Below are 140148 nucleotides of genomic sequence, written 5' to 3' on the forward strand. Positions count from 1 at the left end.
GTCAAGTCTGTTTTGCCCGTGATGGTAAATGCCGAGTGATCTCCCTGTCCTTATCTCGACCCCACAAGCCTGTTGTTATATTTTCCTCTCCCCTGTCCAGCTGAGGAGGGAGAGAGTGATAGAGCAGCTTTGGTGGGCTCCTGGCATCCAGCCGGGGTCAAACCACCACAGCCCGATGCCCCCTGCCCCGAACGGCACCGCCAACACCGTCGACGCCTCTGAGCGTGGGGGGTGGGCGGGAGGGGCTGTGGCCACGCTGCCGGCCAATCCACCATTCCCCCCGGGCTGCCCCGGCCAGTCCCAAGTGCCCTGTGCTGCCCCACCGGCGTTGTCAGGCCTGTGCCGAGGTGCAGGACAGAATGGCCATGTTCTTGGGCAGTGGAAGTGCTGCTGGACCACGGGCAGCTGCGCCAGCTGATGCTCCAGAGGAGAGAGAAGGAGCTTGCCAACACCCCCAGCCCTGGCAGGAGGTGGAGGACTAGAGTGAAGATGTCAACTCTTCAATAAATCATTCCACTCTTGAGCTGCCTCTCTGCTTCCGCACCCTGGATGTCCTTCCACCTCCCTTCCCGTCTAGAAGAGGAACCCAACACCTTGTGCAGGCTTCAAAAGGTCTCCGGGCGCTCTTTCGAGCTGGCTTCGCCCGCTGCTGACAGCAGCCATGGCTGGGAAGAGCTGTTCTGCGGCGGGATGCTGTCCTCGTTGCACAAGCCAACGTGCTTCCCGCAGACAGACATCACACTGCTGCTGGGGAGGAGATGGGGACCACTGTCCCGATCCTGCGCTATTCCTGCTCCAGGGGGCCCAGGGAGGGTATGGGGGGATGCAGCAGGGATGAACACACTTGCTGGGTGATCCCTGCTAAGCTGGGGGAACCAGGCAGCTCTCTGCTGCCTAAAGCCAAGCCGAGCTCAGTGCTGGTCCTGGGTTGGTGGGACCAGGAGGCTGCTAGCCAGAGCCCAGTGTGAAACGGCTGTTTGGGGCTGGGAGCTGGGCCAGGCTGGGAAACGGCAAGGCAGAGAGGGACTGGAGGGCACATGAGGGTGATGTGCAGCAGGGCCGGGAGGCTGGGGGCAGCAGGGTCTGGGGGCTCCCGCTGGGCACAGGCACACCACACAAGCCCACACAAAGCTTATACCAGCGTCTGAATTTCCTCTTGCCAAAAGGCAGTTTGATGTGGATGCCATTCAGGTGTTCCCCAGGGGGAGAGGCAAAGGGACACCCCCCAGTGCGACCTAGAGGGAGATGATCTCGGGTGCCAGCCCTGGCGCCAAGCGCGGGTTAGTCCTTCTCTTTGCTGTGTGCAATTACGTGGACAAGGTTTTTGCAGTCCAGGTTGCCAGACCTGTCTGGAGGGAAAACGCTGTCCGCTGTGGAGGCAGCTGCCACGTGTGCTTATTTATTTGTTTCTGTTCTCACCTCCTCCTTGCTGCTCGCTGCTCGTGAGCCTGGCAGATTTTCAGGAGCCGGGCTGCTCTTACCGAACATTGCGCCAAAAGCGATAGGAAAGGGTTCGGAGGAATCTATGGCTGGAATCCCCTTTGATCCCTGGATTCCCTTCTGGTTTGTCCCCACAGCTCAGGCACCAGCATCCCTCGGGACCAGGCATAAGGTGGAGGACGAGGTCTCCAGCCGTGCTGCTCGGCGAGTGCTGCCTTTGCCGCAGCCGCCTTTGGCTGCCGTGTGACGGCAGGTGGGGTCCCGCGCTGGCTTGGGGGACACAACGGCCCTTCCTCTCGCTGCAAGAAGAAAGAGAAAGCAGAAATGTGTCCTTTGGACCCCGAAATGGTCTGCCCTGGTTGGAAAGCACTACTAGCACACATCTCTGTTCCCATGGGATGCTGTAAAGGCAGCTGGATGCTCCCCAACTTGCTCACCTCCTTTCCAGGGCAAGAGGGATCCTTGGTCACTACATCCCTGTCACCTCCATCGCTCCCTGCCTGTTAAAGCTATCCTGGTGAAAAGGATAATGGATTTTGCCTGTTCCCACCAGAGCTTTGGGGTCTCGGTGCTCACCATGGCTTTGCACAGGTGCCAATGTTGCTGTGAGAGGTGTCTCGGAGGCAGTCCCTCGCTTCCCCTGGGCTGAAACAACAAATACATCCTTCTCTGGGTTAAAAATAACCCCATGCCCACTTCTGGCTGTAATAGAGAAGTTAGCCTCCCCCAGGCCTGTTGTCTCTGACTTTCTCTGTCCCTCTCTCTCTAGTCTGGATCAGCAGCTTGTTGTTGTCACCAGCTGATGTGACATGTGATCCAGAGAGGGTTTCAAGGTTAATGGAGTGCCAGGCGGCCCTGCAGCTCCCACACTGGAGATGCTGACCCGTGGCGGGGACTGCAGAGGAGCAACTCCACCTGCGTTTGGCACTTGGGCTGGGGCTGGGCTTTTGCCCTCTGCTGGGACGTGCAGGGAGGACTTGGCCAGGAGGGAACCCCTGGCTACAATCCCCCAAGCCTTGGTTGTTTTGCCTCGATCCTGCCAGGCATCTTTGGAAGCCTTCACATCCCATCGCAGTGTTGGTGTGGCAAAGCTGGGAGCTGCTTGGCTGCTGGAGGTGGAGGAGCCCTGGCCACAGGCTGCATTTCTGCAGCAGGAGCCACGGAAACCACAGGCAGGCAGGCAGGCAGCAATCCTGCAAAACCTCTGCCGGGGTCTGCTGCCTTCCTGCAGCCTTCCAGGACCAGGCCTTTTGGGCTGTTTTGTTTTGTCTTTGGTATTTTTAGCCTGTTAATTTTACACACACCCCCCCCCCCCCACCTTGCCCTCGTGGAATGGGTGTGCTGGGGTGGGAATGGCACGGGGGGCCCAATGGTGCCTGTCAGCCACTGCTGCACCCCCCGAAGCTCTGCCATGCCTGGCATGGCCCTGACCCCATGGCTGGGGTGCAGGGGGCTGCTGACCTCGCTGCCTGCACCGCTGCCCGGCATCGTCCCCTCCGCATGCTGAGGAGGCTGGTGGGCAAGTGGGGAGGGCTGGGACAGGGCTGGGAACAAAAGAGAGCGTGGAACCAGATCCCTGGAGCTCTGAGCTCTGCCTAAATGCTGCCTTCATTCCCCTAGAGGACACAAATATCGTGTTTAATTGCTGGCACTTGCTGCTCGGTCGCACCTCAACGCCCGGCTGCTGCAGCCAAGCCAGTGAGGGTGGCATTATGGGGACGATTTAAGCAGGCAGCAGGGAAAAATGTAGGGAAAAGTGCCCGGAGAGGAGAAAACTCCTGATCCAGGAATGACCACCTCGTCTGGATGAAACTGCATCTGAGGGAAGGCATTTCAGGCTGGGTTTTGGGGTCTGTCTGAGCAAAAGGGCAGGTAACAGAGCCGAGGAGCAGAGCTAGGGTGAGGATCAGCCCCGGGCATGCAGGCACAGCCAGGGATGAGGGGGATCAATCTCGGAGCGGACGCTCCCTCCTCCTGCCCAGTTCAGCTGGATTCATCGGCCAGCCGAGCCCAATTACCTTAATTTGTGGCATTAAGGGAAAATCCATAAGCATCAGGGAAGTGATGTGTAGCGGTTTAACAGGACTGGTTGGCCGTGGAGCCGCCAGCACTGCCTGGGCACTGCCTGTCCCTGGCTCCGTACCCGTGCCGGGGCAAGGCTGACGGTGCAGGAGGCAGCCCTGGAGCTGTGGAGATTTCTCAGAATATTTTTTTGGGGGTGGGGGAAGCACCATTTCTGCCTGCCCAGCCTGGAAGAGGTCAGACCTGGGTCTCTCCCCAGTGTTGCCCATGGGGTGGTTGGGGGTGAGATGGTGTCTGGGGGCTTTGAGGGGCCGGCGGTGCTGAGCGCAGCGCAGAAATCCTGGCCGGGGCTGGGGTGCAGATGGCTGCCTGTGTTTCTGCCGTAATTTGTAAGACGGTGCATCTGCTCCGCTGCTCACTTCTCGCTGTCAGACGTAATCCTCTGTGCTGCATGGGCCGCATCCTGCACCCCTCGGTGGCGATCCTGGTCCAGCCTGGGGATGGAGGCGGTTCCAGGCACACCTTTGCTTTTCCCCTGCTGTGGATATTGGGGGACTCACTGGCATCCATGAAAACCTGAGTGCTTTAAGTATATACGTATGTACATGTGTGCCTATAGAGCTCTGTAGCGAACAAAAGAGCTGTTGGGAAGGGGCTGCAGCCTGTGAATGGATGTCAGGGAATAACACACGTATCTGTGCCACGGCAAAATCAAGCATCGTCCCTCCTTATCTGCAAAAGAGCCCGTGTTTTACATGAAAAAGCCTTTCTAATTAATAGGACAGCCCCTCTTGAGCTCGATAAAAAATGGAGTCAAAAGGATTTGATTAACCCCCGCTCTTTTCAAGGCGCGTGCTCTGCCTGAGCGAGACGCGTGCCTGTGCCCGAGCCAAGTCCTGCCCGTGGCCGATAACAGGCTCCCTTCGGCCCAGCGAGCCCGGCAGCACCGTGCCCATGGGGAGCCCCGAGCCTGGACATCGACGGAGCTGATTTGGGGGTGTCTGGGCCCCAGGGCTGGCTGAGGGTGGCCACGTCGGCGTGCTGGGATGGTCCAGAGCCAGCCCGCGCAGCCGCTCGCTCCACGCCGTTGAGGTTTCCTTACGAATATCTTTTGCTCCAACCGATATTTTTTTCTGAGATCAGATACATTTGACTAAACTAATACATATGTATACACGCCCGTACATTCCCATTCAAACCAATGTAAATTACCTTTGACCAATACATTTTCCCGGGAAATCAATGCATTTTAACACTGGATAATATTTATGAAATTGAATTTTTTATTAAAGCTAATGCAATTCTATTTTATGCATTTTTATTAAACTAATGCATTTTAAATTAAACTGTTGTATATTAACTACAATGGCTGTTGGTACTTACAGTAAAATAATATATGTTTGCTGAAATCAATATGTATTCCAAACCTAGGAATTTCCAGTTAACAAGGCTATATCAAATATAACAAATGCATGTAGCTACTTAATTTGATGCTTATGTACACTGGCTGGTATAGTTGTTTATTGGTAATGATTATTTTTAAAGGGAGAAAGTTTATTAAAGGTAGAAAGATGGATTCCTGTGCAGCTCGGAGCTGCAGTTTGAAGCTGCCCATGGTGGCCACTCCAACCCCGATGCTCATACCGAGGGGGGCCGTGGGGGTAGCCCACGTGTCCCGGTGCTGGCTGGTGGCTGAAGCCCATCTCCTCTGCCACAGATGGCCTCTGGGCCCTCGGCCACATCCCTGCACTTCAGTTCCATTGGGTGGGGGTTTGGAGGGCATCCTTCCCTTTCCTTGGGCTCATCCTTGCTCATCCCGCTCCCCCCCACAGCCCCTTTCTGCTGGCAGTGTCTTCAGGAGCTTTTGGAGGGTTTTATCCATCTCCCCTTGGTGTTCAGAAGGTTTTGATGTTTAACATCTTATTCCAGATAGACCTAATTTAGCAGCTTTTCCTGCTTCAGCTCCATTTTCACTCGGAAGGCTCTATCAGCGCAGTGATGGCCGGGAGGATTTGCCCAGCTCAGGGGTCTGGGGAAGAGCTGCCACCTACAGAACACAGCCAGGGGCCGGCTGGCCTGAGGACGGGGCAGGTGACAGGGACAAGGACGGCTGCTATCCCCATCCCTGACCTGCTGGCCCGTCCTGGGAATGTGCCCTGCGCTGTGCACAGGATGTGGCCCCAGGAGGAGGAGGAGGCCGTCCTGGCCTCCCGAGCTGCGGCATTGACGGGGGAAAGCCATAAATAGCAGCATTATGTGCTATGTGCACGCCGAATAGCGCCATAGCTGAGATAATTTGGGCGAAGCAATAAAAGAGGAAAATTAATTAAAGAGCACGTGCTAATTGTAGGGGGAACGCGCTTGGAAATAAGTAGCTGCGGCAGAAACGCGGAGGGGCCCGGGCACCCACCCTGGGGCACCTGGGGCGCACCGAGGGCTGAGGCCGGGCACAGCTCAGTGCATATCCTGCGGGAGCCACGGTGGGCACGGAGGGGAGGTGGAGGGGTGCTGTGCCCCCCTCTGCGGTGTCCCAGCCTGCACTCCTGTGCCCACCGTGTACCCCCTCCCCCCTTATGTCCCTTAGTGTCCCCTTCGGGGTGCCGTGCTTGTGGGCCCCCCCCTCCCCGCGGTGGGACGCGCTGCAGTTACTGATGCGGCCGCCAAGTGGCGCCGTCGTAGCGGGCGCGGTGCGGGCGCCGCCTGGTCCCCGGCGGGGCGGGGGGAGCGGGGCGGCGGGGAGGGGGGGGACGGACCCTGCCGGGGTTCCCCGGACCCCAGGACCCCCAGCTGGCAGGGGCTGCGCTGCCTTCCCCCGACCGGGATGGGGACGGAGCTCTGGGAGCGGCCGCCTGGGTCTCCCCGAGGGTTTTTCTGCTCCGTGCCCAGGGCTGAAGCTGGGCCCCAGCTCCCGGCCGGCCCCAGGGCCTGGCTCGGCCTCGCTCGCTCTGACGGCACCGCTGGCCCCCGGTGCGGCTTCTGCCGGGCCCCTGCCCGTCCGCGGGGCAAGGCGGCCGAGCCAGCTCGCCATCACTGCTGGCGCGTGGCTCTTGATGGCAACATCACCCCTTGCCACACCACCATTGCCCCTCGCCATGCCAACATCACCCCTCGCCATTGCCAACATCACCCCTCACCACACCAACACCACCCCTCACCACACCAACATCACCCCTCACCACACCAACACCACCCCTCACCACACCAACATCACCCCTCACCACACCAACATCACCCCTCACCACACCACCATTGCCCCATTGCCTCACCACCACAGCACCACTGCCCCTCACCACACCAACATCGCCCCATCACCCCTCACCACACCAACATCACCACAACACAATTGCCCCATTGCCCCGTTGCCCCTCCGCCACAGCATCACTGCCCCTCACCACACCATCACCCCTCACCACACCAACATCGCCCCACTGCCCCTCGCCACACCACCATTGCCCCTCACCACACCACCATCACCCCTCACCACACCAACATCACCCCATTGCCCCTCGCCACGCCAACATCGCCTTTCGGCCGCCTCATGGGGCCGAATCACCACACAAAGGACTTATCATGTGGATCACAAGCGGCAGGAAGGCGAGAATAAATTAACGCCTGAAATGGGAGTGCGCTGAAATCTAACTAGGGTTTGTTTTTTTTTTAAGTACACAGAAAAGCCCCTTCCATATTTTAATTAAAAGCCTTTCAGAAGAGGAGGCAAGGGGCTGCCATTTACAACGGGCTTTTGTCAGGCGCACAAAGCAAACCGTTCTGGAGACAAACTGATTTATTAACCTGCGCCTCGCAGCTCTCCCCGGGGCGGATGAGCCCTGGGGGGTGGGGAGGGGGCGACGGGATGGGGCTCCCCCTGCTCTCCCTGGGGTGCCCAGGGGACACAGGGGCACAGGGCACGGAGCATGTGGCCCCGCAGCTCTCCATCCCTCTGCGCGGCATGGGGCGCAGCCCCTCTCCTCTTCCTTACGGCTCCCATCGATTTATTAATGATTTGGCTAAACAGAAACATTCCTCCAAAGCCCACAATTTAATTTGCTCGCCAAAGATGCCAGGTTAGTTTTATTTCTGATTTATGAGCAGGCTCTTCTGTTCCCTGGGCAGCAGAGCGGGGCGGTGATTTATGGGCATGAGATCAGCTTTGTGGGCACACGGAGAAGGTCCCCTTGCTGGGACCCATCTCTGATGGTGCCCGACAGCAGATACCTGGAGCATCTTGGCCATGAACTGAGCCATCGCCGTTGCTGGCACGGAGAGGACACCTTGGCATCAAGCAGCAGGAACCAGCACTCACCCCAGCAAAGACCATTGATCCCACCTGGGTTTATTGATCCGTCTATAACCAAACCTCCCCCTGTGCACGGCCCTGAGAGAGGGATGGAAATGAATTCCCCTGGAGAGCACCCCCCTTGCATAGCCTGTGCCCTCACCCCTGGCTAATTGCAGCCTTGTTAAGCCCAAGGTGAAGCACCTGCCTGGCACCACCAGCAGCCCCAATCTCATCGCAAACCTCAGTGTCTCTCAGGGGTTTGGGCTCTCTGATTTTTGGGGTTGTGGGGTTAAGGGAGGATCTATTTATAGCGCTTTGGTTCCCAGAGCCAAGTTGGGTCCTTGACTTGGATGTGTCTAAGCAGGGGTAGTGCAGAGGCACCTGATGTCTCGGAGCATCCATGGGCTCGCTGTTGATGACAAAGGGGTTGAGATTTCAGCTTGGCATTGCAATTGCACCTGGGGTTCACCAGTTCCAGGCAGATGCTTTTGTTGCAGCACCATGAGGAGGATCTGCCGTGGGAGCTCCCTTCTCCAGCTCTGGAGGTGGGGAAGAGGCTGGAGCAGGGCTTGCAGGAACATCCAGGCTGTCTCTAACACAAACTGCCTTGGCTCTTGCAAATCCTTTCTTTGAACTTTGATTTTTCTGTTCACTTGTTCTTCTGCCTGAGGCGTTTTGCAATTGCGGGATTGCGAGCAGCTCTGAGTTTCTCTGAGTGGAAGAGAGGAGAAGGACGAGATCATTTCCTAGCTGCTTGTGCTACAGCGTGGTGCCAAGGTCATTTGGGTGTCTGCCTTATCCTTTTGGACAGTTTTTCTGGCTCAGGTGAGCTTCAGACAGCAAGAAGGGAAGGAGCAGACCTGTCCCCATGACAGCCAGAAGCACCTGCAGAGCAGAGCGCATTTTGAAGGATGCTCCTCTTCTTCAGTGTCTTCTGAACTCAAATTGTGCTTTTTAGTGGACTCCCAAGGCTCCTGCGAAATGCAGGGAACAGCAGCAGGATGATTCCTGAGCTGCCAGGTGGGGCCAAGCCCCAGGATGGCCAAGGGGCCGCTTCTTCCCCAGCTACCTGCAGAGAGAGGATCTCTCCAGTGCTGCGAGATCTGCTGCAGCGAGAGGAGCAGAGAGCTTTGGGGCTGGGACAGGGAAGGACCATGAGTGACAGCCGCAGGAGCACTTGTCCTGGGTTTGCTAGTGTCCATGCCCACGGGTAGCAGAGGCTGCCGGGCTGGCTGACCATCTCCCCCCAGCCCCTCTGAGCACGGGGATCCCCGCAGTGCCAAATGGTGACAGGTAAGATGGGGGGGACCGGTGTGTTGGTGAACGAGGGGGCTGCTGCGTGCTGCCCTCATCCTTTCTGCATTTTCAGGGGCAACACAGAGCCCATGGCTTGCCAGCTTGGGGCCACACTCCGAGTCTGCATCCCCCTCCGTGGGGTGATGAGGGGGCCCAAGTCACCCCACGCTGGGTCTCGGGGAGGGGAGCTGGGGTGTGGGTTTGTGTCACAGCCTGGCAGGAGCCCCGGGCTCTTCCACGCGCAGAGCTGTGCACGTGTCCGCATGGCAGCTTGGGGGGTTACCTGCCCCTTAGCAGGAATATTAAAATGCTGCACTTGCTTGGTCTGCAAATACCTGCCTGCAAAGTGTGCCCGAAGGGGCAGCTCAGCCCTTCTCTGCCCGAAAGTGAGTCATGGACAGCAGCGCTGGGGTCCCTCCAGCACAAACGCGGCATGGCTCTGCTGGGGGGTCACCGCTTTCCATTGGGGAGTGGAAACTAATGCTCAAAGCCCTTGGGATGTTGGAGTGGTTGGTACGATGGGATATGGGGCAACTCTGGGCAGAAAACGTAAAGCTCTTTATTTTTTTTGTTAGGAAAGCAGAAGGGGTGTTTCTGGACAGGGTTTTGTTACTGCCCCAGTGCTACTGGCTGTGCCCCATTCTTCTGTTTTAAGTTCGAATTCTGCAGAGCCCAACCGCATGAAATGATTTTAAAATACAGTGGTAAACCAGTCTGAACGTTGGGACTTTTCTGGCCGTGGTGTGCTGTGAGCATGTTTGCTGTGGCAATTCCCACCAGGGTCAAAGGTGCTGGATGTGTCAGGTTAGAGGAAAAAAACCCACAAAAACCAACAACAAAACAAACAAACAAAACCCACCAAAAAAAAAAACCCCAAACAACAAGAACAAAAAACCTTGAAAAAGTTTACCTGGCAGCTTCCGAATGGCGGTTTTCCACCTTCCCGACGCGGCTGGATGTTCTTAAAAATAAAAAAATAAAATAAAAAAAATCAATTACCCCAAGGCTGTGCGCCCCTTCCCCGGTGAGGAACGTCCCACGGCCCCGAGGGGGGTGATGACCCGGGGCGGGGGGGGGGGAGCGTGGGGGCCGCCCCCTTCCCTCCCCGCGGAGCGCGGGCGGGGCGAGGCGGCGGCGGGGCCGCCCCCGGCGGTGGAGGCGGGCGAGCGATCGCTCTCCAACGCTCCCCTCCGCGCCGCTACGCGCCCCCTCCGCGCCGCCGGTCTCCCCCAAGATGGCCGCCGACGTGGGATCGATGTTTCGATACCGGACGCGGTTTGATGTCCGCCGGCTCCAGGTTGGTGGCGGCGGCGGAGGGGAGGAAGGCGCGGGGGGGGGGGGGGGATCCGGGCGGCCGCCCCCATCCCTCCCTCCCCCCCCCCCCCCCCCCCTCCGCTCCCTCCCTCCCTCCGCCCGCCCTTCCCCATCGATAGGTATCAGAAATTGATCCCCGCCGCCGCCGCTCTTTGTTCGGCGCCGCCCGGGAGCGTGGAGCAGCGCTAGCGGCAATGGAGCCGCGCCGCCCCGGCCCCCGCCCCGCCGCCCCCGAGGTGACAGCGGGGCCGGGGGGCGGCCGCCGCTCCGCCCCGGCGGGAGGGGAGGGGAGGGAGGAAGAGGAGGGAGGGAGAGAGAAGAGAGAGAGAGAGAGGGAAGGAAGGAGGGAGGGAAGTTACGCGGGATGAAGTTGCGGGGAGCGCGGCCCCCCGCACCGCTCCGCCAAGTTTCTTGCGGTCCCCGCCCGCGGAGCGGAGCCGCAGGTGCCCGCGGGCTGCGAAGTGTCCCCGGTGTGTCCCCTCCCCGGTAGTGGCGGGGAGGGGGGGGAGGGGGGGCGGCTCTGTCGTTGCATCCCCTGCTCGTGTTTAGAGCCGTGGAGGGCAGAGACTCTTTATCGAGGTGATGATGATGATGATGATGATGATGGATGCGCGGTAGCCCGGGGGATGGCGGAGCGGGGCTGCCCGGAGCCCCGCCGCGCTCCCATTGTTGTTGAGGGCCGGGGGTTTGCGGTGCCGGTGCTGGGGCTCGGTGAGCCCTGAATGTCAGGGCAGGCGATCGGCATCAGCCGGTCCTGCGGGCCGGCTCGGGTAGGGGCCGGGTACCGGCGTTTGGGACTGGCGATGGATGCGGCGGGAGAGAGATCCTTTGTGGCTCTGGGCAGGTCACGGCTGCCGGATCCCGCCGTAGTGCCCTCGGTCTGTGAAATTCACGGTAAGTCCTTTGTTAACGTGTCCGAGGGAAGGTTCGTCAGGGGATGCTGACAGTTTGTGACCTTACGTAGGCACCGGTGTAGCGGGGAGGCGGATAATTAACACAATAGCTCTCCCAACATAATGGGATGAAACCCAACCTGGATCTCCTACAAAAGCTGAAACGCTCATTTACATGGATATTAAATGGGTTTATCCCTGTAGGATATTACGGAGTTTAAAATGCAGCGTGCTTCATCGGGGAGTAAACAAATTGAAATGCGATTTATGGGGCTTCGGTGCTGTATCAACAGTTCCAGCATTTAATACATTTTGGCTTTTAAGCAGATTACGTGCTACATCTGTGATACGCGACCCTAAAAGTAATGCAGGTACGGCGGCCGGTCGGCTTGCCATGACTGCTCAGTTATGGCATTGTGGTTGGAAAGGGATTACGGGTCTAAGCGCTTCGGATACAAAAGCATTCCTCGCTGCATCACGCTAATGACTTTTCCTGGGTGCGCACAGACCTTTATTTAAAGACAAATATTGGCAGCTACTTTTCCGTGGGTTTGTTGCGGCGGGGTGGGGGGGAACGCTTTGGCAGAGGGAGAGGTGGGCTGGGAGGGAGGTGGGCAGCTCTCCTTCCCCGCCGTTCTGCTTGACTGGGTGGCCGTGGCTGGGGTGCGGAGCTGGAGAGGGAGCAGTGGGGATTGACTTCTGTCCAGCCAGCGGTTCTGCCGTCTCGCTGGGATCACGGTGGGAAAGGTGACCTTGTGCCAGCTTGGTCTGATGCCCTCTATTTAAAACAGAAGGAAAAAAAAAAAAGTAAACAAAAAAAAAAAGGAGGGGAAACAATTCATTTATTATTCTTCCAAGAGCTTTTTCCTTTTTTTTTTTTTTCCTCCTTCCTTTTTAATGCATGTGGCTGAGCAGCTCGGCTGGCCTGGGGCTGGCCAGGAATGGCAGAGTTTGAGCAACCCTGATGAATGGTGGGCATATGTAAAACATGCAGATAACGTGCTCCTCGGCAGCACTTTGATCGAAACGGCGTTGAGCCTTTTTACAGCAAACAGTCTCGGAAATGAGAAGAGATAAAATTCTATCAAAGATAATACCAGACATATTTCACTGGGTTATGAGATTGTTTTATTGTGTACATTACTAATGCAGTATTTTTTTACAGCTTTCTTGTGTATAATAGTCATAGCGGGATTCGTACCTTTATGGGTTTTTTGTGTTTTAATTTGCTCTTGGTTTATTACGTTGCAGTTAGCACTGTGTGGGTTACATGCTCTGTGTGCCGGATGCTGTTTTAATCTAACCCATTCTGTGTTGAAACAGCAAAAAAACGGGAAGAGTTGTGAGCTGCTGATTTGGGATAATAAATACAACCGCGAGTGAAGGGAGAGAGACCGATTATAGCCATCTTTTATAAATGTCTTCACATCTCATTATGCAGATGAGCTCTGGTTATACGGCTCCAGTGTTTGGTTCGTCAAAATGCTCCTCGTTTTATTTCCCGTAATGCAAATGCTCTCCGCGTGCCGGAGCGGAGTTGGGCAGAAACTTCGGCGGCGGCTCTGCCGGATGGCGGTGTGCCGGCAGCCTCGGCGCGCGGCGCGGTTGATGGAATGTTTTCGCTGTTCAAAGTTTAGGGGAGGGGAGGAAAAAAAAAACAACTGTGGATGTGATTAAAATATTATAACCTTATGATATTCTGAAGTGCATAAATTTTACATATCAGCTACAGAGGGAGTTTAGACATCCATTAAATGATATGACAGCTTGACTTATCTAAATGTGCTATCATTTAACAATGTGTCAAAATTCTTCTTTATATAGACGACAGCAGTAAATAAGCTATCAGTCCTCTTGGCTGAAGCTTAATTTCTGGAGCTTGGACTAATGAACTTAACTGCACTCTTGTGGAGCAGCCCGTGGGCAGGATAACCTCAGGGGGAGGCCAAGGTGGTTTTGGGGCTGTGAATGGGGGGAACTTCATCTCTGCAAATTCTTCAGGTCCCATATGTTTTTTAGGGCTCTTATGGAGAGACTAGTGGGACCTTCCAGTTTCCTCCAGCACCCAACACTAACTGTTCCCACCCCTGCTTTGTGGAGGTGGGGTGGTGCCTGTGCCCAAGGGGAAAGGGTGGGGGGAAGCCTGAGGGGGCTCTGAGTGTCCCCAACTCAGGGGAATTTCATCTTTCCAAGCTGAAATCTCAGGGTTTGTGCAAGTGCAGCCCATGCCCGGGGCTGGCTGAGGAGCACTGTGGGGTTGTGACTGGTTTGTTCTTTCCAGTGACTCCAGCTACTCCCTGTGTGTCAGGGCATGGGGGAGCCTGGGCTGCAGAATTGTCCCTTTTAAACAATTCGTATGAATTTGGGAGCAGTGGCACTAACGAAGCCTGGTTCTCTGCAGATGTCTCTTTCATGATTGGGTTATCTGGTGTCTGATAGTTGTGCGCTCTTCTGGAGCGGTTCCCAATGACCAGGGTGTTGGTGATGGTGCTCTTCATGTGGATTCTTTGCTGTCTCCTATTGTGACTGTGCTCTGTGGCCCGTCCTTGGGCAGGGACACTGGTGACGTTTCTTTCTTTCACCCAGGAGCCCTGTTTTCTTAGAGATTTAGGGCTATGGCAGCTGGGAATGCTTGTCATGTGCCACCAAGGAGGTTCAGATGAACTGACCGAAGCGTAGCTGATGCTCCAGCATGGCACATTAAAACCTCATCTACTGGGGAACTCGTGTGTCTCTGGATGTCACCGTCATTGACCACTTTGTGGTGTCCCCTTCCTCCACTGCAGCTCCCTCCTTGGGACAGGCTGAGGTGCAGCATCCATCCCGCATCCCACTGTTTCCCCCCTAGTCTTTCATTAGAAGCAAATACTTGATATTTCTAATATTTCCAGTTTATATGTGAAGGGGAGAATGAGATGGGCCACGTTCCTGGTCCCACCCGCTGTTGGGTCTGTGTTGTGTGTCGGCAGAAAGTCGGACCGTGAAGTTCCTGAAGTGAAATGTGGTGGTTTTTTTTTTTTCCTGTGGCTGAATAATTGAGATGCTGCCAGACAAGGAGAGAGCTGCAGAAAATGAGAGTTTATCTTTAGCTCTGCAGCTCTCACTTTAGAAACTGGTGACCCCAATTCCAGCCCGAAGAGTGACTTCTTCCCTAATTAATAAATCCATTAATTAATTGTGTGCGTGCTGCAGCCCATTAGAGATGTACGCGCTGGCCTCCTGATCCAGTTTAGTGGATTGTCTCCGTGGCCTTGGAGGGGGAGGCAAAAAAAAAAAAAAAGGGATTGTGACCAAGAGGCAAATAGGGGACAGGGATGGAAATATAATTTGATTTTGTGGGACTGAAGGGAAGGGTATCAGTCCTGCAGCCTCCTGGTGTGTTATCCAGCTTGGAGATTGGCATGGGGACAGCAAGCCAAGCGCTGGGGGTTGCTGTGCCCACCGAAACGGGGGAGAGCACGGCGGGGGCTTCTGAGGTGGAGGCAGCTGCCTGTTGCCCCCAGCTCCGGTGGTGGAGGAGCCTCTTGCATCGACGCCCTGCGTGGCTTGGTGGCGAGAGGGGAGCCATTTCGTTGGGGTCCCTGGGCTGCGTCGTCACCTCCCGCTGCCTTGCGGCCATGAGTTTGGCAGGGCTCGGCAGGGCTTTTGTGCTGCAGGTGGAGCTGAATGTTAAAACGGTTGGTGATCCGAATTATTATTTATGACCAGATTAAGCAAACAGTACACTCCCAGCCTGCGAGTCCTTTAGGAGGTACTTGCTTAACTAGATAACCTCAGCGGAGCATGCAGAACTCGCTATTCATCTCCCTCCATATGTTGGCACAGGAGCTGCTCCCTTCAGTTAATTTTTCTTGCTGTCTGCAGAGACTTCAAATAAAAATGCAGGCATAATTGTTGTGCGCGCTGGTCCCATAGCTACTGTTTTCTCTGCTGAATGGAAAGTTAACTGTTGGCAAAAGAAGCACCATCTTTAAATGCAGAAAGCTTTGCTTGCCTGTGGATTTGGGGGCTGGAGTGGCCCATCTGCTCCCTCATTTTCACATCCTATTTTTGCTGGTTGGAGAAAAGCCGTGTATTTGGGTTCTCAGGTCGGCTGCGTGTCCCGTGGGATGGTGGCGATGCTGCTCCCCTCCTCTCTTGGGTGCCGGCGTAATCACGGTGCTGTATGTCCCCACCTGAGGGAATTCCCATGTCTTGAATTTCAGGGAATTATCCCGGGAGCTGCTGACACAACACAGCAAATTGAAAATGTGGGGCCGTTGTTTGCAGGGAGGGAGGGTGATGGTGACCTGCAGCGTCCTGCTCCTCAACAGCCTGCCTTGACATGAAATTAATTTAGGGTTCAAAACCAATGGTGTGTGCTCCAGACCCCGAGACAGAAACCACACTGCAGCTTGCTCACTGTGTTAATGGTGCAGCAGATTCCCTCTCGGATGGGAAAAGGCACGTTAGAAGCATCTGTTCCCCCCAAAAAGCCTGGGTGAAGTTGCTCAGAACGTTTTGTACCATCCTGCTCCTATTACTGAAAGATGTAATTCCCCAACTTGGGAGATAATAAGCAGGTATTGACTTCTGCTGGGGTCATTATCAAGATTTATTCAGTCAATATGGCTTCTTGGGTCAATAAATCTTGAGGTTGATAAAGGAGGAATATACACTTGCAGACTTTATTAAAAAGTTTTCCCCTTTCGTAACACTTTCTTGTGCGTGTTGCATTAGGAGCTATGACGGAGTTTTCTTTTAATTACTTTTTTTTTTTTTTTCCTGGTGAATGCTTTCCTGCAGCTTTTGGTGTGTCTTGGCAAGACAGCAAATCCTGGGAAGCAGGATTCGGCCCTGTGCTGGGTCTGGCTTGTTGGAGATCGCTGCCTTGCTAAGATCCCTCTCTCCTGGCTTGACTTTGGTGATGGAGCGGGGGGTTTGAGGGGAGCAGGGTCTGGGGGTGCCTCACCCCGTCATCTCTGGGCTCTGTGGGTGGGGCTGAGCCTGGGGCATTGGGTCTTTTTTGTGGGAGAGTTAAAACTCAGGATTCCTGCTTCCAGCCCACAGTAAAATAATGGGATTGTATCCCCTTCTCTGTTGCAGGCTGAGAAATCTGTGCGATTTGGGATGGGGTGAAACAGCTCTGATGCTGGGTCGGGCTCTGTCAGCTTGCTGCCTTGGGCAATGGCTTTGTGCCTCAGTTTCCCTGCTTCTGAGGGTGGCATATTCTTGCAAACCAGGATTTTTGGGGTGAATCACCCCAGAAGGGACCTGACAGCATCCTGCGTGCCTGCGTGCTTGTCCATTGTCTCCCGTGGCAAAGGGCCCTCGGTAGGGTTGCATGTGCTGTTTCGGTTGCCCATGCGGAGGATCTCGGGGGGCATCTCTGGGGAGAGGTCCAGGCTGTATCAGTGCGATGAAGAACCAGCTCTCGAAGCCAGCAAGCCACCAGCCTTGGGGGGTCATCAGCAAAAGAAGGCTTAGATAGCCTGGAAAGCTGAAGTGCTCGTTATTTAGTGCAGTGCTTGTTAATGAGCAGGGGCCCAGGAGCGTCTGCCCCTTCCCAGCTTGGCCCCAGCCAGCACTGGCAGATCCTGGGCTTGGGTTTGGGGTGGAGGGGGAGCCCTGGATGAGGGGCGCAATAAGCGCTCACCCCGGACTTGCAGGCAGGAACCCTGTCGGAAGGGCAGAGTGCAACGATGGGCTCCTTCAGCTTCATCTGTGTATTTAACACGATATATTTTGGCCCTGTCTGCTGAAGAGCTGCTTTGCAGCAATCGCACAATCGGTGGTTTTGCTTTTAAGTTGAGCTTCCTGATTTCACGCAGCTGAACACGCCAACACCTCCTTCCAAAATGGTTTCAGTGGTTTTTCGGGTTTTTTTTCTGTTTTTTTTTTTTTTTTTTTTGTTTGGTTGGGTTTTTTTTTAATTGTTTAATACGGCCTTGCTGTGTAATTATTTTTTTGACTACTTTGGTGTAGCACTTAATGATTTCCCCAAAGCTGCAACAGGACCCCAGAGTATTGATTTAGCTGCAGTTTAAGCGACTCGCCGCTAACGCGTGGCCGTTTTAATATTAATTGCTCGGCGTGTGCGTGCTAGCTAGTTCTTCTGCAACGCGGATTTCTAAAAAAGTAAATAACCAATTTGAACCCCGTGTAAATATTCCTCTGGTGGGAGCTGTGCCGTGCGTCAGCCTCGCTGAGCACGCTGCCGTTGCCTTTGGTAACGCTCCCGCAGTTTTACACTGAAGTCAGGACCTCGGGCATCCTTTGTTTTCTTCCGTCGGGATAACATAATAAAGTATTACCTGGTGCTGGCAGCGGGTCTTGTAATGTGCGGTGTAAGCACAGCCGCTCATTGGCGCCGGAGCTGGTGTGTTATTGCTTAGCCTGGCTGCAGAGGACATTTATTCTTTATTAATCACGCCGACAGGGAGAGCTGCCTTCGTCTGCGGCTCTCGAAGCGGTTTGCAAACATTGCTTCATCCTTGGGAGCTGGGTAATTATTACCCCTCTCATCCCCCTGGCCAAGGGGGGAGCAGTGGGGTCCGGCGGCGCAGCTGGGGAGCGGAGGGCTCTGCCCCGTAGGGACACAGTTTAGGGGAGCCCCCAAAGCCCCCCATGATGCCCACATGCAGTGCAGCAGTGCGCAGCGGCTGGGATGGGGTGATGGGGAGGATGGTGCCCTCCAGGAGGAAGGCTCTTGGGGACTGCAGCTCCCCGTACCGCCCAGGACAGCAGCTCGCCAGCCTCCCTGGTGGGGCAGAGCATTGTGGTGGGTCCCCCGAAGTCCCCTGAGCAACGCCCTCGCTCCCCAAATTCAGTGCTCGAGTTACCAAGAAGGCTTCTCCGCGAGGTCTCTGCCCCCTCGAGCGTCCCCTGATGCCACATTTGTTGTACCGGATCGGGATGCCCCGGCTGTGCCGCTCCGATTCCCTTCCTCTGGCACCGGTGATGGGCTGCGCTCCGCTGATCCCACCTCCGAACTGCCCCCAGCCCCGGCAGGCCTGAAGGCTGGTGGGGGCCAGCAGGTGCCTGGGGCTGGTGGGACCCACCCAGGCCACGACTCCGGCACATGTCCCGGCATCCAGGACAGCGGTGGCCATCCAGGGCCAGCAGCTTTGCCCGCTCCCTTCTCCGCTCGGCGCACGCCGGAGAGGTAGCGTCTCCTGCCACTGCACTTTTCTTTCAAATAAAAGCAGCTAATTAACATTATTCTTTAATTATTGCCTTTATCAACAAGGGGTCTGGTTTATACCAGCAGGATAGTCGCTTTCCCTTCCACTACCCAAGCGAATGCTTCAATTCCTGTTGCTTTTGAAATGAATTTGATGTCATCTGCCCATTGTCACTTAATGGGGACACTTGGGTAATGATTGCGCGCTCCAGCCCTGTTAGCAGCACTGCGAGCGTGTAATTTAGCCCCTTAGGCAACGGTACTTTTGAAATCTCTGGATAGTTTTGAACTCTCAGTTCTTAATTAAATATGCAATTTTTCACGGTAACCAGGTTAATTCTTTTGTGTTGTGTTGTAATACTGTTAGGAATTTTCATAGTTCTTATTAAACATTATTCAGGCATTGTGAATTCCATAATTAAAAAAAATGAAAAGAACAAAGCTTGATTCACTTCTTTCTTTTCCCTGGTTAATTTATCAAATGAATTTTGCAAATTTTTCTTTTTCTCCCCAGACGGCGTGCCAAGTGTTTTAAAGGGGAAGGATTTAATTGCTCTGTAGGGATTGGTTGGTTATGAAGGATTTGGCTGTTTGATTAGTAAACCCTATTGGGAATGGTTTAATGCTCCATGATCTTAAAAATTGTCTGATTGTTAGGCTCTCCAAGGATGTTTTCTCTTTTCCTTATGTACGGCAACAGCTTTGCACAAGTGTGATTATTAGATAGTGAGGAGGGAGCGGAGGGGTAGATGGTCGGTGCTGGGTGAGCCTGCCGGCCCGAGCAGCACCGAGGGAGCCGCTGCGGTCCCCGGAGCGGTGGTGATGATGGTGATGGCAAGACCAACTAGCAGATTGCAGGAACGGACCGCTGGCTGTGCCAGCCTTCGGCTGCTCCTGGGCTGGGTCCTGCGCTCAGTTTCTTTTCCAAGACTCCTTCTCCGATATCTACCTTGTAATATAATGAGTTATACAGAATATCTGATTTACCAAGAGGCCAAACCCTGCTGCGTTCTCCGTGTTTGAACCGTTCTGGTATCCCACCGGGCAGCATCCCCGTAAGGATGCTGAAGTGCGTGGGGAGGTCTCGCTGCGGGGCTTTTGTGCAGCCCTGGAGCTGGGTGGGCAGAACCGTGCATGAGGAGGGGTGCGGGGCTGCAGCCTGCTGGGGGTTTAATCCAGGTCCCTCATAGCAGGGGAGCTTGTAGAGCTCCGGTCCGGGAGTTACGTGGGTGATCAACTCCCTCTGCAGAGCCTGGGCATGTCCAGCCAGAAGCCTTTCACCAGGGAGGCTTCAAAAAAAGGGAAAAACACCACAAAAATGCTCTGCTGGTGTTTTTTTTTTTGCTGGTGGGGATGGCACTCGCTGCCCCGTTGCTGCTGCTTTTTTATTTCTCCCACCCCTGCGTAAGAGGGGGCTGGGCTCTGCCCTCACACCCCCAGCCCCAATACCTTCAACTGGGATTTGGATCCAAAATCAATGGAGGTGACGTCTGCGCGCTGACGTCAGGCCTGCGGGGATGGGCTGTGACTCCAGCCGCTTCGGTGTGCCGAGGAGAGCACGGCTCTCCAAAATCCTGGCTGGGGAGGAGCCCGGGCTTTGCTTCCAGGGCAGCTGGGCAGCATCTCTGCAGGCGCTGCTGCTGCTGCCAGTGGCTCTCTGGGTTGTTTTTAAAGTGCTTTAGGACTTAATATAGGGGGAAAAAAAAAAGTCAGTGTCTGGTATTTGGAGCCATACTGTGCCGGTTGGGGTCCCCTGAGTCCCCCTGAGGTTGTGGGGTGAGGGATGGTGCTGGGCTCACTATTAAATAACTGAAAAGCCCCAGCATGTTGCTGGCACCCAGTGGGTTTTTCGGGAGGGCAGGAGGGGTTTCGCCTCGCACCCGACGCGTGGAGCATTCCCGGGAGGTGTGGCTCGCTGGGAGATGGCAGCCCAGTCAGGATCGATTGTGGCCAGGCTGAGGGGACTCCCCAGGGGTTATTTGGGCTTTAAGGAGAGGTCAGAGAGTCATTAAACTTATAAATATTTCACAGTTTTAGAGAAGAGCCGTTGTTATCTTTGAGCTTCATTTATGTGGTGCCAATTTTTCCCCATTCTGGTTCAAGCCTTTACGTTGAGTGGATCAACCAGGCTGATGCTGCCTGTGGCAGGGACAGCACCCGGGCAGCTTGGGGTAGAAAATAGTGTTCAACAGCGTTGGGCAGGGGATCTTTGCCCCAAAAAGCATCAAAACCTGCACTTAAAACTGCCACTTCCTCACCCTCGCTGAAACTTGCAGAAAGGTGTTGATTTGAGGTTTGGGAAGCCAAGTGATGCTGCTGTGGCTCAGCCAGCAGCCATCCCGGTTCGCTCTGGGTGCTGGCAGGAGTGCGGGGTCGGAGCCTGCGGTGAAGCTGGGGCTCATCTGCATCCCGGGTACTTTTGGGTGAAGGATTTTTTTGGGGGGAGGTACGAGTCAGCAGCACGCAAGTGCCCAGGCTCGGCGCTGCGGCCCCAGCAGAGCCAAGCCTGGTCCGTGCCAGCTGGGTGTCCCCTGGGCACGGTGTGACTGCGGAGGAATGTCACCAGCTCATAAAGCAAGATCCAAGAGGCAATACCCAGCGGTGGCATCAACCCATTGCGATGTCTCCATCTTCGTGTTGAGCAGCGTGGGCGAGGAATGCAAGCGGGGCTTCAAAATAATGATTAACATGTTAAAAAAAGATCCCAGTTGCTCCCCCAATTTCCCTGTTCCTCCATAGCTGAACCAGCAATGCTGGGCTACGGTTAAAGCAGGGATGCAAACCGTTTGCTCTATGGATTTTGCTTGACGGTGGTGACCTGGGGCTTGAGCAGAGACCGGCTGTGTCCGCAGGGCTGCCTGGGCTCTGCTGCGCTGCCAGCGTGGGGCTGCTCCCCACAGTGCCGTGCTGAATCCAGAAAGTCATTTAAAAAACAAAAAACAAAAAAAAAAACCCACCAAAAAGGACTAGACATTTGCAAGGCAATGCCGAGCAGACACCGGTAATGTATTCCCAGGCATGACACAGAGTGGCAGCGTGTCGTGAACCGCGTCCCCGGGGACCCCCGGGTCTGTGATATTGGCTTTAACCCCCACTGGCTCCAGTCGGGGCGTAAATTCATCAGGCTTACGGGTATTGCTCTTGGACTACTGAATAATTTACAGTTGCAGAGCCCAGCCAGGTTCAGGTCATCGGGGTTCATGGGTTAATAACAGGTTTGGTTTTTGTTGTCAGCAGCTGCCTTGATAACATATGAAAGAATCCTATTCTGTTGATTAGATTTTGAAATGGATCAATTTTTAATCAGCAGAACATCTGACTCACTCAATAAGAGTAGCGTGGTGGAGACAGGACGAGGGTCTCGTTATTTACAGGATTGTTTGTTTTTACTAATACGCAAATCCTCACCGGGGCTGGAGCCTGCCCCCCACCTTCCCTCGCCCCGGCTCCCCCAAAATAAATCATCGGGATTATTTACAGCCTCGTGCCAGGTATTTGATTCATCTACTGATTCGGTTGGAAATCCATGATGCTGTTTAAGAGATCCGAGGGCACGCTGGAGCTTTGATTTAGCTATCTGTTGTTATCGATGGAAAAACATTTACTTACCAATCGCCAAATCTTATCTGTAAAAGCACCTTGGGGGTGCTTGGCTTGCCCCTTCCTGAGCATCCTGGCAGGGAGATCCCTCCTCGAGAGCCACCGAGAAGCACCTCAAGATGAGCTTGTGGGTGCTCGGACAAACCCCAGTGGGACACAGAGAGGTCCTGGGCAAATTCCTGAATGCGAGCAAAGTTTCAGAGGGATTAACTTTGATTTCATCATTAATACTAAAGGAGCTGGATTCCCATTAAAAGTTAAATACTGGGTAGGGATCTGGCCAGATACTTCTTTTGGTTTTAAATTATTTTGATTGCTCGGGGCACAAAAAGCATCCCAAACTTGACATATTGCATGACATCTTGATAACCGCATGCATTTTTGTAAAGATGTGCATATTTTTTTTTTATTTTTTTTTTTTTTTCCCTAAATGGAGTCAGCTGGGTCAAAATTTTTGTAACAACCACTGTTACACGACTTCCTGAAAATGAAACTCTATTTTCTTTCTTTAATGTCAGAAAAGGTAAAAATCTTGTAAATAGAACTTTGGGAAGAGTGTCACTAGGGTACAGATGACTGCGGTTGCTGGCTGGGTGCTGGTGGCTGGCTGGGGATGGTCGTTGCTGGCAGATATTGATATAGATAAGAACTCAGTCGTGATGGTAATTTGCATGGTTTTGCCCTGGGTGCTTTGGGATTTTCCTTCTAAAACTTGTGCCTTCTGGCAGTCTCCTCAACCTAAATAAATATTTTCCCTCTTGCCACGAATCAATTAAGATCGTGGCTGTGTGGGGGCTTGCTCCTGGCAGGTTTTTTTCTTGAAGGAGTTGCCCCTTGTTTAAAATGGGGTGTGTTTATGCATTTATATATATAGGGGTTTTGTTGATTTGATGAGGTAGTGATGGACACAGCAGGGAAAGCATGCTGAAGCCTCTGGCCGGCGCTGGGATGCGAGCGTGGGGATGAGCTCCCTGGTCCCACCGGGTGCCGTAGCCTATTCCAGCCCCATGCGTGTCCCCTGTGTTTGCTGGCCTTTGGCCACCAGCCACGATCTGAGGTCTCCTTTGGGGCTTTGCAGTGCCCAGTGCTATTACAGCGCCATAAGCCCGAGGGCTCATTTCTATAACCTGGAAATAACGCTGCAGGTAATAGGTGTTTGCCAATAGTCACAGCAATAGCTTGTGGGCTCTCGTGCCTGTCAGCGGGCACGGGCGATGTATCAGCTTCTGCTGAAAACGATAGCAACATCAGAAGGTTAAATATGCATGTTATATCATCCCTGGCGGGTTTATTTTCAGGAGAGCAATGGGTGTCACAAGTTCACGACTTCAAAATTAAGTTTATTTTAGTGCCGCTCTGAGCATCTGCTGGTTATTTTCTGAGATGAGTTGAAAGAAAAACGTTTTTGCGAAGAGTAGAGGGGCAGCTGACCTGTTTTTTTTGTTTAATAATGGGTGCTTAGAAACCATGGATGATGGGTGTTTAGTGTCCATTGTCGGGCAATGGGGAGCTGCCCAGTTCTTGTGGCTGAGAAAGGCAGCGGCTCCTCTGGTGACTTATTAACTCTCAAAATTGCCCTTGTATTTAGCAATTGAGTAAATGAATCGCTGATGAGTCTCTGGGTTTTAGTGTCATTGCTTCAGACAGGATTGACCCAAACCAGCGCTGGGGCTGGTTCTGCCACCCCCATGGGTGCAGCATGATGGGAGCAAACCACACTGGTGGGATTGGAGACAGGGCTTTGCTGCTTCGTTGGCAATTGAAGGGCATGCGAGGGGCTTGCTCCTTTGCAGCTGGGTGTTCATTTTTGGGTCTATGAACTTGTGTTCATGACGGTCCCAAGGCTGGCAGGTACAACCCCGTGTGTTGCTTGAAAGCTGCGCTGATTCAATCTGGAGTCACTGAGACCAGCATGTAGTCCTGTCCTTTTTCCTCCTTGATTTTTAAGCCATTCTTTTAGATAGAGGCTCCTGCAATTTTGGACGCTGCAGGGGTATTTGGGTTTGTTAGGGGTAGCCGCAGGGGACATGAGGATTGCCTTTTGGCAGCAGTCCTCTTCTCCTTACCCATCCCTTGCTCTCTTATTGAAGAGCCTCCCCTCCTACCAGGATGCACGACCTGAGCTTGGAAGGGTTTCAGTGTTTCGGTCTTTTTTTAGGCTAATAATTAAACGATAACAGAGCCCAGCTTCTCTTTATTTAAAGAGCAGATGGAGCGTCCTGAATATTAGCATGGTCCTGGCTCCGACGGCGTCAGCGAGTCCTGGAGCTCGGGGTTTGGATGTGCCCCCCAAGGACCATGTTATTGGGCAGGCAGGGGGCAGCAGCCACGCGGGACGCCGCTCGGCCACTCAAATTGACAAGGGCATCGTTAGGTAGAGGTGAGCCGAGATGTTTTTCCTTCCCTCCCTTCCTATCCCGTGGCTGAATCCTGGCAAGCTGCTTCAAAAAGCACTGTTGGACCCCGATGGCTCATAACTCCTTCCCACAGCCTGAGTCGGCAAAATCTGGCACGCTGCGGCTGCCGTGGGCTCGGCTGGGTGCCGGGTGGCTCTTCCTCCTTCCCACCTCTATGAGCAGCTTGTGAGCAATCCAAGGAGCTGCTGCTTTTACAGTTATAACCAGCGTGGGTTTTTTTTGGTGACAAATAACTTGATAATGGATAATCCCAGTCTGCTACTTTAAAAAGCTGTAAAAGAAAATAGCACAAGCGCTGGCTGCTGAGCTTGCCCGAAGCTGGTTGCTCGCTCCTTACCATCGCCAATGTGGCACCGCAGCGATGCATTCGGGGCTGCAGATGCCGTTGCAGAGGGTCTGGATCAATCATCAGCAAAATCTCTGTCTTTCCCCATTTTGTCTCTAACCGGCATCACCATCTAGCAACTGCGTTGTTTACCTCCCACACTGATTTCTCATTGAAATGCCCTATTTTTATTTTTTTTCTTAAGCAGCTACAATTGATAATTTAGCTCTGGATAAAGCAACCTTAGAGCTTTTTATTTCTCAGAGGCCAAACATTGATGTTGTGTGAAATGGGAGCTTTGAGGAGGCTTTGTATGGAACTTAGCTTCCTGAAAAATTTATTTACTGCGACTGTGATCTGCAGGAGTGAATTGATGTTTATCTATAGTGGTTCTTGCCAGAAAAAAAAATGCATAACTGCACTTTCTTGGGAAGCCTTGAAAGGCCTTTTAAATAAGTGTCTAATAGTAGGCTCTCAATAGCAAACAGCCAGCTTGATAGACAGTGTACAGTATATTATTAAGTATAAGCAGGCTTAATCTTTTTCTCATGTTTTAGAGAATGCTTTATAACCTTGTGGCCAAAGAATTCATGATCGCCAGGTATTTGAAGCTAAGCAAAATTATACCGGCTGTTACTGCTGGGGGATCGATACTGCCGGGAAGCGCACGGGGCCGCGAGCTCCTGCTTGCAGCCGGCGAGCTCCTGCTCGCAGCCCGTGTCCTGGCGCCGGCTGCTCCCAGGCAGTCCTGGCTGCGGAGCTCGGATTTAGGTGGCACATCTGTAAGGGGAGGGGGGTTGGTGGTGTTTCCCTGGAGAGGGATTCTTGGGCAGGCGTTATTTTTTTTCATTCTCTTTTGTAGCTGTCAGGTGGGAGCTGGGGGTCCCGGCATCACGCTGGAGATGTGCGCAGGTCCCAGCTCGGTGATGGAACCGCGTCAGAAAGCTGGATTTGGGCACTGTGGGATGGAGCTGGCTCACCGGCATCTTTCCTCTGCTGGATGTGGCAAAATAAATAGCAGAAGTTTTCTGTCCAGCAACGTTTGCCCCAAGAGCGCTGAAGTCACTGGTGAGCCTGCGACCGCCACCTTCGCTTGCGGTCGGGAGCCTTTGCTTTCGCCGGGGCGGTCTCGGCCGCGCGCTTTGGTGCCCTCATTGCAGTTGTGTTTTTCTGCTTCCCTTCCCCGCGCGGTGTTGGATCCTGGGAGCTCTGGCCAGGAGTCAGGGAATCGATAGATGGTTAAGGTGATAAGTGGCTTTGCTAAAAACCAATTTTGCAAGAGGAGTTTGCAAAGAGGTTAGCGGAGAGGATCTGCATCTGCGCCCCAAACAGCTCGCTCCAGCCAGGAGCTCGCCTCCGACCTGAATTAACCTGGGAAGCGTCCTCGGTGTGGGTTGTGGCCACTGTTCTCCTGCTCCTGTAAATCAGTGTGGGTCCTATGGGAGGGTGAGCCCAAGGAATAAGTCTTTCCTCCAGAGAGAGCGTTTGTGGAAAATCAGAGAGGTGAGTGTGCCTGAAGGCAATGTAAAATTAAACATGCAGAATTTGCTTAGCTGATAACTTCTAGCCGGTCTCAGAGCCAGCGGCTCTGCCAGCATTACAGTGCCAGTATTTACACAGGGATGAAGTGTTCCTTTACGGCTCCTCCAGCGTGGCCAGGTCTAAGCAGGCTTTGCTGTAATCTCCACCATGGCTGGCTGCTGCTTCCAACTCTATTTTCCCTTGAACAAACATATTCATTGCACCCACCGTCAGGAAGATTCCGTAGCCCATTTACAGTGCGCTGGTCGTTTTTGGCATCGCTCGGTGGTGCCGGTGGGACGATGCTGTGCAGAGACACTGTTCTGCCTCCTGGCACCAAGCATGAGTGTCCTCTGGTCTCATGTCACCATGTAGCCCCTGACCACATGTTGCTGCAAGAGATGGATTTGGGAGGAATGGGCAGAAATAGGGAGCAGCACATCTCAGGGGTGTTTCACCAAAGCAATTTTGACCACCAACAGCCACTATGTGGTCTTTTCAGAGGAGGTGAAGCTGATGGCCCCTAAGATCCTCCTTTCTAACTAAATTTTGCAACTACTTTCTGTCTGTTCCAAATGCAAAAGCACTCTGCACATGTGACGAGTCCCTTAAGACAGGATCCAACTTGCTGCGGTCTCCATTGCTGTATCCAAGGGGTCCTACCTCCCTCCTGGGGCTTTGCTGACCTGGTCCTGCTTTCATAGGTGGCTCTTTGTCTTCGTGGAAATCCCTGAGCCCTGCCTGCTCCTTGAGGCTGCCTGGTTGGGGTGTTTTTGGTGGCATCACATAGAAAAAGTTGGCTTGGGCTGGTGCTTTATTTAAGAGTGTTGTAATTTTCCTCTGGTTCATCCCGTCCCTGGTGCATTCTCATCTCTGCTGCCCCTGGGCTGCAAGGTGGCGAAGGTGTGGGCTTTCCCACCTACACGTTTGATTTTCCATGAGCAGAAATAGGTTGTTTTTAGGCTTTCTGGCATTTCTCAGGCTTGACTCATCTTTTCCCACCTACAAGGCCAGGGATATTCCACAAACTCCAGCCTCAAGCCTGGAGCACCAGGGCTGATGGTGGGGTGAGCCGGCAGCAGCATCCCCTCTCCCCTCAGGCAGCAGTTCTTTATTTTCCCTCTGTTTTCCCGTTTATCAGGTGGAATTTCCCCTTGGCCGGTGACCCCAGAAGGAGCATCACGGGGTGCTCATGCATTGCTGTTGGGCTTTGCTTTTGTGCCATTATTTATTACTACATTGCTTCATTATGCAGCCACGGTTCGAATGCTGTGGCTGAAACCACCTTATTATTTTATTTTTTTAATCATCGTGGGGAGGCTGTTTCTGGATGCTGATTGATGGAAACATCTTATCTCCTCTAGTCAAAGTGTCTCCGCTTTGTGTAGTAATGAAATAGTTTGACACTTTGACAAGAGTGTCAAACACTTTTCTGACGATGCAGACAGCAGAGACTTTGATCTAGGTGCAAACTGGTTTCATTACAACAAACAGACCCCACTTTCATCTGGAAAAGAAGATAAGGGGTCCAGTCAGTGCTAAGTAGCAGCTGCTGTTAATAATTTTTAAAATAAGAAAAAATATAATAATAGAGTAGTTAAGCTATTATGTCATATTATAAACTAGCCTCAGTGCTGTGGAGTGAAATAAGGTAGGCATAATATCAAAAGTATGAATGATAAACATGAGAGAATCCTCCTAAAATAAAACAGAAATGTTCTCTTTTGGAAGATGTTCAGATTTGTGTTTCAAGCTAGAACGTCTTCCGAAATGCCTTTTCTGGAGAAAATACGTCTTGTTTTTCATAAAAGTGGCATTTTCCATAAAAAAGAACCACTTCTACTATTAGCTTTCTTTGTCATTTTCCCCCCCCCCCCCCCCCAGTTTTCTCTCAGCCAAGCCTGGAGATGTTTTAAGTCCTGGTGGGAGGGCTGGAGGGGGGAATGCTGAACATACAGCCAAGCTGACAAAATTCTGCTCAGTCATGAGCTTTTCTTTTTCAATAGACAATTTTGAGTAGAAATGGGTAAAATTCCTACCTGCTATAACGATGTTGGCGTTAGGCAGCCTGTACTGTGCCTGGATTTGGCCCAAGTATGTCTAATTAAACGCAGCAGCACCTTTTTTCTGTTTTGAGTGTCGGGTTTGTGCACAAATGCCCTATGAGCAGCTGAGGAGGATTTACGTGACGTATGGAAATTGTTAGGTTACAGCAAATCCTGAGGTTTACGTGAAGGTTTTCTCTTCCCTCTGTGCTGTACAGCAGAAGCGGCATCAGCCTGGACGCAGCGTTCAGTCTGGTCTCCTCGGGAGTTTTGTTTTTGACTGTTTTTGCAGAAAATCTCTTCCCTTTGAACATCATAGACTAGATGATTGTTGTAGGTCGCTTCCAACTGAACCATCCCGTGTCCCATCCCATCTTTCCCCTCCAAGCACTGGTGCAGCAAGCACAGCCTGGCACCGGGAGTGGGATGTCCCTTAGGAAGTGTAATACCACGGGATCGTGTCCCCTCTCCTAAAGAGTGACAGTACATCCCAGGCAGCTCATCCCAGGGTTGGGGTGCTGGGGATGGTCCCCTCCCTGTCCATCCCACCCCATCACCAGCTAGGATCCATCCCGTCACCGTTCACTGTCACTGTGGGGGTCCCTCCGTGGGCCATGCTGACCTCTACAGTGATGCCCGGTGCTGGTGACCCCACCACTGGGTTTGTCCCCTGCCCTGCTCTGCCCTTGGGCATTGGCCCCAGAGATGTCCCAGAGCCATGGGGTGAGGAAGCACACGAGGTGGTCACACATGAGCAGAAGTGCTTAATTTAGTGCCTCCTTAATTAGCGCAGCAATTCCTGCTCCTCACCCTCATCCCTGCCCTCTCCACACTGGGGGCTGGAGCACAGTGAAATCCTCCCTGGGAGATGCCGTATTCGGAAATGACAGGGGATTTGGGGCTTAATTTTAGCCAGAACATGTGGCTCGTTTTTAGATGCTTCTCAAGTCGCGTCGCGGTGGCTTTGTTACAGTCGAGGAAAGGAAAAAAATCCCCCAAAAAACTAGAAAGGCGACGTGGTTTAGATGGTATCTCTCCACAGATGGAGTTACAGAATTTAATACAAGGAAGCTTTTGCAAGTTGCCCGGTCTGCGTCGGAGCGTGGAGAGCCTGCGTTTGAGATTAAAACTCACATTTCATTTTTATACACTGTGCTTAATCCAATAATGATTCTGTGTTACAAACGGCAATAATATCTTTCAGCATAGTTAATCAGAAGAGACTTAATGCTGTCACTATTTATTAACCTTTGTTGAAAAGCAAGAAGTTTTCTTCCTAATCTGTGATTGTTGCTCTTGTCAGGCTCTATCAAGTGCAAACCAGATTTGGCATTCGTTCCAGCGGGGAGGATGCTGCCGCGTTCCCTACCACCCGCTGCACCCAAGCCCTGTGTAGGGATGTGGTCCCGTACGGCGCAGGGGGAGTGCTTTGGGTGCAGGGGTCCCCTGTCTCCCATCCCCATCCCCACAGCTCCCAGGCGGGTTACAGCGTCATCTGCTCCTCCAACCGCATGGACCCGGGGGCTGGGGTAAAGAGGCAGTTTTACCCACCTCGGGGATTATTTTTTGGCTGCCTGATCCATGTTCTTGCATCCAGGTGTCCCGGGGGGGGGGGCAGTTTAGGGCAACAGGGTCACGGCATGGGGAGATGCTCTCCTGGCTGGGTGGCACTGGAGCAGTGACATTCATCTCCAGTGATTTGCAGGAGGTTAAGAGACTTCCAGAGGCTTCCCCAAAACCTCAGGGGATCCCCCCCACCCCACTGCCTGTGTCCATGCTGGGGGAAAGAGGGTGTTGCTAGGCAGACCAGGAAGTTAAGGGGTTTTTGTGAGGATGTGGTGGCAGGGGCTGAGCTGAGGCGTGTAGAGGCAGCTTGTCCCTCGCATCCAAAAAAGCATCCCTTGCATCCGAGCATCACCCCCGTCCCCGGCAGAGGCAGGCAGGAGGCTGCAGGCAATGCTGCCCTTGAAATGGTGGCCCATGGTGGCATTTTCCAGGGTGGTGGCTCGAGTGGTTCTGCAATGCCGGTAGCCAAAATGTGAGTTTTGAGGAGGGGAGCAGCTGAGCGTACGAGGTTTTTTGAAGCTCTGTGGTGATAAAAGGTCACTGCGCGAAGGAATTTCAGCCTTCGATATTCTCCCGTTTGTCTCCTGTTGCAGGGAGGCCAGTGCTGGAATTGGCTTGTAGGAGCACCTGGAATTAATGAGCCAGCTTGGTGCCGTGCAGAAATCGATGCTTCTTGCATTAATTGTGCTGTGTTCGAGCTTCGGCTTTTTATTCTGAGTTATGTAGTTACAGGGAGAGATGTCTCTCTTCGGCACAGCTCTCAATCCCATGGGAAAAGGTCCTTCTCCCTGCGCCCGTCCTGCCTGGGTGTGGGTGCCACATCCCGCCTCGCTGCCAGCCGTGGGATGCCCAGCGCTGGCTGGAGCAGGAAAACCAAAAACCACAACAAAAAGAGACCTGTTTTGGCCTGTAATTGGCCAAAGGAAGAGTCTGCTGGTGATGGTCGGGCTGGGTGGACAACTCAAGGTGGAAAAGCCGCCGGCACCCGGCTGTGTGGCACCGCTGAGTCCAGCTCCGGTTTGCGATGGGAGATGGACGGGCAGGAGGGGGGCGAGTCTCCACAGAAGGCTGGTGCCTCCTTGCAAGTGGGTTTGCAGCAGCTTTTGCATTTATTTACAAATTATTTTGCATTTATTTGCAATGATTTGTGCTTTCTGTAACCGAACATCCGTGTGGATGGAAAGCCAAGTCCCCCAGACCCTCAGGGATTCAGGAGGTGTTTTGGAAGAGCAGGCATTGCTGTTATTTCGTATTTTTAGGGTGGACTAGTGTCAAGCACTATTCTGATCTCAGCTTGGGCACTCGAACAGGTGCAGTTATTTTACATACAGCCACGAAGAATCCCGCTTTGCTAATATCGTTAAAGCCTAAACATGGTATTTGTATTTTTAGCAAATTGTTCTTTATGGTATTGATTTACATGTAATGTAGTCCTTGCATGAATAACTACCATAAATCTGGAAGCATTTATTATCTGAAATAGCTGTGAACTCAGTCAAATCCTTTATTTGTTAGACACAATTACGGAGCTTAAACTGCGTGGTAGAGAGTAAAGCGTAAACCATATTTTCTGTGACCAGCTCAGACTTTCTGCCAGCTAGCCCATTGATCTGTGATAAGCGGTAAGGGTTAAGATAATTTGGTGAAATGAAAAGGTAGGGTATAAATTACAATAAATGGGATCTTTGATCTGGCCTGTCAATATGGGGGATGGTGCTTGCCTCTGCCTTCCCTGCCTAGCTCGAGAAATTAACTTTTGAACTCAGTGGTTCCGATCTTTTTCTCCTGACTTTCATCCTTTGTGCTGATGGGCAGCAGGGACAGGCACTTCTTTGGTACCCTATTGATACTGAGCCCAGGAAAGCTGGGCTTTGTGGACCCAGGGCTTACAAAAATAACGTAAATCTTTTTTGGTGTTTGTGAAACAGTGATCGTCTAAAAAACCCAACGCCAACTCCCGAGCCCTCGCTGGTGCTGTGTGCCAGAAATGGAGGGCTGGAGTTTGGAGGGCTGGAGGGTTTCTTGTTCTAAATTTAGCCATTTAAAAGAAGATTATGGACTATCCACTTGGGACTTTTAAAAAGGCTTTCACAATAACTCTTGAAAGCCTGATGCCTTTAATCCTGAACTTTAATTTAAAATAAAGAAATCTTTTCAACTCTCCTCTTTCCCCTCCTCCATCCCACTATGCCAGACTGAGGTTCTTTCTAACTTGCTTACGGAGCAAAGATGTGCTAAGCTCTTTTAATTTCTTATGAAGATATTTATTTTTTAATAGAAAGAAAATCAAGTCGACACTCGAGAGTATACACAGCAGTTTACCGTGATAGGAGGAATTAATCAGTCTATAAAGTTCAAAATGTACAAAGAGGGAAGAAAAAAAAACCCCGACTGATCAAACACGAGGCTCTTCTCTGAGATGCGAAGATAAAAGCCTTTTTCTCCGCGAGCTTTTCCACTATTGGCAGCCAGTGGGATCAAGATATTTTTTTTTTGTTATGGAAAGCTCGAGATAATTAATGTTGTTGAAAGAGGACCGTTGGGTTGGCGTCTAGCAGGCTAGCCCCTGAGTCTGGCATCTTGTGAAGCAGCAGCAAGTCGGGGAGGGGGGGGGGAAACGTTCCCCACCGAGGGAACTGCCAATTTAACGGAGCAATAAATAATATTGAGAGATAAAAAAGAACATTTAAAAAGGGATGCAGTGCTGCTGTGGCTGGTTGAGCCTCTGTTCTCTCTTGAGCAATGAGGACCGTGCTGGTTTGGGATCCGGCAGCGTCCGCCCGGCATTGCTCCTCTAGCTGCTTCTGCAGGGCCAGATACCTGCAAGCTCCTCCTGGATACTGGGAACTGTCAGACGAGGCTGTGTGGACCCGCTTGCCGCATGCTTGATCTCTCTCGTCTCCTAAAGCTCGTTTGGATGTGTCCTATTACGGTGTTCGTGTTAAATCTGCCTGCGCTAATAATCAATAGATGTATGGTCACCCAGGCTGTTTATGTATCTCTTCTATCAAAGCCCTGACAACACGAGATCAAGATGCGAGCAGGCAGGCTCATACATCGAACGCTATTTAAAAAGCAGGATGAATTAATTACCGCCATTAATGACTGGGGAGAGACTTTAGGAAGCTTCAGCTGATGGTTTGGAGCCTCGAGCGTGAGACAAAGCGAGTAGGTGGTATCTTATGGCGCTTGGTCGCTGATGTTTCAGCTCACGTCTGGGACGCTGTGGTCCACAGTCCCCACCTGCATGAGACCGACCAAAATTTCTAGGGTGTGGTGAGCTCCTGCAGATCTGGCAGGGAATGGACCTGAGGAAAAGATATATCTAAATGTCTTTAGGTGTATCTTTTCCCCAGTCCCTTGTGTCCTGCCTCAGCAAACCTCCCTCCAACACAACATCTTCGTGGGGTGATGCATGACCCATGGGCTGTGATGGTCTCCAAACACCCCACCAGCGCACCGTCGGCATCGTTACACCAGGGCGGTCATGGCTGGATTTGCCCCATCTGGCTGTTTGCTCAAGATTGTGTTAATTATGATTATTTTTTAATTGCTTGGGGGTCTTTCTGTCCTCTCCCAGCCCCCTTCGAAGGAGCCAAGATGGCACAGCTGATCGTCCCGTCCTCCGCTGTCTTTTCTATTCCAGTTATTTATTATGCAGCATAACCAGAATTGCTCTCAGACAGGGCTTGTCAGCTATAAAAGACACTGGCAAATTTTATTAGTTGACAGAAGGGTGTGGTTGGGTTTTTTCCCTCCTGAAAATATTAAAAAGTCATTTTAGTTTAGAAACCTAATTTTAATTTAGTTAGGTTTTAATTTAATTTAGTTTTTAAATTCATTTTCCAGCAGAACTCAATTTTTCAAGTGTAATTTGATGCCGTCAGTGGCTATAATGTTTAATGTCCTACCTATAAATTGCAAGGATGGCTTTGAGATGATTTACAGGATTCAGGGGGATAAAGCTGTCTCCTGGCCCTGCACGTGGGAGAGGCTGGAGAGAAAATGGCTTTATCGTGGCAGCCGCAGCGGCCGGTGCTGTTACCTACAGAAAGATGGGGAAAACCTTAATTTTCCTCCTGGCTCAGTGCTGACTGGGGATGGATGGGAAGAAGGACGGGGTGTGTGCTGGGTGGGGGTGCTGTGGGGAATATTCCTGGGTATCTGTGCTCTGCCTGTCTCTGTGCTGGAATGGGAGAGGACCCCAGTGGATGTGAAGGGGGTTTGGGATGGTGGTGTTACCCCACAAACCCATTTGCTTTCCCCACAAATTTATCTGCTTTCCAAAAAAGTGAGCCAAGCCCTTTCTGAGTGCGGGATGCAGCCGACAGCCGACCGCTTGGGGGGTTGAAATTGGGGCAGACCCTTGGAAAATACAGCGTAATTGCATAAAATACCCTCCCAATTTCATCCATCTAAGCGTTGCATCTAATTACTGGATTAGGGAAGTCTTCAGACCGTGTATCGAACATTATAAATGGGGATAAGATGATTCTGGTAATGGCTTAGTAAAACAGAGGAGGTAGTTGAGGCTGTCTGTGTACAGCTTTGGTTCAGGGCCAGATTGATTTGGCAGCGGAGGAGAAACCCCTCGGTGCTTTGGAGAGCGTGGCCAGGGGGAGGGTTTGATTTTTCCTCTTGGCTTTGGCTTTTGAGTAGCAGCACTTGGCTCCTTTCAGTATGTGGGGGGATGTGCTGGCCCCTGGGAATTCTTGCCTGGTGGAATTTGTCTTCGTCTTTTTGTAAAGAAGTGGCCAAGCTGTGTGTTCACGAGTGGGAAGGGAGCACCTGGGGTCATCTCCCAGCATGGGGTTTGGGGAGCCCGGCAGTGGTTGTGCCTGCCCAGGCATCACTGGCGGCAGGGGGAGGCAGGTGGTTTTGGCCAGGGGTTGGTGCAGCCATATCTCATCTTGTAATGGACTTCAATACAGTTGTCAGTTTTGCCCTGGTGGGACCTGAGACGTGTGGTTGCTTCCAAACATGGTGCTCAGGGAGCAGACATGATCCTGGCTCACGCTGCAGATGCTGCTCACAGCTTCAGACCCACCATGGACTGTGGAAACTCAGGGAAGTTGCAGTCTCCTCCCAGAGATGGTCAGTGGGAAGCAGAGGAGGGGTCTGTGTTGGCTGTTGAGACCCCAAATCCGTCAACTCATGCCAAGCATTCATTTCTCCAGACGTACGAGTCCTTGCTCTAAAGATGTGTGCTCACAGGTCACTGCGCTGGACAAGGGTCTCCATCCTGGAGGATGCAGATGGAAGGAAAAAACTTATCCACATGGAGAGATGCCGCCTTGGACCAGGGAGATGCTGGGACCTCCATCCTTGGAGGTCTTCAGAGCTGACTGGGATGTGGCCCCAAGCAGTGGGTTGGGCAGGAGCCCTCCAGCCGTGCCCCTTGACTGGAGCTTGTGCGGGGCGGGATACGCTGCTGGCTCTCCACCTGTAAGAGCACCACCGGCCCGTCACGCTTCTGACCATGGTGAGCTCCATGGTCTTCATCCCCACCAGCTTGTGCCACGTGCCATCGGGCAGGGAGCCCCATCGCCCCATGCCTGGCTTCCTGCAGGGCTGAGGCTTGTCCTCGGTGTCCATCCCTCTCAGTGACGCTGGATTCCTTTGGTTGATTTTTAACCCGATTCCTGGAGATGTGTTTTAAGAGATACTCTGAAAACTTTCATGAAAATGGGACAAAGAAAACAACCTTAAATGATTGTCCTCTACAGAGAGGGGGGGAGCGAGCAGAGTCATCATAATAGACACTGGAGAATCCACATGGGAGCTGTCTGCCATAGCTGGGCTGAGCCGCCATTCTCCAGTGCCACCATCCTCTGCGTCTCCTCCCATTGTCCCCACGCTGACTTTGGGCTCCTGCAGGGTCCAGATGCTGCACGGAGGGGTCTCACCACACGAACGCCCCCCGCGTTCAATCCCAAGGTGGACGTGCCGGCGCCAAAGGTGAAATCCCAGCGCCCCGCCAGGGCGCCCGTCTCTCCCAGCGAGATGCCATCGCCGCCTGGCGTCCCCCGGGTTGTCATGGTTACTGACGCATGGGACCCCAGAGACCCGGCTGGGAATTAATGGCAGCCCAGGATAAAGGATTCCTGTCTCGGCCGAGTTGATGGATTACATTGATGTGCCATTTGTCATACCGTAATTGTTCTGGCAAATGTAATACCCACTAGTATAAACATTGTGCTGCTTTGCTAATAAAACTGAAAATAGGAAGAGAAAGGATGATGCAGTGTTATGGTCAGTTAAAGAGACACCGCCTCCGCTCCGTGCCAGCACCGGGGGCTTCTGCCTGGAAACCCGCCCCGTCCTTCCCTCTTCATCCATGAAAAATGGGCAAAGCAACCCTCAAGATCCTCGTGGGATGTGTGTGCATCTGTTGGCATCACTTTGCCTATCACTGCTGTTGTTTGGGGGGGGGGGGGGGGGGGGGCAGATGCCTTCTTCGCCCCCCAAAATGGGCAGGTGGGGAGCCAGGGACCCCAAGGGTGCCCGTGCCAGGGGCTGAGCCCACCCCTCTGCCTGCCTTGCACAGGCTTTAGCTGCCTTGGGAGAGGTAAACGAGGGGTGTGGCACATTTGGCATCCGAGGGGGCTGCTCTCACTTTGATGGAGCTTTACGGTGCGGTGGGTGCCTGCCCGTGGGTGCCGCCCCCTCCCCTTGTTTCAGGGAGCACCAGGGTCTCCCCTGCCCCCCCGGCTGACGCTGCCAGGAGCAGCTGGTGCCCGAATCCCCAGGTAGTTTTGCTTTCTGACTAGTCAGCCCGTGGGTTAGGAGTCCAGCGGGGATTTCAGCCAGGGCTGAATTGCTCATCCTCCTGCGAGTGGGTCCCGGCGCTGGCTCGGTGGTGGAGAGGGCTCAGAGATCCCCTCCAGCTGCCACTGGTCTTCACCGATGGGACCCTCCATGACCGTGGCGTGATCCGGTGCATCATCCCCACCGCTCGGCTGGGCGTCGGGTCATGAGTTTCAGAGGACAGGACCATCTCATCCCTATCTTCTCTCGTTTTCCTGGCATGAAAAGCTATGGGGATGAGGAGGAGGAGGAAGAACAACCCCCCTTGATGCAGCCTCTGCGCCCCCCTCCTAAATCCTGGGGTAGTTTAGAGGCATCGTGGTTTATATGTTCTTATCTCCAAATGTTTTGAAAGTTTCTGGTTGACCTGATTCCTAGAAAAAAAAAAGATAAACACCCTTTCTGTGTTTGCAGTCATATGTAATTTTTATCTCTTGACCTTTAAACGTAAGCAGCAGTAAAATGAAGAACTATGGCAGTCATTTAACACCCTGCCTGTACTAACTGGTTTCTGCCTGTGAGCCGTGGTTTTAAATTGGCTAATGCAGAATACTTGCAGAGCTAATAATAATTCAGATTACTCCTGTCAGCTATTCCGGTTTCATGGGTAATTTAGTAGTTGAATAAATTTTTAAAAAAATTCATTCGTTCCCATGCACTGTTATGAATCAGTAGATGGTTTACCATTGGCAGCAGTAACTGTAAGAAGATTTAAATTGCTACTGAAAAGGATTTGAGTGAAGGTAATGTTTTATAATGTTCTAAGCCATATGCACTACTTTCAGGCCTCATCAGTTTTACATTGATTCCTAGTGAAGTGTTTAATTGCATCATGAATGCAATATAATTCAGTTCTTTTTGCTAATATGGTATATATCTCAAAGTGATATACAGCACTGACAGTGAAGACTCAGGATTTTCTTAGGATTTGAAAATATGCGTCTCTGTGTGTGTTTGCACACCCGTGTACACATCTGTGCGTGGCTGGGAGCTCTTTTCTTGGGGTAACCTCTGGGCTCTGGGTTGGGTGCTTGGTGCTGAGAGCTGCTGGCTCTGCGGGGATGTCTACGTGGGCATCAGCAGGAGGGGGATTTTCATATATATATATATATAAAAATATATATATTACAACGTGACTGGTCTTGGCCGATGCTCGATTGGGCAGCTCTGCGCCAGCCCCGGTGCAGTGGGCGATGAGATCTCGGTCGGAGGTGCAGGCCTGGTGCTCTCGGAGCCTCGTGGGCAGTGGATTAAAAGAAATGCGCTTTCATGTTACAGCAAAGACAATTTATTTGAGTCCATAAAAGAGCTAATTAGGGATGCGGCAGATCGCTAACCGTTACCCGGTGGCTCGACACCAGCAGCGGGGAGATGTGCGCGGGCGAGGCAGCTTGGGAGCCGCTCAACCTGACATAAAGGCCGTTCCTGTCCCGCTGCCAAACGCGCTGAGCCCTGCGGCATCGGCTCCGGAGCCACTCCGGCGGCAGCTCTGTGCTGACCCCGAGCCCCTTCGCTCCCTCCCCGATCCCTCTGCACCCCGTGGGGCAGGGACCTTCCCTGTCCCCCTCCCTGTCTCACTCTCGCTGCTTGTGCTCGTTGCAACTTCATCAGCTAATTAAGGACTGGGGCCGTGTGCCTGTGCCGGGGTCTGTGGGTGCCCTGCAGAGCCCTCTGTCATCCTGATGGGGAAACTGAGGCAGGCTGGGTACTGGCTGGGGTCTTCCCATGGGAGGATGCCGGCTCTTGGCTGCAGCGGAGCAAGCATCCCCTAACCCTGCTGTAACCCTGATCTACTTGGCTGCATCCCACTGTCTGCTCGGCTTTTAATTCCCGAATTGCCACGGCTTTGCAAGGAGAGGAGCACCCAGTCCTGCCGGCGACACGTCCTCGGCGGGTGGGTGCTGTTAGGCTGCTGCTGCGCGGCTGCAGCTTTCGCCTTGGGGAATCTTTTATTTCAGATCAACGAGTTGCATGTTCAGGATGCAGCACCCTTGATTTTGGTTCACATCTCGCCATCGTGAGCGGGGAAATCCTGCCCTTGGTGGGGACCTCGGCTCAGCACCGTGGGGCTGGGGGAGTTCCGGGGGAGGTTGGTGAGAGCAGGAGCCAACCTCACATTTGGAATATTCCCTCTGGAGGCTCCTTCTTGGCCGTGGTGCTCTCCACCCGGCGCTGCTGGGGCCGGGCTGCATGCCGGCAGTGGAGCCTAATGCGCTATCAAAGTCACTAACATGATTATGCTTATATATCATATTAGGGAAAATGAATACTAATTCAATACAAACTACTAATTCAGTAGAACAGAAAATTGCTGAGAGAATAGAAAATTGCTGAGCGTGCCGAAGCTGGGCATTGCTCGAAGGAGATCCGCTGCCTGCCTCTCTCCGTGCTGGAGCTATTTTCTGCAGTGGCTGGTGGCACAGTTGGCTGGGGCGGCATGGAGCATCCCTGGTTGCGTGCTGATGCCAAGCCAGGGAGCGGCTCCAGAGACGGCTTTGCTGAGGAGCTGGGGTGAGAAATCCCCCTTTGCTTTGGAGCCTGAAGCTCCCAGCCAGGGGTCAGGAGGTGTTAGGCAGGACCTGCGGGAGAACTGAAGCAGAAGAGCAGGAAAATGGCTCCAGGTGCTGGAGGCAAGAGGGAAATAAAGGTGGTGTGGGAGGGTGAACCTCCCTGCCGGGGCCGTCTGCCCCAGCCAGAGGAGGCTGCCTGATGGAGCTGGTATTTAAGATGTTTGCTTTTTCTGATGCGTGCATCGTATCTCATTCCTGGACTGATGCTGAGCTTAATGCCTCGAGGTCCAGGGAAGCATCCCTGTCTCAGGGACCATGACACTGACTGGGGCTTCCCATGGTCCAACCTTCCTGCTCAGCGTAAGCTCTGTGTTTCCTTCTCCTCCTCGTGGCATTTCTGCCTGGGGACGTTCCCCTCCTTGGTATCTCAAATGTGCTCCCAGCACCAGTTGCTGCTGCAAACTGGCTGTGGAGTCTCCTGCTCCTGGGGACAGTCCCCGGCACCGTGGCTGCTCCCACCAGCACCGCTGCAGGTTTGTGTGGAGGACTCGGGGAGTGTCGGGGGCTTGGTGAGAGGCAGCTGCTAATGCCAAAACTACATGATGGGCTCTTTGGTTTAATTAGATTTCTCTTTCAAATTACTGTTGCTTGTATGAGTTTTCAGGCCACAATGTTTCCTGGAGCCGTGCAGCATCCCCGAGTCGTGGCAGCTGGCTTGGGTCTCCATCCACCGCCCCGACCAGGGGAGGCGGTCACATGGTGGGGGGGATCCAAATTTCGCTAATTTACTTCTGAATACAGAATTTTCATTGCAATTTAATGCATCTGCTGTGGGTCATCTGCACCGCATGAGCAGAGCAGGGTCCTCGGTGCCCGATGCTGCACATCCCCCAGTCCCTCACGTGCACCTTAGGACACGATGAACGTGGCTGGTTTTGGAGATGCCGGGTATTTACCTGTTTCAAAGACAGCCATAACTGGGACACACAATGTTTCTGTACTAATATGGTAGGAGAGTCTTATTGTATTAGCAAATTCCCATCAGATCATGTCATATTAGTATTGTATTGTATTAGTATTTGTTTTCACTAATGTGATGTGAAAGTTGCTAATATGATAAGACTCCTGCATTGTATTAGTGAAAACAAATATTAATATGATAGGATGGAAAATAGCTAATAAGAAACTAAGTTGCTAATCTGACGTGATGGATCTCCTAAAGGAATTGGTTGTAGCTTTCCTGTACTTTTCCAGAACCACCTTCGACTCTGTTTGGGGCGAGACGGGAAGGTGGCAGCACTGGCGTTTGGCACTGGTGGGTTTTGAAGGGATGAATCCACCCAGAAAGCAAGAGCATCTCTTTTGGGCTTAAATGCATGCTTTTGTTGGACAGGGGGAAAAAAAAAATCCCATGTTTATAGGAAAGCCCTTGTGTGCCAGGAGCCCTTCCCAGAGGTCCTGGGGCAAGCTGATCCCTGGAAAACTGGAGGAAATATGAATTTAGGGCGAGTAGAGCCATTCCTCTGGTGGGCTGGAGGCCGCCCTGAGATGTGGTTACAGCACAGTCTAACCATGACGAGACATAACTAACAGTTCCCTAATTTTTTTTTTTTTTTTCCCCAGCCACCGGAGCAAAATATCAATTTTTGACATGGAGAGCCAGGGTAGGTGAACCAGAGCTAAATAAAAATAAACATTAACCAATTATTGGAATTTAGGTTTATTTAAAAAATCAGCAGGGTTGAGGGAACGAGCCACCTATTAGCGGGGAAAAAGCTATTGGGCTTTTTAACAACATGCTGTTTCTTGGCGGAGGCTGGGATTTGGGCTGTGCGCGCGGTGGCAGCCCTGGATGTTATTGATTAAAGATGATGTAGCAGCAGCGCAATTATATCACAGTTTGCGCTCACTGCGGTGGTACCATTGGCCTCTCATTTATCTGTCGGAGATTGGTTTGGTTACCTTGCCCTTCCCGGGTGTCACTCGTCGCTCCGATGGGTCGGGTCCCCCAGCACCGGCAGGGGATGCTCGGGACAGCCGAGGACTTGGCTTCGTCTCAGTGGCATTTTTCATTGCTTCTCCTTCCCTGTTAGTTTTGCATTTCATGATAATTCCAGATTCTGCTCTATCAACTGCAGCGATGCAATTAATAGGGGAATGTTGTGTTTCGGGAGGAATGGAGCTGCCCTGGGCACATCTGCGGTGGCACTCGCCCTGCGCTGGAGGGTCCGGCGTTTCCCTGAGGCTGGGGCAGATCCGGCCCTGTGCTGCTGCAGCCGGTGCTCGGGATGCCGTAGCGGGCAAAACCACGGGGAAGGGTGGTTTTAAAGCGTTTCCAGAAAATTCTGCGCAGGTATTAAGAGGCCAACGTAGAGGTGATGGGAATGGGCTGCGCGGCGCGCAGGAGGGAGCAGATAGCTTGCAGGGAGCGTGCATCTTCGAATCAGTCTATAATGCAATCAATTCTGTATATCCCTAGTGAAACAGCAACATTTATTTAACGTCTTTTATAGAGCAGCTGAGTTTTATCACAAATCACATTCCATTTCTATTCATCAGGGACCCCTTGAAGGCTAAAACGCACTTACTTTCCTCCAAGGAAGTTTACCAATTCTTCAATAAAGCCCCATTTGCCTCCGTATGTAAAATTGACACATTTATTGAATATTAAACATTTGCTGGTTGCTTGTGTGCTTCTTTCGACTTTATCTACTGCCCTTAAAAGTCATTAAGGGAAGGATATATCAAAATCACAATAAAGGCTTGTTTATGGATGGAAACGGGATGCTCGAATACACCAGAGAGGCTGGTTTATCCCATTCGGTGGCTCCATCCTTGGAGCAGCCTCTTCCCTCCGGTGACTGTTGGCAATAACCATTTGGCAGCAGTTTTTCTCTGATTATTACAAAGAATTTTCCGTGCATAAAAGCTGTTTCGTGTCGGGTGCCGGTTGGGGTTGTGCCGGGTTGTGAGGGATACGCTTTTCTAATCTGGAGTCAGTCGAGCTAATTAGCAGGAGGTCCAATAAAACAAGTTTTTCTTTTATCACTGTTACTAAGTGCTGTTGTAAATCAATTAAAATGTATTCTAGTAATTCTATTTTTCCTTGGCGACTCTGTTTAAAGAAATACCGAGCCATTAACAGTATTTTGTGTACGTTTCTGCCTATATGGGAGAATATTGAACTGTTGCTGTCGAGTTCCGTGCTTGACGAGGAGTGTGGGAGCATGCCCTGCCCCGCTTCCTTCCCACAAGCCATGCGAGTCTCTGCCTGTTTGTTTGGAGAAAGGTGCAGGTTTTTTGAAGGAGGTAAGGAGGGAAATTTCTTTTCCTTGAAACACAGATATTCATTCCAATGGTTGTCTTGATTATTAATTGCTGAAGATGCAGCTGCATCCTTTGAACACGTTCCCGGAGGTGTTTTTTGGGGTGTATTACCTCAGGAGGATGCGAGAGTGATGTGTCATGGTCCAGTGGTAAATGGACCTTTAGGTCCATTCCCTCAAGACATCACAGCCTCTGGATGGTGGGAGAAACCTCGGTGGCCAGAGGAGAAAATTTGCCAAGAGCAGAAAAAATTGGGGATTCAACCCTTTCTGCGAGCCATTGCTTCTGTCTGTCATTCCCCACCTTTTCTCTTCTTTAATTCGCGTTATTTTAGGGCGAAGATACAAACGTGGCCCAGCTTGCCCTGCTTTATGGATAATTTGTCCCAGTCCGCTGGCTAATTGGGGATGCATCGTTAGATGGGGAGGTGGCTGCTGGGTGGTTTCACTGACTCTCGAATATCAGCAGAGCACAAACAGCCATTTACTGACGGCCGGCTTGATGTCTCAAAGACCTACTGCTCTGTCAACCTGGAGAGACAAAGGGGCTACTAAATCCCATGCGGGGACAAACGTCCTCCCCACCATGGGCTAACCCATTAGCTCCAGGAGGGATTTGTTTTGGAAGGATCTGGGAGAAATGTCCCCAACCCACCCTGGTCCATCAGCCGTGCTTACGAAGAATGAACTTGTTAAATTAATACTTTGCTGTGCACCAGGATGGGATCAAACGGTCAGGTTTTGGGTTGGGTTTTTTTTTGCTAATGTTACCAGCAGGAATAAGAAGCATTAAATTTGAGATGTAGGGGTTGCTTGGTGGTTTTTAAGGATTCCATTTTGTCGCTCCTTCGGAGCGAGGTGACTCTCGCATGCTGCAGGGATGCAGTTGGCTGCAGGATGGGGTCTGGCTCCTTCTTTGCCATAATTTCGTCTCCATCTCTGGATGCTGAATTATAATGCTGGGTTGGAAAAGTGAGCTCTCGGGGCTGAGACACCCAAATTGTCCCAAACAGAAGAGCAAATGGGTATGCAGAGGAGCCAGCCCCGCTTTGCAGCAGAGGCAAATTTTCAGGGCATTTGTCCATATTAATTTATAAGAGAATCTGGCATAATAAATGTCACTTAAACAGAGCTCCAGTAAACATAGCTCATCTTGAGTGTATAATAAAAATAATATACGGCTGCCTCTCGGCAGCTCCTGGCTCTCTGCCGGCCGGGAGGAGAAGCCCCTTTGCTGGGGATCCTGCTGCCTGCACAACCCTCATCCCCGGCAAGAAATATCCAAAAGCGGCTCCTGGCACGAATAACCTTTCCAGTGCACCGAGAGGCTCTTCTTTATGGGTGAGGGAAAGTGCTTAAAATGCTTAGAGGGAATAAACAGCTTTTAATGAAGTTACATTGCCACATAATGGGTATCATAAAATTGCCTTCATAGTACAGGGTCCCAGGATGGCTTTTATTATCGACTGAGCAGGAATCCTGTCTGTAAAGCTCCGGCAGCTGCAGAGAGGAGAATGCAAAGTCTTCTTAAATTACCTGATTGAAATAACCGGCAAATATTCTGCTTTGCCTTTTTTGTTGAAGGCAAAGCTGCCTTTGGGGTGGTCTGTCAGACCTGGTTTGCAGCTTCTGAAGAACACAGGAGTTTCATTGCAGCAAAACAGATGTTCATCTTGTTTCTCTATCGGCTGTTTGATGAGAAATTTATTGCTCTTCTGCTGGGCTGGAGCTCCTCTGCTGTGGAGTCTATTAGGCAGCCCGGGAGCTGGCGGGGAGCCAGGGAAGCTGCGTTTTGATGAAACCCATGAAAAAGCCTCAGCTTCGAAGGCGCCAGTAATAATGCATCGGCTAGACTCTTCGGATCGGGCGATTGATTGCCCGTGATTTGATTTATTGATCAATACCCTCAAATTTGGCGTCTGAGAAGCTGAACTAATCTTTAACTGCTGTGAACATCTCTGCCTGGTGGAGAATTAGAGCTGATAAGGAATGTATGAAAGGAATCTGAGCTTATCTTAATCACACAGTGCCCCGGCGCTGCCTGTGCCGAGCGGGAGTGGATGTGTGCAGAACACAATCACCAGGCAGAACAGAGCAGATCTATAAATTGATGGAATTCAAAGCCTCCAGCATCGATTACCATTATAACAAACAGTGGCGCGCTGAATGTCTGATTATTTTTAGACAAAGATTCTGTGCTCTCAGCAGCAATTTTGCTGATGCTGTCACTGTGTCAGATGTCTGTTGTTGATTGCAATTAGATGCGATACAAAAAAAAATAAATTTAAAACTATCTCTGCCTATAGTTTTATTAAATCTCCTCCTTTGTTTGCCTCCTCCTAATGTCTGCAGCTGGATGAAATATTGCATTAGCAGAAGAGATCTCTTATATTCAGTTGGGTATAATCACTTTACAGATCATTGGATTATATCTGATATGGTTCAGATAATCCTGGGGAAATGTGGGACATTTACTCTGCCTTGGTTAAATGCGCCCTGGTTTAGGGTTTTGAATGCGAATCTGCGTAACATTTGGGTTTCTGAAGCAGGTCTGCAACCCTCCCAATGATCTAATTCTATTAAAACACTAATCAATTCCCCGTGACGTCAGTCCGCTTTCCTGCCGGTGCCGAGTGTTAGGTCCAACGTGGATTTATCCTGTCCTTTTTTAAACAGCTTTTGGAGCTGCTGCGGCGGCATCAGCTTTAGTGGTTTAAGGAATGACTATCCTGGAGTGGCAGGTGACAGGGTGTAGGCAGCAGGCAGCACGGCACGCTGGGCGCCGTGGTTCGGTTTGCCGGGGTTCTGTCTGCCAGGATCCCGCTCTTGCCAAGCGCATCCATTGGTCTGAGAAGCGTATCCGTTGGTCTGATGCTTTCCAGTTTCTCTCCAGTGCCAGTGTGTGGCTGAGCGGCCGCGTCTGGGACCGGTCGGTGCTGCGGGAATGGTTCTGCCAGGAGAACGCGGCTGGCAAAGGGCGGTTGCTGAGATGGCTTTTCCTGACGGTGAAAACTCTTCGGGAACCCTCCTTGAAGCCCAAATGGGCACTGGGGGCTGTGGGTCCATGCAGGGGTGCAAAGGCATCAGGACTAGGGGGGCGGGATCCCTCGGGAGCCCTGTTGAGCCAGGCTGGGTTTGTCCTGCTGGGTGCTGGGCTGTCTCTCTGCACCCCGCGGCGGTGCCGGTGAAAGTTTATTTGGGGATTTTCACATTTTTATTTCAACTCAAGGTGGGGGGAACTGGGCTTTGCCGCGTGGCGAAGCGGTGGCTGTGGCCCTGGCCCTGACCTGGCCGCCGGGGGAGCGGGAGGTCTCCTCTTGAACGTGACCTCATCTTGCGCAGACACGCGCGGCTCCGGGGCTTGATGGAAAAATGCACCGCGGCGGAGGAGTTATGTGCTGCTGGCAGCTGGTGTTTTCTTTCTTTGGGAAATCTAATATATTGATTAGCTTTCTTCAGAACAGCATCAATAAAGCGTATAATGGCATGGCTGGTGCCTGCGGCGTCTCCTCCCCTGGTCTGAGTCCCCCTGGAGCCGGGAAGGACCTTGGCTGCTCTGTGCCAGGCTCTGCATCCCACTGGCTGCTCCTCCCTTTCCTGGCAGCCGTGGGCCCTGCTCTGCCTGGTGAACGTGCTTGGCCAGACACTGGCCCTCTGCGAGGAGACTGTCCTGGGCAGCCTTCCTCGTCCTTCTCCTCCTCCCATTCTGTGCTTCTACAGTACAGCTGCCACCGGCAGCTTTGGCTTGGTCAGCTCCGGCACAGAGGCACTTGGCCAAACCCTGGCAAATATCTGCAGGGTCTGGCTATGCCATGAGGTATGGCCGTGATGTGCTTCTGTCTTGGTCATCCCCACCCCCAGGCAGTGAATGTCACCAGTGGAGCCACCGTCACCCAAGGTGGTGGCAGTGGTGTGGCCGGACTGGCACCGTGCTGGGGGGCTCATTGCATCCTGGGTCCCTTCCAGGAGCACATGGATGCTCTGCCCATGCCATGCCAGTCCCTGGTGTGTTACGGATCCTCCCGGCTGCAGCCTGGTCCACGGCACATGGTTTGCTGCTCCAGCCCCGCGGTCACAGCCGGGGAAGATGGAAGGAGATACCTTTTCCATTAAAGTGTCTAAGAGAGTTTAGAGGGTGGTTTATTGTTGTTTTTGCGGTCTTATTTTTTTTTGTTTTAAGCTGATTGATTGCAAGAATGAATGGAGCCCAGAAATCGGCTGGAGAGGCAGCTCAAGGCTGGCTGCTGGATTTAAAGTCCTGGTTGGCTTCAACCCCTCTCAACTATTTAAGCTTTCATCTGTAAAATACACAGAAAGCAAGCGGGATCTGATTTAGGACTCTCCCAAGCCCAGATCTGCCCGCGGATGCCAGTGTCAGTAGGAGCGGGTGCCTTGCACTTCTCAAGAGCTGTATTATGTACTGCTGCCTTATTTATTTATTCGGGGTTCTCTGGAGAGCGAATCCCTCCAGGGTGATGGCCCGTTCCACCGTGCGGTACCTTGGCATCATGCAGCAGGTAAAGGCAGCACCATCCAGGATTGATCCAACTTACGGATGCTTTTATTTTTCTTTCAAGTTCGGGCCATTTATGAAAGGGCTGGAGGAGCATCCTGGTCCTCCGCTGCCCCGGGCTGGAGGTGGCTGGGCTGCACCCCGCCGGCCGGGAGCCTGGAAGGGTTTTCTCTGCTTCCCGAGCATGTTGCTATGAGCTCATTCAGAGAGAGATTTTCAGGGAAAATTGACAGCTGATGACTATGGGAAGATGTTTTCAAAAGGAGAAACAATTTACAATAATTAGAAATTTATAAAATGTCTTTAAACATGGTGGTAATAGGGATAAGAAAACACTTGCTGCAATGTAATCAGTTATTAGCAGCTGATCATTTATCTCGATGGATAGTTGCTGCTGGTACATGAGACACGTAATAAAAGGACTCTTGATTAACTAATTTGAATATCTTTTGAGAACAAATTCTGAGTTCTCTTTTTTCTCCATTGTAACGGATCCGTACATCTGCGAGATAAACACTGAATGAATATGGTAATGAATATTATTCTGGAAGTGTAGCCCTCGAATGCTACCGTCGCTGTCCCAGCCCTGGCCTTGGGAAGCCGCTGTATTAGCTGTAATAAGGAAGGGGCCTTAACGAAGCTGGCCGGGAGGAGCCGAGGCTGTGGAGAAGCGGCGACAGGATGGTTTGCAGAGGGGTTTGCAGGGCTGTGGGATCTGGGGGGGCAGGACCAGGCTGGCCCCCTCCCTCAGGCCCTCTTTGGCCTCTGGTAAGGAGCAGGATGGCAAAATTCTGGGGCGGTGGAGCTGCCTGCGAGCAGCCACCAATACCACGTGTCAGATAGCATCCCTTGATACATGGGGTTTTAAAAACCCAGCCTTTTCCTGTCTCCCCAGGACTGGAAATCTGATGCATGTCTCAAATCTCTGCCCTCTGCGAGATCCCATTACAACTCCTTTGATCACACGCTGTAAACCCCGATTCCATTTTAGATGCTGAGACCTTGTGGCTCAGCGTCTGCCATGTGGACCGTGGACCATCAGTGACCCTTGGACAGGCCCCGGGGTGACTGGTGGCAGCGGTGGGACCGGTCTCTGCTCCCTCCCAGCTGCCGTGCCCACGTGTGCCGGCGGTTAAAGGATGCGGCTGCACGTGTGGCACGGCCGAAGCAGCCGGGAAAACAGGACAAACTTGTGTTTCTGCTTCCTGGCACAGTGGACAAAGGGAGGAAGAGTTGGGGGCTGCTGGGTGGGTTAAGTGGGGTCTGCTCCCAGCCCCAGTTGGTTTCTCCAGCGGCTCCCAGCCCTTCGTGCCAGCCGTCCGTGAACTTGCCGGCGGCTCAAGCGGTTCCTGCGAGTTATTCATCGTCCTCAGCCGCTAATGGACTCCATTCAGATGCTTCTCCCTCCTGCCCCCCTCCCAAATGTTATGATTCACATAGTGGCTGAAAGCAGATACCTTTTGGCAGCAAGAGCCCCAGATATTTTATATTTATGCATCATTTTCTTCCCAGCATCCCAGTTTTTCCCTTTCTCTTATCTCCCCTGTCTGCTTTTGGCTCCAGCCCTGCCCAGACTGGGTCATGGCTCCATCTCCATCACCCACTGTCCCCTCCCGGCATGGCGGGTGGTGCTGCTGAGGCACAGGGGTGCTGGATACGGCCGCTTCTACGGGGACGGGAAGGTGATGCTCAGCGGTGTTGGCACTGCTCCTCCTCAGTTTTATTTACTGCAGCGAGGAGCAAAGTCCACGTAGCTGTGGATGCAGTTTACAGGTAATTAAACTCAGCTTGGTGAGGATTTAAACATTAATATTGATGCTAAAGTTTTTAATAAAATATAGGTGGAAAGAGGAAGAGAGAAAGAGGTATCGATTCCTGTAGGCTTTTTATTTTTTCTTTTCTCCTGCTTTATTGTCACAGGGAAGGGTTGATGTATTGGTGAGCAGGAAATAAGGATGTCCTGTGCTGGCACAGGGGGCTGCAGATGAGGACAGATATGATCCCAGAAGGACAAGTTGGGGCAAATTGTTAGGAAAATACATTTGGGATTGATCCAAATGGTCGGTTCCTGACCATCCCCTCCTGGGCATCCTCTGCGGAGGGCACAGGCTCAGCCCTGTGCTTGGGGGCAGCATCTACTTCTTGGGAATCGTGCCGAGCCTCCAAAGTTTCCGTGTCTACTTCTGCATCCCGCGTGTTGCTCTCCATCACGGACGGACCAAGACCCAACCCCTTGGACCACATCACCGCCCGCGTGTCCAGGCCGTGCTGCTGGCATCGCTCCCATTGCTGGCGTAGCCCCGGTGGGTCCGGCATGGGGGTCCCCCGGGTCCCCCGGTCTCACTGCTGCGGTCATCAAACCGCCTTCGCCACCCGTGTTCCCGTGCTGCACCAAAGGCTGTTAAAAAGATGCTGACGGCCGTTTTTCACTCCCTGCTTCTCTGTATACACACAGGACTCGGGTTGATCTGCTTTCTCGCCAATATTTTTTTATATAACTGTGAAATATTTATATTGTCCAATAAAAGGCAGTAAGCTTGCAATCTTGCGCAAATTCATTTGAGACCAGGAGCTTCGTTGTCTGAATTTTATACCCAGCAGTGACCCCTGGTAATTGGCTCCATCCATCTTTAGCATCATGGATTTACGTACGGTGTGTGGGGGGTGATTGATGGCCAGGGTCACCTCACCTGCCCCACGGCCTGTCTGGCAGGGGATGGTAGTGGCCACCCTACACCATGTCTCCTCCTGCCCCATGTCCTACCACGGCATGGCCACGTGGGGTTTTTGGTGATGGCAGGGAGGAAGGAGCTGGTCCCCTGTGATTCAGACAGTTGTGGCTTAAATCCCCGCAGCACTGGGGTGCAAGGCTGGCTCCATGCTGAGCGCGGTGGTCACGGTCTGGAGGTTTGGTGGGATGCGAGGATGGAGCAAACTGCCTGTGATGGAGCAAACTGCGGGTGATGGAGCAAACTGCGGGTGATGGAGCAGACTGCAGCTTGTGCAGCTCGGACCAGCTGCTGGTCCTGACGGTAGCACCTCTTTCCATTGCAAACCCAGTTTGCCCCAAAAGTGTCCATTTTGGGAGCTGGGGCAGGTGAGTCAGGGACGGGGCATGCATCGCTGGTGGCTGGTGCTTGGGGCACAGCTGAGCCCCATGCAGGCACCTCCCGCCCTCTGCCACCAGCATCCCAGCCCCCAATTTATCAAAAAGCAATTAATATCCTCCCCCTCCCCGCTCAGGTTTTATGGTTCCTGTCTCTTCCCGCCGACTGCAGGGCAGTAATTAGAATCTGTCTAATGAGGTTTTCATGGTGGGGACACGTTCTCTCGCCATATCTCTCCATCAGACAAAGGCTTTGCCATGGTTTATGGTGCCAGCATAAATTTTTTCCGTCTGTTTTCACCATGATACAAGCCGGATAGGGACCAGGGCATCCCCCGGCACGGCCGTGCTGTGGGATTTACTGGGGAGCACCCAAGAAGTCACTCCACGTCACATCAACCCCACCATTTTTTATTATTTTTTTTTCCACATTCCACCAAAATTAAAAAGCCATCTATATCTTAAAAACCTTATTTATGAACACTTAAGCGTAAGTAAGTCATCGTTGGACGGCTTCCCTCCCCGCTGATGGATGTAATCTGGCACCGGGGTGGACCGGGAGGGAAATCTGGCAATACAATATGCTGTGCTTGACTATTTTGACACTCAGAGTGCGATGTTTTTTTTACAGTTACTGATGAGCTTATGGCACTGCTCCTTTTGGAGAAGCGAGGAGGAGGCTGGGGCTGAGAATATTGATTAGCGAGCTCCTGATTATCTCAACAACCCTCTCGGCTTGCCTTTTCTTTTACGGGGAATACAGAATTTCTTCAATTATTCATATAAACCCCCTTGTCGATATTGCCAACGCGCCGTGGCTGCATGACGCAGAGCAAAAACAGTCCGGGGGAATTATATTCCTTCGATCTTAAAACCCAACCCTCCTAAACCACTTTTATTTTATTTTTTTCCTCCTCTTTTTTTATTTTTTTCCCCATTCCTCCTTTTGTTTTTGTTTTGTTCCAAGAGGAGCTTAATTCTGTTGCTTCGGCGCTGACAGTGTGGTGGGGGGAAAGCGCACAGTCTCATAAACATTTAATTGAACTCAGCCAGGAATTTAAGAAAAATGTACCTGAGGTACAGGAGATTTGCTGTTAGAGAATTAACTCGGCAGGACAGTGGATTTCCCTCCCCGACAACTAGATTTTTGAGAACCGTAGATGTAAGTGACTAACAAGGAGGAAAGCTAATTAGCCACAAAGATGAATTATAGCCCCTGACCTTGGGGTATGGGGATTTCTGGCTCTCGCTGCCTCCAGTAGCTCTTTGGATGGGCAGAGCTGGGTGCCTGGGGGGCGACAGGGGCTTTGCGGGGGGATGCAGCGTCCGCTTGGATGCATCCCGGCAGCGCGGGAGGAAACTTTGGGTTTCGAGGCATTTATAAAAAGCAAACGTTGAGCGTTTGGCGCCGAGATGCTGGCACCCAGCTCGCAGCCCAGATGGGGGGAGATGTGTTGGGTTTTTTTAAAAAAAAATAATTTAAAAAAAGATGGGAAGGGGGAAAAAAAAAAGAGCAACTCTAAAATAGCTTTCCTCGGAGGCCGTGCAGGGAGAGGTGTTTTCTGCCTGCCTGGGTGGGAGGAAAAACTGGCAGCGTTATAGGGGGATGCTTGAAGGAGAGGTGAGCAGGGGAGTGGGCAGGACCTGCCCTTGTCCCACATGGTGCCGGGTGTGATCCCAGGCCCTTCCCACCCCATCAGCTCTTGGGAGGTTGACACGGGAAGGGGAGAGCCCTAGGAGGGACAGGCTGGACCCGGCTTGGTGTGGCCAAGGCACGGGGTCACTGTCTGCAACCCCTGAGGGGTTTCTGCAGCTGATAAAATCCATCTGCTTTGCCTTCCCAGACGGTACTGGGTGGTCCTTGTGCCACGTGTGGGCAGGGGTACAGGTGAGCTGTACCTGATGTCCCCTGTAGGCCACCAGGGACGGTGGCCCTGTTTGGAGAGCTTCCAAGCAAGGGAAGGAGCCATCACTGCTGGTAGGTACCATGGTGTGGCTGGGAGGTGCCATGGCATGGCCAGGAGATGCCACAACATGACTGGGAGATGCCACAGCACGGCCAGGAGATGCCACGACGTGGCCAGGATGCAGCAGGTGAGGTTGCAAGGGGCGATCTGAGGAGGAGCCGAGCACCGTGGTGGGATGATGTGGTCCTGGCCCACTGTGGTGCTGCAGAAGGCATCTCCCTTCATCCTCCAGCCTGACCCAGGCCCTCCCCAGCCCCGTGCCCCTCCCGGAGGCTCCGTGCATGCCTTGGCTTTGGACCCCGACGCTGGTGAGAGATGCATTGCACTTCAGGATCCCTCTTCTTCTCCCCGGCTTTTTAGTGCTCTCTCTTTGGGGGCTGCTTTCTCCTCTCCTCTAATGTGCTTCGATGGAAACCCCTGGAGAGCTGCCGGTACTCTGAGCTTGCCAGCAGCGACACATTAGGATCTGTCATCTGCTGAGCATTACCTGATTTTAAATCTGTCTCTTTGGAGCTGCGGAACTGCATAAGAAAATATTAAAGTAAACAATAAGTGGATTTACACAAATGCAACTGATTTCCATATTTTTCATCACTTCATTTTATTACTGGGTTTACTGATATGCTCATTTATTTATAGGGCAATCCAGTATTGATTCATTCCGATGCACTATGCATAAACACATAAAAGAGAGTGATAACAATAGGAATACATTTTCAGTCTTTTAAATACTGCATTTTTTCCAATAGTCTTCATTAGATCCGCTACGAGGATATGAGCTATGTCCTTCGGGGAGCCCTGGCCGGTCCCTCCACCCAAGTGGCTCTGGATTTATGGGGGTGTAAGGGAGAGCGGGATGCGATTCCCAGCTTGGCAGCAGCTGATTCCCCTGCTCGGCCACCTTCCTTCCCCCCAGGGTGTATTTCCCCAGGAGGTTTGGGGGGATTTTATCCCAAAAGGTGGATTCTAGTCCCTTGAGGTCAGATTTCTTGGCCGCTTCTGTGCCAGGTGACACGGGATGGACACCAGAGTGCTGCTGCTTCTCTTGGGGCGAGGCTTGCAGGGGCCTTTTTTTTCTCTCTTTTTCCCCCATTTTTCCTCTTTTTTTTTTCTCTTTTTCTCCTTTTTTCTTTTTCTTTTTTTTCCCCCCTCCTTTATCTTTTTTTCATCTTCTCCCTTTTTTCCCCTTTTTTCCTCCTTTTCCTTCTTCTCTCTTTTTTCCTCTTTCCCCCTCTTTCTCCCCTTTCCCCCTCCTTTTCCCCCTTTTCCCTCTTTCCACCTCTTCTCCCCACTCTTCCCCTCTCTTCCTCCCTTTTTGAAATTTTTAAAATACTTCTTTAATACCTCCTTTCCCCCACAAAGCACACTTTTCAGCGCTCCCCATGAATATTAACCGGCAGAGCAGAGCGCTACATCATCTGCGTCACGGGAAGGAGCCCATAAAAGCGCAGTGATGAATGGCGAGCGTTCCCCCTCCGCTCCTTCTTCTAAATGGGAAGGGGAAAAAAAAAATCATTTTGAAATATTAACCCGGGTGGTGGCGGATGGGCTTTTCGGGCCATTTCTCTCTGCCGTTCCCAAATACAGCTCATATCCATTTAGGGTCCTATATCCTTCCTATAGAATTTTTTCCTCGAGGAAGGAGGAGCAGGGCCAGGAGATTAAATTGTACCCACGGAGAATAAACCCAGCTTTTATTTTTCCCCCCGATTAGCTAAAGGGCAATTTCTTTCTCTCACCAAAAGCTGCCCGTGACGGCAGTTTAATGGCAACAGCTTGAGACGGACAAAGTTTGAATATCCTTGCGACGGAGAAAAGAGCAAAGCGAAAGCCCTGCTAATTACAAAAGTTGCTTTATGAAAGATAATTCAAAGCAATAATTTAGCAAACATAATCAAGTAGCGCAGATGGGGATTTTGATGAATAGTTTGCAACATGCAATTAGCAGCTCTTGCAGTTACATATCATTAACCCTCAGAGCACAAAAATTATTTTCTCATTATTAGATGAAAAGGTAAAATTAAGCTGACTAGACAGTAAAGGAACAAACTACAATTAATTACCTTCATTTATTACAGTCATTATTTTAAACTTATTTTTTTTTACTCTGATAGATAGATGAAAACATCTAAATTAAAAGTTTTGTTCTGCTAAATGGGAGGTGAAACTTTGCGATGCTCGGGGTGCACCCACGTGCTGGAGCCAGTTCGGCTCCATCCCAAACCCAGGGAGCAGCGGGAACCCCCTCATCACCCCACCTCATCCACCCCGAGGATGCAGAGCCCCACGCATCCCTGGCCGTCTCCTCTGCCGACCTGGACCGCTGCCACCAGCCACCCGGGGAATTTTGCATGATTTTGCAGGAAAATAATTTTGTGGGCTTGCAAGAAATCCAGCCCCGCTGGGGATCAACCCACCCGGGTGGCAGCTTCTCGTGCCGACGGTCAGAAATCAGCCTGCTCCTCTGAGCTGCGTTGGGTTCGACACTGAAGCCTTTCGTTTCGGCGTCTGCGGCGGTAGCAGATGGTTTGGAGTTGCCAACTGTCAGCAAATGCACTAAAAAAAAAAAAATTTGAGAAAAAATAAAGGAAAAAAATTAAGAAAAAGAATTAATTATGAAAAAAATCAACCAAACCAGCCAGTGGAAAAAAAAATATTAAATTACGTTGGTGAGGACGGTAGAATAAGCTTGAAATATTTTCCTTGCTTGCTGCAGTGTGACTGGAGGCTGTAGCTCACCTGGGGACGGGTGTCAGGAGGAGGCAGGAGGATGCTCCTGCCCAGGGGCTGGCAGGGCCAGTGCCGAACTGGGGGCTCAGCCCAAGAAAGTGCGGAGAAAGGGAAGAGCTCGGGCACCTTCTGGAGCCGGCTGGGCCGGGATGCTGCGGAAAAACGGGGGGGGGAAAAACCTAACCTAATGAGCTGAACGTCCTCTGCCTCTGCTCTCAGGAACTTTGCCAAAGCATCATTGAACTTGTCAGGAAGTATTACAACAAAATTAAGAACCAGCAGCAATTTTCTTGCGTTTGGGATCCTATGCTTTATAAAGTAAATTATTAATGCATTTTTTTTCTCCGTTAAGCAGTTATTTGCAGCAGTCTTGGTATATTTCTCATTAGAAATAACATCATCTGAAGAACTTCTATTGATTCTGTTTGTTTTTTTTTTTTTTAATCTCCGAATCATGAACGTGAACAACATATTTCTATGACGTTCCCTTTAACTAGAATTCTCAGGCTTTATTTTTATATTATTGATCTTTTTGACATGAATTGCTTTTTGGCCTTGTGAAAACGTTGTGAGCTGCTTCTGCCTTCGGAGGAATGGGCGGGGGGGTGCGGCGGCAGGAGTGGGAATGGGGGGTGCGTGTGCGATGGGTTGGTGGGTGTGTGGTGGGTTTGTGCGTGTGCAGTGGGTCTGTGCCTGTCTGCAATGGGCCTGTGTGGGCGTGCAGTGGGTCTGTGTGGGTGTGCAATGGGTTTGTGGGTGTGCAACAGGCTTGTACATGTGTGCAATGGGCTCGTACATGCGTGCACTATGGGTCTGTGGGTGTGCGATGGGTTTGTGCATGTGTGATGGGTTTGTGCATGTGTGATGGGTTTGTGCATGTGCAATGGTTCTGTGCAAGTGTGATGGATTTCTGTGGGTGTGCAATGGGTCTGTGCATGTGTGGTGGATCTCTGTGAGTGTGCAGTGGGTTTGTGTGGGTGTGCAATGGATCCCTGTCTGTGAAATGGGCGTGTACATGTGTGCAATGGGCCTGTACATGCGTGCATTGTGGGTCTGCGGGTGTGTGATGGGCTTGTGCGTGAGCAACAGGTCCGCGCATGTGTGCAATGGGTCTGTGTGGGTGTGCAGTGGGTCTGTGCATGTGTATGTGATGGGTCTGTGGGTGTGCAATGGGTCTGTGTGGGTGTGCAATGGGTCCGTCTCTGAAATGGGCTTGTACATGTGTGTAATGGGCTTGTACATAAGTGCATTATGGGTCTGTGGGTGTGCGATGGGTTTGTGTGTGTGCAGTGGGTCTGTGCATGTGTGCAGTGGGTTTGTGTGAGCGTGCAGTGAGTTTGTGGGTGTGCAATGGGTCTCTGTGCGTGTGTGATTGGTCTGTGCCCACGTGCAGTGGGTGTGTGCGTGCGTGCGATGGGTTTGTGCGTGTGCACCGTGGGTTTGTGTGGGTGTAGAACTGCTTTGTGCGTGCCCGTGGTGGGTCTGTGTGCCTGTGTGCTGGGTTTGTGGGTGTCCGCAGTGGGTTTGTGGGTGTCCGCAGTGGGTTTGTGGGTGTCCGCAGTGGGTTTGTGGGTGTCCGCAGTGGGTTTGCAGGAGGGCGGGTGGCAGGGTTGTGCGTGCGTGCGATGGGTCTGTGCGTGTGTGCAACAGGCTTGTCCCTGTGCGAGGGGTCTGTGGGTGCGCAATGGTGCTAGGTGGTGGGTTCAAGGAGTCGGTGGGACACGGGGCACCGGGAAGGCAGCAAAGGACCCCCTGGCACAAGGCCGGTGCCGCACGGCGGGTCCAGCCCCCATCGCCTGGAGCTTTCCTCTGGGACAGCGGCTCCTTCCCAAGCTCTCCCCCCTCGCCCCTCCGCAGCCCTCCCACTCTCCCTGACTTCTTTACACATCAGCAAAAAAAGGCGAGGAAAATAGCGAAGGCTTGAATGTATTTTTTCATCAGTTTTCTTCAACATTTGGGGTCTCTGCTGCCGCTTTCTCCCCCGACAGCTGTTCCTCTCCGCTGAAAAAGAGCTCATTTGTGGTTTACTGCCACCAGTATTTAGATGGAAATAACCCACTACTTATCCTGCACTTGATCTCATGGATATAAGAATAAACTCACCGCCGGTGCGATGCAAATCCTGCGCCTTTGGAGAGGAGGTGCTCAGACAGTCGGTCCTTGCCGCCGTGCCGGGAGGAGGACCGGCTGCGCCGGGGGAGTTTTACCATTTTGTCAGTCAATTATAATAATATTTCTGCTTCCAAATGTTTAAAAAGTTGGCTTCGGAAGGTATAATCATGGCACAGAGGCCAGCCTGACAATAGTAATTAATTAGGCTATTACGCATTCTACAGTGATAATTGCTTTGCTGGAAAGTCACCAGCCATGAAAAGGACCCGGCGCGTAAATGTAATTTATCACACGGCGGCGATCCCACGCCGCTGCCATGCCTCACCTTGAGCCCGTGGATGCTGCGGAGGGAGACGGAGGGGGAAAAGAAACAGAAATTAATAGTACGTCGATACATAATGCGGAGGCAGAGCTCGCCGCTGGCTGCCAAGGGCTTTGTGGGCGGAGGGAGGGCGGTTGGCAGTGGGTTTGCTGTCACCAGTGGGCATTGTGGTGATGGGGGGAGCGGGGACAACGCCATCCTGACCCCACCAAGCTGGGGCTGCTCGTGGGGGTGTTCAGCTCCCCCATTTTTAGCCACTTTTCTCCTCTTTTTAGCAGGACACTGGTGATGTCGCCCTCTCAGATGGCTGCATAGGGTTTAGTCCCAGCTTCTGCCCCAAGAAAGCAATGATTTGGGGAGTTTTTTGTTACAAAACCTTGATTTTAGGACTGATGTGGGCTTTTTCTGGGTGCTTATTCAGCTCTACATGAGGGATAACAGTGGTTTCAGGGTTGGGGTGGGCTGTCCCTGTGTGGGACTCAGAGCTGCTCCAGCAGGACTCTCCCCTGGCATTTTGGTGAATTATCCCCATCTGGAAAAGGTTGCTAAAAATTTTAGATACCTTTTTTTCCCTGACACTTCCTTGAGGTTTAGTGGGACGCCGAAAGAGCAGAGCAGATGCCTGGCTCGCCGTCCTACCGATGGGCCAGTGCCAATGTGATCACCGGCCGGTGCCAGTGATGCCCCAGCACCGACGTGGGCTGAAACGTGCCAGCCCCGAGCCAAAGCCTGGTGCAGGGAGACAGGGCAGGAGCTGAGGCTGGTGAAATGGCCCCCAAATGCCTCCTCACCAGCAAGCTGTGGGTCCTGCGGCTCCAATTAAGATGCTGGTGGTAGTTGATGGGTAGAAAGGTGTTAGACTGCGTCCATGGATGCTCCCTGGGAAGGTGGGCTGAGCACGAACCAGATGGAAACCTGCATCCGTCCCTGGTGAGCTTGTGGCCGGTGGCCGTGGAGAGGCGAGGTCCACGGGACCACGGCGTGGGGATACTGCAGGCTCCTGCCTGTCTCAGAGCCACAACATTCCTGGTGAAGGATGCTCGGGTCTCTGTTGGGATTGCTGAGGAGAGGGAAAGGCTTCAAAGTTTCCACTTGAAAAACTCTTTGTCTCTATGGTGTGACTTCAGGAACAAAATTCAGCCGAAACAGCCCGATTCGGAGGTCTGGGCCGGCTCCTCCACGCTGGCACAGGTTGGAGCTGCATGGGGGCAGGCACAGATGACGGAGAGGTGATGGAGAACATGTTAGGGCTGGCTCTTTGCTCTCCACCCTTTGGTCGATGCTGTCTCAGGGAAGATGAAGCTCTTTAGAGCAGCTTGAGGAGGTCCGGGCATCCCTGTCACCCCCGTGCTGATGGGTTGTGCCCGCTTCTCTCCCACGGCAAGTCCGAAGGGTGCAGGAAGGGGTAGTGGGGGTCACGCAGGGCTGATGCCACGGAGCACCTCAGCACCGCTGTGTCTCTGCATCCTCACAGACTCCTCGGAAGGGCTCCCCGTGCCACCCCAACACCACGTGCCACTAGCAATTCGCCAGGCGCGATGCTGTCCTGCTACAAATACGCAGGCAGTGCCGCTTGCCGTCTGCTTGCTGCCTCCCCCCTCTCTTCCCCGTTTTATTATTATTATTTTAAAGCACCCCGAAGCCAATCATTTTTGCAGAACGCTGAAGAAAAGCCCCCAAATTCCTCCTGCGCTGGAAATGCGGCGCTGAGAAAGTAGGTTTGTGTACGAGACGCTATAAAAAGCCCGGCTTATACAATTTTAACAATAGAAAAATGATCTTTGTGCTCCAGTGCCTGCGAGCTTGGAAGAAGAAGGCGGTTTGCTCAGGTGGCTGCTGGATTACAAATGAGCGGTTTGCTTTGGGTTTGAATGACAAGCGATCGCAATCCAGGCTGGTGGGGCGAGCTGGGAGCTCTGCTGGCACAGAGCGGGTGGGCGGAGGCAAAAGATGCTCCAGTGCAGGAGCTGCCACCGGGCTGAGGTGCAAAGTTTGGACTTTGTTTGATAATTCGCCCATCGGTGGCTTAAGAGTGGTTTAATTGACTAGTCTGCTGTTGGTAATAGTGTGTCTGCCAGCACCGAATGCTGGGTGGGCACCTCTTCCTCCCAGTGATGTGGGCGCCCAGTTTGGATCAAACTGGGCATTTTCCAGCTGGGAATGGGTCACCTCCATCCCCAGTTCCTGTGCCGGGGGTGACAGGGACACAGAGGTCCCTACGTCCCACAGGCATCCCATCCCACCCACTGCAGGTAGGGCTGGATGCACAGAGGTAGCAAGGGGACCCTCAGCAAACAAAGTGCGCCGGAGCCCGGTGGGCAGCAGCCCCCCCGCCCTGAGGTGTCGGCGTGCCTTGAAAAATTAAGGGGAGTAAATGATTCATGCTCATAAATGTTGGATGGGAGCGCGCGGCAGATTAATATGTTGTTCGGTTATGAGCGAGGCAGCATGCCGACTCCCCACCGCCCAGCCGGCGCGAGCCTCACCGGCACCCCGGCAGCCGAGGGGCACGGGGCCGTGAGGAAGAGGAGATGTCCTGGTCCTGGCGCCAGCATCGCTTCTGCCCGCAGCATCGTACCGGGAGGGCGGCTGGGGCGGGCTGCGTGCCGGCTCCGGCCCGGCAAGCACAACAACAGCCAGGCTTCTTTATTTCTTATTTAAACGCCGACATTAAATTATAATTTTCATTTACTCAGAGCGCATCAATGATTTAGGGCGACGTGACATGGCAGCGGCGCGAGGAGTTTAGCCAAAGGCAGCGAGCGGCTGCACGGGGCGTGGAGCAGGCACAGAGCCGTGCTGGGGGGCACCCGTGTGCCGGTCATGGGTGACACCGGTCCTGGTGGCTTGACAGAGCCAGTTCCCTCCTCCGAGCCCGTCTCTGACGCCCTTTTTCCATCTCCCCGCAGGTGATTGCACTTAGTAAGAGAAACAAGGAGGCTGAGACGGCTTTCCTGAGCGTTTACAAGCAGTTAATCGAAGCTCCAGGTAAGCAACGCGGTGGCGACCTGGCTGCCTAACGAGTCGCGTGCTGGCCCCGGTGCCGAGAGGAGCCAGCGAGGACCGCGGCAGCGCTGCCGTCCCCGTCCCCGCTGCCGGCTGGCGTCACCGACCTCCGCTCGCGCATGGTGCTCTGGAGATACCAGCCGAAGAGAGGAGTGGAAACAGCTTTTGCCATCGCTGTGTTTCAGCCCCTGAGCCAAATGCATCTTGACATTAGGAAAGGAATACATTTGCTCAGCCCTTGTAATAACACTGCGGCTATCCCCAGTTGTCTTTTCGACGGTAAGTTAAGCGAAACGACCAAGCGCCGCCTCGCAGCACGGCTCCTGGCACCGGCCGTGGCTCGGGGATGGCTTTCCCCCTTTCACCGCTGTGCCGGGGCGTACCCGCCGTCCGGGGTGCCGCGTAAAGTCGTGGGAGGGGGAAACTGAGGCACGGGGCAGCCCTGAGGCTTGTGTTGGCAGAGTCGGTGCTAGGGCCAGGTAAGGGGCTGGGACCCCCTCTTCCCGCTCCTCGCTGTGGGTTCTGCTGTGCTCTGAGCTGGGGAGGGGGGGGGGTCGGCTGTGCCGGGCATGGCGGCACGGAGCATCCCCCGGCACGGCGAGGCTGGAGAGCTGCAAACGGCTGAAGATGCGCAGAAGGGCTCCTGCAGGGCCGCTAATTCATTTTCCAGACATTTAGGAATAACAAAATGTTTTAATGATTTCTTAGGGGAATTAGGGAGACATATTTTTGTCCTCATTAAATTTTCTCCTGTGCTACAAGAACCAAATGTCAGCTCGGTTTCCAGAACCCAGTTATCTTCCCTCCCCACCTCCCCGCGCTCACCCGCTGTGCTCCTCATGCTCGCACATGTGTGCACATGCGTGCACATGGATGCACACACGTGCACGCACACGCACACCCCGAAACTGCGCCCCTAAGGTCTCTGCACCCCTCCTTCTCCCCTCTCTCTGCTCTCCTGCAGCATCCATCTCTTGCTCCCCTCTCCCCTCCTGCTCCCCAAATCCTCCCGCCCATCATTTTGTCCCCGTCTGTTACATGTCCGTGTGTCTCTCGACAGGCGAACTCTTTGTGGAATACTTTACAAGCGCCACATAAGTCCTGATTCGACATTTTTTGCTTTGAATGGCTGCTGTCAACACAAATCTCTGGCAGAGACTGTAACGGAGCCTGATTGCTCAGCAAGTATTTTGATAAGTGAGCTGGCTGTGTGTCTGTAATTACGGGAGAAAACCGTAAATCTTTTGGATATTGTTCACACAGATGTGGCGTGAAGGGAAGGGGGGGAAGCAGTAAAATGTGTTAAAAGCATAATTAATGTCATTGTTGTTGGGGATGATTTGATTTAAGGCTGACTTCGGCTCGTGGAGGGATTCGGAGGGTGCCGGTGGATGTGTCTGAGCAGGTTGGGATGGGGTGACGGAGGAGGTGCCACCCCGGTGGGAGGGGTGACAGCACCGCAGACGTGCCGTGGATGCACCACAGATGCACCGTGGGTGCCCCGTGCTCCTCTTGGAGCTGGGCAGCAGCACGGAGCGGCTGTCACCCTTCAGCCCCCGGCACAGAGACCTCCACCGAAGGCTAGGTCAAGTGGCTGGGCCCTGGCCCTGGGGACCAGCAGGTGCTCCCTGGAGCTGTGTGTGCTCAGGAGAAGGTGACGAGCACCCAGGACCCATCCCGCCATCACACCGGTGCCTTGAGCTGCTGCAGTGGCCGTGCAGGAGCTGCACGGGGCTGTGGTGGGGGTGTCTGGGAGTGGGATTGCTGGTGGTCCAGACCCCCTCCAGCACAGGGAAGGGCCCCTGGCTCCACTACCCCATGCTGAGACTGGGAACACCAGGAGGGACCCCTGCCCACCACCCCCATCCCTGCTGCAGCACTGCCAGTGCCACTAAAGGACAGCCAATAACGCCAGCTAGTGGCAGCACTTATTTTTTTTATATATATATATAAAAAAAAATATATATGTGTGCATATATATAGTGGGTGAGCGTATGGAGTGGCAGATGAGCGTGCCTGGGCAGCAGGTTCTGCTTTGCGGCAGGGACTCGCCGTTCCCCACGTGAGCTGGCTGCGCCGTCGGTGGAAGCTGCCGCGGGCGGATGTGGTGCCGGAGCCTGCGGCACCCCCGAGTCCTGGTTTTGGCACATGCCTCTCTCGCGTCACCCATCACCCGGCCGTGCTGCCGGTGAGTCACTGCCGCGGCGGGGCTCGCAGCTGCATGGCTGCGGCGTCAGCGCCGTCTTCTCTACCCTGTCCCAAGTGGGGCCGGGACCCACGGAGGAAGGGACTGTCCCCTGCGCTGTGGGCAGTGTCCCAAGCCCTCCCGCATGGCTCAGAGTGTGACGGCGTGTGACGTCCGCGGTGTCTTGGCGTGAGGAGGCGACGTGCTCGGTTTCGGGTGCTCCCTCTCTCCAGCCCTGCAGCAGGAGGGTTTGTTCGCCGGCAGCACCACGGCACAGGCATGGCGTGAGCGTGGTGCGAGCACGGCGCAAGCGTGGCGTGAGCGTGGCACGAGCTTGGTGCCCGGTCCCAGCAGCCCCTTGGTGCATCCGAACCCCTCGCAGGCACGAGGATGGCGCTTTCCCGACGGATGGCCAGCGTGGTGTTAGCACAATGTCATTCACCCAGCCAGGCGTTTTGCATCAGCGCTGCCCCAGCTGACGGAGGAAGCGGAGCCGAAGCACCGCTCCCTCTTTTCCCTTCTAAAAGCTCCGCTCCCAACTGCTTCATCCTGGGATGTCGGCTCCAAACGGAGAGCAGCGCGCTGGGGGATCGCCCCGGCTGTATTTCAGCAGCAGGGCTGCGTCTCATGGCAGGGAAAACACTGACCCGAGGAAAATCCCCAGAGCTTTATCGCTCGAGCTGGTTTCTTCCATGTTATTTCTCATCACGGAGGCGAGAGGAGTTGCTGGTGCAGATCGGAGGGGTCCAGCCCCGGCGTTTATCCCCACAGAGGTAGCTCACAGGCTGGCACGGAGCCCCTGGGGCCGGGGGAGCACGTGGGGGACCCCCAGTGCCTGCAGCCTGTGAGCTGGGGCCTTGAAGCGCGGGGTTTAATTAGCCGTATCGTTATCTCAGCTCATGTACTTACGGGTGTTATTAATGGCTCTGAGAGCACCCAGTCCGGTGCGGGGCCGTGCCGTATCGCCGCGACCCCCTTCAGTGGCACACTCCCACATCCTTGGATGGGCAACCAGCCTGGAGGGTGCTGAGCCAAAGGATGCCGAGCTGAAGGATGCCATGAGCAGCCCAGGAGAGTCCCAGCTGGAGCCAAGTCCCCGTTTCAGTGGCAAAGCTGGCAGCGTGCCGGCAGGGCTCAGCACCCACCTCTGGATGCATCCCCGTGGCCAGGATCTGGGCACAAACCATTTATCCCGGTGTGTCCGCGGGGTCTCTGTGATGTCCAGCACAAGGAAGGGGGAATGATCCCTGTGGAGGAGGATGCTCCGGGGGCTTTCGGCGTTAGCACGCGGGGTCCAACAGTCGTTGGTCCTGTGGGGAAGCCACATAGCGGGTGCTGCGGTGGAGCCCTGCACCCCATGGCAGCAATGCTGTGGGATGGGAGGGCAGCGGTGGGTCAGGGCAACCCCCAAAAACCCCGTCTTGGGGCACACATGTCTTGGCTTCGCTCATTCGCAAGGAGCATCCGTGCTGGGCACTTGCCGCAAGGATCACAGGGCAAATCCGGCATCTTTTGAGCAGGTTCACCCCAAAGACACCCGGTGCTGCGGTTGGACTGTGCTGGCACAGCCCCAGACCACCCTGAATGCCATGGTGTGGCCACGGTGGTGCCGGGCCCCCTTCCTCCTGCACCGCTGCCATCTCAGCCAGGGACTCACTGAGCAGAAGAGCTGCTCTGCATCACATTCTGAGCAGAGGCAGCCAGTTGTTTGATTTTTTTTTTTTCCATCACCGTTATTATTTTTCACCCTTGGATGCCTGCCACGTGTCCGTGCCGTACAGTAGCGCGCCCAGCTCCGTCCCACTTCCTTGTTTGTCTAACTTTTTGACCCTGGAGAATTCAAATCTATTTTCTTTCCTCTTCTTTTCTAAAAAAAAAAAAACCCAAACCTATATTAACCTGGCTCAATAGGAGGCATTTTCTTGAACTTATTAAAAAATCCAGACTTGTAAATTAATTTGTTCGTGTTGTACAATGGCAGTGCAGATGGACTCATTAGCATGCACACAACAAATAATTATAGATGAATTTTTAGCTGGCCTGCTTAATGGGCTTGCTGGGTTAATTATGTCAATGTATAATTACATCAGCCCTGGGAGACATAATGGCACACCCTGCTGAGCAGACACTAGCTAATGATGGTGTAATGCTGACAGAGGGAAGACGGACGGCTCTGAATGCACCTGCTTACCTCGGCACAAACCGCCATTGTCTGCACCCAAACGGGCCAGCGCTGGCGGCACCGGGGCCACCGGTGCTGCGGGTGCCACCGACTCACTCAGGGAGGAGGTGATGCCCCCACGCAGCCCTGGTGGTCCCTAAGGGTTGGTGATGGAAAGTGTGGGACCAAGGAGCGACCCCGTGGCACCCAGTAGCACGGGAGGGCACCTGCTCTGGTTTAAAGTGGGGTGCGGAGGGTGGCTGCCCTGGGGTGGGTGGTGAGGAGGGTGGGCAGCGGGTCCCTGGGGAGGTGGGAGAGGGCTGATGGTGGGCGAGGGCTGATGGTGGGCATCCCTGCCGCTCACTGCTGCGTCCCGTGTCCCACAGACCCTGCTCCTGTGCTGGAGGCTGCCCGGAGCCTGGAGGACCGGCTGCAGCAGCTCCAGCGCCTCGAGCCCGAACCTCCCCCCCTGAAGGACCTCAGCTGCCCCTGGAAGAAGCACGCGGAGCTCGTCGGCACCAAAGGTACCCCCCAGTGCTGGCCACCCCATCAGACAAGGGTGACAGTGGTGGTCCCTGGATGGGTCCCCCGACGTGCATCCAAGCATCCCTGGGATGCAGGGGGTGTCTCAAGGCCAGGACTTGTCCCCTGGCCCGTGGTCCCTGGCAGCCACCGCTGCTGTCCCCTACACAGCTGTGTGAAATGTGTCCCCCCACAGAGCGCAGAGAGGGGACATCACCGGCAGCCGGGCTTGTGGCAGCGGCCGAGCCCCCGCTCTCCGGCATCGACAGCAAAGCACTGTGCCCAGAAACCTTGCTGCAGAGAAATGAGGCAGAAAAGCAAAAGTACGTGAGTACCGGGGACGGGGTCACTCCGGGGTGGTGCAGGAACGTGTCGCTCTGTCCCTACTCCCGCATGGGGGTGTCTGTCCGTCCTTCCCTCTCCTCCTTCCCTTTTCACCTCCCTTGCTGCCCGGGTGGAGAGTGGACGCACCCTGTCCAGAAGCCTGGTACAAAGTCTCAGGTGCTTTGAGCATCCGTCTGTCTGTCCATCCCCGATCCCAGGTGGTTTTTGGGCAGTGGCGGGCGCAGGCAGAGCCGGGGCAGGTCTCTCCTGCCGGCCCCTCGCACATCTCCCTGGCACGTGGCTTCGCTCGGGCCAGTGGGTTAAATGCAGGTCGGTGGATGAACCTCATTAAATGGCCTTTTAATTTGGAGGCTCCCAGCTTTCTCAGTGCCTTCATTGTTATTCCTTAACACGCTGCACCGGGAAACAAATGAGGAATCTTTAAACCCTAAATTGCAGATCTCTGCGAGTAAGTTCCTGGCAAGTGCAGGCTATAAATAATGCAGAATAACTTTTCCCTGATTGCTTCCCCCCTCCTCCAATTAATTACAGGTGGGGGTGGGCTGCCATTCCCCCCATCAGAGGGGCTGCAGCCACAGGGATCAGGGCTGTTTTCAGCCCAAAGTCAGTTTTTTTACTCCCAGGGCTATAAACCCCTTAGCATCACGGGATAACACGGCTTGAACACGTCTTGGCATCCACCAGTGGGTCTTTCCCTGGTGTCACCGAGCGATGGGGTAGAGGAGGGGACGCAGCAAGGGTGTCTCGGGGGGCTCTGCGGTCGGCATGGCCGCGGTGCCACCGGCCCGTCGCTGATGCCCGTCTCTCGCAGGGGGCTGCAGGAAGCACAGGTCACTTTGGCCGCTCGGCTCGGGGAGGCAGAGGAGAAGATCAAAGTGCTCCACGCAGGTAGGGGGGCTGGGGCAGGGGCCACCAGCCACAGGGCGTCAAGCCCCCTACCCCACGGCTCACCTTCATCTTCCTCTTCCCAGCACTGAAGGCCACCCAGACGGAGCTGCTGGAGCTGCGGTGTAAATACGACGAGGAAGCTGCGTCCAAGTAAGTTGTTGGTGGTGCTCGGTTGTGTGCGGAGGCTGTTGGCGTGCCCAAGGCTGAGCTGAGCCGCCTGTGGCATTGCAGCAGCGCCGGGACGTGCCCGTGGTGCTGCTGAATGTCTGGAGGAGCTGAGATACTTTAAGCGACCCCAGCAGCATCCCGAGTTGCAGGGGGTCCCTGCCTGTGCCCTCGGCCGCAGTGCAGGCAGGAGCCCTCACCAGCCACGGAGGGCTGTGTCCGAGCCTCCGTGCTGCCTGACGCCTCCTGCTTTCTTGTCACAGGGCAGACGAAGTAGCCATGATCATGACAAACCTCGAAAAAGCCAACCAGGTGAGCTGGGAGGTGACTTTCCAGCCAGTGCAGGGCACGTACCCTGCTCCCCCTCTGCTGTGCTCGGCTGTGGCCCCCCCAGGGCTGATGGGGTTCGCCCCGCAAAGCCCAGGTCCTGCACCCACCGCAGCACCCTGAGCATCCGCGTGACCCAGGTGCCTGTCCCCGAAAATGGTAAGGGGTGGCCATGCTCCAGGACTGGGAAGTGGGGCCACGGTAGCTTCTCCAAACCAGCCCAGTGGGACCCCCATGTTGGGGGTCACTGGTGTGTTTAGGTTTCTGCCAGGCTCCATTTTAGCTGCTGGAGCCAGCATTTGTCACCTCCAGCCTCTCCTGGGTGTTTTAGGGCACGACCCGCACCAGCCTGGTGTTGGTTTCTGGTGTAATTACTTCTGGTCCTATCCATTCCTATTCCTGAGGTTTATTTAATTCTGAAAATGTAGGTATAAATAAATGTGCTTGAATAATATAAGAGGCTTAAAGAGCAATTTGCATGTAAATACAGCCTTTTGGGTGGAAAAAGGCAGTGTCCTGGAGGTCGGCTGCAGCCAGTGCCCAGGGATTGGGACTGGGAACCGCGTTAGGATGTGGAGAGACGAAATACATTGCGAGGAGCTTGTGGTGACACTGCTGGGAGCTGGATGCTCGGGAGAGGCATGGGTTGGTGCAGATCCTGGGGTCCCGCTCTGCCCTGTGTGGGATGGGACGAGCTGCGGGTGCCCGGCCTGACGAGCTTTCTGCTCTCTTGCAGCGAGCGGAGGCGGCGCAGAGGGAGGTGGAGAGCTTGCGGGAGCAGCTGGCAGCCGTCAACAGCTCCCTTCGCCTGGCCTGCTGCTCCCCACCGGGTTCTGCAGGGGTGAGGGCACCCCTCGGGGCTGGCAGGACCCCCTCGGGGCTGGCAGGACCCCCTCGGAGCTGGCAGCACCCCATCACGGCCAAGAGCATCTGCCATAGCCAGGAGCATCCCATTGCACTTGGGAGCACCCCATCATAGCTGGGACTACCCCACCATAGCTAGGGGCACCCCATAGCAGCCAGCAGCACCCTGGCATTTTCAGGAGCATCCCATTGCGCTTAGGAGCACCCCATTCCATTCAGGAGCACCCGTTTGCATTCGGAAGCACCCACCATGTTTGGGGACAAACCTATAATGCCTGTGACCGAGGCGTTTTTCCACCATGGGGTGGTAGTGTTGGCCATGTCCTACCTGCAGCCTCGGCCTCCTATGGGGAGGGGGATGTGCACACCCCTAGCACCGAGCAGACATACCTGGGAGACCTGTAAGAGCAGAGGAAAGGTCTGTCCCTGCCCGTGGCTGCGTCACCCAGGGACCCCGTCCCACAGGGCTGAGTCCTGGGCTCGCCTGCACCCTGCAGGGACACGTCTGATGGGAAGGGTGGCCCTTGTCCTTGCACTGGGCGGCTGGGAGCTGACGGTGTCCCCTCTCCCGGCAGGACAAAGTGAACTATTCCATGTGCTCAGGGTCGAGGCTGGAGGTGGCTCTGGCTGCCAAGGACCGGGAGATTCTGCGGCTCCTGAAGGATGTCCAGCACCTCCAGAGCTCGCTGCAGGAGCTGGAGGAGTCCTCTGCCAACCAGATCGCCGAGCTGGAGGGACAGCTGGCCGCCAAGAACGAAGCCATCGAGGTGCGCCCACAGGGGCTGAGGTCTTGCTGGGGTGGGGGGTGGGGCGTGGGTCCGGCCGTGCCGAGTGTGCACCGGGAGCCGGCTGCAAGGACTGCCCTGCTCTGCTCCGCAGAAGCTGGAGGAGAAGCTGCAGGCACAGGCGGACTACGAGGAGATCAAAACGGAGCTGAGGTATGGCTCGACCGGCATCCGTACCTGGTGCCTGCCTGTCCCCTGGCCAGCCGGGTGCTGCCGGCACCCACGGCACACTTGATGGCAGGGAAAAGCCATGCCCACCGAGTCACTCCCCCTTGTCTCCCTCCCAGCATCCTGAAGGCGATGAAGGTGGCCTCCGCCAGCTGCAGCCTGCCCCAGGCAAGTGCTGCGGTGCCGGCCGACGTGCTCGCCGGGCTGGGGCGCGGGTGCCAGCTCTGCCGCTGGTGGCCCCGCCACCCTTTCCCATCTCGGCTTGGCTCCTTGCAGAGCATAACGAAGGCGGAGGAGGCCCTGCTGCTGGGGAAGGAGGCTTTCTACCCCTCCCAGAAGTACCTGTTGGAGAAGCCCAGCCTCCTGGCCAGCACTGGTAGGGTTGACAGGTCCCATGGCATCCCCGGTCCCACCAGGAGCATCCCTGGGAATATGGGTGGCAGGGCCAGATCCTGCCCCGACTGTGGGAAGGAGCTCAGAGCCAGCAGTGGGGCAGGGGGGAGGAGAGGCGGTGGGATGCCACCCAGGGAAACGGAGGCAGGAGATGCTTCGCTGTGGGGCTATGCCGGGGCTGCTGGCTGGGGGGACTCTAGTGCGTCTCCCTCTCTCTCGTTCATCTCTAGAGGAGGATCACTCCGAAGACGAGTCGGGAAAGGATTCGCTGGGCATGGAGCAGCCATACCCATCCCCCCAGCACGCCCCGGCGGATGAACCTACTTCCCCTGCTCCCCTCCCGCCTCCTCTCGGCCCTGGCGCAGCCCCTGACGGCCCCCGGACTTTCTCGCTGTCCCCTTTCCCGGGGGGCGAACGGCTTTCAGGGGACCCCAAGACCCCCCACGTCCTGCCGCCCACCTACAAGAGCGAGAATGCCGGGGGGGGGCCGCCCTTCCCCTCCACCTTCTTTGGGGCCAAAAGCGGCACTGTGCCCCCCGGCACCACGCCGGCCACCAGCGCCACCAGCCCGCCTGGTGAGCCGTCCGAGGGCAGTGCCGGCAGCTCTGCCGAGGAGGAGCAGCTGGATACGGCCGAAATCGCCTTCCAGGTGAAGGAGCAGCTGCTGAAGCACAACATCGGGCAGCGGGTCTTCGGGCATTACGTGCTGGGGCTGTCCCAGGGCTCCGTCAGCGAGATCCTGGCCCGGCCCAAGCCCTGGCGCAAGCTGACGGTGAAGGGCAAGGAGCCGTTCATCAAGATGAAGCAGTTCCTCTCCGATGAGCAGAATGTGCTGGCCCTGAGGACTATCCAGGTGCGCCAGAGAGGTGAGTGGTTGGGGTGGCCCCGGCCAACGCGTTCTGCCCCGGGATGCTGCAAGTGGTGCCGTGGGATCCCCTCCCCGATGCACCCAAGTTCACCCCAGCAGCACCCCGGGGTGCCCCATGCCGTGGCAGGGATGCCTGCCAGCCCACGATGTGCTGGCAAGACAGGGCAGGGACACACACGGAGTCACCAGTGGCAGTCAGGGATTGTCCCTGGTGGTCCCCCCAACTTGCTGTGGGGCAAGGCGGAGCCAGCCGCCGGGTGGGATGGAGCCCTGGCAAATGGTGGCCATTAACAACAGCACATTGCTGTGGAAGCTGCATCCCTGGACGTGCTTTACTCATTTATTCTGACAAGTGCCATTTAATTATTCATTAGGCTGTTTCATAGGGTATGAATCAATGTGCTCGGGAATATTTCGTTAATATGATGAAGCCTTAATGCTGCGGGACCTCGACGCGGTGTCGGCACCGCCGTGAAATGGTAACGCCCAGCTCCGAGGATGGCGGCTCCTGGCCCCATCTCAGTGTGGCAGCAGTGGCAGCCGGTCACTCAGGTCCCCACGGTGGCACAGGGACTGGGTGATGCAGGTCCGTGGTCCACGCGTCTGCCAGCGTTTCAACCCAGAGGGCTCCGATTTATCCCCTGGCCCCGATCCAGCATTAACCCTTGACCTGCACAGCCAGGAGGGCGCAGTGCCAGGGATGGGAAATGTGGTCCCCGTGCCCGCGTCTCTGCTCAGCACCCTGCCTGCTGGTGGGGAGTGGGTGCCCTTGGATGGGGCGAGCAAGGTGGCTGGGAGATGTTATGCTGGAGGCAAGACCTGGCAGCCAGGGCTACCGGGGCTCCCCGTGCTGTGGCTAGCAACTAATTGGGAGTGACATTTCTCTTAAAACCAGCATTCCTAAAAATAACTGTACATGAGGAGCAGTAAATACTTCCTGACATACAAGTGGAGCTTGTAAAACCAGTGCCGGTGACAAAGCTGTTATCCTGCCTCTTTGATCAGGTAGCATCACGCCGCGGATCAGGACGCCGGAGACCGGCTCTGATGACGCCATCAAAAGCATCCTGGAGCAGGCGAAGAAGGAGATCGAGTCACAGAAGGGAGGTAGGTGCTGGTATGTGGGTGGCCCCAGGGGTGCAGCACCCAGAGGGGTGCCGGTGGCTGGGTGCTGCATGGCTGTGTGTCCCACGGCACACCGAAACACCTGCAAAACCAACAGCATCCGGCACAGGGGTCTCTGCCTCCCCTAGGAAGTGTTAACCGGTCCCTGCCAAGCCCGGCACTCGCGGCACAGTCCTGGGCAGGGTAGCACTGGATGCTCGGCACCAGGCTAACCCTGCGGCTGGGGCAAAATGGGCTTTATTTGGCATTTCTCCTGCTGACATCTGTAGAGATTTGGGGCATGGTGGGAAGAAATGTTCATAAATGCTGTTAGGGACGGAAGAGTCCCCAGGCAGCGGTGTTTGTACCTGGGCTTTCAGAAACTTTGGATCTACCCTTTCCTCCCCGCCTGCCCCAAACCAGATGATTAAATGAGGATGCACGATCCATCTGGCACGAGGAATCATTAAAGCAGCTGCGCTCGCAGTCAATTACAAGAAATGAAATACATTAAAACAGGTAGTCTGCTGAGAAAGCAGAATCCCAGAGAATTAAATTAGACAGGAATGGTGGAAAAACAGACAGGGAAAACAAACATGTTTGTCTATTGCCGTCGTTGGTAATGGGATTTATTTTGCAATCGTCAAAAAAGAAGCTCACTTTGAGACGGGGGTGTCGCAGCTTTTACTTTGTGGGTCCTTCTGATCCGCGCCCGCTCGATGGAGAGCCCTCCAGATCAGATCCGGATAAAATCCCCTTTCTCCTGCATTTTGAATGATGACGACCTGGTAAAGCGATGCGTGCTGTGCCTCGGAGCTCCTCTCACCCCCTTTTCTTTGCAGGCGAACCCAAAACGCCGTTGGCGTCGCAGGCGGTGGCCAACGGGGCGGGCAGCAGCAGCTCGGAGGACGCCATCAAGAGCATCCTGGAGCAGGCGCGGCGGGAGATGCAGGCGCAGCAGCAGGCGCTGCTGGAGATGGAGTCGGGGAGCAGCGGGCGCCCCGGGGACACGCCGCCGGCCGAGCGCTCCACGCTGGCCACCGTCAACCAGAACGTTGTCCCGACGTACGTCAAGCAGGAGGAGGGGAGCGGGGCCAGCCCTGGCCCCCCACAGACGCCCCTGGCCGTCCTCTCGCCTGCCGCCTTTGTCCAGAGCATCATCCGGAAGGTGAAGTCGGAGATCGGCGACGCCGGCTCCTACTTCGACCAGCACTGGGCATCGGAGCGGAGCCTGCTCAGCCGACCCTACACCTCCGTCTCACCTTCGCTTTCCTCCTCCTCCTCGAGCTACTCCAGCATGGCCAACGGCCGGGGCTGGCCACGGGGCGAGCCCGGCGAGGGTGGTGCAAACGAGGATGAGCTGCCGCCGGCGGACGATGAGTCCCACCGGCTGACAGAGATGAAGGTGGAGGGAGCCGGTGTGGAGCCAGCGGCCGGCGGTCGTCTCTCCTACTACCCCGCCTACGTGCCGCGGACCCTGAAACCCACCGTGCCGCCGCTGACGCCGGAGCAGTACGAGATGTACATGTACAGGGAGGTGGACACGCTGGAGCTGACCCGGCAGGTCAAGGAGAAGTTGGCCAAGAACGGCATCTGCCAGAGGATCTTCGGAGAGAAGGTACCAGCCTGGAGAAGGGGGGTCTGGTGTCACCTCTAGTCCATGACCCAGAGCCTGGGGCTCATTGGTGGCCTCTGCCAGCTCCTTCCAGGGTCCCTGCTCTCCCTGGTGTGTTTTCCCTTGGAGGATGCTGAATCCTCAGGGTCTGACCCAACCCCAAGCGGTCTCCCAGTGGCACCACCAACGGGTTGGTGGCTCTTCCCACCATGATTGCTCTGTCCCCTCCACAGAGCCCTGCGGGGACCATCCTCTCAGCTCCCTGGCTATCCCAGGGGGACCCACCATGGTCCCAGCACCCATGGCTGTGGCCAAGGGATTCGGACATGCCATGCGGCCGTGAGCGTGGCGGCAGGTGGCAGCCTCCTTCCCCTCCCTCGACGCGGGGACGGAGGGCAGGCGGCAGCCTGGTGCCAAGGGGAGCACACCCTGGTCCTGGTGGGTGACACCTGCGTGGTGCCTAGGTGCTGGGGCTGTCCCAGGGCAGCGTGAGCGACATGCTGTCGCGGCCCAAGCCGTGGAGCAAGCTGACGCAGAAGGGTCGGGAGCCCTTCATCCGCATGCAGCTCTGGCTGACGGACCAGCTGGGCCAAGGCATCAGCCAGCAACAGACCCCCTCCCAAGGTAAGTGTTGCCACTGTCCCTGCAGTCCCCATGTGCCATCAGAGCCCCTGGTGCTTCTGCATCCGTCCCACGCATCCCAGCGCAGGGCAAGTTTGTCCTGCCTCCACCCCAGCGCCGAGGAAAGCTGCCTCTGCCACCCCCAGCACCCCCACCCGCACCCCAATCCTGGGAAGCCCCTTTTATCCCCCTCTCCTCTGATGCATCGAACTCGTTTTGAACCCCCTTAGTTAGTTGCTTAAACAATTTAGGGCTGTAATACAGATCCTCAAATGTTGTCAGAGACGGGTTTTGAAAGTCATCTGGTTTAAAAAAAAAAAAAAACAACAAAAATCTTTGGCTTTGTGCCTGGAGTAAAGTAGTAACTGGGGTTTTTTTATATCAGTGGTGTTTTCTCTCTTTAATTATCCCACTGGCACCTCCCACTTTGCTATAGCTGCCAGAGACACTCGGTTGGCATCCCCTTTCTCCGGAGGGCAGAGCTGCAGCATCCCCAAAATAACTTTCCTGCCCCTGCTGGGTCCCTGCCACTCTCCCCTCCCTCCATTCCCACTGACCCCTCTGCCCCGGTGTCACGCAGCCAGCCCGGCGGAGCCCCAGCCGTCCCCCTCGCCACCCCCCAGCCCCACCGAGCATGAGAAGGGCTGCCAGGAGCCCCTCACCCTGGCCTTGGAGAGCAGCAAAGAAAACCAGCAGCCCGAGAGCCGGTCGACGCCTGCGCTGGGTGGGAAGACGTACCCCAACAGCCAGGGACCTGTGGGCATCCAGGAGATCGTCGCCATGTCCCCTGAGCTGGACACCTACTCCATCACCAAGAAGGTCAAGGAGGTCTTGACGGACAACAATTTAGGTGCGGACCCTCTCTCCGCCCGGGTTTTCGGGAGCTGCTGGTGAGGCTGCATGGATGCATCACCCCGATTCCCATAGCTGCAGACCCCCCCCTGTGGTTCGCTAAGGGTGCTCGAGGGGATCCCAGCATGCTGGGGAGGAAATGGGGTGCACCCGCTCCATAGGGGGACTGTAGCGCCCGCCCCGCTGCTCTGCCCCGCTCTAACCACCTCTGCTTCTCCTCCGCCAGGCCAGCGGCTGTTCGGGGAGAGCATCCTGGGCCTGACGCAGGGCTCGGTGTCCGATCTCCTCTCCAGGCCCAAGCCATGGCACAAGCTGAGCCTGAAGGGGAGGGAGCCCTTCGTCCGCATGCAGCTCTGGCTCAATGACCCCCACAACGTGGAGAAGCTGCGCGACATGAAGAAGCTGGAGAAGAAAGGTGAGGGTCAGAGGGATGCAGCCCCAGCAGGTCTGGGGTGCCAGCTGAGCTGGGGGGCTCCCCAGGCCAGGGGGGCGAGCGGCACGCAGCTGGGTCTCCTCTCCTGCAGCCTACCTGAAACGTCGGTATGGGCTGATGAGCACCGGCTCAGACAGCGAGTCCCCCAGCGCCCGCTCCGAGTGTGCCAGCCCCAGCCTGCAGCCGCAGGACCTCAGCCTCCTCCAGATCAAGAAGCCACGGGTGGTGCTGGCCCCAGAGGAGAAGGAAGCCCTAAAGAAAGCCTACCAGCTGGAGCCTTACCCCTCCCAGCAGACTATCGAGCTGCTCTCCTTCCAGCTCAACCTCAAGACCAACACTGTCATCAACTGGTTCCACAACTACAGGTATGGGCGCTCCTGGGCTTCAGGTGGCTGATGGTGTTGTGCCACCAAGGTGGTGTCACTGTTCCTCTTCCAGCCTTCCCAATCCCTCTTGCCTAGAGGGGGAGGTGCAGACCCACGCGTGGTCGCTGGAGGTCCCCAGGTACAGGATTGCAGCCAAAATGCGGCATGTGCCCTGGCTGTCAGGTGGTCAAGAGGTGCTGACCACATTGACCGAGTCATGTTGAGCATCGAAAGAGGTTATTGTCCTCATGTCCACCTGCTCACCGGCATGGGACACCATTTGCCACGGAGTGGGATCTCCGTGATGGGTGGAGGAAAGCCTTATGGAGGCTCCTGGAGCACAGGATCCAACCCCACAGCAGCCCGGCCCTGGGGAGCAGCACAGGCTTCATCCTCAGGCTGTGTTGCAGGTGGTCACATGGCTCCTGAATCCTCCCCAGACCCACACCAGGAGCTGCCCACTCTCTGAGTCAACGGCCCAGGTGATGGGTCGTGCCCCCACCCCTGTATAAACCAGTATAAAAAGACATATAAGTGCTTGTGTCGAGTCCGCAGAGCCTCCGACTGCCTCCAGCTCCTCCTGGGCAGCGTAAAGTTGATGGTCAATATTTATGGCAGCTGGCTGAGGTTTCTTGCATGGAGCCGTTGCATGGGAGAGCTTGAAAAATCAGGCTTTTTGGTGAAATATTGACTAATGGGGTTTTTAAACCTGTGACCTTTCCCCTTGCATTGTCCCAGGAAAGCCCCCCCTGCTCTCAGTAAACACAACTGCCCTAAAATAAACCTTTCAAAAATGTTGTGCATACAACAACAACAACAAAAATAAAGGTAGTGGAAAACACTTGCAAAACTGGGTTAGTTTGGCTGGAAACAGCCCAAAATGTTGCAAAATCCATTCCATGTGTTCAAGTAGCCGTGATTTTCCCCCAAAAAAAACCTTTTAAAGGCCGACAAGGTGAGGTTTTGCATCTCAAGTGATGTCATCACCTTTTTTTCTGGCCGGAGATGCTCTTTCAAGATGTGACGGTTGGTGGTCACTGACTCTCTGCGGTTGTCCCCCGGCAGGTCACGGATGCGCCGGGAGATGCTGGTGGAGGGCACGCAGGACAACGACACGGACCCGGAGCAGAGCGGTGGGACAGCCATCCCTGGGCGCCGGGCCCCCCACAGCCCCGATTCGGATGCCGAGGACCGTAAACCTGTGTTTGGGGGGGGCGAGCACCCCTGTGCTGCTGCCCCCGTGAAGGTGAAGGAGGAGCAGGGGGAGGCGGGCGGCTGGGGCCGCCGGCGGGACTCACGCAGCCCGGCCGGGGCGGCCGAGGGGACCGGACCTCCCCAGGAGGAGCGGGGGGCAGCCCCCCACGCCACCACCCCTAGTGCCAGCAGCCTCCCGCGGCGGGGGGGCCGTGCCGGTGCTGCCGCCGTGGGACCCCCACCGCCGCCGCCACCACACCCCGACAGCTCCCAGTCCTCCGCGGGGTCATCCCGTTGCAGCTTGGAGGTCTCCCCGACATCGCCCTCGGCGGCCTCCTCGCCTGGCCTCGCCGGTTCGGCCTCACCAGGACCATCCTCTGCCGGGCCGGTCTCACCGGCGCTGCCACCGGCTCCCGGCCCCCGGCTCAGCACCAGCGTCCAGCGGCGCCACGAGAAGATGGCCAACCTCAACAACATCATCCACCGCCTGGAGCGGGCTGCCAACCGCGAGGAGGCCCTCGAGTGGGAGTTCTGAGCACCCCCTCCGGCGCCCTAAATATATATATACACCCCCACATTATATATATATATTTTGTTAAATGCAGCGCACACCGAGAGGCGACAGGCGGCCGGCGCCATGGAAGGGAGCGCCCGTGGAAAGGGGGGGGCCCCCTACTACGAAGCCACCACCCGCCCCCCCCCCCCCCCCCCCCCCCCCGGCTTTGTTTTAAATGTGAAAAACTGGGAACAATTTTAGAAAAGAAAAGAAAAAAAAATATTTATAGACCTCTTTTAGATATTTTAATAAAAGGATACTTTGGAATTTATTAACAGCTTAAGCTGCTTTGATATTAAAGATAGCTATAAAATCAAGATGATGTAGCAGTCGTGTCATTAAATGTACACTGAAGTCTTGTAGTTTGCCACTGGATGAGATTAAAAAAAAAAAACAAACCAACAAACAAAAAAAACCCCCCACAGAAAAGACTTACTGAGCAAAGCCATCAAGAAGCACTATGAGACTGACCAAATTTAATAAACTTTTGCCGAGCGGTTTCCACCTCTGTCTATAAGACACTGCATCGCTTCTGCCCCAGCCAGAGACTGCGTCATAGTCCCTGAAGACTCTAAAGCGAAAACCTTGATGCCATCGAGTATGTATTTAGTTCTGGTGGTTTATGTTTTTTGAAACCTTTGTAACACAGAATGTCCCGTGCGGTTGTATATGTTGTAGAAATGTCTGCAATAGCCTTCTGGAACAAGATGTAGCATGGTCTGAACGCCGTCCCTCGCGCTTCCTCCAGCCGGCAACCGGTGGCAGCCCCGATACAGCACGGTGCGGCTCCTGCCAGCTCCCAAAGGAAGAAAAAAAAATGAATGGAAAAGCGAAGGAAGGAACCTGTGCCTGCTGTTTTGGGAGCGAGATGGGAAGAGGTGCCCGGGTGTGATGCTTGGCGATGGCTCCGGCTCGCTGGGGATGGACATCCATGGGATCCCGCTTCCCTGCGCTCTGCCCTCATCCGTTTGGGGAAGAAAAAAGAGAGGGAGCCTGGGAGCTTTGCCCCTGGGGCACCGGTGCTTGGGGACAAGCACCCAAAAATCATGAGCCGCCTGCTCGCAGGGTGGGGACAAACCCTGCTCAGGGCTGCTCCCAGCATCACAGCCAGCTCTTGTGGCTGAAGCACTTTTTTTTTTAGGGAGAGCACCCGGGCGGGAGGAGCATCCCCTCGCTGCGGCCGTGTCCCCAGGCAGTGGCTGCCGGTGAAGCCGGGGTGAGCCCTGGGGTGTTGCGCCAGGCTCCTGCCTGAATTGGGTGAAGCACCATCAAGCTTTGGCTTTCCAGGGCTGACCCCGTGCAAAGGCGCAGGAGCTCAGCGGTGGCACCATCCTGGCGTGCTCCTCGCCGCCTCCCTGACCCCACCGCCGCCAGCCGGCCTCTGCTAACGAAATGCCTTGAAACGACACAGGGTGGCCCGTGCTGGGCTGCTCTGCCCTGTCCCCTCCCTGCAAGGCACCAGCCATCACCCACCAAGGCCACCGCTGTCGGGAGGGCTCCCCTGCCAAGCTCCGAGGCTATGCATTGACTGATTTTCCACTGTCTACATTTTTATCAGAATAGAAGGTATTTTTATATTTGGGTGGTAGTCGATGAGCGACGCTAACAGCGGCTCTGTGAAGGCATGGCTCTCCTTGCCCGCCTACCCTGCCCCAGCGAGCCCCAGCTTGCCCACGGCCACTCTTTTCCCTGCCACCGCGCTGCAGAAGGTCGAGGCGCAACCATTGACTGCTCTTCTCCGTTGTGCGCCAGCGGGAGCTTTAGTGGAACGGGATTCGAGGAAGCACTTAGGATAGTCTTGGACATGGCAATCCTGTTGTATTAAAGCTAGCGGGACATACCGGTCACGTTTTTGTTAGGCTCATGTACTGTACTTCAAAAGTTTCTATGAGATCGATGAACTTTGTTTAACAATTTTGGAAGGAACAAGTTCTGTAAAGAGCCACTAAATACAGAAGTTGGATACGACTCTGGCCTTGGGGTGGTTTTTGTCCAGAGGCAGACAGCGTGGGAGCTCCTCTCGCCTTCACCCGGTGCCTGGGTTGATGTTGGCTCCCTTGGAAGTCACAGTCTCGCTTTGGGTTTGTGGCAAGAGCTCTCACTGCCATAAACGTCTCCCAGCGCTTGGGGAGAAAAAAAAATGAGGGTGTTAAATGGCGTTAGTCCATCTCAGAGTGCAATCCTGCCCCGTGGAAGTCCTGTGCGCATCCCTGGTGCAGGTTTGCTCCTGCCCCCAGGGTAACTCGGCATCCTCCGGCGTGAGGTTTGGCTCAGCGTTGCCGGATGGCACTGCATCCCAGCTTGGCTCTTCTTCAGCCATCACCAGGCTAGTTTGCAGCCTCTGACACGAAGCGGGGGTGTTTGCATTTAATGAATTAATAAAACCATATGTTGCATATCTGTTTAAGCTTGTTTGTCGGCTAACATGTTGGGAAGGATTTATTTTTCATGAATATCTGAACGTCTGGAGAAGCTGGGCTGGCTGCCATGGAAACCAGAACCTTCCTCTGCAGCTGACCGAAGGGGCCACGTTACCCGTCTGGATGCTGCGGGTGTTGCTGCACCCCGGCTGCCCTCGGCGGTACCGCTCCAAATGCCGAAACACATATCAGGGTGCCATGCCTGGCCAGGAGCAGGGCTACACGCTCGGCAGTGCTCTGGGTGAGCAAGTGACCCTGGCTGGCTTCATGCCTCAGTTTCCCGAAAAGGCATCCCCCCCCCAACCTGCTGCAAGACCCCAGGTTAGCAAGAAGCTGGAGATGTTCACGCAGGTGGGATGTCACAAGGTCATGCTGGCCGTTTCCACAAGGGCAGGGTCACCGGCCCCAGCAAGGGGACAGACGTTTTGTCCCTAGCTAAGACCCCTTGGCAGAGGGGTGGGAACATCCCACTGAGGGCACAGCACCACCCAACCAGGGGCACCCAAACCTGGGTGGCATCACACAGTGCTGCCTGTGACCCAGGGTTTGGAGGGATGGCTGTAACACCCCATCGAGCCTGTAACACAATGGGGCACCTGGTGCCATTTCAACTGATGAAACTGTGGGAAGGTTGTGCTCCCAGTCAGTCTCCCAGCTCTTTTCCAGTGCTCAACCCCCCCATGTTGGCCACCTGTGCCTGGCTGTTCAAGCCACCACAGAGGGCAGAACACTGCTGTTCCTGCTGTGGGACAGCCCTGGTGCTATGTGTCCTGATGTCCCCAGGTTGGCACCATCCCATCCCATCCCATCCCATCCCATCCCATCCCATCCCATCCCATCCCATCCCTGCAAGCAGACATGGGGCTCCAGGGCACTGCAAGCCCCTGGCACTGGCTGTGTCCCACTCAGGTGACACAGTCCCTGCCCAGTCCCACGGACACAGTGGGGACAGGAAGGGGATTAAAATGGAGGATTAATTCCCACTGAGGGTCCCCTCCCCAGGGGCTTAGAGGTGCAAATGAGAACCAAGGCCAGGAGGGAATTTCTAAAACAACTTTTATTGTGCCTGTCCCAAGGGGGCAAAGGGAGCCGGAGCCACCCAGCCCAAATCTGGGGCACCCTGACTGTTCCCCCCAGGCCCCACCTCCGGGCCAGCCACTTTAGCGCCAATATAATCCATTGGGGAAATAAAAGAGAAACACCGGCATGAGACACCGGCTTCGCGCTGGTTTGGCACATGAATCACTCGACACCCTCTGCTGCTGACACATACGTTCCCGTTTGCTGCCGCAAGCGACTCTTCCCCTTAGCGAGCTGGCCTGGGGATGATGCCCTGCCCCAAAATATCTGCCCAGCAAGGTGGTGCCCGCAGCCACCGTGTTCCCCTCGGGTCTCCCCCCTGCATGGGTTCACCGGCCAGGCTGCAAGCAGCAATCGCCCCATGCAAAACACCCAGGGACGGGTGTCACCAGCTGCCATTAAGGAAGGGGCTGCGCTCGCTGATATTTTCATTTTCAAACCACATCCTGCTGGAGCAGAGGGATCCGGCAGAGCTCAGCCGACCTCAGCCGGTTGCTTGTGCTCGGCAGGGAAGGGAAGGCGGTAGCAGGCTCCCCAGCTGTGAAACACCCAGGCAGGGGTGAGGTGGGTGAGATCCCACCAAAACCCTTCTCCAAAAGCATTGTCAGTGCATGATCCCGCCGCAAGAGCAGACCCAGTGCAGTTGTCCGTTCCCAGGAGGCATCAGCCAGCAAGTGGTTCGTAGCTCCTTTGAGCTGGGTGGCCCACCCTGCACCCACGCTTCGGCACGGCCGGAGGGGCGCACCCCTGCAGGGAGCACCTGCTCCCTGGCACGAGATGCCCAAGAGCCCAGCAGCCCTGAGAGCCCAGGGGTTTCACGCCTGACTGGTGGCACGCTGAGCCCAGCTGCCACCAGTGCCGGGCTGGCGTTTCACCAGCAGCACTGGTGTCCCTTGGTGCTGGGCACTCATTGGCACCATCAGCAGGTGTCCATCACTGCCGCTGCACATCCCAGGGTGAGGAGGGAATCAAGGCGGCACCAAGGGTGATCACCTCCTCCCTGCCATGGGTCCTGGGGGGTCCCCAAGTCTTGGTCACCTCTCAGGGCCGGGGGCCACTCCGCCTCTCCAGCCAGTCCTGCCGCAGCTGGGCCACCTCCCGGCCATATCGCTCGTGGAGCTGGCAGAAGGTGGACGGGCTCTCCGCCGCAGCCCCCCCGGTGCTGCCTGCCTCGCTGCTCGATGCCCGCCTGCGCGGTGGCAGTGGCGGTGGCCGCGGGTTCCCCTCGCCATCATGCCCACCGCAGCCAGAGGTGTCAGGCGGCCGGTCCGCTCCCTGTGCATTGTTCCACACCGCACAGCCGTTCTCCTTCGGCAGGATGGCCGGCAGAGCCGGCACCCGCTCCGGCAACTGCTCTGGCCCCGAGGACTTTGGCTTCCAGGAGCTGGGCGACCCCCGGCAGCCCCCACATCCACCAGCCGGCCCCCAGCGCATCTCCTCCAGCTGCTTCTCCAGCTCCCTCACCACCAGGCGCATGTAGTCGAAGCTGGCGCGCGAGAGCGACTTCACCCATGACTCCATGGCGGCCTGGCTCTCGGCCGCCAGCACGTAGGTGCGAGACTTGGCACCGCCGAAGCGGATGGCGAAGGCGAATTCCTCGGCCGAATCGCAGAGCTCCACGGTGCAACCCTCCAGCACAATGACACCCACCGGCTCCCGGCTCTCCCGCTCCTCGAAGTAGAAGAGCATGTTGCCCTTCAGCACGAACCAGCGGCGATGGTATGCCGTGTGCCGCTCGCCGCGCTTGTAGAGAAAGCCGGCGTTGTCGGCAGGGGAGTCGCAGGTGGCATAAAAGGCCAGGCTCCGCTCGTTCAGCTTCATGGCTCCGTGCTCTGTGGGGACAGAAGGTGCTCAGCCACCCGCCCGCATGTGGAGAGGATGGGTGCGCCTTAATTGCATAGTAATAAGCCATCGGCTTTTCTCGGCAGCACCGACCCCGGCGCCCAGTGAATGGAGCCGGTGAATAAACAGCCCCATGACAGCCAGGATAACCCTGCTCCCACCCAAGGTGCTGTGTCCAGCGGGTGCCGAGTGGGTCGGGGCTCCCTGTGGAGGGGTTTTCCCCCCAGATGAGTGTTTTCCCACAGAGGAGCCCCAGGCAGGGCTCGTCCCGGTGCCCCACGTCACCTGGAGCGGGTGACCTTGCCGCCGGCGCCGTGTTTGCCCTGTGTCCCGGCACTCCTCCCCACGGCACGCAGGGAGGGTTTACGGCCTGCGTCGCAGATCCGGCTGCCGCTCCAGAGAGCCGTGGCCATGAATCCTGTCACCCAGTCAAGGCCACCTCTCCCCTTGTCCCCTAATCACCGGTGGCCTCGTCGTGCCAGGCTTTCTGCCTACCTGCGCTCTGCTTCTGGCTCCAGTCTCCAGCATCAGCAACGGCGGGTGGCCCTGGCGGCCGTGGGAGCGCGGGGTCTGGGATGGGCCAGTGTAAGGGGGTCAGCACCCCAGTGTCTCCGCTCCAGCACCTTGGCTCCAGCACCGAAACGCCCGCAGCTTGCGTGCGTCACCCCAGCCTGCCGAGCACAAGGCAGACGTGCGCCGGGATTATTATTATTATTTTCTTATTAAGCCACCTCGCAGGGTTCAAGGGGATGAGATGGGGGCTCTCGGGGCGCCCAGCGCCGGGGGGGCAGGTGGGACTCCTTTCCCCCACACAGCTTGGGGACCTCTTTGGGGTCCCCAAAGTCTTGGGGACGTTTTGGGGAGCGGGGGGAGCCGCCCTCCCCCCGGCTCCAGGTGGCCCCGCTCCGCGTCGGCTCCTGCCCGCTCAGCCCCGCTCCGCTGCGGCCCCCCGCGCCCCCGGCCCCCCGCTCCCGGCCCCCGCTCCCGGTCCCGCACGGCCACCTTTGTCCTCGGCTCCCCGCCGCCCCGGCTCGGCTCGGCTCGGCTCGGCCCCGGCGGGCGGAGCGCGGCTCCCGTCCGGCTCCTCCTCCGCCACCGCCCCTCACCGCGGCTCGGGGCGGCCCGGCGGGCGCGGGCGGGGGACGGCGGGGGAGCCCTTCGCCCGGCGGAGGAACCGCTCCAGATCTCGGCCCCGGGGCTGGGAGGTCCGGGCTCGGCCCGAAGCCCTCGGGGGGTCAAACCTGCGGGCACCGAGGGTCCAGGCGGCGCCGGGGAGAGATGGGATCCTGGGGGTGCAGGGGGGGTGCGGGTGCATGGGTGTATGCATGTCATGGGTGTACGTGTGCATGGATGCATGGGTGTAGGTGTGCATGGGTGCATGGCTGCATGGATGCATGGATGTAGGTGTGCATGGCTGTACATGTGCATGGATGCACGGATATACGTGTGCATGGATGTACACATGGATGTACACTGGGGCCCACAGGAAAGATGGGGAGGGACTCTTTATCAGGAAGTGTAGTGATAGGATGAGGGGTAAGGATTTCAGAGCTGAGATTTAGATCAGATATTAGGATGAAATTCTTCATGTGAAGGTGGTTAGACGCTGGCACATATTGCCCAGAGAAGCTGTGGCTGTCCCCTCCCTGGCAGAGTTCAAGGCCAGGCTGGATGGGGCTGGGAGAAACCTGGTCTGGTGGTAGGTGTCCCTGCCCATGGCAGGGGGGCTGGAACTGGATGAGCTTTAAGATCCCTTCCAACCAAACCATTCTATGATTCCATGTACACATGGATGTACTCATGGATGGGAAACCTGGGAGCTTAGTGCTGAAAGTGGCTGCACAACACTGGATTTTTGAGTCAGGTTTTTGGGACAGAGAGTGGCTGCCCAGGAGCATCTGGCAGGGAACAGGCAGGGGTTGATGGATGGGGGTAGATGATACAAGCCCAGCAGGGAGGGCTGGAGATAAAGGCGACAGGGCAGAACTTGGTCCTGCATGGGTGGGAGATGCTGCAAGAGCCCAGGCTGCAAGACCCGGCTGCTCTCCTGAGCTTTCAGCCCTGTCCTTGGGAGAGACTCGGCCAAAGCGGCTGGGGAGGGGGCGTCTCTGCCTTAGGTCAGAGGGAAAGAAGGAGCTGGGTAGCCCGGATGGGCGTCTGGGGGAAGGTGACAACTGGCACAAGGAGCTAGAAAGCAGGGGATGATGAGCCATTAGCCGAGCACTGAAGCTGCTGGGTGTTGTGCAACCGCGTGGGCAGAGATCACCGACCCCCTCGCTCCTTCCTGACCGCAGAAGCTGCGTGGCACTCGAGCCGCTGATGCGCTCTCGGACGGGTGGCCAGCGCTTGCCCCATCGGGGCCAGGGGTAAGTGGGTCCAGCAGTGCCAAGCACTGGGGCTGGGCCTGCTGGTACCCACGTCCCAGGACAACCATAAACCTTTTGGCTGGGAGAAGCCTCCAGGCTGACTTCTGCTCCTGGTTGGCCTTCCACGCTGGAAGTGTCACCAGCCTGAGGACCACCTTGGCAGCGCCGCTGTCCTCACCATGCCCCAATAAATACCAGCGTCAAGGATTTGCTCTCCTTATCGCTGTCCCTTTCCTCCAGTTCCTTCGTTCCCTGCTCGGCTGCACAGCAATCTGTATATTTTAGCAAACAAGGCATTGGTGCTCATTTTCCAGGCCCTCAACTAAGAAATCGTGCTGTCATTGACCCCCTGCCACAACCGTCACGGCCCACAGGTTGTGGTTTTCACCACTCCCCCCCTGTAGATGCCCCCACTGCCCTACATGGCTGCTCGGGGCTTTGCAATCTTCTGCTCCCGGCAGCGGTTTTCACTTCACTGAGGGTTTTTCCTACCACCTGCGGACTTTCTCTTTCAGACTATAAAAAGGGATTTAAACCAGCACTAAAACCATCTGGGCTTTATCTTCCCTCCTGAGCGGAGTGGCTCTGTTCAAGGCTGCTGGTGGGAAGCTTCGGGTCTCTCTGCACTGCTTATCTCCCTGCCTTGGTGAGAGGTGCCCTTTCACACGGCAAGATTAGGAGGGGGAAGGACCGTGGGGAGAAGCAATATCTTTATTAGACCAGCTGGGGTAATTGAGAAAAGGCGGCTGTGCTTCCAGCTCTGCCTTCCTTTCCTGGGACTCCAAAACCCCGGGCTTCAGCTGGAGTTGTTCCTCCATGGCAGCCGCTTCCTGGGGAGCCCTTCAGAAGCTGCTTTGGAGAATCACCCCAATTCCTCAAAAACCACCAGCAAAATTCCCCTGTGGGGTTTTGCTTCCCATTAAGTCTCCCTTGGGACGGCCGCGTGCCGCTGCACAGGCTCCAGCACTTCCCCTTCTGAGTGGCCCCATGACGTTTTTGCTGTTGTCCCCTGCTCTGGCAAGGAGGCCACAGCCCCTGCCTCGGTTTCCCCTGCTAGGTCTTGCTGGGAAAGATGGGAAAATTGATTCCCGTGCTGATCTTTCCTGACAGCAGAGAAAAGGAAGGGTCTGAAAGGCGGTGAGGGGCTGCTGGGTGCCATTTGGGACGTGGGCTGCCCTTGGCCTCCTCTTCCTGCTGCTCCCATGACCGGTGACTTGGTGCGTGGTCACGCAGTGGCGGGTGGCTCAGCGAGGTGAGCTGGGGAGCTCTGAGTCACGGCCAGCGCTGGCTTGGAGGGGGCCCTCCTGGAAGTCTGGGGGTGCTGTGGGGTACCGAGGGGCTGCTGGATGCCCGGCGCTGTGCCAGCACATGGAGGAGAAGTGGCGTGGGTCTCCATCATGACCAGTAGTGAATAGTCCCCAGGGATGCCCAGAAGCTGGGGTTCAAGTTGTGACCGCCACAGAAACGCTGGTGCGGGGCTGGCACGACCCTCCACAGTGTCTTTTTGGGGTGTGGGTACCCCTGTCCCGCTCCCACGCGAGATTCACGGTCCCACGCAGGTCTCCGGCCTGGCAGCCCGGGGTCCGGCTGGGGCTGGGGCGCGGGGGTGCGGGGGAGGCGTTGTAGTGCGGTGGGTGCCCGGGAGAGGGCGGCTGGAGCCCGGCGACGGCTGCGGGCAGCGCTGCGGGGCGCGGCGGGCGCGGCGGGGGGCGGCAGGGGGCACCCGCTGCATCACCACCCGCTCCATCACCAACCTGCCCGTCACCACCACCATGCCCATCACCACCATGCCCATCACCATGCCCATCACCACCCCACAATCATCACCAACCTGCCCGTCACCACCCTGCCCATCATCATGCCCATCACCACCCAGCCCATCACCAACCTGCCCATCACCACCATGCCAGTCACCACTCAATCGATTACTACCCAGCCCATCACCAACCTGCCCATCACCACTGTGCCCACCACCACCAAGCCCTTCACCAACCTGCCCATCACCATGCCCATAACCACTGTGCCCATCATCAACCTGCCTGTCACCACCCAGCCCATCACCACCCAGCCCATCACCATGCCCATCACCACCCCACAATCGTCACCAAGTTGCCCATCACCACCATGCCCATCACCAACCTGCCCATCACCACCATGCCCATCATCACCCAGCCCATCACCACCCTGCCCTCTGAAGGGGCGCATAAAAGCCAGGCTGAGATTTCAGGTGGCATTGCCAGCTCAGAACAGACCCCCTCCATAGCCAAGCATTTCCAGATGTCACCCCCAAACCCACTCTGGGCAGAGAGAGGGGACCATCATCTCACTGTGGGATGGCAGAGATCACCCACAGCCGACTACATCTCATCCCGGGAAATGCAGATGTGCCACTTCCAAACCACCCCACGCATCCTGAAAATGAAGTGGGCCAGAGCATGGGAGTTGAAGACAAAAGTGGGCAGGACATTTGGAAGCTGGTTAAGGCTTTTAAAGAAGCAAGCAGCAATAGTTAAAAGCTGAACCTGGTGCAGAGCGGAAGGGAAGCAGCGGCATGTGTGCGTGTGCGTGAACAAGGGCATCTGCGCAGCTCTGCATAAACAAACAGAAAAAGCAGAAGTCGTTGGTAGTGAATTAGCAGTTGGGGACTGTAGAAAATCCATAGAGGAAGCAAAACAAAAGAGAAATCTCAGGCCATGGGGGCTGAGACTGCTGAGAGGGCGCTTTTGAAACAGATGAAGCTCATAAAGAAAAGTGTGCAATAGCTGCGAGCTGGGACAGTCGCCTGTGGGAAGGAGGGCAGGAACTGAGCTCCGCCGACCGCTCGTCCGTGCTCAGAAAAAAAAAAAAGCCAGAAGGTGCAATTATGCATAAAGCAACGGCAGGAGGAATTAAAAAGAAGCTTTTAAGGTAAGATTTTATCACATCAGCTGCTCCCAGCCACTTCCCTGTGGGGTTTGGGGAGGGCTGGTTGGTTGCAGAGTCGCCTGGATCCCTGGAGCAGGCAGTGCCCAAGGGGAACATGGTGTTATAGCCCTGCGGGAAAGCTCAAATCTGGGCTGGGGGAGGTTGGTGGGGCTGGAAGGGGGCAGTGAGGCTGTGTCCACACTAGCAGCAGCCCAGGGCTGTGGTCTGGCGATGGCCAGCCCCAGGGCACAGCACCAGTGGGAGATTCCCATTTCAGTCTTTGCCTTGTCGGAAGGGGCTGGATTGGGAATGGATGGGGCAAGCAACTGGGGTGTACTTTAAAGCATCACTGAGGATGGAGCCCACTGGTGGTGGCACACAGATGCCCGTTCACAAACAGCTCAGCGTGCCTCAGCCCGCTCTCCGAGGGCAAAATCCTGCCTCTTCCACCTTCCCAACACCTACAAATCAATGGCGTGGTGTCTGTAAAATCCCATCTGACACTTCCTTGGGTTTCCCCGGCTTGGTGTGCTGGGCAAGTGCCAGTCCCTGGGCAGGGCTGCTCTGCTATGGCTCTTGCTTGTTTGGTGTGAGCGGTACCTGTGTGGGGGTCTGTGGGGCAAGGAGAGCCCTTCCGCTCGCTGCACTGCTGCTGCTCAGGAAGGATGAGGTCCTGGAGGAGCTCTCGGGACAGCTGGTGACGCGGGTGGGAGATGTCGATGGGCCAGACCTGACAGTACAGACCACAAACCAGCCTTTTCCTGGAAAAAGGTGCGGTGAAAGTTTATTGTCCTCCCGTTTCCCACGGCTCACAGAGTGGGCAGCTGCAGCTCTGCCGTGCTGCCCCTGCTCCCCCAGGACAGAATGGCACCAGGACAGCAGCAGGATGGCCGGGCCTGGCCCGTATACACCCACACCAGTCCCCAGCCCTGCTTGGGACTGGAGGGGGGCTGTGACCACTCCATTTGTCACAGCTGAAGCCCTCGCCCACGGCGTGGGACAACTGCGGGCCCTGTGACCTGATCGGCTCCCGCCGGGCGTGGGTAATGCCTTGCGGTGCCTTTCGCAGCAAGATAATTTCCTCGACCAAAAAGCAGAGGAAAATGATGAGAAATGGGGTTTGAGACGGCGTCTCGCCCACGGCTGCCACCGCAGAGGTCCCTCGGGTCCCAGCCCTTGGAGCCGTGTGAGGACACAGCTGGGCAGGAACAGGAAAGCGGGGTGTTTTCCTGCACACACCCCTCCCGAGCCCCCAAACGACGCTGTGCCCGGGCTCCCTCACGACCCCCGGGGGCCAGGGGCCAGGCTGGGGCCGGGGGGTGCAGGTGGCTACGGATGCCCGAGCACCCCCAAATCCACAGAGAAGAAAACTGAAAACAAGTCATAAAAACTTTAGGGAAAAAAAAAAAAAATAAATAAAACCAACCCGCACGAGCGCAGCCGGGCTGTTTATGCCTCTGCCTCCGCGGGCGCGGATGCGATAAGATAAAGGCACCGGCGGGGAGGGGCGGCGCGGAGCGGTGCGCACCCGCGGAGCTGCCCGGCGGAGCCCAGGCGGGGAGGACGGACGGATAGACAGCCAGACAGACAGACGGCGCGGCCCCTCCGCACCGCTCCGCTCCGCCCCCGCGTAGCCTCCGCCCTCGGCCGCTCCGCTCCGCTTTACATAACCCGCCCGGGGCCGGGGTCCGCACCCCCCCGCGCCGCCGCGGCTCCGCTCCGCGGAAATGCGGAGCCGCCTGACCCGGTTTCCTGCCTGAGCTGGGCCGTGCCGTACCGGGCCGTGCCGTGCCGTGCCGTACCGAGCCGTGCGCCCCGTCCCGCCCGCCCCGTCCCGTCCCATCCCATCCCCGGGCGCTCCGCCGCGCTCCACCATGGGCGAGCGGCAGCCGGACCCCTTCTCCTGCAGGTAACCGGGTAGCGGGACCGGGACGGGCTGGACCGGGACGGTTTGTCGCCGGGAAGCGGCTGCTGCAAAGCGAAAGTGGCGGCTGGGGCCGGGCGGGCGGCGGCGGGGGGGGGGGGGGGGGGGGGGGGCAGCGCGGTGGCCGCTTCTCCTGTCGCAGCTCTCGGAGCTGCTTCTCCGGGAGCCCCGGGCGCGGACCCTCTCCCCCCTCCCCCGGGGAGCTCCAGTGTCCCAGCTCCGGGAGCGTGATCCCCCTCCTCTGCCCGTCCCCGGGCCCTCGGACCTCTCCCCACCGCCCCGCACCCCTTTTCTGCCAGGGGGGACACTCTTATCCCGGGTCCCTTCCTCTAGTCCCCACTTTTCCCTCGGGGACCCCTGTCCTCCCAGCACCCGTTTCCCCCATGGGCACTCCCTATGCCCTGTGGGTGCCCCCAATCCTGGGGACCCCCATCTGTCTAGCACCCCTTTAGCCTAGAGCACCCCGTCTTCTGGGGTCCCTGTCCCCCGCAAGGTCCCCCGTTTCCCAGCACCCGTGCTCCAGGGGTGCAGCGTGCACAGATCCAGCCCTGCCCCTCTCCACCGCCTCTCCTCAGACCCCTGCAGCCCCCCACCATGGGGGTGGCCCCTCTTGTAGGGCGCAGGACCCCGTGGGGTGATGCCCAGCTTCCCCAGCCGCCGTTGCGGAGTGCTGCCCTGCCCGTGGGGGCCGTGCCCTGCCTGCCCGCCCCACTGCCCCCTTCTCCTCTGCCCCCGTGCCCGCTGTGAGTGCCAAGCGGAGATGCCAGCCCGGAGCTTGCCAAGCGGCTTCTCTGGCTTTCTGCTCCCTGTGGACTTTGTTGGCTCACAGGCTCTGCCTGGCTTGGCAGGCGCAGGGGTTCGGAGCACGAGGCCGATGCACCGGCGGGCAGCATCCTGGTGGCCTCCCTGTGCCCTCCCGGCATGCCCAGTCCTGCTCGTGCCAAGCCTTGATGGGGTCACCCGCAGAGAGCCTGGACCTGGTGGCTCTGACAGCGGTAATAACACAGTCATTGCTGCCCAGGCTGGGATTTACTGTCAAGGAAACCGGGACGTGTTGTCGAGCTGCGATTTCGATATTGTTGCAAATTGATTCAAGATGTGCTGGAGTTGTGGGCTGGTGGCCCAGGGACTTTTTGGGTTGCTGTGCTTAGGTAGGAAAAGCAGCCAGAGGAAGAGGTGGCTGGCGTGGGGACCTGTTCTCGCATGTCCCCGTCTGCTGTCGGGCTTTGCTGGCAGGTTACGGGACTGGAGTTTAAAGGCCCGTGAAATTACTGGCAGGTTTCACTTTGACTTGTTTGGGACTAGATCAACGCCTCGGATTTCTTTTAAACTTGCTTTTAAAGCAGGAGAGCCCTGTCCCTGTGCATTCCCCCCGCCCCCAATACTGCTTTTATTTTCTCCTTTGCTTTATGCATTTATTGCCTCTGAAAAGATCCGCTTGGGTTTTGCCAGAGCCCGCAGGGCAGCAGGTCTGCCAGCACCCTGTATCACGCTGGGGAGACTGGGGTGCAATTGCCGGTGGCTTTTGAGGGGTCTTAGGTCCTCCCCACCCACAGCAAACCCTCCCCAGCCATGGGGCTGCCGGGGACCGACCCAAGCGCTGCAAAGGCACCAGGACAAATCCCAGCGGGTGAGATGAAGCGAAAGTGCGAGAGCTCGGCGCTGGCGGGGTTTGTGGTGCCGCCAGCGCTGCTGCAGCTCGGCGAGGAGAAAGGGCCGAATCCAGCTGGGGGGGGTGGCGACACGGCTGTGGTGGGGAGGGAGAGCCAGGTTGGTGTGGAGCTGACCTGCTGGCTGCTTCCTCCCCACCATCCCCGTGGCGGAAGCTGGGGACCCCCAGCCGGCTGCTCCCCTGGGAGCGCTCCCTGCACCCGGCTTCTCCCACGCCTACACCGCAGCGATTCATTTCATGCAACAAAACAAACCCTGTCGAAAGAGGCCACCCAGCTGCCAGGCTTTTTCCCGCAGGCAGTGGGTGTAAGAGAACGTGATGGTGTAAACCGGCCTGCAGGGTGCCAGATGCCACAGTGATGGGCGTTCGGGTGAACGGGAGCAAGGAGAGGGTTTTGGAGGAACTGGGATGGCCACAGCGGCTCGTCCTGGTGAGTTCCTGCAGGCCAAGTGAGCGTGGAGCTTGCGTTTGGCCTGAGTGGGGTCGGGATGGGCTGTCTCCATCCCGTTTCTCCCGGTGGAGCAATCGGGGGAAGCCAAAAGAGTGGATTTCCCCTGGATTTGAAGTGCTGTAACATCGGCCGCGTCCCCAGAGGTCTGCGGCGCTCCTCAGCCCACGCAGAGCCGTAGATTAAGGCCAGCTTTGGCCCTTAATATGGCAAGTCGTGTAGTGCCAGGCAGTCAAATGAGAGGGGTGTGTATGTCCTGCCAGTAAGCGATGATAGGAGAGCAAAATCAGCCTCCACCCCTCCTGGCTTTTAACCCGATTTCCTAAGAAAACACAGCCTGTGTGGGAGACATCTCCAACCTGCTCCTCTGTTGCTTTTAATTTGTTGGTTTGGTTTAGCCAAAGGAGAGAGAGGGAAGGTCCCGAGACACCCTGGGGTCCTCCAGCTGGTGTGGAAACAGCCAGCAGGTCGCAGGGAGTGATGGTGCTGTGCCATCACTCCCTATGAGACCCCAGAGAATCCACACTGCTGCGGGGGGCTGCTCCCAGAGAGAAGAGCAGGATGGTGCCGGGCAGTTTCTGCTGTGGATTGTGCTGGCCTGACGCACACATGGCCTCAGCTGTTTTCTAGTAATGCTGGAAATATGTGGGTGCTGGTTTGGGGTGGGCCATAGGGGCCCTGTCCCCCTCCTTGCCTCCGTGGGTGTGTGGGCTAGGGCTTTCTGTTCTGTTCGGGGGTAAATCAGCAATATTTACCCCAGTGGTAAAAGTGGGCTGCTGGAAGGGAGAGGAGGCTTGGCTGAAGGGCAGCAGTAAAACTTCATGGGGCTTTCTGTGAGCACAGAGTCAGGACCGCTGTCCTTGGCCGTGCTCGCTCTGCAGCGAGTGTGCCCAGGGCAGGAGATGCGCCATGAACATGTCACATTGTGACCCAGCTTGGAGGAGGGAGAAATTGGGGTGCTCCCCTCCAACACCCCTCTTATCCTGCATCGGGAGGTTCCAGCCAGACCCTTTCCCATCTCTCCCCCTTCACCAGCCCCTCCTGCCTTGCTGAGTGGCTGCATCTCCATGCCCACCCCCAAATGGCCGCCCCGCTTGTCCCCCTCTGCGCTGTCAACCCCGAGGTCACATCCAGCCGGTCCTCCAGCATCCACCACCCCAGTCCCCGGGGGATCAGGGTACAGAGAGGGGCTGCACCATCCCCATCCCAGGGGGATGCTCTGCACCACCCATCCCTTGTGAGCCCACCCCTGGCCGGCTGGATCCCTTGGGGACCTGCATCCCCCCAAACCCCCCGCGCCGGATGCTCTCCCATTGAAAAGTGTTGTTCATTGTAACCCGGCCTTTTATAGCAGCCTCGCAAACGGGCTGCGGGGCCGTGCCAAGAAAGGCTGCTGCCGGCTCAGAATAGCTCTTTTCATGGAGGACATCCTGGGAAGGAACAATGTTCCCGCTCTTGGGATTGTGGGAACTTTGTATTTCTGCCACTCGGGAAGCGGGGAGCTGCGGGGCCGGCGAGGGCGTCTCCCAGCCCCTCGCTTTGCTCCCTTCCGAAAATAGTCCTCGGGGTGAATTTTGAATAGCCTGGTGCTTATAAAAAGGGAGCTGAAAATGCCGCCGGCTGCTTTTCCTCCGGTTGGGGAACCGTTGTTCCTGGGAAAGCCGGCAGATAAATCAAATTTCCTATTTACGTTGCTGGCGCGCATTTTCCTGGCGTGGAGAGCTGCGGCGAGGCGTCGGGGCCGGTTTCATTTTCGGATCGCGGCGCGCTGGGCTGCGCTGCACATGCTCCGGGGCTGCCTGTGCACGTGTGCGTGCGTGAGCAGGGCTCGCTCGGCGCAGGGCACGGCGACATGGGCTCCGCTCCAGACCGATTCCCTTCGAAGCTGGATTTGCGGTGCTGGGTGCTGGAGGGTGCCCTTCCCGTGCGGCCGCAGCCCCCCTGCGTGGCTGCTTTGCAGTGGGAAGGCGGTGGGCTGGATCCTGCAGCCCCCTCGGTGGCGAGGCTGGCCAGCTGGCTCCCAGGCACTCGTCCTCCGGGAGCGGGTGGCAGAGCTGCGGTGCTGGCTCCTGCTGGCATTGCCCTGGTGCTGCTCGGTGCTGCCGGCTCCTCTGGCTGCAGTTAAACCACAAATGCATTTATTGGGATTTTTGCTACCACAAAAGCACGAATAACCCATTGCTGGATCCAGCCCACGGGTTACCCTCCCGGCTGGTGCCGGCACCCGCTGCTGCAGCGACACTCGCCATGTTGGGCAAGAATTTAATGAGATCTCCCGGGGGCGGCTCGGCTGCAGGGCTGGATCCTGCGCAAGCCGGGGCTTGCCGCCCCAGCCCGCATCAAAGCCAGCCCGTGGCCGGTCCATCCCGTCCCGCTCTTCCTCAAGCTCCTGGCCCAGCACCTCAAAACAACCCCAGCACCCCAAAACAGCCCCAAGATGGGGCAGGCTGGGTGATGCACAGTTCTTCGAGTGGCCTGGGGACACACACGTTATATCCCCCATCCCAACCAGCCCGTGGTGTGTCCGAGGGTGGGCTGGATTCTCCATTCAGTGCAAATGAAAGCAATTAGCTGTTGCGACAAGTCCTTTGCTCGGCGCTGGCCCGCAGGACAGCTGGGAACCCCTCACAGGAACCTATGGGGGATGAGGGATGCGGATGTAAAGTCTGTCTTAAAGCCGCTGGCTGCTGAATTCTGGCGTCGTGGAGCACGACGGGCTGGAGCAGGGAGAAGCCCACCCAGCAGTGGGTACTCGCATCCCTGTGGCATGTCCCTGCCGAAACCTGGGGCCAGGCAGAGGAGCAGGGTGCTGCTGCGGTAGCTCGAGTGTGGATATAGCCAGGATAGCCATTTCCATGTGAGACATGCGCCGGGCAGGAGCGGGGAGGATGGCCTCGTGGTTTGTGCCGGTGCCGTCGGGAGGAAGCTCTGGGGGTGTAGTTCCCATCGTCGTGCTGGTTGGAAAAAGCACGTTGCTACCGGAGATGGCCTTCGGCTGCTTCCCACCGCGTGGCACAGGCAAAGCCCGGCTTTTCCCACGCCGCAAACTTCTCCCGAAGCTGATGCAGAGCAAGCCTGGAAACTTGGAAGGCAAATTCCCCATTCTGGGAATCTCCTGCTAGCTCGGAGAGCTGTCCACGTGGGCGTCCTGCTTCCCCCTGCATTTTGGGGGAGCATCCCGCCAAGCGTGCCGGCAACGCCGGCGGCCGCGGTGGCGATTCCCGGGTGCCGGGAGGAAGCGGGAGCGCAGCCGGAGGATGCTGAGTCATCGGCAGGCTGGTGGCACTGATAGACGCCCGCGCACGGGAGGCCCAGCCGGGGGGTTCAGCCGGGCCGCGGGCGGGCGCACACCCGGCACCACCGCGACGCTGGCCATCCCCAAACCTCGGGTGGCTCTTCTGAGAAGCCGGGCCCCGGCGAGGCTGGTGGGGGGCAGATAACATCTCCCCTCGAGTAGAAACGTCGCAGGACGTGCTAGGAAGGGCGGCGGGTGGGCAGAGATAGAGGTCTGCTTCCCAGTGTTATCGCCTCGCCGGCTACAAACAAGATCCGCCATGCCGGCGTGCTCCGCATCGTCCCGCTTGCTTCCTCCTGGCCCCTCAGGTTTTGGTTTTGTTTTTTTTATTCAATTTTTCCTCACCCCCCCCAGACAAATGCAATCACTTTTTCGCCCCTCGCAGTAGCCAGGGTGCTGCTGCGGGGTGGCTGGAGTTTTGGGGAGGTGGTGGTGCCCATGCCGGCACGGCAGGATCCGGGTGGGTTGGCTGATGTTTCCTGCCCGAGCGGAGTGCACGGCCCCGATAAGTGCTGCGGGCGAGCACGAGGTGCGGTGGTAAGCAGTGTGGCGCAGCTGGGCCACCGTGGGGAACGCCGCTGCCAGGCTCAGCCGGGCGCACCGGGGCAGCTGCACGCCGGCCATGGGGTGCCGTCAGATTGGCCTCGCAGCAAAATCTGCTTGGGGCAGAGATACGGCGTGGTTTGCCGGAGCCCGATGGCCTTTCGGTCCCGCCGGCAGCTGAGCATCCCCCCGCGGACACGTGCTCGTCTCTGGCTGTGCCGGCAGCACAGCCACGGCTCCGCAGGCCGGTGGGGCTGGGTGAATCTGGCAGGCAAGGCAGCTCCGTCCCTGGATTTCTGGAGCTTTTCATGTTGTTTCCTCCCCCCTCCCGCCCCCACTCCAGTTTTATCAGCTCCGTTGAAATAGGTCCCTGGAGGGAAACTCATCGGCGCTGCGAAGCCTTGGCAGGAGGAGAGCGGATGCAGCCTGGCCGGGCGTCCCCGCGGGGCAGCGGGCAGCTGCAGGCAGCTGTGCTGGCAGGAAGCTGCACAGACACCCCGCTCCGGGACCTGCCTGCACCCCGCCTCGCAGGTGGGGAAACTGAGGCACGGCCCTGCTAGGTGGGGATGGGGATGCAAGGTGCTGCGGCGGGGCTGGGTGCCCAGCTTTAACCGGGAGCCAAGCTAACCATGGTGCAGCCTGGGCTGCTTGCCCGGCGGGCACACATCCGTGCTGGCCAGGGTACTGCCGGGGCTTGGGGGGCCGGGGGGGGGAGGCATCGGGGTGTTGGGGCCGCCCTGACGCCACCGGTGTGCTCTGTCTTGCAGCGCGTCCGCCTCGCTGAAGCCACGGCAATGAATGGGCACGCTCTGCCAGCCGGCACGCCAGCGCATCCCCGGGGCTGGCATGAGTTCTGCGAGCTGCACGCCATCAGCACCGCCAAGGAGCTGGCGCGGCACTACCTGCGCTTCGCCACCGAGCACCCGCACCATGACCTCCTGGCCGCTGAGAACTTCTCGGTGCAGTTCACCGACCTCTTCCAGCAGTACTTCTGCCACGAGGTGAAGGAAGGCTTTGCCATGAACCAGCTCCGCATCCTGCCCGCTGGCCCGGCGCGGGATTACCGGGAGGCGCACCGGCAGCACACGGATGCCGCCTTGGGCACGGTGGCCACCAAAATCGAGACGGAGCCGGGCGCTTGCCCCGAGCAGCCCAGCCGAGCCCCTGAAGCCGCCCCGACGGGGCTGCGCAAGTCCTGGAGCTCGGAGGAGCTGGCGGGGCCGGCGCGGAGGCCCTTCTCGCTCAGCCAGCTGCGCAGGAGCTGGCGCAGCCTCTTCCGACGCCGTTCCTCGGACACCCTCCCCGGGGATGGGGATGGGGAGGCGGCAGCGGAGGCCGCTCTCAAGCCGGGACTGGGCAAGCGCATCCTGCCGTGGGGGCTGTCGCGGGAGCAGCCCCCCGAGGTGCGCAAAGAGGGGTTCCTCAAGTACGGGCTGTTGGACGAGACCTCCTTGGACAGCGGGACACGCTGGCAGCGCTGCCGCCTGGTGCTGCGGCGAGCGGGGACGCCCGACGGCGAGGAGTTCGTGTTGGAGCTCTTCGACCCACCCAAGGTAAGGACCTGCTGGCTCTTGCCCTGGCCAGGTGATGCTGTGGGTCCCTCAAGTGATGCTGCAGGCTGGGGATGATGCTGGCGTGTCCCATGGGGAGAAGCGGAGGCTGCACCCTGTATTTGAGACCTCTGAGATAGGAGAATCACTGCCACAGGGGGCAAAAATAATGCCATGACCATGTGCCAAGGGTGATGTGAGCACTAATTATTGCAAGCAGTTGCGATGCAATTGCGTTTGTCCTTGCTGGGACCCCAAACCTGGCTTTTCTGGCTAGAAGCAAAGCACCAGAGCCGAGGATAGGGGCTGGTGGCCTCTGCACCGCTCGTTCCCAGCCCCATGAACCTGTCCCAGCAAGGCTGGGGATCACCGGGGCTGGCGAACCCCAAATTCACCCTGTTCCCACTGTGCTGTGGCTTCAGCAACCAGGGCATCTGCTTGCCTGGGCAAGTTGGGAAAGGCAGGGGAAAACAGAAATTAGGCTGTATGCTTTTCTCTGCTCCCCATGGGACCTGTAAGGGAGTTTAGTTTTATTTTTGTAAGTACTTTTGTGGCTAGAAATTCAGATCTTGGCTACCCCGGGGAGCTCCTGTGGTGCTTAGACACTGGCTGGAGCGGAGATGATGCAGGATGTGAGTGAACGGGGAGCGATGCGGGGGGAGCCGTGGTGTTTAATCTTTAAAAAGACAGTTCCTCCACATGGCAGGTCTTATGCAGGCGTGATGGGCTGGGTTTTCTCTTTCTTTTTCCTTTTTTTTTTTTTTTTTTTTTTTATGGGTGTGCTTGTTTAACTTTGATGACTAACTTGTGCTTGGGAAGAAGGAAGCCTCGGTTAGAGCCGGAGCCTTGTCGCTGCCTTCGGGCTGTGTTTGCCGCTCACTGCGGCACTGGGCCAGGGAGCAGCAGGCTAAATTCCTGCTATTTCTGTCAAACAACCCCAATATTTAAAAAAGAAAAAAAAAAAAAAAAACACCAAAATTGTACAATCTGAAAGCAAAGGCCAGTTGTGCTCCGTCGGGTCAGAGGTTGCGGTTAGTTGTCCTCGTGGGAGCGTGTGTCCCAATCGGGGGCACGGGGAGGTCTGGCTCCGAACAGCATCATTCTGGGACTCTTGGAGGGTGCTCCCAGCAGCTGGGCAGCACCACTGGACGCCGGCTCACCCGTGTGGCACTGGGCATGTTGGACCCTGTCGCAGGGAACGGCCCGGCTGCTGGGGAGGAGGTGTTGGGCTGGTGCTATTTCAGGCACCGCTGCCAAATTTGCTGCCAACTTTGCTCCTCCTCGTCCTTGGTGGCCGTTGCCCAGACCAGCCCTCGGGGCTTTGCAAGAGCCAAAAACGAAGGCGAAGCGAGGGGATGCCCTCCTGGGGAGGCTGTGCTCCCCTGCATGGCGGGGCTTGGGCAGTCAGGGACGAGCACACCCCTCCATGGGCACCCACCCGTGCCCCCCACCACCCGGGCGCCAAACCCTTGCGCAGTTGTTCTCCCCATGCACATTGCAGCCACGATGGATTTGGCCACCTTCACACCAGGTAAAATCCCCAGTGACGTGGCACAGCCGTAGGGGAGAGCCGAGCCTTCTCCCCTAAAGGCTTTTGGCGCAGCCCAGGGAGCAGAGCCGTTGCACCGCTGGCTCTTGCACACCGGAGCAGCACCCTTGTCCCGCAGGATGCGCACCCAGTCGGGCCCGACCAGCCCCCAGGACCTGGCGTTTGCAAACGCTGGTTTTTTCCCTCTTTTTTTCTCCCCCCACCTTTTTTCTTTACTTTTCCCCCCGCCCTCCCCTTGGGAAGCCAGCCCAGTGCACGGCACATTCTTCCTCTCCCCGCAGCCCCTGGCCGCCTTTGACCCATGGGCAGGAGGCTTTTAAAACAAGACATTTAGCGAGTTCACCCAGAGCTCGGCAGTGTTATTCCTTGCAGTTTGCAACAAATCTCCGTCCCGTGGAGATTTCCTCCCCGTCATCACGTGGCCAGAGACCCTCCGGTCCCCCGAAGCGCGGAGCAGGGGGGTTTCTCAGCCAGCTCCGCAGAAGCGGGGGATGTTCCTTGCTGCATTTCGCGAGTCTCCGGAGTAAATTGCTTCCTGTGCAAATATTCTCAGGGCGGGTCCTTCCTTTCTAATTAACTGGGCCGGGGCCAAATCCTGTCTCCTTTACAGCAGAATCAGTCCAGCTCCTTTCCCAGTAACTGCGGTCAAACTCTGGGGGTGGTGGAAAGCCCTGCACTGTGCTGGTGGGTCCCACTCCCCAACCCCAGCAAGGGGACAAACCCCAGAGCGGTGGAAACAGAGCAGCTTTTTGGTGATTTGGTTTGTGGTTTTTTTCCTTTAACTAAAAAATAACCAATAACTCCCCCGTGAAAGGCTGCAGGGAGCCCCCTCCCTTCCATCCTGTGGCCCTGGGATGCTCGTATGGCTTTGCTGCTGCCTTTGCTGGATCTGTTCATGATTCAAAGATGCTGTTGAGCATCATGAAAGATTAATGGTTTTAAATAAGCAACTGTAAAAACAGTCCTTGGGCACTTTCATCCTCGGCTGGTCTCTGGACCATTAGGCTTGGTCACTCCTAAGGTCTCCCCAGAAGCGTCCTCCCCTTCTCCCTTTAAATAATACGATGTAAATGGACATTCAGCCCAGCCTCATCAAGCCAAGGCCCCAAATATCCAGCGCCTTGCAACGACCTTGGCAAGGCAGGTACATGGCGAAGGGGGGGGTGGCCCCACGCGTGCCCCTCCGCGGCTCGGCTGCTGCTCCAGCACTCTGCTTTTGGCAGTTTTGAGCTTTTTTTTCCCCCTACTTTCCCCCGTAGTGCGCTCCAGTGGGGCCTCTCAGCTTAATCCCGTAACATGCCCGGCATCAAAGGGAGGAGGGCGCTTTGAAGGGCCCCAATCCCATTTACTGCTTGGGTGGCTGCGGCCGGCACCGCGCTGGGCGAAGGGGTGAGTGTGGGCGAGCCGTGCCGGAGCCACCGGTGGTCCCTGCAGTGCTGCCTGGCATGGGCATCCCATCCCCCAGGGAGGTGCTGGTCTCTTGGGAGCTTCAGGTGGCTGAGGTGGGGCTTCCCACGCTTGCAGCCACTGCTGGGTTGGGTTTGGCATTGTGCCTTCCTCCCTCGAGCGCTGGAAAAAAGGTGTTGCAAAGGAGAGGTTTGGAGAGGATCGGATCCGGAGCTGTCCTGGGAGCGGGTCACCCGGCACAGGGTGGGAGGCACCCAAACCCCCACCCCGGGGATGCACCGGAGGGTGCTGGTGCACCGGGGGAGAGGAGGAGTGCAAGGATGCTGTGCCACCGACTAGGGCGAGCTGGCGATGCTCTGTGGTGTGAGGCTGCTGGGGCCGGACCCAGCACCAGTGGGGCCCTCCTGACATGCAGAGCACCTGGAGCAGGGGGATATGGGGGGTATAACGCTTGTACGTATGGGTGTGTGTATACATGTGCACAGGGAAAACGGTGAAATCCTGGATGTGGTCCTGGTGCAGCCCAGGTGGATTCCCTGGTATCCAGGATGAGGGCGATGCTCACCGGTTCTCCCTGCTTTCCACGGAGACACTAAAGGCTTTCTCCTCTACCACGCCATTTATTCTCCTGTAGGACTGGAGAGCTCTGAGGCCTCTCCACCTTCATCAATTTAAGGCAAACCTGGCAAAACAGATTTGCTCTAAAACATGCAGCGCTGCAGGGTTTCAGTCCATCAGCCCCAGCCCCAAGTGCCTTTTATACGGCCAAGTCCTAAACTCCGTGAAAACTGTGATTTGCAACGGAAATGTCCCGAGCAGTTTCTGTTGGCCAGATGTTTTTACAGGAAGGGGAAGGGAAATGGGATTTGCATTTGCGCTGGTTTCTTTATAGCTTTTTAATGAAATCCAGTTCGTCCCGTAAATTGATGGCATGCCGAGACAAGCCGGGAAGACTCCTTCCGGTGAAAACCCGTGGTGCCTGTGTCGTGGCTCGTACATCTTCAGCCGTGGCCACAGGAGGAGCAGTATTTTATCTCTGCTCAGTGCGAGACTGCTTTAACTTCCTTTTTTTTTTTTCTTTTTTTTTTTTTCTTTTTTTTCTTTCTTTTTCCCCTTCCTTTCACCTGAAGCTGGTTTCTGAGAACTGCCACCTCCTGAGCAAGCAGGCCCTGCGTCACTGGGCTCCAATTCTCAGCGCAGCAGCTGGCCAGGCGTGGGGTGGGGGACATCCCAGTGCTGTGGTCCCCATCCCCATCCTGGCTCCTCCTGGAGCTGCTTTGTACCTCCACGAGGAACTGGGGCTGCTCAAAGGTGGCTTTAAGTGACTTAACCGAGGATACATGAAGAGGCAGGGGCGGAGAGGAGTGGAGAGGTCACATTTTGGGAAGCCTTGACCCCAGCAGCAGCTGTGTTTGCATCCCTATCCCAGGCAGGGACTTGAGCAAACCCTCCCCCTCTCTTTTGCAGCACGATGCTTTGCTTCAAATCCAAAGCACATTTCCTCTTATTAGTGACCTATAGTGATTTTTAAAAACTGGATGCGCCGTGTTGGATGCACAAATGCCCTTGTCGCCGCTGCAGCCCCTGTTCCTCTGTTCTGGAAAAAAAAAAAAAAGATGCAAAATGGTCTTTTTTCTCCCAGGGCCATCGTGAGCCAGGCATCTGCTGCCTGTGGACTCCCAGAGGGGTTTGCCGGAGCCCGCAGGCAACGGATGCCCCACAGGAAGGGGTTTGCCGGTGATGGGAAGCATCTCAGTGTCCCATCATCACCCTGGCCTGGGGAAAAGCGAGTTTGCGTCAATCTGGATCCCATTTGGTGTCCTCCATCCTGCAAGCTGGAGCGGGCTGGACCATGTGTGCTCCTGCCCTTGTCCCCGTGGTTCGCCTAGGGGTGAGCCGGCTCGCACTGCCTGGGTTTTTTTTCCCTCTTTGTTGTAATAAAAATGTTAAACAATCCCAGGCTGGCGGGGGTTGCTGCCTTGATCCTCCAGCCAAGAGCGACCCTGTTGCATCGTCCTTTGGCAGCTGGACAACACGTGGCCAGAGAGCTGCATCCCTCTCCCTGCATCCCCAGGGACTGCATCCCTCTCCTGGCATCCTTCTTCCTGCATCCCCAGTGACTGCATCCCTCTCCTGGCATCCCCTGGGGTTGTATCCCTCCCCCTGCATCCCCAGGGACTGCATCCCTTTCCTGGCATCCTTCTTGTGGCATCCCCAGGGACTGCATCCCTCTCCTGGCATCCTTCTCGTGGCATCCCCAGGGACCACATCCCTTTCCTGGCGTCCTTCTTGTGGCATCCCCAGGGACTGCATCCCTCTCCTAGCATCCTTCTCGTGGCATCCCCAGGGACCACATCCCTTTCCTGGTGTCCTTCTTGTGGCATCCCCAAGGGCTGCATCCCTTTCCTGACATCCTTCTCATGGAATCTCCAAGGACCGTATCCCTCTCCCAGCATCCCCAGGGACCACGTCCTTCTCCTGGCATCCCCAGGGGCAGGAGCTGAGAAACCTGCCATGGGGTGAGGGCCAGAGGGGTTTGGGTGTACTGCGATCCCCTCGGGAGAGGTGAAACCGCACTCCGAGCTGCACAGAAACTCGCGGACTTTCACCGCCGAGCGGGGCGGGCGGCGCATCCCCTCGCTGCTTCGCTTTCGGCTCCGCGCTGTTCTTCGAAGGCGCGCAGGGCTGAGCAGCCTTTTTGGCTTTTTGAGATTTTGGTGGTGACTTTTTCTATTTCCCCCTCGCTCCCCCCTTTTTTTTTTTTTTTTTGGTATTGCAGGGTGAGGATGCGCGGGGGGGCGGGGGGGAGGGCGATGAGACAAAAGGTTATTTGTCATTTATTAACCACAACTTTTTCCATCCTTGGTCATGGACGGAAAAAACACTTTTAGCAGTGTAACCACAGCCCCGGCGTTAATTGCTGAAGAGCAGAGTTTCTTTTTTTGGAAACTGTGTTGCTGGGATGGAGCTCGCCGGGGCTTGATTGGGTTGCGAGGGGACGGCTGCGGGACAGAGTCCCAACCTGCCGCTTCCCCGGGTGCTGGGGTGGTTGGGGTTTGCGGGAGAGGGGCTTGGAGGGTTTCCTTTCTTTTTAACCCTGTCCTTTAAAATCCATCTTGCTGTTGCTGGCATGGGGGTTTGCCCCATGGCAGGGATGCTTCGCTGCCTGCCAGCACACGGCTGCTCACAATCGGGGCCGTCTCCCTTGCAGGGATGCTGCAGAGCTGCCTGGGTAGGAAAGCACCACATGCAAGCTGAAAAATGAGCAAAAAAATGCAGATATGAAGAAAATCACAGAGAAAGGGACTGGGAGAGCACTCAAGGACCGCGCTGCTTCGCCCCCAAGCCTCCTGCAGCAGAGGGTGCGAGGGCCCACGGGGTGCAGGAGGTTGCTGGGTCCCGCTCAGCCCTGGCAGCTGCTGTGAGATGCCCGGTGGTGGGGTTTTTTTTGGGTGGTTATCTCTTTTTTTTTTTTTTTTCTTTTCTTTTTTTCCATTTTTTTTCTTTTTTTTTTCCCTTTTTTTTTTTTTTTCACGGCCCAGGATGTGGTTGTTTCAAGGCTGAGCACTGCTTCTTTCAAAGGTAAATATTTATGAGAGCCTGCACAGGCAGCACGGGCTCTGGAAGGATTCATCCTCAGCCAGGGCGGACCCTGCTCCTCCCCACCACGTAGCTGGTCGCAGCTCCGACCGATGTCCGTGATGGCTGTTGTAATGTTCAACATCGTCTTGAAATTATGTTAAAAATGAAGCATTTTTTAGGCACAAGCTGCTTCCTTCAGCCAGGCAGGGTGCAGCACCGGGCAAGGGGTCCTGATTTGGGACCCAAATACCCACCCGAGGTGACTGAAGGTCCCATGTGGGCTCTGGAAGCTCTTGCATCATCCTGGGTGATGCACAACCCCTCGATGATGCAAAACCCTGGGGCAATGCAAAATCCTGGGACATCCTGGGGACTGCGGGGATGCCTCGGGGTCCGTGCTGGACACCCCATGTCCCCCAGCCCTCCGGGGCCAGGCTTTGGGGTGACTCAGTGCCTGGCTGCAGCCGGTTCCTGCTTGCACTCAGACACCTTGTTTACTTTCTGCGCTCGTTATTTATTCCAGGAAATTATTAAAGCAGCCCACACTGGAAGCGAGCTTGGCTTAAAATAAATAATAATAATAATAATAATAATAATAATAATAATAATAAACATTAAAAGGGCTGGGGAACGCTGCCTGTTTACAAATCCTGTTCATAGCCCCCGTCTTCCTCAACCCTGCTGTGAACATGAGCCACTGGGCGCTCCGGTTTTTGGGGCGGTTTGCAGGGGTTTTGGGTTTTGCAAAATGTTGACTCATTTGCACGGATCTGGCAGCCGCTGCCTTGCTGGGTGGAGGTTTATCAATGCACAAAGAGGGGCAGTCAGCCTCGAGGATGAGGCGGGGGGTTCTAGCTGGACAACCCCCCCCCAAATCCCTCCCCATGGGTATGGATTTACCCAGCAGCTCTTGGGGTGGCGTTTCACAGCACCCCAGGTTTAAGAAATACAGGCTCGGTGGGTTGGTGGGGGTCCGGGTTGTGTTTTCTTGCGTCGCCGTTCGCCGGCGCTCGGCAGCCGCCCGGGATGGGAACAGAAGGTGCTTTGTGCTCCGGCCGCCCCCGAGCCAGCGCTTCAGGCTGGCACAACGGTGCCTCTTGTCACCGCTGAGCCCGGTCCCCTCGGGGATGGCTCTGTCCGCTGCCGTGGGCTTTGGGGCTGCTTGGAGACAGGGTATCTTGGAAACCCTTTTGTCCCTCTGGTGTTGGTGGGTTGAGGATGCTGGCGAGGGTTTGGGGTGGGCAGAGAGGGGTTTTTGGGGAGGTGATGGTCAAAGTCTGGGGGACCTCGAGCAAGCACAGCAGCCTGCAGCAGAGGTCACCTCTTGTGTTTTCTCTGCTTAAAACAGAGGCAGGAAACCTACCTCCAGTTCCCAAAGCCCAGAACAGAGAAACCCATGATGGTGCTCACTGCTGCTGTCAGTAGTTTTCAGAGTGAACAGCCTCCACATGCAGGCAGAGAGGCCAGGGTGTACCACTCTGGGCTCCTCCCCAGCAAGCTCTCAGGGGGTGAGGAGGTGTGTGAGAGACCAAGGGTGTGCAGGGAAATAGCCCAATCAGCAGGATCCCAGACCCTGTCCCCAACACCAGCACTGGCACGGGGCTGCTTGGGGTGGCCCTGTCCGCTTGGGATGAGCTGTGGTGCAAATGCCCGAGGAGGAGCGTTGGGATTAGCTGTGCTATCAACCCCTGGAGCCCTGGGATTAGCCGCTGGAGGACAGAGGCCGGGATTAGCTGTGCTGCAAACCTGCGGGGCTGAGCGCTGGGATCAGTCGTGGTGCACATCCCTGAGGATGAACACTGGGATTAGCCATGGGGCAAGGGATTATCTCTGGTGCAAAGTCCTCAAGGACGGGCATTGTGTTTCACTGTGGTGAAAACTCCCAAGGACAAACACTGGGATTATCCCTCATGCAAAGTCCCTGAGGACGAACACTGGGATTACCCACTGTGCAACCCCCTGAGGACGATGACCGACACAGCAGGCACCTTGCACCCTCCTTGTTGCCCCCCACCAGCCCCACAGAACCCCCTGTTGCCACCCCGCTGCCCTGAAATGGAACGATGGGACGTGTTTCCCCTCCACTTCGCCCGGCATCCCCCAGGACAGGGCGACGTGTCTCCGCGCTGCTGGGAAACTTCACAAAACTCCCCAGGGCCGGGGGTGCGGGATGTGGGTTTTATGCTGGTATAACCCAGTGCTCGCACCGCTGCAGCTCTCGGTGGCTGTCCGTCTGTCTGTCCACTGACAGCCCGGTGGGGCTGAGCCGTGCCCGGCCATGCTGCAGCTCCGGCTGAGGTTTGTCCCTTGCGTAAGGGCACCCGGCGGGCTCCGTGATTTACAAGAACCAACAAATCTCGCCCGTATCCGTCGGGGACCTTGCACAAGGGCTCGTGGCGCTTCCCCGCCTCCCACGGCGTGACTCAGAGGGGAAGCGAAAGAGCCGGCGTGGGGAAATCCCCGGCGCGTGGAGGGGCCCATGGCAGCGCCCGCCGCTCTCGAAGGATTTGCTCCTTGCTCCATCCAGTCTTGGCCTCCTGGCCCCGCTGCCATGACTGCGCCACCGCTGTCCGCGCTGCACCGTCGCCGTCACCGCTGTGCCACTGCCATCACCGCCATGCCACCGCTGTTGTCACCTTCCCACCGCCGTCACTGCCGTGACACCACCCCCATCGCTGTGCCACCGCCGTCATTGCCGTGCCACCGCCGTCACTGCTGTGCCGCCACCATCATCCACCCTGCCACCACCCTCCCACCTGCCACCAACCTCATTGCTCTCACCATCCTCATCCCCGTGCCACCACTGCCTTTGCCAGCAGGGGACTGGGCACTGGTCAGATCCACTGGGAAGCTCCCTCCTGTGCAAACCAGCATTACGGGTGGTGGCAGTGTTTTGGGGACCTGGCAGAAATCAGCTGAGCCTGGGGGTGTCTGGGTGGGCGGTGGGTGCCACCACCCTGCTGGTGCATGGGCAGTGCCAGCGCTGGTCAAACCTAGAGGCACACCCGTGGCTGTCCCGGGCGTGGGCAGCATGGCAGCATCATTTCACTCTCATTCTTGGAAAGCCACCTGCCTTCCTCTTCCCCCCCACCCGAAGAAGCTCTCCCAGCATCTGCCGGGTCCCCTGTGCGCCCGTGCGGGTCGTACTCCTTGTGGCAGCGCCTCAGAGCATCACGCATGGGCAGCCTGGGAGGAGCTTTGCTTCCGAAAAAAACGTGAACATAAATCGAAAATATCCTTGTTGGAGAGGGGCAGGGGCACCCACTGTGCCGTGCCAGCCCTCCCAGGTGGTGGTTTCCCCACCGCCGCTCGCACGGAAGGCACGAGGTGGGCTGTGGAGGCTGCCGGCGGGAGGATCATGGCAAAAGGAGCCGCCGGTGCTCGTCGGCGTGAGCGGCCCGCTGGCACTGCGGCCGCCCTTGTGTCAGCACAGGTCGTAAAGAAAGTGGCGGGCGAAGGAGCTGCGGCAAGAGCTGTTAGCAGGGGTTTGCGAGGCGGAAACGCAGCAGCTCCTCTCCGCGCCTGCAACGCCCGAGCGCAGCCGTGACCTTGGCCTGACCTTCAGCTCACGCTGCTGGCACGACCACAGCGCCGAGCTGGCGTCGGGCTCCTTCCTATAGCTGGCAGATGCCGGCAAATCCCCTTTTCTCCCGGCCACCCTGCCCTCCCCAGGTGCGCGGTGGCTGCAGATGCCGTGCTGGCACACCCCGTGCCGGCACTCCCCTTGCCGTGCTGGTTCTCCCCGCGCCGTGCCGGCGCTCCCCGTGACGCCCCACAGGGAACCTGGGGGTCAGGGATGCAGGGACATGGGACAGGGGGTGCAGTGGGGTGTTCCCTTCCCCCAGTGGGCTGGGGTGGGATGCTCTGGACAGGGAGCAGGAGGGTTTCGCCCTGGGGGGTGTTTTCCTCTATCTTCCAGGTTGTCCCATGACACTGGGGACAGCTCTGGCCTGGCTGAAGCTTTGTATTTTTTAAACTCTAGAACAATCACCTGCAAAGAACAAAAATACAAATCCTGGGATCCGCAGAGCGCAGGTGGGAGGACGCTGCTCTCAAGCACTAAATCTAAGCAAGCGCCAAGAGCCGGCGTGGCTCCTCCATCCCCAGCCGATGGGACCATCATCTCCATCGGTGGCTTGATGTCCCCAGCAGTGCCCAGCCACTGTCAGCCCATGCAGGGAGAGGGGGTTTGTGGGATCCAGGCTGGGTCCTGCTGCCGTCAGCCCCGTGAGCCAGGGATCACCCATGTCACACCCCAGGATGGCTGGTTTTGCACACCAGGTGTCAGGCTCGGGGATGCTGCAGCCATGGCACGGTGGTGGCTGTGTTCTGGGGGTTTGCCAGCGCAGCTTTGCAGGGCATCGTGTCCCTAGGTGATTCTGGGGGGTTTCTGGGGGGTGGGGGGGGGGGGGGGGAGTGGTGCTCAACCTCATGCTGAGGTTTGCCCCATGTGCACAGGATCCTTTGGAGAGTGGTGGGGTGAAATGTCCAGGGTGGGAGCTGATGCTGGTTGGGCTGAGGACTGAACTGGGGCAACATCCCGAACATCCTAAAAGCATCCCATCCCATTCTGAGGATCCTGTCCTATCCTGAGCATCCTGAGCATCCAATCCCATCCCAAACATCCAATCCCATCCTGAGCATCCTGTCCCATCCTGAGCATCCCGTCCCATCCTGAGCATCCTGAACATCCAATCCCATCCCAAGCATCCAATCCCATCCTGAGCATCCTGTCCCATCCTGAGCATCCCAAGCCCAGCCAGCAGCAGCGGGTACCCAGCCCCACGATGCTGCCATGGCACCTCTCTTGCCGAGAAGGAGCCCGTTGGGTGCTGGGTGAACACGCGGTGTGTTGAGTGTGCAGTTTTGGTTACCGAGAAATCCCTTTCTTGGTACCGGCCGCCATCGAACAGGGTATCTTGCGGTCAGGTGCAGCAGTTCGGGGGGTGGGGGCACTGTGCCTGCGGTAGGCACTTCTCTGAAGCCAGACTGGTTTTTCAGGCGCCGTATCTCTCTCTGCTGCATCATTTCCTTCTCCCTTCGCGCTCCCCGTCTGCACTCTCCCCAGGGAGGGACGCAGCGGGCTTCACCGAACTCCCTTTTCCTGGAATTTCCCACTTCCTAAGAAAGCAGGAGGCTGACCCCAATGCCGTGGTCAGGATGCTGATAAAACCTGCCGCGCCGGCAAGCTTGGCGACGTGCCGGGTGTCACAACCCACGTGTGGGAAAGCAGCCAGGATGGGCAACAACCCTCTTGCTTTCTCCCCGCAGGACTCCGCACAGGACGCGGTTATCTTCCAAGGGTGGCAAAAATATCAAACCCCTTCAGGATAAAACAATCGGTGCCACCGCGGCAGCTCGCGGCACCCCGGCCCCGCCGGCGACAGTGATTGCACTGCGGTAGCATCAACCCCCTTGCACGATGCCGTTCGGCAAGAGACTTCTAAGAACTTTCTTTTTGGCACAGCTTGGTGCTGATAAGGGCCAATCCCTCTCACACTGTGTTTCCGGCCCCAAAGTACACCGAGTCCTCAGTCGAGAGTATCGAGGGAGGGAGGAAGGGGTGGGGGTGTGGAAAAAGAATAAATAATTAAAAAAAAAAAAAAAAAAGTCAATGAAACACGGCTTGTTTGGGTGAGCGTGGAGAGTGCCAAGTTGCCCAGCGCCCAGTGGGGACTGCCTTGGGGTCATGCAGCTGGTTGGGGCTATGGCAGTGGCTTTGCAGCGAGCAGCGCGAGCTCGGGGAAGAATTGATGGGCTTTGGTTGGCAAACGCCGTTGCGCCGTGAAGCACCTGCAGCCTGGCATCCTTGTGGGGACAGTGGCCGTGGAGGACAGAGGACCGCCGGAGCCAGCGCAGGGTGCTGCCACCCAGCCGGTGGGATGCTGAAGCTGCTGCGTCAATCACGGCCAGCCAAAATTTTGCCATGGCGCGCTGACAGCAAGCCTGGCGCAGGGGGACAAGCATACCTGGCACATACCAGCACTGGCTGGGCTTTTTGGGGCTGTACGGGGTGAGCTGCCCGCTCCGCTCCGGCCACAGGGCTGAGGAGGGAGGTGTTGGGTCCGGAACTGGTGCCGTGGTCCCCCAGGGGCATTTTGCACCCAGGAGGGTCCCTGGCATCTTGGATACAACCCGGTCCCGGCTGCAGCTGGGTGGGCACTGCGTGCCGCAGCCTGGCAGCCATCAGCGGCTCGCTTGCCGGCGCACGGGGCGTGCTGGGTGACAGAGGAACTGAAAGCTGCCGGGAGGGGTATTATTAGTCTTTCTGGAAGTGTTTGCTCAGCATTTTGTCATATGCCTGTGTCAGCGCCAAACCGGCCGGGTGACCACGGGCCGCTCTCGGCACGCCACCGCCGAGCGCGCCCCCAACCCCTGCACCCGTAAGCGGGGTGCTCCCTGCCTGCACCCCAGTTTCCCCAGCAATGAACACAGTCTTCCTGAAACACTGCCGTGCTGGGAACCCCCCTTTCCCTCCTCTCCTCCACCCATCCTTCTGCTGCTGGGTCCTTGGGGGGGGGGGTCACGGAGATGGGTCCCTACTCCCGGCACTGCTTGGCCCCTGGCAAGGTGCCCTAACAGCCGCCGGGGTATTTCCTTGCCATGTGGGGTATTTCCTTGCTGATGGGGTATTTCCCTGCAGAGTGGGGTATTTCCTTGCTGGCTGCCGTGCCTTGGGTGGCTCCCAGCAGGCTCGATCCTGTCCCGGCAAAGCAGCGGGACATGGGGTGGTGTTTTGGGGTGTTGGGGCTCAGCTCAGCTGCCGCACTCCCCTCCGCAGGGCTCCAAGCCGAAGCTGCTTGCCGCCTGCTCCGCCGTCCAGGAGGTGCGGAGGTGCACACGCCTCGAGATGCCCGATAACCTCCACACCTTTGTCCTCAAGGTAAGGCCCGGCCGAGGGGGTTTGCAGCCGGCCCCGAGGTCTTTTCCACCCTCCAGGACGCATGTGGCTGCCAAAGGCTCCTGTGCCAAATTTCAGTTCCTCTTCCCAGCCAGGCAAGGGGTGCATGGGGGGGGATGTGGCACATGGCGGGGGGGGATGCTCTGCACTGGCTGGGGTCAGGGTTGGTCCCCAGCATGGGTGGGTGGGAGGACGATGCCCATCTCTCTCACTGAAGCCTTCTTGTCCCTCTCTGATGGCCCCCAGGTCACCAATGCTACCGATGTCCTGTTCGAGGCGGGGGATGAGCAGCAGCTCAGCTCCTGGACAGCCGAGATCCGGGAGTGCACACGCAGGGGGTAAGCGCCTGGCGGGTGTCCCCGAGCCTGGGGATGGGGACAGCCACACCGTGTCCCCCAGCATTGTTTCCGTCCCCCACCGCCAGTGCTCAGCCCGGCTTCTCCCGTCCCCGGCAGGTCTGATGTGGGAGACCCCGAGCTCCTGGCGTGCCGGCACCCTGACCTTGCGGCCGCCAGTCCCACCACCAGCACCAATGCCCTCAGCCAAGGTGAGCACTGGGGATGTGGGGGGGACCCTGGGGACAGGGAAGAGGTGCTGGGGGCATCCCCAAGTGGCATGGGGTGTGAGGGGGTCAGAGCCAGAGGGGAATGGAACAGGGGTGACGGGCAGGAGTCCCCATTTCCCCGGGGCACTCATCCCTGTGCCCTGGCAGGGGCGACACCGGGGGGCCCAGGGGAGGCAGCAGGGCCGAAGATGGAGCAGTTCCTCTCCTCCTGCCCCTGGTTCCACGGGCCCATCTCCCGCGTGAAGGCGGCTCAACTGGTGCAGCTGGGGGGGCTGGAGGGCCACGGCGTCTTCCTGGTGCGGCAGAGTGAGACACGCCGCGGCGAGTACGTGCTCACCTTCAACTTCCAGGGCAGAGCAAAGGTACGGGCGGGAGAGGGGCTGGGGCGGGGGGCAGGGTTGAGGAGGGAAGGAATCTTGCAGGGGCCCCTTAGGCAGTGTGGTCCCTGTCCCATCCCACCCTGTGGAGATGCTCTCCTTGCCTGGTCCCTGCCCCGATGCTCACAGGGCCCCATGGCAGCTCCTGGGGGGGCAAAACCCCCTGCAGCAAGCAGGGCACCGCGGGCTGGGGATGCAGCACATCATGCTAAGGCCGTTTGTGTCCCCCCACCCCAAATATCCCCGTGTCCCACCATCATCTCCTCCAGCAAGGAGCCGGTGGAAGGGTAACGGCTCCGTGCTCCTCCCCGCAGCACCTGCGGCTGACACTGACAGAGCGGGGCCAGTGCCGTGTCCAACACCTCCGCTTCTCCTCCATTGTGGAGATGCTGCACCACTTCCATCGCTACCCCATCCCGCTGGAGTGCGGGACAGCCTGCGACGTCCGTCTGTCCAGCTACGTTGTCGTCCTGCCCCAGCCGCAAGGTACGCGAGCACGGAGGGACAGGGATGTTCCCATGGGGTGTAGGGATGGGGGTCCTGTCCCAGTGGGAGGGTCCCCAGGATGGATGTGGATGTCCCCGGGGCTGGGCAGAGCTGGGACCTTTGGCCACACACAGTGGGGGGAAGCGGAAGCATCCAGGCGGCGGCACAAAAGGTGACTCCCAAGCTCCCGGCTTCCTCTTTTGAGAAAGGAGAAGCTGCCCCAAACCACTGGCTGCTCCCCACTGTGGCCAGGGAGGGTGCAGGATGCACCCCGCACCCCCACCCTGATACCGCCAGTGGGGGCGATGGGGCAGGAGCATCCCACCGACCGGCCGTCTCTCCCCTCCGCCTGCAGCTCCCGGCTCCAGCAGCACCGTCCCTCTCCCCCTGCCCATCCCCGGCTGGAGCCCCGAATTCAGCCTCACCCCCACGGGCTCCTCCTGCCCCCACGGCCCCAACGAGACTCTCCCGGGTCCCCCGCCGGAGCAGATCTTTCACCTGGTGCCACCGCCGGCCGAGCTGGCGCAGAGCCTGCGCCCGAGCAGGGCAGCCGCAGCCCCCGGCCCCCGGCACCGCGATTCGGACTACGAGGTGGAGGCACCAGGCCGGGGCCACGTCCGTGCCATCGACAACCAGTACACGCCCCTCTGACGGCTGCCACGCCAGCACCGGGATGCACTTTTGGGTGGAGAAATCCTAGAGACCTTCCAGGTATCGGATCGAGAGAAAGAATGTACCTAGTTTCTTCCTTCTGGTTAGGGATGATTATTATATTTTTGCAAGGAAGGGGGTCATTTTTCACTCCTGTACGGGTGTGCTCCCTCTCTTCGGCCTGTTAAAGGGCCTTTTATTTTTATTTTTAGTTATTATTATCAAAGCTTTCTCGTTACTGTTTACACACGCCGCTCGTGCCTGCGTCCCTGCGTGTCGAGCATCGCACCGTCGGGCTCAGTCTCCTGCCTGTCCCTGACACGACAGCGCCCAGCGAAGGAACCGGGGTCTTGTGTTACACCCATGTAATTGGAGAAAGGGAAAAAAAAAAAGAAAAAAAGGAAAAAAAAAAAAAAAGGTGGATTATAAAGTCAACAACCAGTTGCTGCTCCAGGCCGCGCAGGCAAAAACAAGCCCCATCCTCCCACCCCAGCACGTGCTGCCGCTGCCAAACCCACCAGCAAAGCCCGACCTGCCGGAGCTGAGCTCCCACGTTGGGCGAAGATGATGATCACGATCAGAGTTTGGGCTTTATTTTCAGCTAAGGCAAAAACTGGCTTTTCTTGCTCTTCTTTTTTAACCTAGCACAGTTGCAGTCACTCCCTGCAGCAGCCAGAGAAATACTTACACCATCAGCCTTGCTAATTAAGACACGAACACTAACTGCTCCATCGTTAATAATGTCACTAGCTGAGAACTAACGCGGAGACTGACAGCAAGCCGCTCCTCCCGGCCATGGAGGTGGTGTATCCCGGTGATGGAGGCGTTTTATCCCAGTGATGGAAGCATTTTAGGCACAAAGTTTTTACCCAAACCATTTTTTTTTTCCCTCCCAAGTGCAGGCGGCTGCCCACCCCGCTCTCTCTTGCCTTCTTTTTCCCCCCAAAACACAGTGTAACCAAGAGTTTGGCGGTATTTAAAGCTACACAACAGCCTCTTGCAGGTGACAGGGGGTTCCTTTGGTGTACCCCTCCCCGCCTGGAGGAGAAGCCTCGCCCAGCCAGCCCCGCTCCGAGCCTGCAGAGGGGCTGCACCCCCCGATGTGCCTTAGGTGGAGGAGGCTGGTGGGTCGGCATCTTGATGGCTGGAGGGACCCAACAGGCGCTTTGACCTATTGGCCCACCTGTGTCTCGCCCAAGCGCCGGTTGCTCGCGCGGTGAGTTGCACGCCGAGCAAGACGTAGGCACTACCGTAACTCCCGCGGGAACAACTGTGAATCCACCAAATCCCCAGGGGCTTGACTTGTGTCCCCCCCACCCATCCCCAACGAAGGCGCCCGCTTAAGGAGAGCAGCTCCAGAGCCCGGAGCACGGCCGTGCCCCAACTTCTGCTGCTGTTGCCAGGCTCTGCAGCCATCGGTGCCGCCGAGCCCCGGTGCTGCTTTACCTGGGGTAGCCGGCGCGGCCGTGCCAAGAAAGAGGAACCACTTCTTAGAAGCTGCCGTTATTTTAAGAATAAGGAAGGGGCTGGAGCTGTTGCGACACACAGGAGGGGATGTTCGCAGCATTCAACTTCCAGATTTCTCAGCGCAAGCCCACGCGGCGCTCCCCGGGATTTCGGATGCAAAACGTGCCTTGAGATTGCTGTACAGCACAGCCTCGTATTTTTATTTGCCTTGAAATTGCCGTAGAGGTGGGTGCCCTCAGGAGTATTAACGTTTAGGAATTCCTTTGAAAGCAAGCAAGCAAAAAGCCTCGTGGGGCTGAGTTAGAGAGTTTTGCAAAAATCCAGCCTCTAGGCAGGGCTTTGCCGTTAGCGCGCAGTGAGCTGGGTTGGCAGTCAAAACACGAGGAGCCAAGCTCTGCTCGAGGTCAGGAACTGAAGGGCGAGATCATGGTGCTGGGCTGGTCCAGAAAGGGCTGAGGTAGCACAAGCAGGGGCCAGGACTGGGCAGGGCCAAAATAGCCAGGGCCAAACGCAGGCCAGGGACTGCAAATCTGGTTTTATAAGCTGAAGGATGAGGGTTGGGAGAAACTGGATACCATCGACCTGAGAAACCACTTAGGACGTGCATTTTGTGCCTCCCCATCTCTTGCCCCAGCCCTCTCCCGGGCTGTCTTTGTTCATTCAGAGCAGGCAAGGTCTCCCCCCCTTTCCTCTGTTTAAAACGACTTGAAAACGGGCGCACGGGAAGCAATCGTGTATTTGGGCGGGGATCGGCGTTTCCCGGCGCTCAGCACACACCGTCACACACTCGCTCCTGAAACCAGAGCGTTCAGAGCAAATTGCACTGGCTGGTTGTTACCTCCAGCGCTGCCAAAGGCGGCGAGGCTGCCGGAGACACAAAGGCAGCCCTGTCCTCGGCCGTATCCGCACCCCGTTCTCCTCCCCGGACCAGCAGAAAGGCTGCACCGACCGGCAGGAGCGTAGAGCCAGGGCTGGTTTGTGCCAGGGAAGTCAGCTCCCTTCATTGCTAAGAAGTGACTCGCCCTGGTCTTGCATTTCTAGGGATGAAGAGGGGAAGGGGAGGAAGCACAGCGCGAGCTGCCGGCTCCTTTGCCTGCTTGGGGCACGGTTCCCGGAGCACGCACACCTAAATCTTGCTAAGGTTCAAAGAGCTGATTTTAGTCCTGCTGAGCTCCAGCCGAGGTGGGCTCACCCGAATCACCCTACGCTCAAAGCATCTGCAAGAAAGAACGGGCTGGGAAAAGGGATTGCTCTTCACAGCCGGCGCAGCCCTTGCCAGATAAATCAGATGCTGCTGCTGGGATGGGTTGTTTTGGCACGCCGGGGCTTATTGTTCGAGCGCCAACAACTAAACATGCACACACATGTGGTATTTTTAACCTGCAGTTTAATTGCGAGGGGTTTCTCCATTGTTTAAATGGAAATTGCTGTGCTTGATTAGCAAAATATATGTTGAGTTCATTATCGCCCCGTCAGCCACTTCCCCTGTGCAAACAAACTCCCGTTCTCCCCACTAGTGAGCCGAGGGAAAGTCGCTCTTGTTATTCAAGAGAGTTATTTCCCTCTCAGACCTCACCAACAAGGTAGCCAAGGGCTTTGTCCAGCCACCCAGCTCCACCATCACCCCGCCTTAGTCCTCCGCTCTGCCGCAGCTCAGACCTGCTGCGGTCCCAATCCCAGCCGCGCTGGGACCCAAGGGTGTTTTTTTGGGCTATTCCCCCAGCTCCTGAAGGGCTGAGTTTGAAATCCCCTTTCTTCTAGAAAGCATCTGGCTTGTGACACAGGTCAGAGCCGGACACACAGCCTTACTTCTGCTCCTGCCAGCAGACATTAATCCAGCCCATCAGGTACTCCTCTCTGTCGCAGCGGCGGGCAAAGACCATTAAGCCGTTCCATTCTATGGAATATAAGGAACTTGAAGGAATTTTTATAGTCTTTTGGTAACTTGGGAAAACAGTCTAGGACTTGGCAGGTTTAGTTCCCCAGCCCATGTGGGCTTTTAGCTGCGTTTATGAAGTACCAGCGTTGAGTTTTGGGAGGAGGGGAAGCCAAAGGTAGATCCCCCGCCGGGCTGTGTGCTGCAGGTACGGCTGCCTCCTGGGCTCCCGCGGAGAGGAGCGTTTCCTCAAGCTGATGTAAGCATCAGATGTGACCAGCAGCTCGTGCCTTGGCCCTGAAGATGGGCATGTGCAACGCAAGTTTGGATCCAACGACCCACCCGGCAGCGACTCTCGGTGCCTTCAGCTGGAGCCTTTGCCCAATGACCCCTGAGGGTTGCCAGGGAGGGAAGCCCCATTTCAGCCAGCTACTCAGGACAGTTGTTTTTGGCAATAAAGATGCAAAACAGGCAGTGCCTTCGCTCTCTGTGACAGCAGGGACCTGGCTGAGTGCATAACCTAAGACTTTGGTCCGGCCAGAACTTCCCCTCATCTCCATCTCACACTTCGGAAACCACTTGCTGTTTGCTGACAGACCATCCCCATCGGTGCCCTTATGGGTGGTGACAGGTTCATGACATGAAGCATCATTTAATCTCTTCATCCCTCCCTCCCTCCTGCATCCCAGCCCTGAGGAGCAGCACCAGTGATCCAGAACAGGTTACCAAACACTGACACCACCATTGCCTCACCCATAGTTTTGGCACCAAAAGTATTTTGGAGCAAAGCTTCTAGAAAAGGGTCCGGGGTGAGGCCAAAGCTTCTCATTTCTTACAGCCTCCAGACCACAGAACACTGCTGTCATCCAACCAATGCTCTAACAAAGCCTCGAAATCTTGACTAACAGGTTTGAGTATTCCAAATTTTTATTTAAGCTTGTTCGATGGGAACAGACCCAACCTTCGCCAGCAACTACCACAGGTGGGGAGGCGACTGTGCATTCTCTAACTCAGCCTTTAGCAGGATGATTAAAGCCAACAGTTTGTTGGATGAAAAGCGTATTGATCTGAAAATTCTACTTTTCACCTGCACAGAAAAGTTCTTCTTGTATAGTAGGTTTTTCTATATATTGTTTCTGTATGTACTGTACAAGTAACTTATTCTTGAATAATGCAATTTTACCATAATATAAAAAAATCTGCTCTTAATAAACTGTTTTTAGAACTCGTTTCTCACTTTTAGTCTTTAGCCTGAATCTCTCTAGGTGCCTGGCTGCTATTTTAACAGAGACTGGATGCTAAAAGGCAGAAACCCTCCCTTAGAACTGAAAAGCCAACAGCCTGCGTGAGCAAGCTGTTCCTTCTCCGAAGACTCATTCCAGGTGTCGCGCCCCAGGTCACCACCGCTGCCTGCGACAGTCTCGTGCCCCCTGCTGCCCACCTGAACACGCACCAGTCCGTCTCCTCGCGCTGCTCACCTGCACGGACTAACCCAGCGGCCGCAGCTTGCGTTCCCCTGCGGGGTTTTTGCCGAGCCGCAACGCGACGTTCGCGGCCGCCCACCAAAGCCCCCGCGCTTCGCTCGGCTGCCGCTGAAGCGCAACTAGATCGGGATCCCAGTTTCACCAGCATCACCTCCTGGTGAGCCTGCGCCCTACGGAGCAGTGAGGAAGACCACAGCGCTTTATAACCAGGGAGGTGGCAGCCGACTGCTTTCTCCTGTCCTTCTCCCTGTCCTTCCCCCGGTCGTTTCGCCAAGGAACGGTTACAAACGCTTACCCCGCTTTCTCCCCGTCCTCCAGCAGCACCACTGACGTGTAGCTTTGTCACCTTAAGCCTCAAGGCCCAGTTGTGACATCTTCTGGGACAGCAGGCGGAACCAGTGCGAGGCTGAGGCACCAGGGAATCGATTGGAACACGAGAGATGGTGGAAAACCTGCTGGGATTTCTGCTCTCGAGAGCTTTTCACGAGTCAAAGACGACCATCGGGTTTCACGGCGGGGGGGGACACACATGACAGACACCCCGCAGAGCTTACCTGAGGCTCAATAAATCACTTGCTCCGATGGGGACTGAAAGCTGGAGAACAGGTTAAAGATAGGTACTGGTAAAACATGACACAAACACTAAGTAGGTCAGTTTTTAAAACTTTTTTTATTTTTTAATTTTTTTTTAAGTTTTTATTTTATATTATCTACAAAGTAAAAGTTTTCTTAACTTAAAAGTTACATCACTGTCTCACGATAGTGATTATCTCATCAAACGTGATTTATAAATAATAATTCATCAGTTTGACGATTAGAATTTTTTTTTTTTACTGAACCTGTTTCAAGTTTAGTTAGAAGTAAAAGGGATCTCCAAGTCTTGATTTTTAGTGATAATAGCAGCAAGAATCACTCTTGTTACTTCTTTTGCTAGCTGATGAGTTCATAACTTTGAAGGGTCATTAAAAAATAAATAACTTCCAGTTTTCAGCAAGCAGAGTTGGGGCACTTGCAGGACTCAGATACAGTGCATGGAATTATGGAATAGCCCACAAGTTCCTAAATGCCTCTACTCAGTCCGAATCTCTCCCACTGCAAGATGAACTGTTAGCATTCCTAGTGGATGTTACAAGAAATCAATTTTTTTTTTTTTTTTTAAACAAAATAAAATGAAATTCTAGTTTTCTGTGCTTCCAGTTGGCAGAAGCAGTAGAAGGAGGGTATTTGGCCTACAAAAGGTATCCAGCCTTTCAGTTATTCCAGATGAGCCTTACAACTGCTGTTGGTGGTGGGCTTGTACTGTAAAAAAAAAGTTCAAATGTAAATAATAAATTGGCAAGCCACACAACAGTTTGCTAGTAAAGTGGTCACAGGACAACTACCGAGCTGAACTTTTTCTTTTCTTTTCTCTTTTCTTTTTTTTTTTTCTTTTTTTTTTTTTTTTTCCACGAGAACAAAACAAAACCCTGCAATATCAAGATGTCCTTTGGATGTTTTTTTTTTTTTCCCTACCTAAACCCTCAGAAAGCAGCCTTGTTCTGCTCACACATTCCCCAGGATACAAGATCAGGTAACTAGTTCACTACCAAAGTTTAGAGGCCGTTTGGAAACGAATAATAAAGAAACCTAGGTCAGGTTAAATTTAAGCGGAAAGGAGTCATCCAGCACCTACTTTTCCCAAAAGTAAAGCTGCAGAATGTTACTCTGAATTAAAGATTAGACTTCAGTTGTCACTTTACTGCAGTCATTAGAAGTCTAACAGCCCTACCCCCAAGCAACATTTTCACTCCTATCCTCCAGACCGATCACTTTAAATTTAATAACCCCCCAGATCATTATAAACAGGCTACACAGACAGTCCATCCCCCACGGCACAACCTGGAAGAACACAGTCCCGCAGTGCCAGCGTCTGCACAGTTATCCATTGCTCTCCTTCAGCTAGCGAGAAGCAAAGCCTTTGCTCAATTAGCTGAATCTCACACGCTTATCTCGGCTCGCGCTCAGGCTGGCAACGTCTAAAGGCAGCAACAACCTGCCTTCAGCAGCCTGCCGCTCTAACAAGGACATCTTAAGGATGGAGGGGTTTTTTTTTGTTGTTGTTGTTCTTTTCCCCACATCTGGTTCACAACAGTTCTCCTCACTACCACGACCTGGCTCAGTTACGGTGCAGGTCTCCCGGGCACACACTCCTCACCTGAAGGGTGCGTCATATAGGGGAAATGTGTTGTTGTCGAGACTGGAATGGGCTGTAGTGCACTTTGAGCGATGGCGGCTTGGGGACCACCAGGTGGCTGTGTCGTCATTAGCATCATTGGAGCATGGGCAGTTGGGTGAGAAGGAACCATTCCTGACTGTACATGAGCCTGAAACAAAGAGCTCTTTAGTATCATGGTCACAAGGAGGCATCACTCCCGGCCACATGACTGGCAAGTTTTCTCCAGCTGTACCAGTAAATCCAGAGATTTGCTCCATTTTAACTAGATTAGCTATAGGGATTAAGTTAGAGATCTTAACACAAAAAGAATAACTAAAAACAAATGAAAAAAAAAAAGGCGGGGGGGGGGCTCAAATCCTTACTGCTGGCTCTGAGTTACATTCTCAATTTTAGCCATTTGGACAGCGAGGGCTGGGAGAAACTGCCAGCATTTAACAGTGGGTATTTGGGGAAAAAAAAAACCAAAAAACAAAAAACCAAAAAACAAAAACCCAAAAAACAAACAAAAAACCCCACAACACCAAAAAAACCTCAGCAACAAATCTTCAAAACATTACTGTTAGTAACCTAGATCAAAGCACTTCCTATGCAGAGAACGCACCGGGTACAGATAAGGAACTTCACAGGCACTGGGAGCCTGGCATCCCTTCCTCAGCGGCTCATTGCACAACCCCACATTCTTTCATGGCTCCCTGCCCTAGAAACCACCCTCTCCAGTGACCTGTGCCCACATTATCGTTCATCTAAGCAGTCACTCTAAGATGAGTGATTTTATCCCTTTATACTGTTAGATCAGCTTTGTTCTGTTTCCAGTTAAGCTCATCACAGTTAAGGTCCTTGTGTAATCTCGGCAATCATAGTTAAGTCTCAGCGGAAAAAGGAGATTAATCTTTACGATGGCTGATCACCTTCTGGCAAACACGTTCAGTAACTTGTCAGTTGGCTTCTTTAGCTCTGAGCAGTTCATGACTCTAGAGGTCATCAATTCTTTTGGTTTAAAAAGCTAGTAAACACTAGTTTCTTAAAAGCACAAAACATGAAGGAACTCTTAAGAGCTTTCAGTGGGTTTCTCTTGGGGGGAAAAATAAAAGCATTTGTACCTAAGATTTGCTTTGTCCTTCTACCATATCCCATTAACAGAACGCTACGGTGCAATACTTCAGCCTCACAAGTTTCACATGCCAGTAAAGACAGATAGCAGGTAGTGGCCACAATTTTATTTCTTAAAGACAAAAGGGTGACTTGACTCATCACAGACATTCCTCAAACTCTTTATCAGACTTGCACTGTATTAGTAGCACTCAAGAAGCCTTTAAAGGCAGGAACTGCAATTCAAATCTCACTCTTGCTCTAAAAAAAGGCTTAGAAGATAAGGCTGTGAAACAGAAATACCTTTCAGGATCAGCACCATTTTTACTTCGACAAACATGCTATTACAGCAGCCATCACTATAAAGCGGCTATTCCTACAGCAGCTCTATTCAATACACACATTGGGTAAAAATGTTCTGCTGGGGCTCAAACGCTTTGCCAATTGGCAGCTGACAGTGTGCTGTAATGAATTTTGAAGTACTGTTTCTCAGGTGAGATATCTAACAACTCCAGATTCATTTGATAACCTAAAGGGAAATTCAGATTGACCCCCTGTGTTAGCCTGACTGAAATTCCTACTACGTGGTATTTCAGAAGTTGGAAATGAGGCTGCTAAGAAACTATTAAATCCAGTGATTAGTTTCCCCACAACGGAATAATTACATGCACTTAAAAATTCTTACAGAACTGTAAGTTATTCCTTCATTAAGAGATTTTTGAGGGAACTACTTCCTTTTGAAAAGTCAGTTAGTTTGGTATAAATATGATGGATTATAGATGGTAGCTTTCATCCTAAAGAAATGACAGCAGAAGAGACTGCACAAGTCAAAAATCACGGGTAAGGCAGGCTTTGCCTGCGATTGCTAAAAAATCCTGACCGAGCAGTCAAGTTCTGACTAAAACTTGCATCTGATTTGCTTATTAAGTGTTGGCACACAGAAAGGAAGGCAATGGTTGCACCCTGCAGCGCAGGCCCAGGCCTGGCCGTGGCGTGTACAGCACAATTCGGGTGGTGTTACCTGTACGCAGACCTCGAAACAATCGTGTTCCACGTTTCAAGGCACGGCACTGAACGTGCCACTAACCCAGGAGGCTGCAGTCGAGGCACCCCGGGAAGCTCTACAACCTAGGCACTCACACCAGTGCCACCACCCCGGAGCAGAGCAAGTATCTTGTTTCTGAAACCAGAGCCTGGGAGGACACGGCAAGATGCCACGGCAGTAGCCAAGTTCGGACATCCTCTCCTTATCCTCCCACAGTATAAAAGCAGAAAAATTAAAAGCCTAACAGGATTAAAAAGCTAAAAACTCAACATCAGTAGAACAATTCCTAACTAACTATTAATTCATTGGCTTAACTGACTGTCCCAGGGACCAAAGCAAAGATTTTATCAGAATTTGGCAAGGGACTGGAAACCTATCAGACTAACCTTCCTAATCACAGTTAGTCATGATATCCCAAACTATTGTTAACCTGTACGAGAAGGCAGAAGCCAGACACAAAGTACTTGGTCTGAAGAAGAAATTGTGCGGGCAAATTACTGATTAACTGTCCATTCCTTGACAAAGCACACTAAACCCATGAGATTTAGTAAACATCAGGAAATCTCTAACACTGCTTTACGCAGAGCTCTTGACTAATCAATCATGTGCTTCCCTTCCCAAAACCCGTTTTTCAGTGAGTTGACCACAAGAGAGCAGTTAAGAGAAGTCGGTTTCTGATCCTGAAGCAAGGGCTGCTGTTAAGTTGCCCAACAATCATTGGGGATCTTCTGCACAAGCAGTTCATTTAGAACCACACGCAGACACACACACACACACACACACACACAGGTTTTCTCTTTCAGCAAGGATTGTCTTACAGTTATCTGAACTCAATCTCACCTATCTCCCACTGCAGTGCCTTGCTACTCCCTAATAATCCTGTGTAATATCCTTTACTGCATGTACTTGTACAAATTTGACTACAATGCAGAGCCTAAATCTGCCACCAAAAGCAGCAATTCAGCCTTCCTCCACTCAGCTCTCACCTCCAACCTTTCTGTATGCCAGCTCTTTCTGTGATCATGCAGTGAACCTGAGCAGTGAACTGATTTGACTGCGAAATAGCCTAAAACGGGGGTAGGGGAGGCACGCTTCAGCTGAATCATGTCCCCAGTCTGGTTTGCTGCATGGCCAAACAGTTCTGTGAGCAGAATGGTGGGGCAGGACAAGGATGGGAGCCGGGAACCAGGAAGAGAGCTCAATTCCTTTCAGTAGCAGTGCCAGCTTAAGATGTCTTCATTAAACTACAGTTGTAGATGCACTGGGTGTTGGAAGCTGAGGTCCAAATATCTTGTAAAATTCTAAATAAAGGCAATGTACAGACAGAAACCTAAATAACACAACAGGTAGTCTGCGCTGAGAGGTGACAGAATGGAAATCACTTCAGCAGGCCCGACTGTCCTAACTTTGTGGCATTAAGACATTTAGTCTTGAAGGTTGTTAAACTGTGTTTACCTGGGGGACATGGGCCATGTGTGGCGGATTGGTATATGCAGGTTGAACATGGGAGGGATGAATGGTGAAGACTGTTTGTTGTGCTGTAGGAAAACTATTTTGTGGAGACTGCGTATTGGAGCCTGGCGTCATGGAAGGTGGGGTTGGAGCTAGACCTGCGTGGTAAATTGCCGACTGCTGTTGCGGGTTTGCCAGGTGGAGTGCCTGAGCAGCCTGATGCTGATGATGCTGCAGAAAAAAAAGAGACAGAAGATCGTTTAGATTATGGCCTAGAAGCAAGACACGTTTATTCTGTAAACTAACGGAAGAAAGGTCTGCAAAACTGCTCTCAACAGCGAATCTTTTAAGTGGCAAATCCAAGGATCGCCATGCCCATGGTCACCAGGAAATGCATTTCAATTCCGCCAGGCTCATTTTCTCCTTGCACTAGAAAGTCACGTGAGCAGAGTGTGGAAAATACAACCTAGACGGCCAGGTAGAAGTAAGGAGAACCTGCAACCACGGACCTGGATATACTTCACAGCTGCACTCAGCAGCCCCAGGTTATTACCAGTAGGTAGCTCTGGCACGCAGCGCTATCGCGAGGCCTGTTTTGTTTTCAGCTGCTTGTCTTTGACAAAATACAATCAAATGCTTCTCAGCATTCATCTGCTATTTCCAGTTGTAACTCCATTCACGTTAAAGGTCTGACAAAATGATGATCCTTTCTTAATCGTGACATGGAAACAAGCTATACCCCATCCCCTGTGAAGAGGGAGAAATGAACGGTTGGACTCTGATATTGGTCCTTACGAAAGAAAAGCGACTGCCACAAGTTTCCCTGCTAGCGTATCTAACAAACTATGTCATGAGCCTACCGCCTTTGAGCCCCAGCCACCGCAAGGAGAGAAAAATTAAATTATATAGCTCTCCTTCCTTCCTTCCAGAAAACAGAGGGGAATCTAGACAAGTCCTGCACGAGATCTGTCACTTGCAGTTCGTTTGGGCAACCGCTCCACCCTACCATTTTCCTCTCAAAGAAATCAGTATGTCAATGTCAACATCAGACAGATGCAACACCTTCCAGCAGAGCATGTTAAATACAATTGAAAGACATTCACTCCCTTGAGTTCTGTTACCTGCACGGGGCTAGGAGCAGGGTGGCTTCCAGCATGTTGGCTTTGCTGCTGGCCAGTTGGTGTGGCAGAAGGCTGAGGATGCGGAGGATGCGGATGCAGGGTAGCATTAGGGTGGGCATACTGCTGAGCAAGTGAGCCAGTGGAAACTAGGATGAAAAAGAAGAGTATTTACCAACAGATACAGAACATGGATCTCATCAAGTCTCCATCTGCACTTGAAGATTTCACTATATCTCAAATATACTGTAAATAAATATATTCCCTCCCCCTTCTAAAAAAAAAAAAAAAATTATCTTGCAAATAGCTGAGCATCTTACCTTGCTTTTGTGTAGTTTGCTTTTGCAGGAAAGTCTATAAATAACCATAATTAGACAGTTCATCTTCCCTAGTTTGACAATGTAACAGATACTACACAGAAAAAAGCAGTATTTCATCTTCGGTTTTGTCAAACAGACCAGTTTAAAATACCAAATTTATCATTTTCATACAATTTAGTTTTTCACGAAATATACTTTTCAAAGGTGTTACAAGCCATTTTTATTTCCACCATCCAAAAAATTCTTTGGCCTTATACCTGGCTAACCTCACCATGCTACTCTTCTGGAAATTGCTCACAGTACAGTCAGTGTAAAGTATATACACTGCATGTGTGCTTAAGAGCTCCAGGGACACACAGTATATATGTAACAGCTGAGAAAACTGAGGCTGCTTGAGCATCAAATTTTTGCTGAAGCCAGTATCTTGTACTAAAGTAATGTATCTTGCCTCTCCCCTCAAGGCCAATTACAGAGTCTGTTCTGGATCACCACCATTCTGTGAGCTTCTCAACACTGCCATGAAATTCTTCAATTCCTTCAAACAGTGGCAAACAAGGTACAAAATCCCCCCAAAAAAGGAAAAAAACCTAACAACATAAAACTTTCACACCAGTGAAACTACATCTGTCGCTACAGCCATACCAGTCTCCAACAACAAACCAGTATCAAGTCCCTCCATGAGGAATCCTGCTCTGTTCTGCTTCAAAATGGGCCACATTAGATCGTTTCTTACTTCTGAGGGAATCTAAGAAAGTATGAAAAGCCATAACAATAGCAACTCTTCCTTTAAACAGAAAGCATGCAACTGGAAGGCAAGACCCTAAGAAAATGACGATGTTTTGCCTATCCCCCTCTATGGCTTTTACATCTTGTGCAACAAGCAGCCCATGTTTGCACCTACACTTCCACACGTGACAATGCGCACGACTCTCTGACATCACAGCTTATCAAGACCGACGCTGGTCTTGCTGACAATAGCGCTAAAATAGTCAAAGCAAACCATCAACCTCCTCCTGAATCGTCCCCGTTCCTCATCAGTTTCGGTACCTTTTCACCGTTCTGACTGAAGTTAATTACTGCTCATTACCTAGCGGGTTACAGCTTTTTTAATGGGGTTTGTTCTACACGAGAGCTCGCTGGCCAGCGAAGGGCCCAGCTCAGCACACCTTCAGAAGGGACGGGTTTTCTAGTGGTGTTTTCTTGCCCTAGTAAACAGACCTGAAAAGCTGGGCACAGGGAGGAACTTCGAGTGCAACCGTTAGGCTGCAACCCCCTGTCCCAGGTATTCACGGCCAGGGAGGTGGGTCACCTCGCTTCTGCAAGGTGCTGCTGCAGCTTCTGATGACTCTCACTGCGCTGGGCTCGAAGTTCATGAATACACAGGCCTGCCTGAGTGTATATAAACGATGAAAGACAAGATGGGTGGAGAAAATGGACAAAAATGTAGCTGCAGCTGAAAGCACAATCCTACTCAGAAAGCACAAAGCGAGTCTCAAGACGACAGCAACCCTACTGTGCTCTATTAACCAGCCCTGACATGCTACTACCCTGTGCAAATACTTGTTTTCCTCCAGTTTGGCTTGCTGTAAAGCTTATAAGTACTAGTTCTAACAAATTCAAACTCACTAGAATACATACAGACAGCATCTTTTTGCCTAATTGAGATTTTTCTCCCCTGGACAGGCCGCTATGAAGGTCTCTCCTTTAGAAAGTAACTGCCTACCGCGTTTAACTTAATCCCACCCTGCTGTCTTGAAAGCTCTATGAAATCTTCACTGAGCAAATGGTCTAACAGTGACGTGCACTACAGTTTGAGGCTGTTAATGCAGATTAACTTCACGTACATTTGTAACCCTAAATCCTCACAGTCTGAGTTGATCCTACCATACTTATGCACGAGCACGTAAGGGTACTGAAGCACCAGTGTACACGCACACTCATACGCTATGAACATTTCTGATTGAAAGGGGTTTTGAAAAAACCTCAGTATTTTCTACGTGCACTGGCAAAATACCAGTATTTTCTGCCATAGCACTTTGTTACACTTTCAAATGCAAGAATAGTCTTTTTTGTTTTCATATCACTACTAAAATTTATTTTGCAGCAGCATCCCCACCACGCCTCTGTTTGACTTTCAAACATCACTCCTTACAAGGACTATGTGAAAATTATCAATGGAAACACTGATTATTTTTACAGTATGAAGTTTACAGCCTCCTACAGTAGGAAAATTTCTCAACCTCATTATTATTCACACTCTGAAGAAGGCCAGAAGTTATCATCTCTGTCAAAGTAAGAGAAATAAATGCACAGAGGGATCGACTTGCTTGCCAAAGGGCATCCTACCAGAAATCTTCCTCAGCTCTCATCCCACTGCCTCAGCCACAGAGCTGGCACGCCTGACTACAACTGAACTTCAACTCCATTCAAGAGGTTTTAAAATGTACATCAAAATTAATTCCAAGCCATAAGATATTCAAGGCTTCCCACATCCTGCCACATTACTTGTTAAGAACCCCCAAAATAATGTGGTATTCCCTCAAACCATTTGTGCAATTCATCTTTCATTGCTTTATAGCCAAGAGAATAATAAACTGAGTTATTCTGAACCAGATACATTATACAATAAAACCTCACAATGAAGAATTTCTCTTAAGAAACCAGTTAAACCGAGGAACAGTACCCCAAAGAACAGATAGAGAAGCAGGGGGAGGATCAAGTTTTTGACATAGTAGCAGCTCTTCCGTAACCTTTTAATATCTTTTATCCATAGCTTTGAATTTAAAGTACCAGGTTTTTTATACCAAAGAATTTTTATTTGCCTAGCTTCTCCTCTCCCCCATTTTGTCTTTAACAAATTACTCTACCGCTCTCTACAAGCTTGATTAAAACTAGTTCAGATGCTGCTGCAAATTATGTTTTAATAGTAATATTAAAATCGCCTTTCAAAAATGTTATTTGGACACTTATCTAAATCCTGTACAGACACCGCATACAAATCAAGAACGGTTCAAGGCAAGTGGCAGCAAGTCTGAAATACGTGCACAGACCTTTTATTAGTTCAAAACCAGAGTTCAAACTTCAACTCTAGAAATGTAAAAGGTTCTCCATGTTTAGCTAGTGCAGTTAATAGTTCGTGACAAGCCAATGAAATCTATGAGACCAGCAAGCCCGTGAAAGTCTGGCAGAAGAGTCATGAGAAATTCCCCCGCTTAGCCATAACTAAAGCACTTTCACTGTGACTTTTTTTCAAGAATCTTTGCCTGTTCATCAAAACAGCTCGCTACACCTACCAAACAGCAAGTGAGGTAGGACAGGAGGAAAAAAGAAAAAAAGAAAAAAATCACCAATTATTCAACATTTTTCCCCAATCGTCAGTACTCCGGAGATTTTCCAAATGGCTACCTAGTATCCAGACAAAACAGCTCTGCGTATCTTGCTGCAAGTAGCCTCAGCTCACTCCAGCACAAACACACTTTTTCTCACCCTTTAGGCCTTAAGTTTCTCTCCCCCAGCAACACTCCCTGGGCTAACCTGCTTCCCTTCAGCATCTTTTTGATCCAGTCGGTTCCTAACATGAAATATTTAGCTGCACTAACCTTGCAGGGACATACACTGAAGATAAGTGATGAAGTGAGCAAAAGTATTCAGATGGATTGAATTACTGAATTCAACTCTACAAAAGTGCAACCCATTTTTCTGAGAGGCAAACAAGCGGTAGTCAGCCATCAAACCCAGAGAAGGAGCTGAAATCAAAAGAGGTGAGAGCAGCAGAAACCAAGCAGAACTCCCAGCTACAACGGTATATGCAAAAACCATATAATGGAATTTCCTATTTTCCCTGGTAGGAATTTCAATGCTGCCAATGGTGGTCATCGTTGGTCATCATCCAAAGAGGCACTGAAGAGCCTATTTTCAAGAACTGACCAGTGAACAAACTTCAAAACTATTGCCAGACCCAGTAAGATGGTGAGGATAACTACATTTAAAAGACCTGAATGGTAGGAAGCAAAGAAATAGCAAATGTTTCTTTCATAATACAAACATTTAAAGAAGTCATTTTACACAGGTAGAGTGGACTTCACTTAAAAGATTATCCATGAAAGGAACGAGCTTATTAAAAGTTATTTCAGTGCACCAAACCAAGACGCATGAAAACAGGACAGGTCAGCACCCTACAACGCTGGTTCACGCAGAACCATTTCTGTACAAGGAGCACAGGAAGTTTGTTCCAGAAGAGATTTTTGGAGAACGAGTGGTATTTCTCACATCCCTCTTGCATGAGCTAACTCAAAAAACCCCAGAAGAGTGCCTGGCACAGGCTGCGTGGACTTGCAGACAGTCACAGCAACAAGTCTCACTGCAGGACAGGAACAAGTACGAAAACATCCTGAAACGGCAAGTCCTCCTCTCCCGTGTCTTGGGTGACAGCTACAGTTCATCCTGCAACCCCACGCCCCAAAAACCAGCTTCCTCAGAGTGCTATGATGAACGCCAACATGCAAGGCAGTATTTTTTAGTTACCTGCCTTTCCCAGTACACATGTGCAACTTAAGTCTGTATTAGCTGTTGTGTACTGGGAGCATGGAGAACACCAGCCCCTCTCCCCCTGATTACGCTGAAGTAGGTCACCAGCAACACCATACAGGAGCACCGGAGCTGGGTAACGTAACTGGTAACGTTCAGCTGCCAAGGAGGAAGCGTCCCATGCTACGCACTGGCAAGGAGCCCCCATCTAGTCACTCCTGTTGTAGTAACGACAAGGTACGCTGTGCGCTGTGCGCAGCGCTCCTTCAGCGGCACCGCAGTAACTCGACAGAAAGCTTCCTTCACCTCAGCTGCAACTCCAGTTATTTCCTCCCAGGGGCTCAGAACTCGAGCCATCGACTTTTAAAGAGATGAGGCACAAGATACTCCTCCTTTCAGGAAGCCAATTAACTTGCCAAGTTTTAAAAATCCCGTTTAGGCCACGAAAGAACGGGCGCGAGGCAGTTCACCCAGGTTTTAAGCAGAGGCTATCCACTCTGCAGCGCTCACTCCTGGTTGCAGATGAAAAGACTGGATAGTAAAGTCAGACATTATTCGACATGCAAAATATATTTTAAAAAGGAATCGGCTTCCTGTGGTCACATAAATCTGTTCAAGAGCTTCATCCCCCCCAGTCCATTGAAAGGAACCGTCCTGCGTTTTCCACATACTGGTTTGGTGCAAGGAAACTTGTTCCCTCAACACGTCCCATTCCTTTAACATCTGTTCTTTAGAAAGTGCTTTTCTGTACAATCAAAATTAGTACAAAAAACCCAACTCACTGGCAAAGTAGAAAGAAGGGCCTGTCTCCTTGCTGTATGGTATTTTGGGACATGCTGAATTTGGGAAATAGAAAGGTAAATTAGCCTCTTGCCACGTGCATACTTCCCGTCTTCTGGAAAGGTCAGTGTCATTTTTTATATTTTTTTTTTTTAAATTTTTTTTTTTTCAAGATTGTAGAACCATGCAGATATTTTTATTTACTTAGGTGCTATTAGAGCTGGATATCTAGTTTTACAAATGAGTGGAGATGAAACAACACAAGCTTCAAGTAAGCTTTCCTTCTTAACCGTGACACTGAGGACTTCAGTTCTTAATTAACACGAAAATAAACTTTATGTCAATTAATGGTCTATTACAGTCCACTGTAATAAGAAGGTTAAAATGTAATTACACTAAACCAGAAATTGGCCCCTTGCTTTTTCAGCTCTATCACTGTCATTCTTAACAGTTCCAAGACACCTTTGGTGACTGGTTCACTCTCAGTCCCTGGAGAATCCTCTGAAGTTTATATTATATCCACCATTGTACTATCAGGGAAATAGAATTTACTCTACTGCTGAGACAGAAACCAGATAAAGTTAGAGACAACACCAGACCAGTAAAACATATGCAGAAGGGGAAAGGGGAAGGGAGAACGGGGACAGGAATGAGAGCACAAAAAACAGGAAATGCATCTGTACAAAACCAAGGTCTGGTTTTACGCAAGTTTGTTTTTAAACACAGAAGTTTAGTTTTTCAGAGGACTCCAGTTACCTGAAAACACAGGCACTTCAGCTAGACGGTAACACTAGCCCAAGTTCATTGTCACAGGAATGAATATATCCACCCCCTACTCGGATAACCAAATTTTCTGCTAGCAGCACAAGACCAGTTTGGGCCTTTGTGCGACACAGCCCAAGCCGTTCCAACTGCAACCCACGGCCAGCAAACTCCACCAGCCCAACGACATCGGTAGCGGGGAGATGACACCGAGCCAACGCTTCCCAGACAGCCGGCATGCTCTGCAACCAGCGTGCGGGGTAAGAGCGCCAGCTCCGCGGGCAGGTGCGTGCGGGTGGCGGTCAGAGGTGCGGCACTGCTCTGCTTCGGCAGCGCCTGCGTCTCAAACGCCCCTCGGCAAGGACAGCTCAGTGGCTCACGTCTCCAGAGCTGAAGGGTGCAATAGACGCTTCTATCGTCTGGCTGGTAGACGGGAAGACAGACAGTTGCTTGAACATTGTCCTTCCCAATTGTGTTTTGAGGGGAAAAACCCAATGATTTTAACACTCCTCCGTCATATGTTTAGATGGGTCTACTGGTGACCACACAGCTCAGCTGCTCTGCTCCTCTCGAGCTCTTGTCAACAGCAGGTTGTGACACAGAAGCAGGACACTGTAACGACTGGCAAGGAAATCCCAGAAGTGCAGAAATATCCCATTAAACAGCATTAGACAGAAATACTTTTCTTTAAATACTTTTCTTTAAACTGGAAGAGTGCTTATCAACAAGTGTAGGTCACTGTATGTATTTTGGATTCAGCTAGCTCTTCACGAGACAGGAAGGAAAACAAAACCCAAACTTTCGGCAGTGAGGGAAGTTCACTTAATGGATCAACAGGCATTTTTCTTCGCTGGCAGGCAGTTACTACTTGCTACAGACTTTCAACTTGTCCCAAACCATTAGTGAAGATGGAGTTTCAGATCTCACCAGAAAACATTTCACACCTTAAGAACACTTCATAAGCAGTGCCCCCCAACCCCCACGTCTCAATGTGGTTGTCCTTGCAGACATCTTCTCTCTACCACACATGCAGGAAAAAAACTGAGTGAATTTTGCAAGAATTATCTCAAAGAAAGCACTAGTACCTTGAAGGATAAAAGGGCAGTATAGCCCACTGAATCCTGGTATCAACAGGGGAAAAAAAAATAAATTAAAAATTAATAATAATGTATTTATTTTAAAAATCAGATCACAATTTTAAAGAGCCAAAAGGAACTCTGAGAACTTGTTTGAGCAAGTGCTCCAGAAATCAAAAGCAGCAGCGGCTGTTGTTTCTCAGGAAGTTGTTATTCTGTACTTTCAAACTAGTTTTGTGCTCTGGCACATCGGCGTATTTAGTTCAAAGATAACTGTGGGTAAACTTAAGATTCCCAAAATACAGAACATAAGTTACGGACACTTTCTCATAGTCAGTCAGGCAGATGTGAATGATTCCAGCACGTTGTTCTTTAGCAATGTACTCCGTAAGCAGCTTATATTTATCACCTGAGGCACTTCTACATTTTTCCCAAGTGTTCACGTATCGGTAAGTGGAAGCTGGAGTGAATACGTTACAGATGGACACATTTTGAGGAAACACCATCCGTCTAGGCAAGGTCTTCAAGCGCTCGGCACATGGAAGACTTGCAACAATCTGAATTGAGACAGTGCTGCGCTACATCAGAAGTCATTTCACATGTAGCGAACTGTAAACTTTGTAAGTTACGGGGGTATATTTGAGCCAAATTGTGTTCACTAGGCAATAAACATGTCTGCACGTGGCAAGAATACAGTCTTTAAAAAAAGTGTCTCATATGGAGTTCATGATCCAGCTGGGTTGAACGGTTTCAGTAACAAGAATATCAAGCACTTGATCATTTACTGGGAAGGCGGGAGAATATTTAGAAGAGTCACCAAGTAGCTACTTGAAAGAAGACAGGAGGACATGCAGTTTCTGTTAAATTAGGTCCCCTTGGAAAAGTAATATTTAATTACACGGCAGGAAATACCAAAGAATTTGCAAGTTTGACCCAACTCAGTTGTTTGCACTGGTAGGTAGTCACATACCTACAACAGACAAGCTGCAAAACCAACACAAAATGAGATCTGACAGTTGTTAAGTTAGAGTATCAGTGAAAAAAACTACACAGACATCTGATCAAAGCCAACCAAGGGAACAGGCTTGTACTTCAATGCTGAAGAACCCACTGGTTACAGAAGATAAGGATGGTGCACAATGGGAAATTGCTAGGAAGTCACATGCAACCATTTTGAATCAAATCTCAGATTATCTCATGTTTGGTTTTATTTTAATTAGGATTTGAGAGGAGAGTTTTCACCAATAAAGGTCTGAAAGCCTTTGATCATTCACTTCATTGGAATTCTATTTAATCTAATGAAAAAGCAAACAGAAGATCTGTTTACACGGACACCTCAAGCACAAGAGTTGAAAAGATCAAAGTAATACAATTAGCAAGGACCTGTGAGAGAAAGACTTAATCTCTACAAGTAACTTTCATTTCAGCTTCAGCACAAATGAGCTGAAATATTCCTCCTCCAAGTGTCAAAAAAGGTTTCTCTCTCTTATTTTTGTTTCTTAGCTATGTTACCATACCACTGCAGAGATCTGACAGGATGTATTCAGATGGGCAAGACACAGACTTTTTGAAATCAGAGTTAACTTCACACTAAACTTCAGTTTCTTAGCCTTGTAAGTTTTCATGACACATTATGGACTTCCATTAAGTAGCAGTGTAAAACTAAGCACCGGAAAACATACAAAGATGTCTAAAGGTACAGAAAATCTTTTATTAGAATCTAAGTCAATAATATACGTGACCCAATAAAAGTCTTCCTCAGATGCTATAACAAGTATTGAAATGCCACGTTTTCAAGAGACCATCTGCTGTTTTGACATTTTATGACAATTTCCAAGCCTTCTAGCAACCTTGATTCTAGCTCTTTCAATAGCATGTTTTGCAGTGAGTTTTTTTCCTCTGAATTGGGCATTGATATATCATACATTTATAATGCTTTAGAAGTTCTTTCACATTTTACTTTGTAACAAGGTAACCCACATTTTCAGCACTTCACTGTAAGTGAAATAGGCTCATCTGATAATGCTGGAGACTAATTGTCAAAGTCAGAGCAATACATGAGCTGTTTCATATACTTATTCTTGACTTACCAAAAAAGAAAGGTAAGCAACACATGTTTTATTTTGCTTAAACAGCAGTGTTCATACTGTTAATAATGCTAGTAGTATCATAAAGACAGCATTTCACTAGTTGTCAGAACTAAAGTCAAGTTTTGAAACTGAGGCCATAGCCTTGCAATAAAACAAGTCCTAATTATAATCAAGAAACAATCAAGGGATGTTGTGTCAAGAGCATCAAGAGAACTTGAACAAACTTCTTTCAGCAGATATTCTTTAGCAGCTCCCAGGTTGAAATTTCATCTTGGTCACTGGCATCCTACTGAAATCAGCATACTTGCGTTTTCATTTTAACCAGGTGGCTCAGTTTTCAATGCTCTGCTCATCATCTTACAAAATATAAACCACATCTACTGGTGTAATCTGAATGATACCCATGTGTGAAGCTTGAGATTAAATACATCCCTGCACCACATAAGAACTTAAAAAGTTACATATAACACAAAACGTTTCCTACCATACATAGCATGCGTCTGTTCATGCGCACCATACTGTGTTGCAGAAGAAGATACTAAACCAGGCTGTGCGTGTGTAGGTGGTGCCATCATTCTAGCGTTGCCCTGTATTACAGGGCTATATACATGAGGATGCTGCATTCAACAGAAAGAAGAAAACACACAGTTAATTGGGGGACCATTACGAAGAAACTAGTGTCGTCTACACAATAATTATGTACTTAGAAACAGTAATAGCTTGGCCTCACTAAAATGCAGAGCAAACTAAAGATTTCACACTGTCACAATTATCCCAATCGTTTCTAAAAATTTAAGGACATTTTCTGCAGTGGGCTAGAGACTGGCAAAAACCATTGGCGTATCTAATTTTTGCCACTCTAATAATGTGGTAAGCTTACGTACGTAATTATGTATTTATCCAATTGCCTATGTATATTTAAAAGCCTTTGAAGTAAGAACAGTACAAAAAATCGTTTATTTTTAGAACACATAACTAGGAGATGTCCTGGCCATGACCCGAAAGGAATTCTTCAAAGAGCTAAAAAGGTAATGCCAATAATAAATGCCAACTTCTAAACTGACCTCAAAATTTGTTACAGACTTCGAAGCACATTACACCCACCAAGTACACTCCAGAAACTGTTCAGAGTCACTTCTTACGGCTGGAGACAACTGGGTATTTAGGACTGAGCCACTTAATTATTTCTGCTTTGACTTACCACGTACACTAAAAGGACTCTTACCTGAGACTGGTAGTGTGGCACATGCTGCACAAGAGGCTGATTAGGAAACTGTTGGGGACTATACGCAACATATTGTGTTGAGTAAGCAGGTGGCGTAGCTACAATTGGAGGGCCTGCTGCTGAGGCAGGATGCATCATGGTGCTCTGATGATGTTGGTCTTGCCGTTGCTGTGGCATATTTGGTACTACAAAGCAAAGAGTGCCTCACATTAGAAACAGAGGACGAAGAATGATGACCTTCCTGAGAGGTTTTACATTACAATGTCACTGTGACCAAGTGGAATACCCTCACCCCTCACCTTTAAGCACATATTAGAGCTCTATCAAAAAGGAACAGCGTGAAAAGGAGTTCCTCCAAGAAACATTTGATTTTCATCACTGCCTTTGAGCCATGCATACAGCCACAAACCCAGGCCTGCTTTTTTTCTGAAGGAAGGAAGTAAGGTGGAGGGAGAGAAAGACTGGCAAGAATCATTAACAGAAGAGAAAGGTTATATCAGGATACCTACATTAATCAAATTTGTACCTGTCCCCTTCAAAAGGCTTAATTCACCCTCTATGGGAACGACTCAGCAACTGTTCCATCAACTGGAAAGCTGAGTCTGTTAAAATTACTTGTGCTTATGGCTGAGGAGAGCAGAATAAAGGTCTCCACGAGCCGCAATTTGAGGCATTCTCATCTTTTAAGCTCTGTGCTACCCCTCAGGATAGCAGAAAGCACCTTTTAGGTCACAGACAACACTGAAGGGGACAAGTCAACCTATAAGACGAAGAGGAGTGGGAACAATTAGAGGGAAGAAAGATTAAGAGAGCAGAGCACTGTAGTGTGGGACTACCTGAGCTATCCATAAGACGACCGACCGAACCACAGCAGCAAGGCACTCAGAACAAACTAATTCAGCCTACTAAGCAACAGGGCATGAGAGTTCAAGGTGAGCTCCAGCTTGCTGCAGTGAGACTGCAACTAATAACTATGCTAACTCAAGCACCTGTAAACTCCACTGCAGTGTGCAATGTAGACAGACCCCTTAGAGAGAGGAAAGGAGGGAAATGTTGAAGATGTCAGTAAATTCACCCAATGATGAATGTATTTACACTGCAAATCAACAATAGAGAAAAGTAAATACAGGACACAACTTGAACAGCGTAAAGGCACTGAACTTTAACCCACGCAGCTCCTTCAGGACTACGCTGCACACAGATGGATATGCAGAAAATAACGGAACGTGAACAAGGAATTCAGAAGAGGAGAGCGGCCTCACACAGCCAGTGAGCACACAGCAACGTCCTTCTGATTGAAACGCTCAGCTTTACCAACCCAAAGACTTCACGGGTCAAGCCACAGTCAAGTTAGTGTGTTTTAAAATAGAAATACATTGTGCAGGTTTTTGTCTTCCCTGCATTCACAAAGGCTACTTGTTTATTTCTAAACAGCAGAACTGCTCTTTTAAACAATTTCCTCCTCCAGTGACTGGAGCTGTAGCACTGGAACCTACCATCAGGAACCACTGTGTCACACTGCAAGAAAGCACGCACTGTGTAGAATTAAGAGCGTTATCTGAAACATGACTATAAAAACAAGACCATCATTTTTCTGCTCCTTCGCTGCACTGCACAGAACAGAGCGCATCTCGCCACGCATGTTCTCCTCTCCACAGCCACAGGTGTCACTTGTTAAAAACGTGGTGGTGTTAGTCCAGCTGTTCAGTTACTGTTGCAGAAGGAATGCAAAAGAACAAACTGGAACCAGCACTAAGTCCTTTCCAGCAGAGCAGCAGTCCTTCCGAAAAAATAAGTGATTTTGCTTGTTGACAAAAAAACCCCACACTCAAACCTCTATTAAAGCACCATTCAGGGCTTTGCTGTAAACCAGTGCAGAAAGTTCCCTTCAAACAAACCCGTAACATTTAAGAAATCGAGGAGATTATCAGCTTACCCTAACGTTCCAAGTAACAGCGACATTTTCCCATTTGTCAAATCAGATTCCAAACCAAGCAACTCCCCATTACACAAACCTCTCATGTTTTGGCTGAAATTAGTTTATCTAGAAACGCATTAGTATTTCCACTTACTTCCCTTTATTAAAAATAGCATTCAAAATCTCAATCGATAACCAATTAACATGGATTAGAAAATACACAAACATTGGCAATTTATTCATGCTGCATGCAGACTAAGAACCAAACAGGCAGTATTATTCTCACCTTTACCTGCTCTATATGTCTTGGCTTGGTTCACTGGCATGGGCGTCATGGGAATAGGATACAAAGGCTGAAACAGAAGGAGGAGTTGAAGCTATGATATTCCTTTAAACAGTGAGGGTGCATCGGGGTGGGGGCCCCACTCAGCTCTGACGTGGTTTGCTCTGTTGTATTACACACTTTAGCGAACTCTGCCTAACCTATGATATTTTCCTGGATCACTGTGTTTCAGTCTACATGCACAAACAACTAAGACCACATGGTTTCCAACGACCACTCAAGTAATGCTACTACTGCTGCTTCAAGCGATGTACTACATCAGACAGCTGTATAACAGAGCTAGATTTGAAATCCTAGTAATTCCTACAATGACCAGAAACTAGTGGGACACAGCTGGAAGCGAAGGAGAAAGCAACAGCTGCTTAAAACTTAAAAAGAGTGAGACTATGCTTGGAGGACTGGGGTGAAGCCTGCACAGATTACAATCAACGTGAGTAAGAACTGCTGGAATTTACAAGTGTTTGAGACTATTAGAACATCTAGGTTGAGGGACCACTGGGAAAAGTCAGTATTTACCTAGCTAAAATTTAACAACAATGTAAGTGTGCCCATATTTACATCAGTAATACAAGCTGTGTCACCTCATTGTTTTAACTTGGATCTCCTAAGTCCCCTCACCCTGCTGACAGCCATCTGACAAGGGTTAACAAGTTTGCAGCACAGGCTGTACTTTACCTGCACGCCTGGACTCACTGGAACCGGGTACATCATATTTGGTGCAAAACAAACAGGCTGAGTGTACACTGGGGTTGGCTGCTGATGACCCACCATGGAGGGGCTAGGCTGAGCTTGCGGACGAGGGGAGGTTGGTGTAGTAGAAGGTTTTGGCTACAAACAGAATTCAGCAATGCATAGGCAAGATTAGCTTGAATATCCTCCAAGTAAAAGGTTTGCTTATAAAGATCTACTCAAAGGCAATGTTAAACAGTATCAAAAAACTTACTTGAGCAAAAGATCGAGGGTTGAACTCTTTTGCATTGGGATTAAGTGTTGATTTTCTAACTTGCCTAAGCATAAAAACACAGCAAAAAAATTATGTTCAGCGTTATTCTTTTACAAGCATACCTGCAGAACTCCCTAACAATTAAAAATTTAAAGAGATTAAATACCTCATTTCCATCTGTGAGTCAGATTTTTGAGAACTCAAGCAACACACGGCATGTAAACATCCACTCTTACTGATAGCACTCTTACTATACTTATCCATAAAAAAAAAAAAAGTTCTCCTGCTGTTGACACTACAGCTCAAATGAGCCAGGAAAACATTTAAATAAGCATTTAGGTATCAATTAGGCATCAACAGGACCGGAGCTCTACAGGCAGCTCTGCCATGAGACAACTTTCAGCCGTCACTTCACCTGCTGTCCTCTCTGTGTAACACAGAGCACGTCCATCACCCACACAAACAGAAAGGTATTACATACTCGTAACAGCTTTTCCTACAAACAGCTAAATGCTCATGACAGACGTGCTTATTCTAAAAGGCAGAATTACTCACTCGGAAGTATCCTTCTTCTCTTCTTTATCCTCTTTATCTTGTTTACTTCCAGGCCCAGATGTCTGTACACCTTGTGAAGTTACCTCAGGCCCTCGCTTTTGCTCAGAACTATTACTTATTGAAGGAGAAATACTTGGACTATTAGGTTTGCTACTGCCACCATTAGAGTTAGTATTACTGCCAGTTTCTATGATAGATTCTTTAGGGGTTGATTCTGTCTTTTCTTTAACTACATCTCTTGATTTTTCACCTTCTCGGGTTTTGTTTAGCAGCTGATCCACTGCATCTGAAGAGGAACTCGACTGTAACTGAAAAAAAAAAAAACAACCCCAAGAAATATATTCAGTAAATTGATACACAGAACTAGGGAGAGACAATCTAATGCTATCACATACACAGAGTAAAATACAGTCCCATAGGCCTCAATCATCTGGAAATGACCTTTTAAAACATACATTTCCATTTCTACTAGAAAAGAAATCTATGACATTGACAATGTTTTAAGCCTACATTGTGAAAGAAGCTGTTCAGCAACTCAACTGACCTATATGTCGATTAGGAAGTGACAGGAAAGCGTAAGAACCCTCTAGACTCATCCCCCTGTGTGATTTAACAGTAACACTTGAAAAGCTAACCTGATTTAACAAACCACTCTAACCAGGAAATAAGTAATATGAATTCTTCAATTTTCCTCAGCAAAACCCTTTATTTAACTTTGAACAGCTCTTCCATACAGAGCATAAATGTGATAATTACTTGTTCCTAACAATCAAACAGGTTTCAAGTACTATTTTCAGTGTACAGTCAATATCCACAGTCACATGTGTTAGGCAGCCGAACTAGCAAGAGTCAGCATTGATTCTGTAACATCTACATGAATTCTTATAGATATTTTCATAAATTAAGCACAAGTAGTGAGGACTTGTTTTCCTGTTAACACATGCAATGCATTCAAGGCATTAAAATATTTTGGATGCACGTGAGAACTACAATACCATTAAGTTAACAGACAGAGAAACTTACCCTAAAGTCATTCTTAAATTTCTTTAAATCATCAATCTGTTTTCTATGTTCTGAAACAATTGGAGATACACCTGCCAAACATAAGACCAACATTGTCCAAGCATTCCTAATACAAGTTTTATATACAAACCTTACAGTTCTAAATTTGCCAAAAGGTAATGTTTACATATCCAAAAATGAAACACAGTGATATCATTTTGACTGTAATTAGGTACAATTCCACGAACTACGGGTATGAGCACACAAAAATACTCTGGGAAACCAAGGCATTACGTAACTGACGTATCTATAGTTCCAACACATCACACCAACAGAGAAGCCCTGAAGTGCAGGGACTGCAGAACTCAGCTCAACACAAAAACGCACCCACTAAGACTCTCAAAACATAACACGCCAGCATTTCAAGACATAGCAATTAAAAGGTGAAATGCTGATCAAGTTCAAAAAAATGAAGAGATTTTTTTGAGAACTGAATGTACAAGCAATGCTGCAGAGAAAGCCAAGTTGAAGGCATAATAGGAAGAAGTACAGTTATAAAAAACTATGCTGACCACGATGCTCAGAGGCATTGTGAGCTTAGCTCTAAGT

The 140148-nt window shown here is 53.8% G+C and overlaps 4 protein-coding genes across 9 annotated transcripts in view; 2 read left to right on the forward strand and 2 right to left on the reverse strand.

Moving 5' to 3' along the window:
* The first annotated feature begins 940 nt into the window (after positions 1-940).
* On the forward strand, positions 941-76669 carry CUX2 (cut like homeobox 2). Its single transcript, XM_086474108.1, has 20 exons — positions 941-962; positions 10166-10334; positions 60183-60558; positions 65012-65149; positions 65344-65470; positions 66304-66380; positions 66464-66530; positions 66809-66857; positions 67609-67713; positions 68312-68503; positions 68616-68674; positions 68809-69065; positions 69313-69948; positions 70956-71057; positions 71897-72672; positions 73134-73293; positions 73871-74140; positions 74369-74557; positions 74667-74940; positions 76006-76669. The coding sequence occupies exons 3-20, from the start codon at positions 60399-60401 to the stop codon at positions 76667-76669; spliced, it is 4302 nt and encodes a 1433-aa protein (XP_086330234.1). The 5' UTR covers positions 941-962; positions 10166-10334; positions 60183-60398.
* Positions 76670-81231: 4562 nt separating this feature from the next.
* Positions 81232-82011, reverse strand: PHETA1 (PH domain containing endocytic trafficking adaptor 1). Its single transcript, XM_009959620.2, has one exon. It carries the CDS (start codon positions 82009-82011, stop codon positions 81232-81234), a length of 780 nt encoding a protein of 259 aa, XP_009957922.2.
* A 13967-nt stretch (positions 82012-95978) lies between these two features.
* On the forward strand, positions 95979-116831 carry SH2B3 (SH2B adaptor protein 3). Its single transcript, XM_086474053.1, has 7 exons — positions 95979-96737; positions 110054-110155; positions 110420-110511; positions 110629-110720; positions 110886-111100; positions 111430-111601; positions 111957-116831. Exons 1-7 carry the CDS (start codon positions 95979-95981, stop codon positions 112250-112252), a joined length of 1728 nt encoding a protein of 575 aa, XP_086330179.1. The 3' UTR covers positions 112253-116831.
* Positions 116832-117767: 936 nt separating this feature from the next.
* Positions 117768-140148, reverse strand: part of ATXN2 (ataxin 2) — a 52231-nt gene continuing 29850 nt past the window's right edge. Inside the window, exons 12-23 of one of the 6 annotated variants that reach the window (XM_086474500.1) lie at positions 139561-139631; positions 138538-138845; positions 137983-138046; positions 137715-137867; positions 136989-137049; positions 134779-134963; positions 134038-134170; positions 129628-129681; positions 124002-124147; positions 122884-123111; positions 119274-119442; positions 117768-118378 (exon numbers count right to left, since the gene is read on the reverse strand). In XM_086474500.1, the coding sequence (XP_086330626.1) occupies positions 118350-118378; positions 119274-119442; positions 122884-123111; positions 124002-124147; positions 129628-129681; positions 134038-134170; positions 134779-134963; positions 136989-137049; positions 137715-137867; positions 137983-138046; positions 138538-138845; positions 139561-139631 (1601 nt within the window). In that variant the 3' untranslated portion in view covers positions 117768-118349. Of the gene's footprint in view, positions 118379-118512; positions 119443-122883; positions 123112-124001; positions 124148-129627; positions 129682-134037; positions 134171-134778; positions 134964-136982; positions 137050-137714; positions 137868-137982; positions 138047-138537; positions 138846-139560; positions 139632-140148 lie in introns of those variants that run through there. The other 5 variants (XM_086474499.1, XM_086474497.1, XM_086474498.1 and 2 more) reach the window with 5 other exon arrangements.

The sequence above is a fragment of the Leptosomus discolor genome, chromosome 16, assembly GCF_034619465.1.
Source record: "Leptosomus discolor isolate bLepDis1 chromosome 16, bLepDis1.hap2, whole genome shotgun sequence".
Lineage (NCBI taxonomy): Eukaryota > Metazoa > Chordata > Aves > Leptosomiformes > Leptosomidae > Leptosomus > Leptosomus discolor.

Bases quoted from the DNA above. Each gene is read 5' to 3' on its own strand.
- CUX2 (XM_086474108.1), top strand. From the start codon at position 60,399: ATGGTGCTCTGGAGATACCAGCCGAAGAGAGGAGTGGAAACAGCTTTT. The intron at 69,066-69,312 runs GTAGGGTTGACA...GTTCATCTCTAG, and splicing joins CAGCCTCCTGGCCAGCACTG to AGGAGGATCACTCCGAAGAC. The intron at 74,558-74,666 runs GTGAGGGTCAGA...CCTCTCCTGCAG, and splicing joins GAAGAAGCTGGAGAAGAAAG to CCTACCTGAAACGTCGGTAT.
- SH2B3 (XM_086474053.1), top strand. From the start codon at position 95,979: ATGAATGGGCACGCTCTGCCAGCCGGCACGCCAGCGCATCCCCGGGGC. The intron at 110,721-110,885 runs GTGAGCACTGGG...GTGCCCTGGCAG, and splicing joins CACCAATGCCCTCAGCCAAG to GGGCGACACCGGGGGGCCCA. The intron at 111,602-111,956 runs GTACGCGAGCAC...CTCCGCCTGCAG, and splicing joins CGTCCTGCCCCAGCCGCAAG to CTCCCGGCTCCAGCAGCACC.
- PHETA1 (XM_009959620.2), bottom strand. From the start codon at position 82,011: ATGAAGCTGAACGAGCGGAGCCTGGCCTTTTATGCCACCTGCGACTCC.